At 47.9% G+C, this 140,097-nt stretch overlaps 6 protein-coding genes across 13 annotated transcripts in view; 3 read left to right on the top strand and 3 right to left on the bottom strand.

The window, feature by feature from the left end:
* Window positions 1–17,822, bottom strand: part of RGS3 (regulator of G protein signaling 3) — a 66,430-nt gene extending 48,608 nt beyond the window's left edge. For all 4 annotated transcript variants that reach the window (XM_081909871.1, XM_081909872.1, XM_081909873.1 and 1 more), the window contains exons 1-6: window positions 16,792–17,822; window positions 13,889–14,050; window positions 7,761–7,811; window positions 4,591–4,649; window positions 3,730–3,824; window positions 2,691–2,759 (exon numbers count right to left, since the gene is read on the bottom strand). In XM_081909871.1, coding sequence (XP_081765997.1) covers window positions 2,691–2,759; window positions 3,730–3,824; window positions 4,591–4,649; window positions 7,761–7,811; window positions 13,889–14,048 — 434 coding nt within the window. In that variant the 5' untranslated portion in view covers window positions 14,049–14,050; window positions 16,792–17,822. The remainder of the gene's footprint in view (window positions 1–2,690; window positions 2,760–3,729; window positions 3,825–4,590; window positions 4,650–7,760; window positions 7,812–13,888; window positions 14,051–16,791) is intronic.
* A 2,095-nt stretch (window positions 17,823–19,917) lies between these two features.
* Window positions 19,918–32,200, bottom strand: LOC309370857 (uncharacterized protein C9orf43 homolog). 4 transcript variants are annotated; one of them, XM_081913028.1, is made up of 13 exons: window positions 32,059–32,076; window positions 30,531–30,742; window positions 28,778–28,959; window positions 28,241–28,418; window positions 27,785–27,884; window positions 26,258–26,394; window positions 25,551–25,611; window positions 24,929–25,020; window positions 24,422–24,665; window positions 22,888–22,948; window positions 22,623–22,777; window positions 21,440–21,569; window positions 19,918–20,191 (listed from the first exon to the last, which is right to left on the bottom strand). In XM_081913028.1, exons 3-13 carry the CDS (start codon window positions 28,938–28,940, stop codon window positions 20,070–20,072), a joined length of 1,443 nt encoding a protein of 480 aa, XP_081769154.1. In that variant the 5' UTR covers window positions 28,941–28,959; window positions 30,531–30,742; window positions 32,059–32,076; the 3' UTR covers window positions 19,918–20,069. The 4 variants fall into 4 exon arrangements, with proteins under 4 accessions (XP_081769154.1, XP_081769155.1, XP_081769156.1 ...); XM_081913029.1 differs by lacking the exon at window positions 30,531–30,742 and having other exon boundaries at window positions 32,059–32,200; XM_081913030.1 differs by lacking the exons at window positions 30,531–30,742; window positions 32,059–32,076 and adding an exon at window positions 29,782–30,177.
* Window positions 32,201–32,431: 231 nt separating this feature from the next.
* On the top strand, window positions 32,432–36,196 carry POLE3 (DNA polymerase epsilon 3, accessory subunit). The gene is made up of 5 exons (XM_081916083.1): window positions 32,432–32,515; window positions 33,576–33,655; window positions 34,625–34,710; window positions 35,452–35,570; window positions 35,684–36,196. The coding sequence occupies exons 2-5, from the start codon at window positions 33,590–33,592 to the stop codon at window positions 35,860–35,862; spliced, it is 450 nt and encodes a 149-aa protein (XP_081772209.1). The 5' UTR covers window positions 32,432–32,515; window positions 33,576–33,589; the 3' UTR covers window positions 35,863–36,196.
* Window positions 36,197–39,225: 3,029 nt separating this feature from the next.
* Window positions 39,226–65,882, bottom strand: TOGARAM1 (TOG array regulator of axonemal microtubules 1). Of its 2 annotated transcripts, none has more exons than XM_081909043.1 (22): window positions 64,840–65,882; window positions 61,839–61,890; window positions 58,545–58,679; window positions 57,141–57,425; window positions 56,245–56,507; window positions 55,708–55,940; window positions 54,939–55,039; window positions 53,768–53,935; window positions 53,191–53,289; window positions 52,262–52,440; window positions 50,946–51,102; window positions 50,514–50,591; window positions 50,150–50,303; window positions 49,930–50,035; window positions 47,329–47,564; window positions 46,298–46,456; window positions 45,109–45,235; window positions 43,804–43,925; window positions 43,431–43,623; window positions 42,267–42,486; window positions 41,806–41,892; window positions 39,226–40,481 (listed from the first exon to the last, which is right to left on the bottom strand). In XM_081909043.1, the coding sequence occupies exons 1-22, from the start codon at window positions 65,776–65,778 to the stop codon at window positions 40,228–40,230; spliced, it is 4,347 nt and encodes a 1,448-aa protein (XP_081765169.1). In that variant the 5' UTR covers window positions 65,779–65,882; the 3' UTR covers window positions 39,226–40,227. The 2 variants fall into 2 exon arrangements, with proteins under 2 accessions (XP_081765169.1, XP_081765170.1); XM_081909044.1 differs by having other exon boundaries at window positions 43,431–43,620.
* Window positions 65,883–66,425: 543 nt separating this feature from the next.
* On the top strand, window positions 66,426–80,649 carry KLHL28 (kelch like family member 28). The gene is made up of 5 exons (XM_081912106.1): window positions 66,426–66,595; window positions 68,650–69,548; window positions 72,000–72,443; window positions 74,614–74,822; window positions 76,640–80,649. Exons 2-5 carry the CDS (start codon window positions 68,650–68,652, stop codon window positions 76,801–76,803), a joined length of 1,716 nt encoding a protein of 571 aa, XP_081768232.1. The 5' UTR covers window positions 66,426–66,595; the 3' UTR covers window positions 76,804–80,649.
* A 4,697-nt stretch (window positions 80,650–85,346) lies between these two features.
* On the top strand, window positions 85,347–96,179 carry TMX1 (thioredoxin related transmembrane protein 1). Its single transcript, XM_081915062.1, has 8 exons — window positions 85,347–85,571; window positions 88,155–88,270; window positions 90,168–90,213; window positions 90,524–90,652; window positions 91,328–91,373; window positions 91,850–91,951; window positions 92,055–92,124; window positions 93,231–96,179. The coding sequence occupies exons 1-8, from the start codon at window positions 85,384–85,386 to the stop codon at window positions 93,386–93,388; spliced, it is 855 nt and encodes a 284-aa protein (XP_081771188.1). The 5' UTR covers window positions 85,347–85,383; the 3' UTR covers window positions 93,389–96,179.
* The last annotated feature ends 43,918 nt before the right edge of the window (window positions 96,180–140,097 follow it).

Below are 140,097 nucleotides of genomic sequence, written 5' to 3'. Positions count from 1 at the left end.
AGGAATAGGAATAGGAATAGTCAGCTGCCCCAAAGAGCTAGACACTGAGGGTATGGGAAATGGAGGCTACCCCTGGATAGGTCAGTTGGTTAGAACTCAGTGCTGATAACACCAAGGTTGCAGGTTCGATCCCCATATGGGAAAGCTGCATATTCGTGGGGTGGGGGGACTAGATGTTCCTCAGGGTCCCTTCCTGCTCTTATGACTTGAATGCCAGAACCAGCAGCTTTAAGGTCCTCTTGTCCCGCACCCTGCCGCACCCAGTATCTGTCAAAGAGCTCCTAATGGCCAGGGGGCCTGCCAACCCCCCCCCCCCGAGCTCTGTGGAAGAAGGGTCTTGGCTGGACCTGCTCTGGGGAAATGTAAGAGCTCAGTTGTGCTCTGCTGGAGCACATTACATAACAATGCATAGGAAGAGCCTGACTGCTAGAGCACACCAATGTGGGTTGATCCAGCGCAGGGTTTTATGTAAGAAGAGCCTTGCTGTGTCAGACCCAGAGCCCAGTATCCGCCCCTCTGAAGCCTCTGGGAAGCTCATTAAGCAGGGCTTGAAGATGACTATCTGCTCCTGTTGCAGCACCCCAACAACTAGGACTCAAAGGCAGGCTGCCTGCAAGAACAGAGGTTTCATGTAGCCATTGTAGCTGTTCTGCTCCTATACTTTGTTGTTGTTGTTTAGTCGTTTAGTCGTGTCCGACTCTTTGTGACCCCATGGACCAGAGAACGCCAGGCACCTCTGTCCTCCACTGCCTCCCGCAGTTTGGTCAAACTCATGCTGGTAGCCTCGAAAACACTATCCAACCATCTCGTCCTCTGTCGCCCCCTTCTCCTTGTGCCCTCCATCTTTCCCAACATCAGGGTCTTCTCCAGGGAGTCTTCTCTTCTCATGAGGTGGCCAAAGTACTGGAGCCTCAGCTTCACAATCTGTCCTATACTTAGCTGATACTAAGTGCTGTTCAACAAGGGAACAGATTCTCTTGGGAGGTGGTGGGATCTCCTTCCTTGGGAGTTTTCAAGCAGAGGTTGGATGACCATCTGTCATGGATGCTTGAGCTGAGATTCCGGCATTGCAGGGGATAGAACTGGATAACCCTTGGGGTCCCTTCCAACTCTATAATTCTATGATTATTTTAGAAAGGTTTCAGACTGCAGGGGCTGCTGGCAACGTCTAAGGCCCACGGCCAGCCAGAATAGGTAAGCCACGCTGGATTAGCCAGGGCTCCCTGTGGCAGCTGGGGGTAGCCATTCAGGGTTCTGGAAGGGGTGTGGCCGAGTCCAGGGGCCATCATTTTCAGGTGAGATTCAATCTGATACCAGAAAATTCAGATTGCAGAGTTACAGTTGGTTGGGAGCTCTTGCACAACAAACTCACTTCCACAAAAGATAGGTCTTTCTACGACAAGGAAAGTGATGCGAAAACATACCGGAAAGTGTAGGATGACAAATCAGGATGCTGCATGCTTCATAAACATGAGGTACTAGCAAAACCCCAATGTGCTGATCCATCTCTCTGGTGCTGACATGGTTTGAGACGCAATTCTGATTCCATAATGGAAAGGCACGACAGGCAGGGAAGGCTCGCTGGATGGGGGCATCTATCTGCCACTCACTTTAACACCCAAACTAGCAGATGCCCTCTCGTTCAGCCACACATGCTTTAAACATTCTCTCATCCTTTAAATACTGAGCATGTACTATATTTTCTTTAGTTAGTTACAACAGCCAGATACAGTACACCCCAAAGCCTGACACTTGGTGATGATGCCTACAATTTTAATGTGGTAAAGTAGGTATTATTATTTTTTTTAAAAACTGGCTCTTTGAAATATCTGGACAAGGCTGGACGTTCAGTTACAGTTATGTCATTCAGTGGGGAAGATATTTATTCAGTGTCAGAAAGAGGCGACATGAAATTCCAAGACGAATCTCGTCAGCAACACTGTTAATTCATCCTGCAGTTTCTATAAATACCAAATGGATTTATGTTTTCACTCTCTTTCCCTCTCGCACGCTGTTCACTATCAGATTACACGTACAGATGACATCACCACCATCATCAAAAGGTTATACTACTATGGGGCCTTACAAAATAAACCAGTAACACAAATCGGAATCAGGTCAAACCATCTCAGCAAACAGTCACAGAACCAGCACAGGGAACACAGATGAACAATTCTCTGAAGAAGCACCATCTTCACCCCTCTCTCAAAGGACAGCAGGAGGAACATGCTGAGCAAACTTTTATCCACAGGGAGGGAGTTCATGCTCAGTATTGGGGGCTGTGGCAGAGAAGCCCCTGTTCTACCCCTTTGGTGAGATGGAACGATACACACACACACACACAATGTGCTCAAAAGACCTTAAATGCTGGGGGCAAGGCAGGGTGTCATAGAAGAAGCTGGCTCTGAGCTAGGCAGGAGGACCCTGTTCTTCCCTCAGAGGCCTTGAGCCGAACCCTGAGTCCCATGCATAGCTGTCAACTTTTCCATTTTCTTGCGAGGAATCCTATTTGGAATAAAAGAATTTCCCTTTAAAAAAGGGGAAAGTTGACAGCTATGGTCCCGTGACTCTGGAGCCAATCCCATAAAGGCTACTCACACTCAAGGAAGCAGCTTCTGCTGCAACACCACTCACATGACCACAACCAAAGGCTCAATGGCGTTGTAGTCTCACAGCTGCATCTTCCTTACCTGGAATTCCTTGGTTGGTTCCACACAGTGACCAGCAGGCGCTTCCGCTCATCTTCCTCTGGCAAAGGGCTGGAACACAAAGCAGAAAGGATGTGACCATGAGCCCCTGGGGGTAGCAAGGACCACGTCCCGACTGAGGCTTCTCCCTCAGGCCCTCTCACACTGACTTGGCTACCTGTGGCAGAAATCCAGAGCTGGCCACAGCTTATGAGTGCTTCTGATCTGGGTACATATTTTCAGCTCGCATTATTTATTCCAATCCAACCCCCTCACCTAGCTCTGTCCTCAGAGAGGCTGGCCCAAGGGGGCGGTGTGCTTGAGCTGAGAAGAACAGCCAGAGGAGTTCAGATGGAAATGAACAAGCAGCATGAGAAGCACTGCTGCTCAAGACTGAGAATCCAACCCAGGACGTTCACAGCACTTGCCCCCGCCCCCACCAGGCAAAAGCACCCTTGGAGAAACCCTTATTACCTGGTCCAAGTCCCCCCACGACACCAAGGGCAGCTCAGAGCCCGGAAGAAGCTGTCTAGTTCAGAAACTCCAACAGTGGGGAGGGCAGGAGCCTAGCGTGTGTGTGTGTGTGTGTGTGTGTGTGTGTGTGAGCACAGGGCTGACAGTCACAGACAAGCCAGCTTTGTGCACAGGGCCGAGGCATTTGAGCTGCAAGAAAACAGCAGAATAGTGTCTGTCGCTCTTCATCTCATGGCAGCAGCTCCCCATGCGTGAGGCAAGTTGTGCTGAGGCATAATAGCTGACAAGAGATGGGGGGGGAGGCGAGGAGAGAGAGAGGGAGGGAGGGAGGGAGGGAGGGAGATTGAGAGTTAGAGAAGCAAGGCGAATCCTAGCACACTTTCTTTGGCTCAGGATCCCTGATCAGCCTGTTGTGACCCAGCCTGGGACTTCTCTGGGACACAAGAGGAGAAGAGAGGTGTGTGTGTGTGTGTGTGTGTGTGAGAGAGAGAGAGAGAGAGAGAGAGAGAGAGAGAGAGAGAGAGAGAGAAATGGGGGCAGCAGCTGACACCCCCACCCCCATACTCACAAGACGAAATGCTCGTGGAAGACAGGGCATTTGCTGTCCAGCACAGTCCTGGTCCTCTGCCTGCACTTCCGATCTGTCTCCGGCACAAGCGACACCTTCGTTGGGAGAAGAAGAGAAAGAGCGTCGCTGTTATTGTGTGTTAACCCTCTTCTGGCTAGAGCAAGCTTCCAACCAACACATCTAGATGAGCGGGAAACCAGCAGCTTTGAAATGGGGGAAAAACCTCACCTGGATGTCAAAGCATGAATGGAATCCACAATGAAATGTCAGTGCTGGCTTTAAAATCCCATGCTGGATTTTTGGGTAGGGAGAGAAAGGGACAGACAGCCTGCATTTTGCGAAGTTATCCAGATGAGCCCCCTAGCTTTGGCTCAGTTCCACAGAAGTCGTGAAATCCTAAGGCTGGGTAACACAGGCAGCAAGGATGAGAGGGCCCTTGAGGCACAGATGGAGCCAGGGGCCACTCGCAGTGCCCCTCAGCAGAGGACGCTCCTTTTAGGATTGCACCTGCCACAGTTAACCCGCCACTGCCTTTGCAACCCTCCAGAAAAGCAGAGGCAACGGCGGCGGCAGCTGCAAGATCGCCAGCACCAAAGGGCCAGCTGAGATGCGGCAGAGATTCCTGCATTCCACACCTGCTCAGACTTCTGCTGGCAAAGAGACGGAAGGGTTTTGTTTCTTTATAGATGCATGTAGCAAAAATCAATGGCTACAGACAACTTAAGTCAGCAGCTTGGTAAGGAGGAGGGGGGAAGAGAAGAGCAGCCCTCCTCCTCCCCTGCTCCTTCAGGGGAATCCACCCACCACGAAAGATTACTGTCTCGACATCAGCACCCCTCCTGAGGGTGGCAAGAAGCCTACCTTGACAAAGGAGTCACAAATCCGGTACTCCTTCCCCATCAGGCCCTTGGCTTCCATGACTGGGGGGCAGAGAAGAGAAAAGCAAAAGAAGAAACTACATTGAAACGTCAACAGGCATATTTTGCTGAGAGCAGGAAAAAAGGGTTAAATTGGGATTGCCAACCCAGCGCCCCCAAAGGCATTCAGTGGAGTCCCCAGAAGGGGTCCCGGACTCTGAGCTTTCATTGAAAAGTCTCCAGCTCTCCTAGAACAGAATTTATGAAGCAAAAACTACAGGTTCCCATCATTAACTGTATATTTTTATTTGTGACCACGGCTATTTTGTGACTGGTGCTGTCAGCATCTTCTCAAAATTCCAAATCTGCCCCCGGACATGGAAAGGTTGGTGACTGCTGGATCCACTGAGAGATTGTGCATTTTCTCACTCTCTCTGTCACACACACACCCTGCAGCTTCCAGCCTATTTGATCTGCCTAACTCACTCAGCCCTTGACTCCAAAGCTCCCTGCTGACTCAGCATAATGCCCCAGCCCCTCTCCTCTCCTCATGCAGATAGCCCTGCCTCCCCCTAGTTAAAGGGCTTAATTTGAGCTTGGGAAACCACCCAGCCATCTATGAATTCCACCATCCTCCATAAAAGCAAGGAATTTGGTGCCAGAATGGCACAGAATTCAGCATCCTCAGAATCTCAGCTGTTCTTTTTTGTTTTTGGTATTTTTGTGCCTATGGATGCAAATATAGACTTGAAAGTATGTGGGGAAAACATGGTGAACAAGGTACATCCACATTACAAACTGGATCTGGTCTAAACACCTCCAGGGTTTCTCCTAAAGCCACCTGAGGGGTGTAGTTGACCCTTCAGCATAAACAGATGGTGAGCTAAACTGGTTTGGCACTAAAGAGAAGAGGGGTCCAGGAAAGCTCCCATTGTGGTCAGGAATGGCGCTTCATGTCGCCCACTGCCTTTCCTGCATCAGAAGCAGGACAATCTATGACAAAATCTTCTCTTATAACAACAGTGTGCAAAGGCATGCAGATTTAGCTTGGTCTGCAAAATAACAGGTCCAGGATTTATCTTTTCGTCGCCAGTGTTTTGTTTTCTTCCCGGCACCCATCCTGCTTTCCTTCCTGGAACCTGCTCTGAGCACCAGGGCTCAGCCCTGGAAATGTGCACAGTGTGTTTTTTGAAAAGAGGGTCTCTGACCACGTGCAGCATACCTTCCCATGGCAGCCATAGAGCACACGGCAACCTACAGGCTCAGCTCAGGCCACGGGGTCTCCCACCTGGCCTTGAGCCCCTTTCCTTAGAAGCTGACCCACTGGCTGCAAAGGGTTCCAGGAGAGAACAGGATCCGGTCCCAGCCCCTTCACCAAGCCCCTCTTCATGCATCCCTGGTGGTGGTGGCAGAAGCAAAGGGTCCTGCCATTCAGGGAGGGAGGCAGAGGGAAGCAGGACCCCACCCCATGGGTTTCAGCTCACATGGTTTATTCTGAAGGAGCCCAAGTGGCCCAGGGTGTCAGGTCAGGACTGGGGAGATGAGAGTTCAGCCACAGGTGACTTTGAGCCAGTGACTGGTTTTAAGGCTCACCTACCCCACAGGGTTGTTGTTGAGAATAAAATCGGGGAAAGAGAATCATGTGCACTGCCCTGGGCATTATGGTGGAGGAGGGCAAGCTGGAAAGGCAATAAATTAATGCTCCTGGCCTGCTTACAGCCAGTGCTTAGAGGAGTGACTTACAGCTACAATTAAGATGACAAAAAACAAGTAGGTCTGCATGCCAAATGAACAACTCATTTTGCTTGAGAAAAGAGGAGAGACAGAGAGAGAATTGATGTGTGTGGATAACACTGCAATACTTGCCATGTAATAAAAGGAGAAACCACAAGACATCTTCTCAAAGCACACTGGTTTTCTGGGCAACCTATTTTTCAATCGATCTGAAGCCTGCCACTTTAAACCTAGCAGAGAACAACCCCCACTCACCCCCCTCACAATTTGCTGAAATGAGTTTAAACCCCTCTGCCTGCAGCTGCCACTCCACGACTAAGTATCACTGGCAGGAGAGAGAGCAGAAGAGGGAAAGAGGGTGGGAGGGAAAGAAGGATTTATAGATGCCAGGGTGTGTGTGTGTGTGTGTGTGTGTGTGTGTGTACACACAAGCATGTAATGTTTTCTATTAGTAAAAGCCTACTAAAAATACCCAGGCCTGAGCATTTGGTTGGAGGCAGGCGCAGCTCCACTTCCAGATGCCAAACTGCATTTCACGCGCCTGACTTCCTCCTGCTCGCCATGACAGGATCTGTGCCGGAGGCCCAAAAGCACCATCAAGCTAAATATCAAGAGGCTGCATCTTGATTTTAGCTCAGTCTCATCCTTGCGCAGCTGTGCCACGACCACAGCGGAGGAGAGGCTGGAGTTTCTCTGGGCAATGCTGCAGAATCCAGGCTCCATCCCCACCCTGCACTGGCTCCCCCCCCCCCCATAGAAGAAAGAGCCAGGATGCGGTTCTGCCCTGGCTGAGTGAATTTTCTTTCTCTCCTACTCTGCCCATTCCATCCACAGAAGTGGAACAAGAAGAGAGGCAGCCACAGGGACTGCAGGTGGCAGGGATGTATCCCCCCCGCACACCCCAGATGTACTTTCTTCTTTACTAAATCCTCAAAAGTGTCCACCAGCCAGAGCCAGGTGGAACATACTGCCTTGGGGCAGAGCCAGACGCATAACAGGGGCTCAGTGCCCCCCACACCCAACAACCCCATAGCCAAGCACACACCTGAGTGATGACGGATCAGGTATTGTAACGCAAAACTCTGAAACTGGTCAGCTGCAGAGACCTGGCCAAAGGCAACAAATCAAGATGCACAGAGGTTGAGAGAGATGAGCCAGGCAGGGCAGGGAACCCTCTGTGAAACTTGAACATTTTAAGGAACATCCAGTTATGTCAGCATTCTTAAGCATAAAGCCCCGTTTTAAAGCTGGGGGGTCAGACACCCTCAGGAGATACTCATAGATGCAGGTCATCCGAACGCAGGTGGCTGTGGGGATGGGGAAGGTGCGGTAGGTTACAAGCACCACCACACCTGAGCCACCGTGTGAACATTTCAGCTACCCAATGGATGCTTCTCTCCACCTGCTCAGTTCCTTTGGCTTCCCAGGTTGCTTACTCACCATAGAGCTTCAGGTCCTTTCCTTCCGTGGTGATGGAGAGCTTCAGCTGCCCTAGAGGAGACAAGAGGGGCTATGACTGAAAGTGTACAGAGAAAGCTGGACTTGCAATCTGGGAGACACTGAGAACCACCTCAGGCAGAGACTCGCTAACTGGCCTCAGTTAGCGAGTATCTGAAGAAGTGTGCATGCACACGAAAGCTCATACCAAGAACTAACTTAGTTGGTCTTTAAGGTGCTACTGGAAGGAATTTTTTTTGTTTTGACTATGGCAGACCAACACGGCTACCTATCTGTAACTGGCCTCAGTTACTCATCTGTGAAATGGGAACAATGGGAACTTGCAACTAGATATGAAACTGGGGGCAGCTATCTGGCTTCCATCAGAATCCAGAAGTTTTTTCCCCTCTCTTTCTCTCCTGCCCACACAAATTATGCACTACAGTCAGTTTTCCTGAGGAGAGGCATAAAAACTTAAGAAAAGTCCTACTGGGTCAGTTCAAAGGCCCATCCATTCCTGTTCTCATATTGGCCAACCAGCTGCCCCAATGGGAAGCCCAGAAGCAGGACAGGAGCACAACATCAACTTGTATTCAGAAGCATACTACTGTCTCCAACCATTGTGGCTAGAAGCCACTAACAGTCTTATCTTTCATTAATTTGCCTAATCCTCTTTTAAAGTTGGTGGCCATTGCTGCCTCCTGTGGCAGAATTTAAATTCATGCTGTGTGAAGAATGGAAAATCATAGAATCTTAGAGTTGGAAGGGACCCCAAGGGTCATCTAGTCCAACCCCTGCAGTGCAGGAAACTCAGCTAAAGCATCCATGACAGATGGCCATACAACCTCTGCTTAGAAACCTCCAAGGAAGGAGAGTCCACCACTTTCTGAGGGAGCCCATTCCACAGCCAAACAACTCTTCCCATCAGAAAGTTATTCCTGATGTTTGTCGGAATCTCCTTGCTTGTAACTTGAATCCATTGGCTTGTATGCATTGGATATTTGAAGTTGGCTCTCATATCTCCTCTTTTCCAGGCTAAACATACCCAACGCCCTCGGCCGTTCCTCATGAGGCTTGGTTTCCCGATCCTTGATCATCTTGGTCACCCTCTGCAGATGTTCCAGCTTATCAGTATGCATCTTAAAAGGTGGCACCCAGAACTGGACACAGGACACTAGGTGGGGGTCTGACCAAGGCAGAATAGAGTGGGACTATTACTTCCATTAATCTGGACACTATACTTCTGCTGATGCAGCCTAGAATAGTGTTAGGCTTTTTTAGCTGCTGCATCACACGGTTGACTCATGTTAAGCTTTTGGTCCATCAAGACCACAAGCTTTAAGAAGTACTTTTTTTTGTCTGTCTGTGGATGCCCATGAGTCCTAGAGTTAGGCAACAGGGAGAAAACTTTCCTCCACCTGCTTTCTCCACTCCATGCATAACTTTGTACACCTCTCTCATGTGGCTCCTTGCTAGCATTTTCTAAAGCAAAAGGCCCCAGATGTTGCATTCTGAGTCACTCCAGCCCCTTCCTTTTCCAAATCTACAATACCCTTTCTGTGGTGGCACAACCAGAAATGTACAAGCATGGCTGCACCATAGATTTGTATAAGGGGATTATGATATTGTCAGTTTCATTTCTAGTCTCTTTCCTAATGAGCCTGGAGAGAACCAGTGGGACACTCTGAATGCAAACACTATAGGAAGGACAGGGGTTGTTGTGGGTGATGATACTGGACCCCAGAAGCACCTGAGTGCAGGGGACATTCTTACATCCCCCTGACCCAAATGCTCAAGGTGGTTATGAGATGGAGAATGAAGCCAAGGAGGCCTCTAACATAGGAAATGCTGTAGCAACAAGTGGCTTCCATTACTGACACATAGACTGGGTGCCAGTGGCATAGCGTGGGTTGTCAGCACCCGGGGCAAGGCAAGTAATTTGCGCCCCCTAACCCATGGATTTGCGCCCCTAACCCTAACCCCCAGATGTTGCGCCCGGTGCGCCCCGCCCCCCCTGCACCCATGCTACGCCACTTCTGGGTGCATACTTTTCCCAATCATGTCAAAGAGATAAAATTTATAACTACTCAAAATATCCAATGTGGGTAACAATTAGAATGCAATAAGATGATAATAATAATGAACCACAGTAAGATTTGCCCCCCAAGATAATAAGCAAAACATGAAGAGCTAAAACCATAACAGGGAATCAACCAAACCAAGCCAGCAGGAGTTGAAAAAATGAACTACAGAAACACCCCAGAACTCCACAAAAATATCAAAAGAACCCGTGCACACTTTTGTGGTTTGCACATGGTGTGTGTATGTTGATGTGTGCACAATGTTTGCAAAACAAAGCAAGTCAGCAGTTTGCTTTTTAACACTAGGTTAAGGATGGCTCTGATTTATGGTTTGCTTTAATAAGTGTCAAGGCATCCTCATTGTATGATTAGTCTTCCCTCCTCCTCCTCCTCCTCAGGGCACACAGCAAAGATCCATGGGAGACCAGTGCGTGGAGGGTGCCCCCTGGTGGGCAAGAGGAGGCAAGGCCATTCGTGCTGCACCCAGGGCCTCAAATATCCAGGGATGTAACAGAAGGGGGAAGGGGGGAGCGGGTGGGGGCTATATAAACAGCTGGATCAGAAAAAGAGCCCATTTAGCCCAGCATCCTTTCTCCAACGGAGGCCAGCCAGAGGCTCCAATGGCAGAATTCACAGGCAGTGACAGCCGTCCCTCACTGTAACCATGCAGCATCTGATTGCCTGTATCTGACCTTGCAGGTTCCATTTCGCAGCCATGGCTGACAGCTATGGAAAGATCATTTTCTCTCCGTCTCCTTCATGAGCTTGTCTTAAGCCTTTCCAAAAGCCACCTAAACTAGTGGTTATCTCTGGTGACAGACAGATTCATATTCAACTCTCCACAGCATCCATGCATGGTTTCTTGCCATTTTTTAAATTTTCCAGCAGAAACCCTCCTTCATAAAACAGCAGCAGGCAACAGTGGCGTAGCGTGGGTTGTCAGCACCCGGGGCAAGGCAAGTAATTTGCGCCCCCCTAACCCGTGGATTTGCATCCCCTAACCCATGGATTTGCGCCCCCTAACCCATGGATTTGCGCCCCCCAACCCTAACCCCCAGATGTTGCGCCCGGTGCGGCCAGCCCCCCCTGCACCCCCCACGCTACGCCACTGGCAGGCAATGCTGAAATTCAACCAGGAAAGCTTTCTCAGGTAGAATGATGTAGTGGGAGACTGATGGCCTCCTCACCTGTTTAATTTCTACCATTCACACACCTGCAGGGGGTCGGGGGGGAGCCCTGTTACAACCCTTTCCTGCAACTGGGAAATGAATAGAGGTGGCAGTGCATGTGTCTCTGAGAATGAATGAATGTGCCTATCTGTGTAGCCCACAGAGAGAGGCAAGCGCACACCCAAATCATTCTGAAACAAGGGCCAGTCTGCGGCCCCTCTGGAAGGCCTGCCACATCTTGGATTCTTCTCATTCACTAGTGGGGCATACTCTGAGTTCAGAAGTTGTGGGAACAAGCCGGTCAACAGAACAAAGGGCCTGCTGTGAAAGCGGAATGGCGCTGACCCAGCCAAGCGTGTCTGGCAGATCCTGCCAGCCAACAACCAGGCCTAGAAAGGAAGAATTTGCCAGGAGCAGAATCCCCTCTCAGGAAACAAAGCCAGCGGGGAAGGGAAAGGAGCATGAGAAATTCCAACTTAGAGGCACCATTGGAAGCCCATATTCATAAGCACAGAGACTCATGTGTGGCTTTCAAGCAAGTGCTCCAGCTCATGGGATGCTGAATCCCATGTGTTTAATACTGAACTCCAGGCAAGCGGACGTGGAATCATAAATGACGACAGACGAGGCTGGAGTACCTACATCTGCACCAGAGCTAAAGGACATCCTGTTTCACATTTCACATGGCTTTAACTCCCCCCTGTAAGCAGTGCCACTGCCAGGGGTGAGCCCAGTCCTGTCCAGGCTCAAATCCGTTTCCATCTGCAAGGCTGAATTCTGAGCCAAGAGTTGGTTACATGAGTGTAAGAAGATCCTCGCTGCTGGAACAGACTGGTATTCAAAGGTAGACAGCCTCTGGACATGGAGGCTCCATTTAGCCAGTCATGGTTAAACTGATTCTAAAAGGTCAGCTCTGAAGAGGGTCCTTTTAGCCTGCAGAGAGCTCCTGCCTTTAAAATTAACATAAAGGAGATCCCCCCCTCCAGATCAGAGGACACAAGCTTCAGCCCAGCACCTCTCTTGCTAGAAACTGGCTGGTAGTCTAGAGGCCTGGTCTTCAGCTGGTGGGTCATGGCCTGATCCAAGCTGGGTCACAACAGGAGCCCTGCCACCATACAGAGAGAAGCACAGTAAAAAGTTAAGAAATTGGTCCCCAAATGCATGTTTTGGTCAAAAGCGGGCCCTGGGTCTGAAAAGGGCGAAGATACCTGACCTAGAAATTGCACAAATTATCCCACTTTCTATGTGGAAGTAAATCCCATTGGTTGACGTGGTGCAGATTCACAGAGGGTCACTGCAAAGTGCTGGCACAGCAGTGAGGAAATGGCATGAGCCCTCCCATGCGTGCCACACAGGAAGGTCCCGTGTGCACAGACGCTGCTGTGTGTACACGTGTGAAGGGGAGCTATGAGCGGCTGCAGCTCCCACCACAGGCAGGCAGGCAGGCAGGAGCGTTGCCACAGCCTGCCTCTGCTGCAAGGGCTGCACACAGGCTCCTTCCCCTGTCACCTGATACAGAGACACCCACAGCAGCACCTCCCACCACACTCCCCTCCTGCCTGCCAGAACAAGGGAATCCTGCTGCCAACAAGCTCTGCAGCCACAGCAACAAGCTCCACACTTCCCCACCCCAACTCACCAAAGGTTTTCACATAGCAGGGAGGCTCCGGCTGGTCGACTGACCTGACACAGAGGGAGGCTCGGGGGGCAGCTCCGTGCTCCATCCCCCAGCCACCCATCCAGCCGAGCACCCCGGCTCCTCCACTCTCTCCTACTGGAGGCACCTGCTATTCCAGTCGCTGGGCTGAGCCAGGCTGCTTCAAAGAGGCTTCAAAGTCATTTCCTCGGAGGAGGAAGCAGCTGCTGGGGCCTAACCGCCACTATTTGAACAGGACAAAAGGCACCACTGATGCCCATTGGTGGATTTGAAAGCCAATCTGCACCTGCCCACACCAGAGAGAGAGAGAGAGAGAGAGAGACACCCCGCCTTGAAGGCAAAGTACAAAACTGCACCGCCAGCGTGTGTCTGTGGGTGTGCACCACATTTAAGTGGTGTGGGTGTGTGCACGCACGTACATTAACAATTTTTTAGAATTATAGCGATTATTTACTCATCTGTGAGCATGCAAATATTCTCCAGTGCCTGTTTTCTAACTCCCCGTGCCGGAAAGAACACAAACAGTCACAGCTTGATTTCACGCACTGCTAACGCTGGCTTTATGGAAACTTTTATGGGGCAGGGTAGTGGGGTGGGGGCAGCCAACATGTCCATCATCAAACCTAGTCTTTGTCTCCTGCAGGGTCTCCTGCAGCCCCTGCTCACTTGGTCCTTTTCCATGGACCCTTTTATGCCTTCCATCTGCTCCAGCACATGGCCTGCTCTCTGCCTGGCAGTAGCTCTTCAGCCTCGAGAGAGGGAGGGAGGGAAGAAAGAAGGGTCTTTGTAAGAATACTTTTAAGAAGCAAGCTTTCTGCCTTACAAGATGCTGAGTGTACACCCTTAGAAACGCAACACTTGAAATGGAGCAGGGTACAGTGGTACCTTGGGTTAAGTACTTAATTCGTTCCGGAGGTCCGTTCTTAACCTGAAACTGTTCTTAACCTGAAGCATCACTTTAGCTAATGGGGCCTCCTGCTGCTGCCGCGCCGCCCGAGCACGATTTCTGTTCTCATTCTGAAGCAAAGTTCTTAACCTGAAGCACTCTTTCTAGGTTAGCGGTGTCTGTAACCTGAAGCGTATGTAACCTGAAGCGAATGTAACCTGAGGTACCACTGTATTTTACTTTGGGCTCTGCTCACCTGGACTCCACTTGTCCCAGCACCCCTTCTGCAATGTGCTTCCAGGCCAGCCCCCAGCCCACTTCCACCTCCCAGGACCTACCCTTGCCTCTAACGCAGGAGTGGCTGATCTTCCTCCTCCGGTTCTTCTGGAGCCTCTCCAGCGCCTTCCCCGGCGAAGTTTGAGCTCTGGAAATGCTGCTGCTGCTTTCTGGAAGATGTGCAGGCCCCTGGCCTTCCTCCGCACAGGTGTCGAGCTCCATACCTGCAAGGAAAGCAGAGCTCTGGGGAGAAGCTTGCTAGGTAGAAACTGACAGCTGCTGGTGCCTTTGGCCACTATCTAAATAGGCAGGAGGAGGAACTATTATTGCAGCCTTTCCGGACAGTGTTCTCAACCATCCTGTATCAGACTAGGGTGGGGACCTGAGGGCGAGACTCTTGCAGGTGGCCACATTCTATGGGTCTCCTCCGTGGACACCCATCCTCACCTTGTGGGTCCCTCCAAGCGCTCGCAGGGACTCAAGATCCTTTTTCAGCTGTTGCTTTTATTTGCCAATGGCTATTTTCATTCTTGTGGTTTATTATGATTTGGCGAATTTTATTGCTTTTGTGGATTGCTGAAAGCCGCAGAAAGGCAGGATACAAAGAAAGGTGGGTGTGAAGGAGAGAGATCAGGTGGGCTACGAAGCAGGGCTCTGGGCCCATCCACACTGGCGTGTGTCCCATGAGTACTAGTATTTTGTATCAATCTATTACAATGAGTCTGATTGGGGTTTTTTATTTATTTTTTTGTCCTGCTCCTATCTCCAGGAAAACGTGCAGCTGACTGCTGAAACAGAGCAAAGTCAATCCATGGAAAACTCAAAGAAAAAATTCTTCCTGTTCTGAACATGTCCTAAAATAGTTCCTGAACGGGACTCTGCATGCTTTCCCGGGAGCTGTGTTGTGGGTGATCCACTCCCACCTCCTTTCCTTCTTTCTCTGCCTTACCCTGCAGGGTCTTCTCCCCCGCTTTTCCCCCCTCCAGCTCTGAGCAGCACGCAGGGTTTTCTTGGCATGCTTAAGTCTTTTATTTTACTTTCCCCTGTTTAGTGTTCATATAAAAATCAAACAACATACAGGTAAAACATTGCGCTCCTGCTCATTTCTTTTTATTGCAATAAGTATTGAATGATACACATTGGGAGGGTCATGGCTCCTTTTATATAGGTCAAAGGATTGCCCAGTTATCTGGTTTTCTGCCACAGCTGGGCAGAGCTGAAGGTGGAGACATTTGATTAGAGGAAGAATGAATAGGGAAACATGGGGCTTCAGGGCTCTTTCCCCAAGGAAAACCCGAGGCAAAAACCACAAGTGGGATCACCCACCACAGGACCAAACTGAAAACAGGACAAAGAGGTACAGACTTAAGGGAAGAACCTCCTGGAATCCCAGAGAATAGCTATCAGTTAGACCACCCTGGGATCAATGGACACATGCATGACCTACTGAGTGGTAGCTCCTTATCATCTCTTAGCTCATAGTCTTCATGTGTGTGGGGGATGTATACATTTATTTTCAATGGGACTTTTCAGCAATGAATACAATAAAATCTAAATAAAAATGAAAAAATATCCAACAAAAAGAGAGAATACAAAGCTCTCGTCTCACCTGGGAGCTTCCCTTTCCTCTCTCAGCCTCCAGAGACTCATTTTTCTACACACACACACCCCCTTCAGCCAGACAAGGGCGCTTGGAGTGGTTTCTAGACAGCCCCTTGGATAACCCGCTCTGCGTCCCTTAAATTCTCCCGCCTGCTCTGCTCCACCAACCCGCCCGCAGCATCTCTTGCTTTCCTTTTGGCCTGGCCGACATGCCACTGTGTGTCTCCTAGAAACTCCCTCCATCTTTTAGGCACGGCTTCCTGAAGCTGCCTTTTTACTGCATTCTTTGGAGTTGCCAACTGCCCAGAAAAACAAGAGCTTCGCTTGCTCCTGCAACCACGATTGGCATCAGATTGATGTGCAGCAATGAGCATCAAGTATAAGAAATTAGGCAGAGCCTGCTGGATCAGGACCAAAGCCCATCTAGTTCAGTATCTTGTTCTCACAGGGGCCAACCAGATGACTGCTGGAAGCCCACAAAAGGGATTCAAGCACAAGAGAACTCTCCTTTCCTGTGGCTTCCAGCAACTGGTAGTCAGAAGCATGGCTGCCTCCAATTGTGGAGGCAGAGTATAGCCATCCTGGCTAGCTGCCTTCAATAGCGCTCTCCTCCTCCATGGATTTGGCTAATCCTCTTTCAAAGCCTTCCAAGTTGGTGGCAATTACTGTCTCCTGCAGCAACAAGTTCCATACTATGCATATAATTTTACAAACTTGGTTAGAGCATGGTGCTGATGATGCCAAGAGCGCAGGTTCAATCCCTGTGAGGGACAGCTGCATATTCCCCCAGAGTCCCTTTCAACTCTGAAATTCTACGGTTCCCAAACATTTCTCCCCCCCACAGACCACATGAGAAGCACTTGATGGTCTTGGCGGACTACACGTGATTTTTCTACACATTTTTACAGACCTGCTGCAGGCCCCCTAGATGAAGCTTACACACCACTGGCGGGGTCCATCGACCATAGTCTGGCAACTCTTGCCTTTAAAATGCTGGACAGCGCACAAAGCCTTACTAAGCCATAGTCCCACTATTCACTCCCATTTCACAGATGGGAAACCAAGGCCAACAGCAACTCACCTCATGAGTCCTTGGAAGAGAAGGGTTTTCATACTGGTGTCAAGGGAAACTCTGGGTCATCAGACCAGCACCCCACTTCCCCAGCCCCCTGTGCTGCTGCCTTGTTCCAAACGCCAGATGTTGGATCTGCACAGCTACCTCCTTGCAGAAAGCAGGTTTATATTTAAAAACAAACTAGCAGCCAAGCCCAAGGACCCCAAATTCAAGCAGATCACACCAGCCTCCCCAAACAACTGTCGCCAAGGAAAAGGGGCACTTACGGAGGAGCCACCTGGAACCTACCTTCAGACGAGGCAAGTAAGTGTCTTGTAGAAGAACCCACCTGCTCTCCAAGGAACGAAGGGATGAAGCTGCAGGGAAGCCTTTTTGCACTGGGACTGTCTGACTAGCATGGATGGAAGCCAGAGGGAGGGAGGGAGGGAGGGAGGGAGAAGACAAGGAGAATTAACAACTTCGAGGGGGAGGAGTCCTGGGAAAAGGCTCTTTTCCTCAGAAGGGTAGCGTTGCCAAGAGAACCCCCAGCAAGCAGCGAGGACTTTGCCCCTCAGAGTCTGGGAAGCAACGGAAAAGGGCCAGTTAGCAGGCAGTTTTCGATAACCTGCCTTCTACCTGGATAACCTGCCTCCTCCTTCTCCAGTCCAAGAACAGCATAAATCATTTGCCAGGACCTCTGGTCAGGGACGTTAACTCCATCACAGCACAACTAGATACCTTTTTTACCCAGGCACATCAAAAATGGCAACTGTCAAAAATGGTTATGCATGGGAATCTTCCCAGGGTTGCCAGAACTGGAGGCGTATGGGGTATTTTGGTGTTTGGTTTTTTGGCTGGACTGTCAAACGTTATTTGTCCAAAGCTACTTGGATCACTGAACTGAACAAGGAGTTAGAGAGGCCACAAATCAAGGATGAGGAACCAACTTAAGTCTCATTTGCAACAGACAGTCCTGTCTGATGCCAAGAGACCAAAGCACAGGAGGGGGGCGGGGAATTAGAAGCAGCAACTTGGAGGGAGGGAGGCAGGAAGGGCCTCTGCCCACAGCGGCTTCGCTTTAGCAGGGCTGCCAAAAGAATCCCCAGCATGGAGCAAAGGTTTGGCCTCTTCTGAAAACCTTTCTGCCAAGGCCAAAATAGGTGCTTGGATGGGAGCCAGGGGGCAGGATGTGAAGCTCTTTCCTCCAGCAAGGGTCTTTCAGCTTCTTCCCAAATGATCTGGAGTTTGGGGGGGGCAGGGTGAGGGGGTTGAGTTGGCAGATTGTTCAGGGTGGTTAAAAAAGCTGAAAGGGGGTCGCAAAGAGCCTCTCCAAACTGGGTGAGCAGGAAATGAAAAGGGGCAAATACCATTTGATTCCATTCCATGTAGGAATACAGCATGCAGTGCAAATGTCAACAGAAACAGTTGTTTGGATGGCTAGGGCAGGGCTGGAGCCATGAAAGGCCTCCCTGTCCATTTGTACACATTAGTCGTTTTTAAAATGCACTGGTTCACATTGTGACATAGTAAGTCAAACTATGTGACTGTCCTGCCTGCCCCTTCCAGGAGCTCCCACCCGCTTTGTGGCTCCTCAGTAAACCATGGCTTAGCTCAGATTGTCATCCAAGCTCAGGTTCGCGGTTCTGCTCTCTCCTCCTCAGTCACAAGCTGCACCCAAGAGCAAACCAGGGAAGAGCAAAGTGGCTGCCATCTCCTCCCAGGGAGCCTGCACCTCCATCCTAAGCCATGAGAGAAGAGGGTCATTATTTCTAAAACCTCAAGATGTTCCTAGTCTCCTCCCTGAATTTCCTACTTCTCAGAGCAGCAGGGAGAAACAAAACCTGGCTTCACCTGCTTTGTGTTAATTCATTGCCTTATGCAAGAATTTTATCCTACAATCAATGGAAACCGAGTGCTTGCTTTTTCTATGCAGCCCACCCACAATATAGATCAATCACATACTTTTTGCCCTGCCCCTGAAAAGCACTTCTTGAGAAACTGGTTCCATTCCAAAAATAAAAGCTCACTGCAGATTGATTTTGTGTTACTCTGCAGTGTGTCCACTTTCAAACCGATGTAGGCAGTCCTACTGGCTCAGTGAAATGGTGGGTGGCCATATAGCAGGACTGCCACCCCCTCTTCCTTCCTGGGACACGTGCAAGGAGGGAAAGGCGTGCATAACCTAATCAGGGGGAGCATTTCCAAATACGTATCAAGCGGCCACACTCACCCTTGCTGACAGCAGGATCATGCTAGGATCAATCTAGATCGAAAGTGGTATGTTGAGGACAAGCGTGAATGACTCTGGATTGAGGAAAAACTACATTTCTGCACTACAACCGGGTTAGAGTGTAGGTTGCATCTACACTAAACCAGGCTTTTCAACAGCCACTGTGTCCTCTGGTCGTCTGTGGAGAAAAAGGGGTCTTCCAGGCAAAGACATTTTTTTAAATAAGCTAGTAAGAGTTGGTCATTTCCCTTTTTCTTCCTTTCAGGCCTCCCATGTGCCACAAGCGATTCAAACGGGTAGGATGGGGCAGACTGGGCTACTAACATTTTCCATGGGCTAGCGACTTTTGTGGACTCGCTTGCAAGACTCAGACCAAGCAACTATGAGAAGACAAAGGTGGGAGAGCAGTGCACGCTCTGCAGAACTGGAGCAGAATAACACATGCAACTGTGTTCCTGAGGGTTTAATAATAATTACTGCCAGAGTGTGACTTCTCCCTCGACAAAAGCAGATACCCACCCTCCGCCCACCCCTTTGCTGTGAGCTTACTCTACCAAACACATTTCATTCTCAGTTTTCAAGTTTGGTTTATTCTTCAGTGTTCTTCTCAGGCTACTTCATGCACCTGATGAAGTGGAAGATCCTAAGGTGTGACCACGCTTCCTAGAATCATAGAATCATAGAGTTGGAAGAGACCACAAGGGCCATCGAGTCCAACCCCCTGCCAAGCAGGAAACACCATCAGAGCACTCCTGACATATGGTTGTCAAGCCTCTGCTTAAAGACCTCCAAAGAAGGAGACTCCACCACACTCCTTGGCAGCAAATTCCACTGTCGAGCAGCTCTTACTGTCAGGAAGTTCTTCCTAATGTTTAGGTGGAATCTTCTTTCTTGTAGTTTGGATCCATTGCTCCGTGTCCGCTTCTCTGGAGCAGCAGAAAACAACCTTTCTCCCTCCTCTATGTGACATCCTTTTATATATTTGAACATGGCTATCATATCACCCCTTAACCTCCTCTTCTCCAGGCTAAACATGCCCAGCTCCCTTAGCCGTTCCTCATAAGGCATCGTTTCCAGGCCTTTGACCATTTGGGTTGCCCTCCTCTGGACACGTTCCAGTTTGTCAGTGTCCTACCTTTGCGCTGTTATAAGAAGCTATTCTCATGGACTTTTCCTCTGGAGACAAGGCCACACAGGCAGGGAAGTGGAAGAGCTGGGATTTTAATGATTCCAAGTCCAAGAAGAGCAACCAGGGATCCACATAAAGGGGAATAAAAACCCATTTCTACAGTAGGCTGCTGCCTACACATGCCCCCTCCCCCCCTGCTGCCTTTTCACTTCAAGCCAGGCCTAGAGGTTAATCGCTGGTCTCAGACATGAGTGGGGAGGGAGGAGGAGGAGGAGGATTTATGGACTGGAACTGCAAGAGGGTCTTCTCTTGTTTCTGAGCCACTCTCTTGAGCCAGAACTCTCCATCAGCTGTGGAAGAAGAGGAAAACAGAAACAGAGTAAGGCACAAGGACAGGGATGCACATAACGCTGGCTTCCTGGTCATGTGATCAGAACTTGTCCCCCTGAGGATTTCCAACATGAGGAGGCCAGGAAAGGTGTATGGGAGGAGGAGAGTCTCCCTGTGACCGTGGGGCTGGTCAGTCCACTTGAGGAACAAACCAAGGATCTACTGGGCTTCACTGCAACTTCCTTATTTTAGAACATCAATCATAGAATCATAGAGTTGGAAGAGACCACAAGGGCCATCGAGTCCAAACCCCTGGGGTTCTCCCTGAGACTCCCTGGCCATCCAATGGTCCAACTGCTTGCTGAGGTGGGTGTCCTGCTACTGATGCATTCGAAGAAATTTGTTGTTATTGTTGGACGTATCCAGCTAAATCCTACTCAAAGCAGACCCATTTAAATTAACAGACCTCAGTAGGTCATGCCCATTAATTTTAATAGGTCTACTCTAAGCAGCAATAGCACTGGACATAAACCTATGTCTTTAGCCTCCTCTGTCACAGCACTTCCTCTTTGCTCCCCGCCCCCTTCCATTTCTACTTCTGTACTCAAGGTCCTTAAGGAAAACAGCACAACCAAAGGGCAGCACCAAAAGGCAGAGACTGAGGAGGCCCAGCAGATCCCTGGGCTGAGTGAGGAAAGTGCTCCTGTGCCTCATAGGACCTGACCTTCCTCTACACGGCCACTTGTGTTTCCTTCTGCAAAGTCCCCTGGGAAAGAGCTTGCTGTGTGCAACATGCTGGAAAAGAGGCTTATACTATGTGGATCAACATACAGCTCTCCTGCACCTGAACGGCTCTCCTCTTTTCTCTTCCCCTCCACCCCACCCTCAGGCGAATTATTGGTCCATCTGTCATTGCTGTTGTTATTTGACTGCTGGCTTTTTGATTATCAATTTAAAACAACAACCCCAACTCACTAAGCAAAGTAGCCTGCAGAGGTCCATGGCCTGAGCCCAAGGGGCTGCTGGCCTTCTGCCCAACTTTTTTCTCCAGCGCAACCCCAACAACAGCCCTTTGGAACTGGTCTTCATTTAGCCTGTTGTTAAGACACTGCAGAACTTTGAGGGGGCCTGGCCTGCACATTTACATTTTGGGGTGGGGGCTGCCCCTCCCTAGATGGTGTGCCTCCACCCTCCTGCCCACCTGTCCATTCCACAGCACAGTGCATGGCAAGAGCTGCCACAAGGCAGAAGGTGCTGGAAGCACTCACCCTCCATGTACAAAGCGCCCGTGCTGCTCTTGTGTGACTCAAACTTGACCGAGGGCTTTTGCCCATCAGCAGCAGTGGCAGCCGTTGCTGGTGATGGCAGCGGCACCTGTGTTCTGCTGTTTTCTGCAGGCTGAGAAGGAGAATAAGTGGCAATGATGGATCTCTCTACCCCACCCTTTAGGACTGCTTGCCCAAGATAGATAAGAGATTTGACTGGAGAACCAAAACACACACTAAACTTAAAGTGTCTGAAATGTCTGCATTTCTAAGGGCAAAAACATCTTTAAAATACCACCATGGTGTCTTCTGAGAACTTTCCCAAAGGCAGAATCTGTTGTCTATGGAAGTTCAAAGATGAGGTGGTGGTTATCAGCTGGGGTGAATAAACGAGGTACCCTTTAAAAAATAGTCTGTTATGGCCCGGTGGGGGACAGAGTGATGGAAACCTTAATTATGCAGAAGAAAACAGTTCCCACCCCCCAAATATATATATCACTCAAGATATCCCTCAAGTAATTAAGGAACAAAAGAAGAAAAGGCACACTAGCCTGGGAACTTCCTCTCTGCCCAGAACATTGGAGGCTATACACCACACCCCCTCAACAGTATTTATAGGAACTCAAACACTGAGATCCTGCTCTGTTCCAGTAACAAGAAGCCGAAAGCACCAGCCTGAAGATGACGAGTGAGACCTCGTCGAAACGTCGCCTAGACACCCCAACTTTTACACGGGAAGACACCCGAGGACACCAAAACCTGCATATATATATATATATATATATATATATATATATATATATATATATATCTAATATCCAGTTTGGGGATACATGTTTCACACCTTTTGCCCAATTTGGGCCATGGAAGACTCAAATCCACCCTGAAAAGACATGCAATGGATTGAGGAGGGGAATTCACTCTTTTATTCATTATTACACATTACAAAATATTTCCTTTGCCTGTCCTGCATTTCTATATCTTACATTTTAATAATTAACAAAACAAGCCCACCTCTCCAGTCTCTAGCAAGTTGTTCTACCATGTTGCTTTCTCTAAAAACCTATCTTCTACCATGTTGTTCTACCATGTTGCTTTCTCAAAAAACCTATCTTCTTGATTACCACTGTTCAAATTCCACATACCCAGCTGGTGCCTGGGTAGGAAATGGAGTTTCTTAACCCACCTGAGAGAACTGCCCTGCTCTGACAGCACTTATGCCTTCCTGGTGGAGCTGGGCCTTGCCTGGGAGGCCGCCTCCTCCTCCGTCACTGCAAGGGGGATCCACAACTTCCTGCTGCTCTACCAGCATTGGCATTGGACGCCTGAAAGCCACAGAGTCTAGAGCAAAACCGGAACACACAGCTCAGTCTTTCTAGAAAATCTCTTGGATGCCTGCCCCCACAGCTAGATTTAGGCATCGCCTACAGCTAGAAGTATGCTATCCAAACCTCTTAAGGCAAACTTTAGTTGGCTTGGTGTCCGTCTCAGGAGATTTTCTTTCAGGGGAATCTAAAGAATGGAGGGGAAGGGAGAAGAGAAGAGAATGCAGTTTAGAGCCGATTATTCCTTGCAAGCCAAATGCAACAAAAACCACGCCTGAGTCAAAAGCAAAGATGTGAGATGGAAACTGGTTCTGAGCCGCCACCACATCATGTTTCAAAACCACATGTCAGTAACAGGATGGAGGAGAAACTGAACTAACATCCTTACCCGGTAAGACTTCAAAACAAAACTCCAATTTGGAATAGATAGGTATTTGTGCCTTCTCCACCTTACAAACAGGTATAGGATTGCTTGATGGGCCAACAAATACGTACAATTTCGTAATATCCCGTCACAGACACACCAAGGTGTGCTGTTGTTGTTTCTATTATGATTATCACATTTACTCGTCACCTACTAAGGTGTCTCAAAGGGGCTTACAACCACAAAAGCACATATAATAATAAAAAATTCACACACACACATAAAAAAGCACATAGCTTGACTAAAAGCGCTCCTCATGCAAAGAACCCACAAAAGTCAGGCTGGGTACCAGAGGCAGGGTGAACTGAGGAGCCATCATAAGCTTATAATCTTTATCTATCAAAGACTTGTGGATTGTGCTCGTGGATTCTCCTATTCTATATGACTCTGTAACAGCAACAAAATGTTTAAAAAGTTGCTGCATGTGGAAACTGAAGGCATTTTCTCCCTTTCCACAAAAACACTGTGGCGTCACTGATGCACATGGTAAAACTTGCATCCCTGCTGAGCACCACACTGCCCCAGAAGCACTGCCTGGATTATGGCATCAGCTGAAGGAGCAATAGGCGGTTGCTCTAGCGAACACAGGGAAGGAAGCCTGCACACCTTTGTCACAGCCTCTTATGAAAGGCCACGTCCCCAGGACTCCAGCCAAAGAATCCCACAAGGGGTCTTGGCAGGTCCAGCAGGCAGATGGTCCCAAGGCCTCTGAGGCACTGCAGTGGGGAGGCAGGGGCTCCTCTCCCTGGTAGAAGATCTGGAGCCCCACAGGTCTTCAGGCAAAGGCAGGCAGGTAAAAGCTGAAGGGCAAGTCAGAAGCGCTTGCCTCCCCTACCCCACCTTATCCGTGTGTCAAGGATGCCATAATGTGAAAAGCAACAGTGCTTGAACACAGTACAATAGTACCTCATGTTAAGAACTTAATTCGTTCTGGAGGTCCATTCTTAACCTGAAATTGTTCTTAACCTGAGGTACCACTTTAGCTAATGGGGCCTCCTGCTGCCGCTGTGTGATTTCTATTCTCATCCTGAAGTAAAGTTCTTAACCCGAGGTACTATTTCTAGGTTAGCAGAGTCTGTAACCTGAAGAGTCTGTAACCTGAAGTATCTGTAACCCAAGGTACCACCATAAGAGTTTTGAACATGAGATCATCAGGCCAAAGGCACACCTTAGCTGACTCCCTATAATGATAACATATGGACCAACGCAACCAGCTCCCTCCCAGTTACTGCTTACCTTTGCACTGGGTGCCTTGTGCACAGTGAAGAGGGACTCCAGCTCCTCCTTCCTGGCTGCCACGTCCCCCCTTCTGTTCTCTAGATGCAGGAGGCTCCTGCAGCGAGGCAGTGGGGGCTCAACAGGAGCCAGCTGCGAGTGACAGGATGGGAAGCTCTTCTCCCCCAGGAGGCTTCCCTTGGGATCCCTTTCTTTACTCACAAGGAGGCTTCCCTTGGGATCCTTTTCTTTACCTGCAAGGATACTTTAGGGCAAAAACAACAGCACACGATGAGTACAGAATGGGGACCATACTCTGCCCACCCGGCTGTTACAGTTTCTGCCTCTCAAACAGAATTTGGAGTAACTTGGCCAAGCCCCGGAGGACGATGCTGGTGGTGCATGGGCTTCTTGAGGGTTCTCTTTGCTCTTAGGGGTCAGGATACCAAAACCAGCGGACCAAGATACAGGCCTGGCTCTTTAAAAGGCATGAACCCTTGTTAGGGAAATGGTGGTTTAGGAGCTGACCTCGGCATATTGGCATGTTCCTTTGGCTTCTTCCTTAGATGAAGGAGGTAGGGCTGACCACCTGTAGGAACTTTATTCGATTTTTTTCTTTTCTGTGAAATAAGGTAATTCCAGTGGGCAGGAGGGGAGGAAAGCCACAAACACTCTCCCACTGCTCTTACCACCTCTGCCCTTCCCACCCGCTCCAAAAAGGCAGGTCCATCCACTGGCACCTGGCACTCACACAAACACCCTGGAACAGGCAGGCTCTTGTGTACTCCTCTTTGCTCCCAACCCATCGTCACTGAGTACTGCTGCCATAGAATTCAGCCTGATGGAATCTCCCCCCCCCCCCCGGCTCCCGGCTGTAGACTTGGAACAGCTTGGAAGTGGGACACCCAGACCTTCCCCTGCCTTTATCAGCAGCCAACAAAAACGTAGCAGGCAGAGTGCTCCCTCAGCACTTTCTCCCAATGCCAGCAAAAGCTTCACATGTTACACTTCAGCATTTCAGGCTGCCATTAAAGGCACAGGAGCCAGGCCAGCATGCCAAGTAAGGGAAAGAGGCAGCACGCTTTGGGCAGGCGGCTTCTGACGTAGAAAGCAAGAGCAAGATCTAGGCAGTGCAAAAAGCTCAACTTACCATCTCCTTCTTCTCCACAACCATGAGGGTGCTTTCTGAAGCAAGGTCTTTCACCCGCACTCTAATAAAAGAGAAGCCCCACAGTTAACTTCTTGCAAACTCTCGTCTCTAGTAAGGCAACTTCCTACACCCAGCCCTTCAGCTACCATTGCTTCGGCTATTGGAAGGAGAGAGGAAGGCAGGCAGGCAGGGAAGGGAAGGACGACTCTCCAGCAGAGAACTCCCTTCTCAGCCAGCCACTGAAACCCTCGGTCAAGCGCCCCCTGCCATAATGTCTTGTTATTATACCCAGCTGAGACTCCCCACTCCCCACAGAGTACGTGGCATTAAGTTTTCATTTTGGATTTTGGTTAGTGTGAGCTGCTTTTGCGGGGCATGACTAGACTGGCTGAAAAGGAGAATAAAGATGTAAGAAATAAATAAGTGAGCAGGATCATTTCCTACAGGTGTTACAGGGTAAGGTCCTCGGGCTCTGTATTTAGGAACTGCCCAGGGGAGTCATCTTCACTGTGCCTGGTCTACAGGCTATCAGGGAAGTTCAAGCCACTGAAGCCTCCAGCAGCCTCCAGCACAAGGGGAAACCCTTAAGATGCACATGGCACAATGTGGACCCACATCCTACTACCTACCCTCTTGTGGCCGGCTTCTCAGGTCGCAGAAGCCTGTGGTGCCTGTGGGACAATGTGGACCCACATCCTGCTACGTACCCTCTTGTGGCCGGCTTTTCAGGTCGCAGAAGCCTGTGGCGCCTGTCTGGGACCCATGTGACCACCAAGCTTCCACAGGGGGGCAGGTGTGTGCACAGCCCGTGCACAGCAGACTCACTGAAGTCCGTCACCTGTATCTATCATATACATGTGGGAAAATGAGATGCTCCATTTAGCCAAATGCCCCCAAAGAGCTTATACAAGGTCACTAGAGAAACACATCTAAGATTTCCAAAGAAGTGGTTTCTGCAGCTGCTTTTGTCAATTTTTGCGATATTTCGTGGTGGAGTGCCACGGCTGGCCATTAAATAATCTTTGTGATGTAGCTGGCCAGAAGGAACACACAGCTCTTGCCTGCTTAGGAACACAGGAAGCTGCTTTACCCCAAGTCATGCCTTTGGGGCCCAGCCAGCTCAGAGTCAGGAGCTCTCCAAGGTTTCAGGCAATGCTGTAAGTCAGGGGTCAGCAAACTTTTTCAGCAGGGGGGCCGGTCCACTGTTCCTCAGACCTTGGGGGGGGGGGGCGGACTATATTTTGAAAAAATAATAATGAACGAATTCCTATGCCCCACAAATAACCCAGATTGCATTTTTTTTTTAAAAAAAAGCAAACATTCTACTCATGTAAAAACAGCAGGCAGGCCCCACAAATAACCCAGAGATGCATTTTAAACAAAAGAACACATTCTACTCATGTAAAAACACGCTGATTCCCAGAACGTCCGCAGGCCGTATTTAGAAGGTGATTGGGTCGGATCCGGCCCCCAGGCCTTAGTTTGCCTACCCATGCTGTAAGTAAACAGCATGTGTGAGATAAAAAGAAAGCTGTATAATAGACTGTTTTAGGAGTTTAGGGAAGGCTATGAGCTCTCCCATTATGCATATCCAAGCATTATTTGGGCAGGAGGCGTATAACAATAATGTGGAGCTGCGCTGCTTATTATTATCAATCGTAATGCCAAAAGTTGGGCAACTGCAAGTTAAAGGAAATTAATTAATTTAACTAGCAATTGTGGTGAGTTTCCAGCATCAGCAGGGGGTTGGGCTAGATGGAATTCAAGGTCCCTTTCTAATCCTAAGGCTCTAATTGTTTACAAAGAAATCCCATCGAGCAACTGGAGTAATCAATGCCGTTAAGTGGGCAATCACAGTAATAAAAATATATAGGAAGTTAAAAAGCAGGAGGTAGGAGCACTCAGGCTACAAAGGGAAAGGAATCGATTAAAGTGCCAACTGTATCCAAAGCTAGGAGGAAATTACCAATTAAAGGGCTGGTAGGCAGTGCTTCAGCTGTTATGCTGTGTGAAGTGTGTTGTGGAGCCACTGTTTAGATTTCACTTGTGGAAGCAGCCAGAGAGAGAGAGGGAGAGGGAGAGAGTGCAGCGTGAAGCAGCCTCTTCCTGGAAGTGCTTACTGCTGGTGCTGAGCCAGCAGGACCCTGGCCATGTGTCAGTTGCCCCTCCTGACCTACTGTCTCTCTCCAACCTCCCAACCCACAGCCAGCTTCCCAGCAATCCAGAGAACTCACTTTCTCAGCTTGCCTCAAGCAGGTGAAACTTATCGGTGTGAAGTGGGAAGCGCGAGTTTCCATCCTGGAGTTCAGTCCTGGGAAGGGATACCTTTCGGAACTGGAAAAACCACACGGGCAACAGCATGAATTGACACAGGGCACAACCCACCAGTAAGCTCAACTGTGCAAGCCTCGTTTAAACGTATGGGGTTTCCACAATGATACTGCAACGTATCTGCTCAGCTCCAGTTTGTTTCAATGGGGTTGTGCAGGTGAGTGTCATGGTAGGTTATATTTCCTGCTATAGATACCTCCTCTGTCTGTTGGGGGGGTGTGTCTGACATGAGGATTTTTTACCAATGACACCAAAATGGATCTAATTCACGGGAGCAGCAAAAAAATGCATTAAACGTCAGACACCCAAAGCCTGTGATTCCAGAAGCACATATTTATGGGAAATCTCGGTGCGCTAACCTGATTCGTGAAATTGGGGGCATCAAAGCATTGTTCAGGGTGGTATTCGAATAACTTCTAGAACCTTTGATGCTTGAGATAGTTTTTGAGATGGAAAGTAAACTTTCAGCACATCTTATCTGATTTCTTTGAGAATAGTTGAGGGGAAGGTCCACAATCTTCAGTGTCGGCAGTTCATCTGAAACATGGAAAAACCAAAGAGAAGAGCCCTCCAGCTACAGAAGGAAAGGCAGAAAGGAATGAGTGGTGACACTTCCAGCTTACTGCTTGCAACAGCTATAGGGTCAAACTTGGCTAGTATAGTTTGGCGTCCAATCGCTACCAGAAGCATATACATTTAATAACTAATCATCATCATCATCATCTTGGGCCTTTTAAACAGTGAGGAGGTTGCTGTTTAAATTGTTATTATTTGTTATTATGTTACATCTTTTATGATTTTATACCGTAAACCTGTGATCTCCAGATGAAGGGCGATATATATATTTAATCAATAAATTTAGCGTATTGTGCAGGGTGAGAGTTTCTCTGGCTTACCTTCAGGTTCGGGGGAATCTCCCTCCGGAGAGTCAAGGCTTCTCAACATGATCCGGGGCTGCCCTTTCACGATCCTCTGGACTGCCTCCCAGCAAGGAGGGTGTTGGCAGGCAATCATATCACAAATGGTTTCATCCCACTGACTGGCATCGATGGTCGCCATCCTGGCTTTCTAGAGCAGCCTGAAAACAAGAGGAAACAGTGAGCAATTTTTTCAGAAGGGACAGGCTGCTGGCCAGTAACTCCCCTGCTGCTGGTTAGAACCCCACTGGGGTGGAATTTGCACACATAAAAGAAACGCTGTGGAAACGCTTTTTTTTGAAAAAAAAAGTTTTGCAAAAGTACAATGAATTTTGCATAGCTCACTGTTACCATCTAGTGCCACATTTGTATATTGCACTTTACAACACTTTTAAAACATTATATCTACAGCTGTATAGCTAAGTCCTGGGTCTTTAGTATTCCAGATGCAATTCAATGTGCTAGTTAGGCACCTGTGTGCTGCCTAAGCCTGAGAGAGAACCTCCCCTTCATTAAGATGGAGAGAACCTTCCTGGTCCAGGTCAGGTGAGCGGAGATCAAGGCAACCAAAGGATGTCAAGAGGTGTTCTAGCCATTCATTACCCATCCCATAGCCTGCTTATTTCCTGAAGAAAAAATGGCAAAACCTTCCTCTGGTTACTTGCCCTTAGCCTTTGCAAAGGGGAAAGATGGCAAAGTAATTTTATTATTAATCAAATTTATATACCGCCCTTCATCCGAGGATCACACGGCGCTTTACAGAATACACACCTGCATGCATGAAAACTCCCTCCTGCTCCTTTAAGACACCTTAAACTGGGTTCTTTGGAGCAGCCATTTTGACTGCATACAGTACATGCAAAAAATATATCTTATTTAGAAGTATGGAAAAACATTCATCTATAAAAGTTCTCTTTAGTCCAATGGGACACAATCCAGAAATGCTGGTTGACTCCCTCATCTGCTGCTGGTGAAATCCTGACCTGGCAGACACAACTTTTTAAGAGAGACAAAGTGGGTGCAAAAGAGTCCTTGTTGTGCTTTTTAAACCAAGAGATGCCCAGAGCTGGAAGACCTTGCACACCAATCACAACAGCTCCGATGGGATGGGAAGCTGCCTGGTTCCCGATAGCCTGGGGCTGGTGGCTCTCCCTCCATCTTTCTCTGCTGGCCTAACTTAGCTTGCAGAGTTGTTGTCCGGATAAAACAGGTGGCGTGTGTAGGGGTAGAGCCAATCCTATATGCATCTACTCGGAAGTAAGTCTGCTATCAGGACAATCGTTATTTCAAGGCTGGCTTTATTCTTTTACCAGTCATCTTAAGTGGTTTGTTTTTGTCACATTGTATTTTGTTGGTGGTGTTTTGAAATACGCTGTCAGACGTCTAAATAAATAAATCAAATGGAATTCAGCGGGGCTTACTCGCAGGTAAGTTAGTGTAGAAATGTGAAAGGTTTATTTAAATAAATTGACGTTTGGAAGGAGCTTATACAAATATAGTAGGTTTCTGATAATCACGTAGGACAGTAATATTTATATATACAAATATAATAATGTATGGCACTGTAACTGATGATACTCATTGCAAATCTTTCTTGTTTTTTTTGCACTGTTTTCTTTCATTGCTTTTAAAAAAAGTTAGTTTATAACTGCAATGTTTATTGCACATTTTAAAATACACACACACACACAGAAAATTTTAGTTACAGGTATTAGGAGCTGGTAGTTCAAACCTTTGGCTACACTGATACTTGCTGCTCCTCAACTTCTATTTGATTTTTTTATTGTGTGCATGTGATGGGAATGGTGCCAGAACCATTTTCAGACCAGGGGGCTCTGGGTTCAAATTGCCTGCTCAGAAACGAAGCTTTCGGCTGCTCACCCACCGTGTCTCTGCCTAAGGCAACCTTGCAGGGCTGTTGTGAGGGGGGAGGCAAGGGAGACCCTATGGGGAAAGGAAAAAAGAAGAGTCAAAATGCCGTGGGCTCTGTGTCCGTGATCCCCCTTAGACATGCTTTGTGTCCAGAGACAGAACAGAAATGAATCCAGTTCCCATTTATTTCACCGACAGCGTTTGTAGGCTTTTCCTCAGGGAAGAGGAAATGAGTAACAACAAATGAGTAAAGAAAACATGTTTGGAACTACAGAACAACAATAACAATAAAAAACGGAGTAGTGTCCAAACTTTTTTCAAAGAGGGCCAAGCAAAGTTGTTGACATTTTTTAATGATTTCACCCCAATACGTTGTTGAGGTTTTTTTTAGGATTTTTTACCCCAGGAAATATGAACTGCCACAGGGGCCAGATTAAACCGATTGTTGGGCCGGATTAGGCCCCCGAAACGGACTTTGGACATGCCTGGAGTAGATAAAACCAAAATCTCACTGCCTCAAACCCTGAATCAGGCTTGAAAATGGCCTTGGCAAAAGTCAGAGGGGGGGCTGGGGAGAAGAAAGGGATGATGATGATAATTAATATAATATTTGTTTATTATTAAATAACGGCCTCGGTCCAGTATACCTGAAGGAGTGTCTCCACCCCCATTGTTCAACCCAGACACTGAGGTCCAGCTCCGAGGGCCTTCTGACAGTTCCATCGCTGCGAGAAGTGAGGCTACAGGGAACCAGGCAGAGGGCCTTCTCGGTAGTGGCGCCCTTCCTGTGGAACGCCCTCCCAGCAGATGTCAAAGAGATAAAGAATTACCTGACATTCAGAAAACATCTTAAGGCAGCCCTGTTCAGGGAAGTTTTTAATATGTAATGCTGTACTATTTTTAACACTGATTGGGAGCCGCCCAGAGTGGCTGGGGAACCTCAGCCAGATGGGCGGGGTATAAATAATAAATTATTATTATTATTATTATTATTATTAATTTATTTAATCTGGGCGGCTTTCCACAGAACCTCAAAAACAGAATAAAACTTCGACCCTCGCTCGGGGGTCGCATAATCTTGATTTCACCCTTTTTTCCCTCTGCCCCTTATGCTGCAAAGCGGCTCCAGGCCTCCAGATGGAAGGCGGTAAAGAGGACCCGAATTGAATGGAAGGAGATTTATAAAAACAGAGTTTGAGAAGGAGAGGAACAAAGTCTCCGTCTCAACCAGCCAGGTGTGTGTGTGTGAGGGAGTAGGCACTCTGTGCATGCTCAGGGGCTCCTTCGCGCCCTCTCCGTCCTTTTCTGTGAGGAAAAGGTTCCGGGACTCCCCTCCCCCCGCCCTCGCCCCCTTTTCCCGCCCTTTTCTCCCGCCTTTTCTCCCCCACCTGCGCTAAATGGGGCCGCTCTCTGGTTGCTAAGCAACGTCAAGCGCCCTCCCTCTCCTCTTCCCAGAGTGCACCGCGCGGGACAGAGAGGCTCGGACGCGGAGGCCTCTTAGCAAAGCCGACCAGCGGCGCACGCTTGGCGGCCCCGAACTTCCGGCTCCCCTTCGTCCCGCCGCCATATGCGGGACAAGGGCTGCGGAGGCAGTAGTTCTCGGTCTCCTCAGGCTTTCTACGTGGGAGCTTCCGACGCAAAGCTTGTCGAGGGTCGCGCCCCCGCTCCATTTCCGCGGCTCCTTCGCGGGCGCCGCTGGCGGGGCGGCGTGAGGGGAAGCCACCGCAGAGGAGCCGGAAGCATCGTGGCGACGAGGCGCAGGCGCGCTGCATGCCGGGAGTGCTGAGGCGACCCCTCTCGGCGCGCCTTCCGAGCGGCCGTTGCTGGCGGCGGCTGAGGCGAGCGGTGAGGGGCGCCGCGCTCTGTGCAGGCTCAGGGGCGCCCTGGCGCGGGGGGCGGCGGGGGCCGAAAGGGCCGCCCTCGAGCGCGGGGAGCGGGGAGGCCGTGGGCGGGCATTCCTGGCGGCGGCGGCGGCGCTTTCTTCAGGCGATTATTCCCCTCAGGGCCGCCTGCGCGGGGAGTTCCCAAGGCGCCTGTCCGTGAGGGAGGCGGGGGCCGGGGGTCGCCTGTCTCGGCCGCTTGGGCCCCGTGAGGGACGCGGAGCGAGGGAAAGAGCCGCCCAGAGGCCGAGGGCGGTTGTCGTGGGGGCAGAGCTGCCAACATTTCCCTTTTTTTAAAAAAACTTTAAAATTCAAACAAAACATATTATCCAGAAACATACCATCCTTATTTTTCTCCCCATTTTTCCTCTCCCCCCCCCCCCGTCTTCCCTCAGTTCCAGTCTTTGGTTTCTCTGAGAATGCAGTTTTCTGCATGTTAACAGTTGTACAGTGGTACCTCGGGTTACAGACGCTTCGGGTTACACACTCCGCTAACCCAGAAATATTACCTCGGATTAAGAACTTTGCTTCAGGATGAGAACAGAAATCGTGCTCCGGCGGCACGGCAACAGCAGGAGGCCCCATTAGCTAAAGTGGTGCTTCAGGATAAGAACAGTTTCCAGTTAAGAACTGACCTCCAGAACGAATTAAGTGCTTAACCCGAGGTACCACTGTATAGATCCTCAAACTATTTAGCTGATATATCATCAATAAAAAAGTTTATGAATGTTTCTTCAAAGCCAGCCAAGGAGTCCCGTTCGCTTTGTTGCATCTTCAAATACTTTTTAAAAGGGAAATTCCCTTATTCCGAATAGGATTCTTCGCTAGAAAAGGGAAAAGTTGGCAGCTATGCGTGGGGGGAGAGAGGGCGCATAATAATAATAGTTATAATTATTTAATTATACCCTGCCCACCTGGCTGTGCTTCCCCAGCCACTCAGGGCGGCTTCCAGCAAAATATTGAAATACAGTAATGCACCAAACATTATAAGCTTCCCTAAACTTAAATAACCCATTTGCCCCCAGGTTCCGGGGGCGCCATGGCAGAACGTCCTGAAGACCTGAACCTGCCCAACGCTGTCATCACTCGCATCATGAAGGAAGCCGTGAGTAATAAGCAACCTCTAGGGGCTCAGGCACACTTCCACCGCTTGCCCCAGGGTTGCAGGCAAGAGCAACAATTATACTGTTCTTATCATAATAATTTTATTATATTCTACCTACCGGTATAGGGCGGTATATAAACTCAATAATAACAACAAAAACAACAATATACCCCACCTGTCTGGCTGGGTTTCCCCAGCCCTCCAAAAATACCCAAACATTACAACTCTCCTGATACAGGGCTCCCTTCGGATGTTTCCTGAAAGTGCAAGTAGCTTCTCTTCTTCTTTTTCCAGCCACATTCCCCAGGAAAACCCACCGTTTGCTGTTGAATCGGAACAAACATCGATGGGGTTTTCTGTGGCCTTTGTTCAGCAGTACAAACGGCAGGTTTTTCCGGGGAAAGTGGCAGGACAAAATAAAAACCTCTTGGACCTGTGATTTCAGAGCAAATGGAAGTGTGGCTGAGCCCTGTTCTTGGTACTCCTTGTGGCTCCGATGGCTTCTGTTAAAGGTTTGTGTTTCCGTACATCTTACAAGTCCTGTCTACCTCACCTCTTGTTCTCTCATTCTCTCTCTACTTACCTGCCTTTATCTTATTGCAGCCACCCGGATAACCTGCTTTAGCATTTCCTCTGCTGAATGTAACATCCTGTGCCAGCCTTTGTTTGGGTTTTACGTATTTGTCGTGTTTCATTATATGGTTAAAATTCTGTAAAAATACTTTGGGTGTCGTGGGAGCCATGAGTAAGTGGATAAGATGCTGGGAACCTGGAGCGTTGGAGAAGACAGAGGCGCTAGTGGTTGGTGTGCAAGACATAGAGGGAGAGGGAAAACACCCTCATCAGTGGCAGAAGTGCAATGTCAGGCGTGTCTTGATGGGAGTGGGACAGAACGCTGTGGGCAACTGGTGCCTGCTGAATGCAGACATGACATGGCTCCCAGGCTTACGAACACCTCTTTCCCCTCAGCTTCCTGATGGAGTAAATATTTCCAAAGAAGCCCGAAGTGCGATCTCCCGAGCTGCCAGTGTGTTTGTGTTGTACGCCACATCATGGTGAGTGAGTGCTGCTGCTGGTGGGACCTATGAGCCTGACTGGATAAGCTCAAGCCTCTCACCATTTTTACTTACTGACAGTGGTATGTGGCTAGTGGAACTGGTTGCGGTCATGTCGGTAGGTTTTGTTTTGATTTTTTTTGTTCACTCGGTCTACAAAAAGTAAAGAGAGCTTGGGCTGTCCCTTCACAATTGTTCAACACACACCTTATAAACAATGACCGTACCAGTTTTAATAACACAAACATAATGCAATACGTTTGGTGGCGTTCCAGCCTTCCAGTAGCCTCAACCTCCATAAGGTGGACAGTATAGAACAACGCAAACATTGTTGTATATCAACAAAGGCTTCAGTACAAGTCTATTGGTCCAATTGACGGGAAAAATTAGGTCATGCTGCTATCTTGCACCTTGGCAAGCCATGCCTCCTCATAAAAAGTTATTTAAACAATGGTGGTCTTGAAAATTAAGATATTCGTTTTAGTACCCTCAAAAGAGCTGTGCATTGATACAGGTGCATGTATGTTTTTCATATGGGTAGTCACCTGGGGAAAAAACTAATTAAAGCTTTGAAACCACATAGTTGCACTGTGTAGCCATTTTGCTGCTGTTTAGTTTTATGAGGGGCAGGAGCAAGAGAATTAATTATTAGAAGTTTACTTTTTCCAAGGGAAAAAGACTGGTGGAAGATTTTAACTAGTGATGGGTGAGTAATTTTTCCTTTGCTTTCTCCTTAATTAGTGCCAACAATTTTGCAATGAAGGGGAAAAGAAAGACGCTGAATGCTGCAGATGTCCTCTCAGCCATGGAGGAGATGGAGTTCCAGAGATTTGTTGTCCCCTTAAAGGAATCCTTAGAAGGTAAATACTCAAGCGCCCTCTGTTCAGCTTCTGGCTCACATTCTCCTGTGCTCAAGTGTGTGATGGTAATAGCCACTGCCTGGGCTTGCTTTGACGGTTGCTTGTCCTTCTAGCTTACAGGCGTGAACAGAAAGGCAAAAAGGGAGCCTCCGAGCTAAAGAAAAAAGACAAAGACCAGAAGGGAGATGCAGAAGACCCTGAGAAGAACCGAGGCGATGAGAACGAAGAGGAGGATGAAAGGATGGAGGAGGAAGAGCAAAACGAGGAGGAGGGGGAGGAAGCGGACAGCTAATCGCTTAGGATTTCAGCTCTGGGCAGCCCTAGAGCACCATCAGAACCAGCTGTGAAGCAGAAGAGGCAATATGGTTCCTGGTCTGAGACTGAGTGGGGATTTGAACTTTGGTTGAACCCACAACACCACCTGAATCTCTGTGCTTTTCCTTCTTTCCGGTGCTGGGGATGAGCTTGCACGTGGAAACACGGGCTTACTGGATCAAGTGGTCCCAAGAGACTTTGGAGGAGATCCTGGATCAGTTACTCTCCTTGGAGTGTCTGCAGGTGGATTCAGCATTTCTGCCCACATAGGTTCATCAGGATCATTACACACGTCATTTAATTTGTAACAATTCATTTGTTGGTTTTTTTTTTGTTCATAGTTGGGATTTCCAGGCTTTGTCAGGTGACAGCTGTTCAGGGTAACATTCAAGGGCAGCAAGTGGTGCCACTTGCCAAGGAGGGGCTCTGCTCTGGTGGGCAGCAGTGGAGACTAGGCAGGTTTGAAGTGGGGCAGAACTGCTAACCACCCACTTTCAAAGGGTGTGGACATTGGGGAAGCCAGCAATCATTTTGAAAAGAGCATTGGATGTGATGTGAGCGGTTGGAGGGTTAGTCAAAGAGGAACAATTCCTGACCACGCAGCACTGTGAAAACCACATTTTAAAAAAATTCTATGCAGTTATTCTCAAACTTATTAGGATGTTATTTTATATAAAAAACAAGTAGATGCAGCAAAACAAGTTGATAGCCCAGTTCAAATGGACACTTTAATTGCCAAAAAAGGAGATAAAATGGGATTTGCCTTATGATTAAGGGAAATACAATAAAAACCTTGAGTAAACAGGCTATATAAAAAAAATATTCTGGTTAAGATGTTCAAGAAACAATTGCACATCTATTAAAATACAAGTTGAAACAGCTTAAATTTGTGGATTTCACCCATATAGTGATTTATCTTCTTTGAATACCTGCAAGCATCAAACTTTTCATCCAAGCATCCAGTTAGGAACCCCCCCCCAAAAAAAACCCCACCCCACAGCAACATTACCTATTATTTTCCCCAAGCTCAAGAGTGCTTTTGTGTTTACACATCAGAACTCCAAGCTCCTCTCATGGTTGTGGTCTGGCAGGAGCCTCTTAAGCCAGAGAGCAGTCCTCGTTCCGTGTGGTGGGGATGACATTTTATTAGGACCTGGGAAGCCATCCCCCGCCTGCCCAATGCTCTAGACCTCTACGCATCATGCTGTTCTCCAGTTGGTGTTTTCCGGATCTCGTTTAGCAGAGCTTCTGTTTCCCATCTCTTACTGAAGAATCGCTGAGGCTGGGCCATCCTAATACAGTCATACCTCGGGTTACAGACGCTTCAGGTTGCGCATTTCCAAGTACTGGAATGGGTTCCGCGTTTTCGGCTTATGGACGTGCCGAAACCTGGAAGTACCGGAATGGGTTACATCTGGGTGTCGGCGCTCACGCATGTGCAGAAGTGCCGAATCACAACCCACGTGTGGGCAGACACGGCGCTGCGGGATTGCTGATGTGCCTCCTGCAAGGATCACATTCACAACCCAAGCGTCCACTGTAGATTCCCCACCTTCGTGGAGGGGAAAAGGTGCCAAAAGCCTGATTCTCAACAGGAAGTGATCTGACATGGGGCTGATGTCCATGTCTCCCACTTCCAGACCACTCTCTTCCTGCCCAGTCGAGAAAACAAGGTCCAGAGTGTGTTCTCCCAATGCGTTGGGACAGCCCCCTGAGCCATCCCAGAGCCAGTCGCCTCAGCATGGATGTTGAAGTTCCCCAGAACCAGCAGTCTGGGAGTCTTCAATACCACCTCCAAAACCAGCTCAGGCAGGGAGACTGCTGGACAGAACCAGCACAATCCCTAATCTGTCCTGTTTGCCTAATAATAATAATTTATTATTTATACCCTGCCCATCAGGCTGGGTCCCCCTAGCCACTCTGGGCGGCTTCCAACAAAACACTAAAATACAATAACCTATTAAAGATTAAAAGCTTCCCTAAACAGGGCTGCCTTTAGATGTCTTCTAAAAGTCTGGTAGTTATTTTTCTCTTTGATAACTGGTGGGAGGGCGTTCCACAGGGCGGGTCCCACTACGGAGAAGGCCCTCTGCCTGGTTCCCTGTAACTTGGCTTTTCGCAGTGAGGGAACCGCCAGAAGGCCCTCGGAGCTGGACCTCAGTGTCTGGTCAGAAAGATGGGGGTGGAGACGCTCCTTCAGGTCTACTGGACCAAGGCCGTTGAGGGCTTTCAAGGTCAGCACCAACACTGAATTGTGCTCGGAAACGTACTGGGAGCCAGTGTAGGTCTTTCAGGACCGGTGTGATGTGGTCTCGGTGGCTGCTCCTTGTCACCAATCTAGCTGCCGTATTCTGGATTAATTGCAGTTTCCGGGTCACCTTCAAAGGTAGCCCCACGTAGAGCGCATTGCAGTAGTCCGAGCGAGACATAACCATGCTAGGAACACACTCCTGATCCCCCCCCCAACTGGACAAAGCCCACTGCTCCTGCTTAATTGAGGCTGTGCCACTATCTGAGTACCCTTGGTTACACTTCGCAAGGATGGGGCCACTCCTTTGGAAAAGAGGGTTAGTATGGCAGGTCTGGTGCTTGATGCTTTTGAATTATGGCAGGTCTTGATGCTTTTGAATTATGGTGCTGGAGGAGACTCTTGAGAGTCCCATGGACTGCAAGAAGATCAAACCTCTCCATACTGAAGGAAATCAACCCTGAGTGCTCACTGGAAGGACAGATTGTGAAGCTGAGGCTCCAGTACTTTGGCCACCTCATGAGAAGAGAAGACTCCCTGGAGAAGACCCTGATGTTGGGAAAGATGGAGGGCACAAGGAGAAGGGGGCGACAGAGGACGAGATGGTTGGATAGTGTTTTCGAGGTTACCAGCATGAGTTTGACCAAACTGCGGGAGGCAGTGGAGGACAGAGGTGCCTGGCGTGCTCTGGTCCATGGGGTCACGAAGAGTCGGACACGACTAAACGACTAAACAACAACAATGGCAGGTCTGGTATGTCTGCTTTCCCCCCTCCCTCCTCACGTCTTCCCTCCATCAATAGGTTTGTTCCATAAAACCATCTCTGAAAGTGGCGCTGGTGAAATGAACTTTCTCAGAAAGTTCATATGATTGCAACAAACAACAGCCCCATCTCACAGACTTCCCACAAAGAAGACTGATTATGCACAGTAGTGAACTAAATGGTCCGATACTGACCTCCCCACGTTTTCTTTCCAAAATGGTGCATCTTGACGGCCACTTTCCCCCTACTTCCATGGGGATTTTCATGACATACATTTTATGCTAAAGCTCCCAAAGTAAATTTCAAGTCTTATCAACATGAGGGAATCATTTTTACAGAAATAAATCCATTTATTTTTTTAATAACATTTTGTTTTTGTGTTTCAAATGAATACAGTACTTGTAGATGGTAAAATTTCGAGAGCAGAAGGAACAACTGGCACTAGATCGCTGAGGATTGCACAGCAGAGCAGAAAACTGAACACCTTTATAAATTCTGGACAGAGATAAATTCAGTATTATTTTTTCACACTAAAATATGGAAGCTATATTCAACACGTGACATTTCCTTTAAGACATGTGTTGTTCAAAATATGTAAAAATTATTTCTTTTCTATAAATTTTGGTCAACATGCTTCATTATAACCTGTTAAAAGTTTTACAAGAGTGTGCAGATAATGATGCCCAACTGTCAAGCAGATGTCATACATCAACAGCAGCAGCAAAAGCAAGCGAACACTGCACAATCATGACTGGGACTGATTTTAAAAATACATTTTTTTCCACAAATATCACACAGAACCCTGTTCTTTATAAATGTGCCTCTCAAAAGTTTGTTTTCCCCCACCTCCCTCTTAAGGCTACATGAGAAGACATGTCATAACATGATTTCATGATTAGAACTATTCCTATTTTTAAAATCTCATCTTCGTTAGCGCGCACACAGGGCATTGTCCCACTGAGTCTACAGAAGAGTGCAAACAAGCAGAGCTGACTTTTGCTTTCGCAAGACATCCATTCCCCAACTCCACAGAATTCTTGGAACAGCACCAGAGGGGGGAGAGTTCCCAAGCATCATACTGATTTTGGTTTCGGCCTGGGACGTGTACCAGGGGGAAGGAAAACCCAGTAATTAAAAGCAGTCAATCCAAATCCACTTCCACGTGAAAAGCACAGGCACTGTGAAGGAATGCAGCGAGAGAGAGAGGGAGGGGGATGCTCCACTCGACCCCACGGAAAAGTTTGCTGTCAGTTATTCAGTAACCTGTAGGAACCGTACTGTCCATGTAGGTGCATTTATTCATGCACACACCTGCACCTGCTCAGTCTGCTTCAGGTAGCTTGGTCAAGGAATTCTTCCAGAGTTCTTTTGATGTGGGGGGACTGGGACGAAGCTTGGATCAGCAGGTTCTGACCCATTTGTGCAAAAAGCGCTTTGGACAATTTAGCAGTGGCTGTCCGAATATTGCCGCCGGCTCCGGGCAAGGAGCCGCTGTTGGTCATGTTGCCCAGCAGGTGCCACAGGACCACCAAGACCTTCTGCTCCACGGCGTGAGGCTTGCGAGGATACAGCTCCACCACCAGCTCTGGATTCGGAACAACAAAAAGGGGGAGACGGAGAGAGAGGGGGGGAGACGGAGAGAGAGGGGGGGAGTCACTGGTCACACCAAATGCACGGCAGGAGGCTCTCTTCCCCACCTCAAGCCTTGGCCTGCTCAACTTGAGCAAGAATGCAACTGAAAGCATGCAAACTCAGAGCATCTTCTGGAAAGGCCATCAATTACCATATTTTTCGCTCTACGGGACGCACGTTTTCCCCTCCAAAAATCAAGGGGAAATGTGTGTGCGTCCTATGGCGCGAATGCAGGCTCCTTGGCTTCAGCGATAGCAACGCAAAGCCTCTGAAGTGCAGAGGTAGTGCTCCCTCCAGGCTCCGGAGGCTTTGCGTTGCTTTCGCTGAAGCCTGGAGAGCAAGAGGGGTGGGTGCGCACCGACTCCTCTCGCTCTGCAGGCTTCGGGTTCCTTTTGCTGAAGCCGGGAGAGCAAGACTCTCCTGGCTTCAGCAGAGAGGGAGAGCTGCACAGCACCCCTTCAGCCAAGCGGGAGGAGAAATGGAAGGGGCTCCGTTTCTCCTGCTGCTTCGCTGAAGGGGCAGAATTTTTCTTTTCTTGTTCTCCCACTCTAAAACAAGGTGCGTCTTAAGGTCTGGTGCTTCCTATAGAGCGAAAAATAGGGTAAGCCCACAGTGCTCCAAACAAGCTTTGTGGGGAAGGGCCCAGCTCAGCAGCAGAGCACAGTGGAAGGCCTTGACTTCAATTCCCAGGTAGGGTTAGGGGAGATCCCTGCTGCCAATGCGTGTAGACAGTACAGTGGTACCTCAGGTTACATACACTTCAGGTTACAGACTCCGCTAACCCAGAAATAGTACCTCGGGTTAAGAACTTTGCTTCAGGATGAGAACAGAAATCGCGCAGCAGCAGCGGCAGCCCCCCATTAGCTCAAGTGGTGCTTCAGGTTAAGAACAGGTTCAGGTTAAGAACGGACCTCCGGAACGAATTAGGTACTTAACCCGAGGTACCACTGTACTGCCATAGATGGACCAATGGCCTGACTGTGTGAGGCGGCTTTCTCAGTTCTTAAGCTTAAACTCCTGCTCTGCTTTCAGCTGTTATAATGGGATGGGACGTCAATGGGCTATTTCACATTTGTTCTACATCCCTTAGGTTGGCAACAACCTTCCAAGATGCCTGGCACCATCACGGACCCCGCACAGCAAGCTACGCCATTGCAGAGTCTTGAGTCTTTAAAGAGTCATTAAAGAGTCTTGAGCAAGCAGGTCCTGCAGAGGCTCATACTGGAAGGGCGAACTCCGGGTATGAAGGCACGGCAGCAAAGCACGAAGAGCCTTACCTGCAAGCTTCTCCGTGATGTCTTGCTTGGCTTTCCCATTCAGAAACTGGGCCTTTGTGCAGAACGGCTGAAGCAGCAGGTAGTTGTCTAGATGCAGAGGAGGGAGGGAGACAGAAAACCAACTCAATGGGAGTCTCAGGAGGGCTACATGTATCATATACATCCTGTGTTTGATGCATAATAGCCAGGAAGGGAAGCCTGGCAGAATAGCCTGGCAGGGAAGTGCACAGAATGAGGCCTTTGGAATCCTAAACACACACACACCCATCATGATTCCAGATTGGAATCATTCCTCCACAGCCTTGAGCGCCAGTGTGCCAACACACAATGAACAGATGCATAAACTGAGCAATGGAAAAAGAAACAAAAGTTCTTGGTTGCTCAGCCCCAAACCTGCTGCAAATTCTTTTCCGCAACCCTGTTTTCTGAAGCGTGGCTGGCAGCTGAAAAGGTCCCATTACCTAAGTGTTGACAGAGAGCTTGGATGACGTTTGTGGCAGCGGCGTAGATGCCTGGATTCTTGGAGTTCAGGTTGTTGTCCACCAAGGCAGGAATCAGCATATTGATAATGGGGGACAGCTTCTCTTTCAGCAGAGGAATCAGGCGGTGCATCGTCTCCAGGGCCACCTGGTTGACTTTGCTGTTGGAGTCGTGCAAGCGGGACTTGAAGGCATCGAAGATCTAGACAAGGGCACAGGACCACAACAGCTGGAAGCCCCTTTCCTCATGCAGATGCAGTGAGCTGACCAGGCTCTGCATGCTGATCTAAACGTGGTTGATGCCCCAGGACAACAGCACACACATCAAGCGGCCTACTCCCAACACTTGTGGGGAGGGCAAAACAAAGGAAGAGGCTGCAGACCGCTTAGGTCAGCGTGCATCTGAAAACTACAGTCAGTGAAGGAGGTAGAAATCTGGGCTTCTTTTGTTTAAGAAATAGCCGATATATGAAAAACAAGTTAATATCAGATAATAAAAAAGGAAACAGGGAAACCAGGCTCCTAAACGACCTGTTCTCCTGCTCATTCTGCAGTGTGGTAAATTCTTACTGACCATTTTATAGAGAGCCATGACTGAAAAGGCTAACTTTGTCAAAGGCTCTGCAACACATTGATGTGCCAGGGAGAGCCCAAGCGACAGTCCCTGGTGTCTAAACCTGGTGCCCAGGCCATGAGGGGCCTTGGTCCAAATCCCATGGTGCAAAGGGGTGAGTGGAGCATGTGTCCAGGAGGAGGGCAGGGCGTGCAAAGTCCCATAAAGAGATCGAACACACTTGCATTTCCATGTACGTTTCAGTGGTGGGGCCACAAGGTGCCATACCCAATCCCTGCCCTTCCCAACTCAAGGGGGCTCTTTCCCCGTGCCCTTCGAGAACTGCTGCCAGTTGCAGTAGACGACACAGGTCTAGCTGGAACGGTGGTCGAAGCCCCCCCCCATCATTTCTCCCCCTATATAGCTGTGCTTCTACCTATAGGGACAAACAGGCTCCTCCTTTGTTTAGAGTGACTCTCCCTTTCCCCTCGGAGCCATGATATTGTCCAATTTCAATCTCCTGGTTTCTGCTCTATGGGATCCCCTGCTAGCTCCAAGAAGGATGTTGAGGGCTTTTTTCTTTATACGGTTACCTTCACAATGTTTGCAACAACAAGGTCCTGGTTATTTTCTGTGTCTGCCAACAACTGCTTGATTCCATTAATTCGATCCCGGAAATCCTTTGCGTTCAGTAGCGTCGTTATGACCTTCACGTATTCCGCACTTTCCAAGGCGTTACGGGGAGCTAATTTCCGGGGCATTTCGCGTACTTCTCTAATCTCTCTGCTGAAAAGAAGAACGTCAAGAGGTTTGCAGCTGAGCTTTCCTACTTCTGCAGCCTTTGTAATAACTTCAGAGAAGGCCCATAGAGTTCAATAGATTCTAGAACTACGCAGGAGAGGTTCCAAACTCCTTAGCCCATTTGCCCCCCCCCCAAGCTTTTGAAGCAGGAAGGGCCAACTGTACCTGTCGCCAGCATTGAGCGCTTCTCGCGAGACAGAGGCTGATCTCGAATTGTCCATGTTGCTGGTGTGACCCCTTCTTCCGCCCTTGGCCGAGGGTGTGACTATCGGCATCTCTCCCAGACCCTGAAATTGCATTACAAAGACAGGGAGGGTTATATCCAGCTAAGTTCTATTCAGAGAAAGCCCACTAAAATGAATGAGCCTAAGATAGTCATGTCTACAGGGCCCTGCAGAATCCGATTTCTTTCTGCAGGGCCCTTTAAGACTGAGCTGTTCCGCCTGGCCTTTGGCTTGGAGCCAATTTGATTCCCTCCCCATCTTTCTTTTTCCTTTCTCCTCCTGTGATGAGGCTGCATTTTAATATTCTAATGTTTCAGTATTTTAATGTTGTATTTTAATCTTGTTTTTAAGTTGCATTCATTCAACTTGTTTTTATTATTGCTTGTTAGCCGCCCTGAGCCCGGCCTTGGCTGGGTAAGGCGGGGTATAAATAAAAAATATTATTATTATTGCTACAAACTTCAATGGGTCTTCTCTGAGTAGGATTAACGTTGGATACAACTCCAAGAGGGCATCTGGGTAAAAAAATTAAGGTTAGAATTCAAGATTGTGTTACTGCAAATGTTTCATCTGCACAAGGACATCAACTTGCCAGACAGAACAATCTCCCACCAAGTGCTGTTTCAGGGGTTCTCTCTACCACCCCAAGAGCGAATTTTTGGGGTGCACAAGGAAAAATATTTATGAGGTGTTCTCTACCTAACTGGTGGAAAGGGCATGAGTTGCAGAGTTCTAAAAGCAGTAAGTCAGTTTCTGAAAAAATCCAAGGGTCAGGAGGCTAATGATCAGCCTCCAAGTATAGTTTCTCAGACAGATAATAAAAGCAGCAGCAAACAATAATTGTGTCTGTTTGTAACGTAGACCAACTAATTATCTTAGAAGTCAGGGACTGCAAGCAGGACTTGTGAAAAGCTAATGAGGGAAGACCATTGAGCTTCCTCACTGTCTGTGATAATTAGAACTAAGGATTGTTCCTCAGGAAGAGTATCAGATGTCACCTCACAAAGATGGTCTAAAGTATTTCTGGATATTTTAGGTGGGATACAAAGGTGTCATCTAAGTGACAACCAATGAACACGGCTAAGACAAAGGCCTCTGCTGTCTGTCCGACTCTTTAAAAAAGAAGCTGGAATTGTCAAGTTGGCAAAACCTTGGCAGTAGCGGTCAGTTCATCACTACTTTCTAAATCTGACGAATCTCCCCATCTCTTGTTTTTATACATGGCATTACATTCTTCACAGCCTACCTTCTGTCGCAGGCTGCTGACAGTCTCCTTCACGTAAGGCAAGTCCTTTGGCAGCACATACTTTTCAAGCATCTTGTCAAAGTCTGCGTGTGTCATCAAAGTGAAGAGCATCTTCCGTCCATAGTACCTGCATCCACCACAAATCAGATGAGTAGATTTACACCCATGAACATAACACAACGCATGTCTGTCAGGCCAGATTCTTTAGTAAAATAACAGCAATAATAATGCTTGACTGAGAATACCGGAGCTCAGTAACAGACTCATTGTCCTTTATTCCTTTATTAAATTCCTTTATTAAATTTGTATACTGCCCTTCACCCGTAGATCTCAGGGCTGTTCACACCCTGCCCCACCTCCCTGGGATGTACATTATGAAGCACTATAAATATATGCTCTAAGTAAAGACGTCTTTCTGTAAAATGTACAGTATTATTATTATTATACCGCCCTAAAGCCAGAGGTCTCAGGGTGGTTCACAGAACAAAATCCAAATATAAAACCACAAAATATATAATCAAAATAAAAACAACTCAATAACACACCCACGTGGCCCTATCATATTTGTGAAGCGTTTGAGGGCTCATGTTTCCTACATTGTAGGGGGCTGGACTAGATGAACCTTGGGGTCCCTCTTCCAACAGTTCCAATGGTACAATGAACCACAGGAAGACATTTATATAAAACCTTGCTCATATCAATTATTTTCGCTTTGCTGATTATGTACATACAAAATGTATTCTCTGCATGTGTAAAAAAAGGAGCACAAAGAGCAGCGAGATCAAAAGTTGGGAATCACGACAATAACTGTATTTGGAGCCAGATGTCAATCAGTAATTTGCATATGGAGCCTCGTGATGAACCAATGTGCATGAACTTAACATGCATAAAACTGCAGCTGGAAGACAAACTGCACTTTTATGCAATGTTCTTGTTCTGAACCAGTTTAGAAATGTAGAAAACTTTCAAATGGTGTTTTCTAAAGCTTATACTGAGATTTTTTCATGCTTGAAAAATCAGCTGAAAAAAATGTGACCTGAGCTTCTTTCATTTCCTTCCCAGTCTCTGATCCATCAGCTATTTCTGCCATTACATATTCACATTTCTTCATGTGTGAATCTAGGTTTCCAGATAAGTTGGGAGGTCACAGCATCCCATATTCCTTTTCGCTCTGCATCTGCTCACTCACCTTGTTTCTTGTGATCCGTCTTGGACAAATTTGGCTACTGCAGACAGAAGCTTGTCGGTCACATCCTTAATGCCCGACAACGCTCGGCCCGGCCCCATGTGCTCCACCACATCTGACAAGTGCTGGGCTGCACATCTTCTCACTGCTGTGTTCAAGTGACTAATGGGAATGAGAAGAAAGGAAAACATCCACAAGAGAGAAGTGTGTGGTTATCTGCCCTTGAAACAATGATTTTGAAAGCAGACCCTAAAAACTTCCACAGCTGCACACCAGAACCCTTCCTTTAAGCTGCTGATCACAGCAATGTGGAAATCATCTGGAGTTAAAGCTGTTGATCTGGCTGGCTGACCAATAATATCAGCCCCACTCCATTCTCCCAACGTAATCTGGACCAGAGAGCAGGTGCCTTGTAGGAATGCGCTGACATGAAACCTTTCACCAACCGATAGTTTGTTTCATGCAGAAGCAGCAGCAACCAAGGAAGAACTCCTATGAATCGCTGTTGCAATAAAGTGGCTCTCTCAAAGTTCTGCTGCAGGAAAGAAATACTTTTCTGAAGTGTGATGAGCGAATGGTTTATGTGATGGGGCTTCTGAACTCACATAGAATTTGCCTGTCCTAACTTTCTACCAAGCACACCTTTCAAAACAGCTTGCACACATTTCTAACCGGACTTCATCTCAATAGTGCTCCCGTGCGAGTCCCATTTCTTACAGTGGAGCTCACAGCAAGGCTTAACTACTGCTATTTATTTCATTTCATCTATACCCTAACTTACCTCCAAGGCCTCAAGGTCCTCCCCCTCCCCCTGAGGAAGGTAAGGCTGAGAGGCAACAACTGACTGAAGGTCATATCCAGTGAGTTCCATGGTCAAGTGCAGATCTGAACCCCAATCTCCCAGGTCTAGTCCAACACTCTGGCCACTATACCACACTGGCTCTTATTATGATCTACATTTGTTTGACAACGAAGAGGCCTACAAAGGAGCAAATAAGAAGCAGGAGAAGCTCTGAAGAGTCCCAGAGGCTCACCTTTGGCCTCCGTTGATCAGAGACGAGAGCGCCCGTGCTGGTGTCACGTTGTTCACCATGGCCTTCAAGGCTTTGTCCACATCCTCCCTAATGAAGGTGTTCAGTTCCCCAGCCTTGTGCAAGAGGACTTTCACTGTGTTATCCAGTTCTTGATCCATGCTCTTTTTCAGGTAGTTGAACAAGTCCCCCAAGCAAACCACGGCAGCTCGGGAAACAACGGAACGCAAATTCTTCACCTGTGCGAAAGAAAAGACCTCGAGTCAGATGATGGTGGCAAAATGCAACGGTTGCCTTAAATCCAGACAAGACAGCAGAGGCACTGAAAATGTTTCCCTAGTCTTGAGAAAATAATAAATTGCCTGCCCTGGACAGGATTGCAGTTTGAGGGCGCTTCTGGGTCCAGCTTTGCCACTGGAGGCCCAGTGTCTGGCATGGCAGCTACAACTGATCCTTGAGTGGGAGAGCTTGACCACAGTAGTTCAGGCAACAGGGACTTCTAGGACTGGATAACTGCAATGCACTCTATGTGGGGCTTTCTTGTGCTTGACCCGGAAGCTACAGTTAGTGCAGAACGCTGAAACATAGCTGCCGACTGGAGTCCTTGTTAGCATGTAATATGTGTACTCAGAGATCTGCACTGGTTGCAGATTTAGTACTGGGTGAAGCTCAAGGTGTATACTGGTATATAAAACCCTTAACAGCTTGGGAACAGTTTACTTGCAGGGTGGCCTTACCCCAAAGGGCCCACCACTGGCACTAGTTACAAGTATCACATAATACTGTGGTACCAGAGAGCCAGTGTGGTGTAGTGGTTAAGAGCGGTAGTCTTGTAATCTGGGGAACCGGGTTCGAGTCTCCGCTCCTCCACATGCAGCTGCTGGGTGACCTTGGGCCGGTCACACTTCTCTGAAGTCTCTTAGCCCCACTCACCTCACAGAGTGTTTGTTGTGGGGGAGGAAGGGAAAGGAGAATGTGAGCCGCTTTGAGACTCCTGAAGGGGAGTGAAAGGCGGGATATCAAATCCAAACTCTTCTTCTTCTTCTACCTCTGGATACGAACGGGATCTGTTCCAGAGCCCCGTTCGCATCCTGAAGTGAACACAACCCGCATCTGCGCATCGCGATTTGCCGCTTCTGCACATGATGTCATTTTGACAGTCTGCGCATGTGCAAGCGGCGAAACCCGGAAGTAATGAGGTCCGTTACTTCCAGGTCGCCATGGAGCGCAACCTGAAAACGCTCAACCTGAAGCAACTTCATCCCGAGGTATGACTGTACTTGTTCTGCATTTAACAAAATAAAAAAATATATTTTAGTGTGGCAAGCACCCACACTTTGAAACTCCTTGCCTATGAACACTAAGCAGGTGTACTGTCTAGTCTTTTCAGCACCTGCATAAAACATTTTTGTTGAGGCAAGCCAACATAGACATGTAAAAGCTGATGTGTTTTAATCTCTTTTTAGTTTACTGCTGATTTTAATTGTCTTTCAAATGTTTTAACCACTTACTGTTACTGATAATTTTAATTTTTTGCAAACCACTCAAAAGTTTTGTTACACTCAAGCAATATATGCATTCTGTTAAATCAACTGTTTTGTTTGCTACTACAAAGTAACATGGCTGTCATTCTGGAACTCAGAAGCACCTGCAGCCCCAACTCAGTCCATTAGAAAATGCCAATGAAATTAGAGGAACTGAATTCAAGGACCACCTTTGCTTAGGCTTGGTAGGCCAGAACAGGCACCAAAAATAGTATTTTACCCACATCCCATTGACAGGCATAAAAAAGAGGCCAAGCAAAATCCCAACTTCAGTATCTAGCAAGTTACATAAAATTATCGGCTGTCCTATGTGCTGGCAAATTTAGACTGTGACCCTAACCCCTCTTAGCTGGGACTGAATCGTGGTTAGGATTTTGCCACGTACCTACGGGACCGCCTATCCTGGTATGCCCCGCGGAGGACCTTAAGGTCCACAAATGACAACACTTTGAGGTCCCAAGTCACAAGGTGGTTAGATTGGTCTCACCTAGGGCCAGGGCCTTTTCAGTTCTGGCCCCGGCGTGGTGGAACGCTCTGTCACAAGAGACTAGAGCCGTGCGGGACTGGACATCTTTCCGCAGGGCCTGCAAGACAGAGCTATTCCGCCTGGCCTTTGGTTTGGACTCAGTCTGACCCTTATGTTTCCCTCCCCTTATGGCTTTGATCTATGGGTTATTATTAAAATGAGGCTGAATTTAAAATTGTATTTTAACCAGTATTTTAAACTGGTTTTTTTCTCCCCCCCCCATTATGTTTTTATTGTAATTTTATTGGTGTTAGCCGCCCTGAGCCTGGCTCTGGCCGGGGTATAAATAAAAGATTATTATTATTATTATTATTATTATTATTATGAGTTGTGGAAGTAACAAGCTGAATGAACAATCAAACTTTTAGATAAAGGCTTGAGGGGAGGTAAAAATGAAGCAGGTGTAGAAGGAGCCGAGATGCCAATCACAAAAAAGGCAAGCGGCTGCAATGCTACACCCACTTCAATGCTCTCCTCAAAACCATCAGCCAAGAAACTGCAGGAGAAGATCTAGATAGGAGAGGCGAGGTTAACCTCCTGAACAACAGACAGGCTGGTTTCGTGCAGCTTTGCCGTCAGCACATCAGGGTGGTAGGCAGAGAGGCACCTGATCCAGTTCAGGCCTTCAATCTTCTTCTCCCTGTGTTTGAAAACAGAAACAACACAAAGATATGCAAGCAGCACTGGGCGGACGTCAATTCTAATTGCTGATTGCTTAAAAATAAAGAGGAGAAAGATAACCTGGGACACATACCAGTCGTCTTCCGCAAGATAATGCAGGGCTTCCGAAAGAGCAAGTTCAGGTTTAGGGAAGGGTCTCAGTTCGGATGGTTCCATTATCTCTGGACTGTGCGTGACAGACAGCACCCGGTCTTTCAGCTGCATTCGCGGACCTGGAGAGACTTCCCCTGCAAGCAATGCCCAGTTGGTGATTCAAAAGTGCAATGGGACTAGTAGCACATGACAAGCATGTGGCTGCATAGGCAGAGCAACCAGAGGCAGCCCCAGCCCCAGGGATGGCCAGGTGTTCCCAACAGAAGAAGCAACCTATCTGAGACGCCCCACAATACGCGACATGGCAACAATCTCTTTTTTATATTTGAGCTGCGAAGTCTCACCTGATTCTAGCAAGACCGAAGGCTGTGCCCTTTTTACACTTGACATTCTCTTCAACAGAGGACTGAAAGCAGCGTTTCCTAAGGGCAAAGAACCAGATTTCATTAACAGCATATCCCCCTAAGTTACTTAAATCACAAGCCTCTTTTAATCTTTGTACAGCCCCCAGATGATTTAGAGAAACAAGTGCTACACACACCCCAAACTGCACCAGAAAAAAATCCCATTTGGAGTAAGAAACAGAGCTCAATGAATCTTAAAAGCACTGTTGCTTTCACACAGAGACCAAGCAGCCTGCTAGAGGAAGAAAGGCCTCTCCCTCCATGCACAGCACAGAAATAAGTGATGGAGCTGGACCTGCAGGTCAGTGACTTTCACAGGTGCATTTACAAGGTGGCACTGCAAGAGCAGTTAAAAACAACAGCTTGGCTTACTGGTTTCGGTTGTCTTCTTCTCCGATTCATTGTGCTTAAGCAGCTCCCAAGTGTGCGATTCCTTTCTTTCAAGATCTCTAATTTCCTGATATTCTTTTTCTTCTCTCTTCTTCTGTCTCATCTTCTCCCGGGCAGATTTGGATAAGGCAACTTTCATCTGCATAGAACAGAAAAGTGTACTTTTTTATGGCAAGTATTTTTATACCCACCGTATCAGAAAATATCAAGGTGGCATACGATGTTAAAACAAAAAATGATGCCAGGCTCATCAAAAATAAAATGGCTATGAAGGACCGTTGGCATAAAAAGTTTTCAAGAGACACCTGAAAGTCTAAATTTCTAAGTATTATTGGTGGATTCTCCAGCAGTCTGACTTCATTCCTGGAGGACAACAATATCTTAATGGATGATGTGACATAGCACTTCAGTGAGAAACAGAACAAGTGCCCTTTCCCTCACAATAATTTCCTCACCTTTTCAATCAAACACCCACCCACCCACCCCATTTTGAGTTACAGATAGGTAGCCGTGTTGGTCTGCCATAGTCAAAACAAAAAAAAATTCCTTCCAGTAGCACCTTAAAGACCAACTAAGTTAGTTCTTGGTATGAGCTTTCGTGTGCATGCACACTTCTTCAGATACATCTGATGTATCTGAAGAAGTGTGCATGCACACGAAAGCTCATACCAAGAACTAACTTAGTTGGTCTTTAAGGTGCTACTGGAAGGAATTTTTTTTGTTTTGACACCCCATTTTGGTACTCAAATAACATTTCCACAGCAGAAAAACAGGATGATTCAAGCAACAGTCATGCAAATAACACCATGGCTGCAATGTTAACTCTGATGCACTTTGCATCTGAGTGATCAGCTATTGAGAGGTCAACAATTGCTAAGAGACTGCAGATGGCTGTAGCACATACTTTAGCACAAAGGAGAAATGAACAAAAGTGAAAAATAAGTCTCCTAACCAGAGTTAAGAATAAAATAGGGCCTCGCTCAGCATTATCTAGCCTAGTGAAAAAAAGGCGGTGCTTTATTGTTTAAACTTGCTGGAACCTTTTAGGATAACAGAATGGGATCATGCCGGCATTTGTCACTGTGCCGCAGTATGTATCAGGAACTATTTGCAATTCATTCCTGAGCCCATTATCTGTAGGCGCGTTATTTGGCCACATGCAACATCTTAACACATTAAACAACATCAACAAGAACAAAATGGGATCGTAGCAACCGTGGCACACGGGTGCATTATGCATTTTCAGAAAGCTCGTCTTTGTGACAGTCCCCCTTCTGCAACGTATTTTCCATTCTTACATCTCTTTCGTTTTCCACATCAAAATAAAGTGCAGGGTTCTGCTGTTGGACGGCTCTCCCGTAGATCCCGGAAAGCGGCTCCATGCTTTGCTTGAATGAAGGTGCATCTCCATTCTCCATGGAGAATATCAGGGACTGGCCGTAACTTAGGGGAGCAGAAGGTGGGCTTCCAAACACTCCTAAAAAGACATGGGTTATCATGAAAGATCCAACACTCATGATGATCCCCCCCCCCCCCGGTATACATTATTTCTTTAAACACAACCATTTTATGCACAGGTTTAAACAAGGCGACAACAGCACCAAGATCATTCAATGTGCACAGGAACTGTTTTCTTTTCTACCTTTCTTTGCCTCTTTTATTGCCAGCAGGAAAAGGCAAGCACAGCTACCAATGTGCAATTTTTTGCACACACCGAGTATATTATTTGCTCAGCAAGAAATGTTTGCACAGGACCATGTGACCTCCCACTCCAACAAAAACACATACAAAGCAGTTGGGTGGGGGAGAAGGATCATAAAGCAAAATATATTTTAAGCCTTCCTGATAATTCTATTTATCATTTATTTATTTATTTATTTATGAAATTTATATCCCACTCTTTTCCCCACAAACGAGTCCAGGCTGACAAAACATCTTAAGAACAATTTCATTCCGGATGCAGACTGGGAATTTAAAAGGGCTATTGAAAAAGGAAGATCTTCAGTTGGTGCTGAAAAGGCAACAGAGACGGCGCATGCCTGATATTCAAGGGGAGAGACAACACTAAAGGCCCAATTCCTCCATCGGGTGGAGTGGACCTCCTGACAGGATGGTTTCTGAAGGAGGCCCTGCAGAGCCCAGTGACTGACTGGCTGCATAAGGGGTGAGACAATCTTTCAGGCCAGCATAAGAAGCATTGTAATCAAGAAGTGCTTGTTTGAAATACCTTTTCCAACAATGACTACAGAGTCTTCTGACAAGGCACTCGGTGAAATGAAATCTAAACTAGTTAGCTGCTGTAAACTCGAAGTGGGCCCTGTAAACCCTAGAAAAACAAACAAAAACCGGGTGTTAAGACTACTTATAAGTTATTTGTGCTTTGCATCCATGACATTGAGAAAGTTCCCTTCTGGTTTTGCATTTGATATCAACAGCCGAAACTAGTGGATCCAGTACACAAGGTGGGCCTCCACTTACCCTCTGGAGCCTTATCCAAAGACAGAGAAGCAACTGCTCTCACGGAGGACCTGCATGCCTACTGCAGCACCGCACAGCTCTGGATTAGGTCCAAAGCGTGTGCCGTCACTCCCATCCCCCCCCCCCCCCCGGAAACACTCCTCCAGTTTAACCTTAAAATGAAAAGCTAGATTCTAACACATCTGAAGGTAGCACTTTACTTTCTCTCTCACACACAGAGCATCAGAAAGGAAGACTAAGAGAGGATTCAGGCCCAAGCTCAGAGGCATAGAGTAGAAGCCCCTCCCTTCCAGCTGCCACCTCTGTGGCACCCCACACCTGCTCACCTTTGGTAGATTTACAGTGCCTTTGGTGCTCTTTACTCTGCCCTTTAAGGATGGCGGGCGATGCCGCTTTCTGTCTGTCCTCTTCATAATCTCCTGATCCGTTCCTGTAGCTCAGGCGCTGGCCACTGATGCTCACGCTGGAAGCCGCTTTTTCATGAAACATTATCCCTGGAAGGTAGAATCCACAGCAAATTGTTCCCAAGCGCAACACAGGAAGCCGCCTAATTTTGCAAATGCCACAGTCCCAAGCTGGCCAGAGTGTGAATTCTGCGTTTACAAACTGCTTGCAGGAGGTATGCCTGCCTGGCGAATTTTTGTCACAACTTGGTGAAAAGAGTTAACACATGGATGATATGGGCTTTGGGAGATAGTGCAAGGAAAACTAGAATTTAGGTCTCAGTACATGTTTGGGGAAGTAGGAAGACATCCCGTAGGTCATGTGGCTGGGGTAGAAAACTTTCCACTACTATGTTTTTCTGAAAGAAAAGTTTCTGGTTCTAGAAACATTGCTTCATAAAATTGATCCAATACCAGCCAAAAGCCAAGTCAAAGTTTTTATTAACTTCTTTAAAGCAAATCTCATAAAAAACATGTATATTTATGTACAGTCATTCTAGGACATCAAAATATGCTGACAGTTTGCAGTACCTTTATTTTCTTAATGTGTAGAGTCTTCAAATATTTATAAGATTGTATCGACCCTCCCAGCAATACAGTTGAGTCACATCATATGTGCATTGTATTTACGCAAATTCAACTTTAGACGCCCAGCTGCAGCTCCATTCCAGCCTTTTTCTTCTGTCTGCATCACACTCTGCCCCCCTTCCTCCTCCCATCTCTGCCTGCCTGCCTCCATCCTTTCTGGGGAGGAGGGGAGCCAGCAGAGACATGGAAGAGGCTTCCTTTTCTTTCCCGGCCAATGAAAAGGTAATTTTTGCTATGTGCATTTTCACAGTATTATGCCCAACCTTTAGAGCCCAACTCCCACATATGATGCGACCTGATTGCAAATCCACATTAAAAAGCTAGCTGGGTCTAAGGCTGCTGCCTGCCCACTCTCTTTCGATGGCCTGGAAGGTCAACAAAGGGAAACCCACCAGAGCTTTCAGAGACACTGCAAAAAGAACAACTCCATTAAATCCACCCTATCCTTATGTGCCCTACAGACTACCTGTGGTGGGACTCTGCTCCACAGTTATAGGACCCCGATTCCGTGTTGGTGAGAGCTTCATTGGCTGGGAGTTACCTCCAAGGAGAGGGAATATGTCCGACCTGTGGCAGAAAGGAAGGCACTTTTGTTAACTCATTCCTACCCTAAACAAAGTGCTCCAGCTTTCACTATTACTCATCCGAGAGATTTTGCGGGAAGGAACCAGCTCTCTGAGGACCGAGAATACACAAGAAATGGAGCAACTTCTTCACATGGCCCAGAGACACCATCCCTCCAAGTGGGTGTTTCACTGCGCACAGAACAGCCACTAAGAGCAGCTTCCAGCACCCGGAAGAAGGATGGCAAGTTCAAGTTTCTCTTTCAACATGTCTTCTAAAGCCTTTATCCCAGTTGGATATGAACTGCTTCTATGCACGTGCTGTTGTTTTAACTGTTGTTTATAGGAGTTCAAATGAGGGACAAGGAGCACAAACCACCAAGCCTTGCCTGGAGAATGGCACCCAGAAGGCTTCAGCAAGCGCATATTCTGGAGCACTGGCATAACACGTCCCCAGCCACCCCCATCAGTGCTCAGCAACCCTTGAAGTCTCCAAAAGAAAGCAAGGACTGCCCCTCTACAGCTCAGTGACTGAACACTTGCTTTGAATGCAGGAGGGCCCAGATGGTTCAGTCCCCCGCATCACCACCTCCAGGAAAAGGCGCACATGGGATAAGGAAACCTCCCCTCCCAGCCTGTGGATTCCCTCCTCGTGCTATGAATGACACTCACATTGTTCTCATTCCCTGAGGGGCTGTCGAAAGCGGGGATGTCACGGACTCCTGGCTATACACCCCACTTTCGCTGTAGGAGCTGGTGCTTGGGGACGACAAGCAAGAAGGAGACTCGGAGGTCAGGTCGAGTTTCAGGACAGAGTCTGGGCTCTCGAGGTCAGAAGTGCTGCCGTTTAGCTTTGCTCTCTTTTTGGCGGCGCTATTACGTAAGGAGCGGAGAGAACTCTGCATCTGAAAAGGAGGGAAGAGTCGTGATCCCAGCTGGAGGCTGTGAGGAAGAGCAAGTGTGAGGTTACAGAAATATTTGCTGCCTGCCTATGATTGGATCCTGGAGTGAGGAGCAGGAATTTTGTTTAAAAGATGTGTCATCTCATCCCCTCCCTCCCGCAGTGCCTATGATAAGAAAGCAACATGGAATACAGAAACTAGAAACAAACCTGTGTTGGCCACAGGTGTACATCCTATAGGAAGCCCAGGAAAATAATTTTGCTATTCACCCTTTCGTAACAGTAAAAACATCACACTGAGCCCCCACCTCTTCCTCATCCAGCTCCTTTTCATTGACATTCAACTCTGAAAGATCGATGGCCAGCTTCCTGTCCCTCTCATTCAGCCAGATGTCTTCTGGCTCCCCGTTTTTATGTCCCACTACGTTGATTTCCACTCTGTCAGGTAAGGGACTAAGGCCCCTGGGGATGGGAGGCACTGGTTTTGTTCCACTCAGGCCTCTCCGTGAAGCCGGCGATCTCACAAAGGCAGGTTTCAGCTGAATGGGAGGCGTATCCTGTGGCTTTGCCTCTGCATCAGAAAACACACATGAAGAGAACACGTTCAGAACATTTTAAAAGTTCATTTTTATATATACAGAAGGGAACGACATTCTGCACTACTGATGCACAGTCCACACTGGCTTTTAATATTGTTTCCTAGATATGATTCAAGATGCTGGTCTTGACCTATAAATCCCTCAACGACTTGAGCCCTGCAGACCCCGAGACGGTTTCTCCCCCCCCCCCATGTCCTGTCACAATGGCAGTTACTCACCGACTGTGAAACTCCCTTTCTCTGGAATTTGCCAACTCCTGAAGCTACAGCCCCTTTCTAGAGGCAAAGAAAGATTCCCCCTATTTGGGCAGATGCTTAGTGACTGAGCAGTAACATGTCAAGGAAGTGTGTGTGTGTGGGAAGCAGTGCGCAAAGGAGAAACGCAGAGATTTCCACGGTTGTCTGCTTCTTGCCAGTGCTGACCCCAGCCTCCCTCCTCCCTCCTGGGGCCCAGGAACTGGGAGACCCCTTGCTGGAGACTGGGTTGCAACAGGGTGAGGTGGCACTTTCCTTTTCCTTCTCTTTTCGGCTTTGGCAACCCTTCCTTACCAGGTTCAGCACACGTTACTGGAGACTGCATCAAGCTATTTCCACCAGGGCTCGTACCTGCGTCCTCTCCTGCCATCGGGCTGGAAAACTTCTTCTGATGACTAGGTTTTGGAAGCCCTTCGAAACTCTTCAGAGGCCAGGAATTAGAGAAGTCCTGCGACTTCTTGAGCGAGTCCGTAGGAGGGGAGGTGTGCTTTGGACTGTGCCTGGGCGATGAGAATGGGTAGGACGGAAGGATGAAAGCTCCTTGGCTGGGGTGGGAGCTCAGGAGAGGCGGTGCATGCTCAGGTGGGCTGCAGAAGGTCCGCTGAGGCTTGCTGGTGAAACTGAGGCTGGCACACACTGGTTGGGAGGGTGAAAGAAATGCACAATCCCGGTTAGAGAAGCATGAAAGGAAACACAACCATTTAAGAACTATTTCTTGTCTAACCTGTCTGATAACCAATCTTCAAGCACCAGTCACAAAGAGAGATTTTCCTTGAAGTCATAAGCATATCAAAAAGGACACGTTACTTTGCTTAACTGATGGTCTGTGACATACAAATGGGTCCTGCCACTTTGGCTTCACTGGCATAAATAATTCTGCATAATTTATTTCTTCTCTGCCCCCTACTGCAGATGTAATTCTGCACTATAGGTTTGGTGAACAAGCAGGGGGGCTGGAGCAAGAACCAAGGGCCCTGTGCCCAAGGCTGGCTGAATGAGCTGGGCTCCTTACTTTCCTCATGCTCTTTGCCAGTGTTGCTGCTTCCTAACAAGCAAAAGAAGAAAAAAGGCGCTGCAGCTGCATCACTGGGTACTCACTGCTTACAAGGGCTCACCGTTCATTTCAGAGGAGGAAACTGACCCATACATGCATTCATTGCGTGAAGAAGTAATATATAGCACAGAGCTTTGACCTTAAAGGGCTTCAGAACATAATGAGTCCTATTATTATTGCTACAGTTCTGCAGTCATGCACATGCTCTGTGCACCTCAGGTTAAAGATGTCAGACAGCAGAAAGCCAGGAAAGACTTCTGCTCATGGCCCGGAAAAACGTTGCAAGTGCTTTGCCAGTTTGAAGAAGAAGAGGAGGAGTTTGGGTTTGATATCCCGCTTTATCACTACCCGAAGGAGTCTCAAAGCGGCTCACATTCTCCTTTCCCTTCCTCCCCCACAACAAACACTCTGTGAGGTGAGTGGGGCTGAGAGACTTCAGAGAAGTGTGATGAGCCCAAGGTCACCCAGCAGCTGCATGTGGAGGAGCAGGGAAGCGAACCCGGTTCCCCAGATTATGAGTCTATCGCTCTTAACCACTACACCACACTGACTCTTGGTTGAACCAGTAATCTGGATCAACACAAGCCATCCTCTTATATGCTTTGCAACGCAGATCTGACGCGTCCAACAGAGTGCTACAGGGCACGCTGGAATGGGTCTGGCATGCACAAATGCTTAGAAGATGGTCATTCTACAAATACCTTTATCTTGCCAGGGATTGCTCAGTCCTAGAAACTGCAGATCAGAATCCACACTGCCGCTCTTCCCGCGAGTGTGAGAGAAACCAAGCAGCCCGCATTTTCCTGGAATATGAGGCTGATGAGAGGCCATCACACCTTTCAAGGGAAAAAGAAAGGGCAGTCAAGTATGCTTCCATAAGCAGTGACACTTTAAAGCAACTTTAGCAAGCAAAGAGACCACACACAGACACGCAACCACACAGCCCCTCTTCTGGGATTTCACACACTCCTTTGGGGACTCTGGAATGTCCCTTGAGCGTTCCCAGCACCAAGTGTGAAGAAGCTCCCAAGGCAACCTTACAACAAGCTTTCTTCATGTGCACAAGGCAGAATAATTTAACTGGCAAGATGCGGAAAAGACAAGAGTTCCTTTTCCTTGGGGCACAGCAGTTTCTCATATGTACTTTTTGCCCTAATCGATCCAGGATAGGGAAAGATAAAAATCAAAAGCAGCCCTTAAAAAGAAAAAAAACGCATACAACTGAAAGCATTCCAGTAGTTTCACATCTCCCGCTCCCCCCTCAAACACGCACACTTGCATTCTAATTGAGCTCATCCTAGATGAACTCCCAAGTCCCTCTAAACTGGCCCAGTCCACCCAGAGGCAGGTGCACAATGCACTGCCAATAAAAGGGAGCAAAGCAAGTCTGGTCTTGCCCAAGTCTGGCCTTTTCAATACTAAACTGGGAAGTGACAAAGCTCGGCTCCTTCTTATTACGAGAGTGCAAAAAACCTTCTCAGGAGTCACTATCATAAATATGCTAACCATTCCAGACTCACTCCATTAACTTCTCCTGTTCAAGGACTGGCACAGGCCTGGCAATAACCTCCTACGAACCAGTTAAGCACACCTGAAGTCAGCTGCAGCATCTCCCTTCCCCGCATTTGCCCCACAGATCCACCTGGCTGAGCTACTGGGAAGCCTCTCTGCAGATCTAGCACTTTTCCAGGGATAGCCTGCTGTTTGGTTACAGCTTTCAGACCCACTATCTTAAAGAACACTAGGGAATTATTTCTCTTCACTGGGGAACTGAGTCATGTACCTGACCTAGTAGGCTTGAAGTCACAGACCGCCAGCCAATGGGTGGTGACTTCAACTGGTATGCTCAAGTTCGCTATGGGGAACTGAGTTGTGCATTCAATCAAACCCATGACTCTACCTGCCACACACCTGGCATAGCGTATGATGTTGGGTAGGTGGTCGTGGTCTGGGGAAAACAGCCTCACAGGCCAAACCAGAACCTGTGCCAGACAGCATTCAGCCCATGGACTTGAGGTTCCCCACCCCTAACCCAGACAGACAGTGGGGTTCAGTGAGCTGCCCCCCGCCAAGACCACGTTTTCTACACAAATGCAAAGGAATGGGAAATAGCTGGAAGTTCTGCGAAGAGGAGAGATTTAGAAGTAGTTCAGTCTCTCCTAAAGATGAGGGACTCACCAAATAAGAAAAGTGCTTTACTCACACATTCATTTCAAAAATAAATGACTGCCAATTTAAAAGGAAGGAAGGAATGTACCCATAGGTAGGAAAATAACATGTGGGCTGGCTCCAACTCAACTCCCAGGCATTCACATCACCACCACTTGTTACTCTGAACTTTCCCCCAGTTGTTAAAAAGGGGGAAATTATTTAATAGCCATTTCGCATGAAACAGCCCAGAAAAAATTAATAATAAAAACTACCACCAATAAATAAATATATATATATAGAAACGCAACTTCTGTGCCAGTAAAGACCACTTAAAAGGCTTGCTGGAAGACAAAAGTTTTTCACAGGCAAAGAAAAGACAATAAAGACAGTACCTTTCTGATGGGACAGAAAAACTCAAAGAGGCAAGAACTCAACTGTGCAATGGAGGAATAATTATAACAACCTTTTCTTAAAAGAAGTTCAGGGGCTTGTCTTGGATTCTGCTATTTCCATAGAGCTTTTCATTCAGTGTCTAGGGCTTTCCCCAAAGAACCAAGATTCTTGGAAAGGTTTCCAGGACAACAAGAAGCTTCTTCAGGGTCATTTCCTTAAAGCAGCCAAATTAGTGCTCAGCTTGCTCTTTCATTCAGGGTAGATTTGATTTAAATCAAATAAATTTAAATCACGATTTAAATCACTAGTCAGTAAGACTTGATTTAAATCAATAGTCAGTAAGGCTTGATTTAAATCATTATTATTTTTTACAGAAAGACTCCTTGCTGGTATAATCTTACTATTTACAACCAGATGAAGGTTTCATTTTTTGAATAATAAATTTTCAGAGTAGTTTTTTATAGTTATATCAAAAATTACTGATTTGGTTATACTATTAGAAATACATAGAACAATAATTATGAAATTATTGTGAGGTTCAATAAGCTAACTGCTTATATTTGGACAACTTTTCTGTTGTACTTTATTGGAAGGAGAAAAATAATAATTTCCTTAATAACAATTTAAACAACTTATTAAACTAAAACAGTAACATTATAGCATATGTATCCATGTTTGTTAACTGATGTTGTTAAACGTTTGTTTTTTTAAAAAAACTTTGAGCCTTAGCACACATGAAAAACTTAAAACAAATTTCCTGAAGAATAGCCTTTGGACTATAATGTAACTTAAATAGAAAACTTTCTTTAGAAAGATTTTTCCTCCAAAAGCATTTTATTTTAAAAATACAATTTAAATTTTTTTAAAAATCAGATTTTAATTTTTTAACAAATCATATTTTATTTTTAAAATCCACCCTGCTTTCATTTCTGCAGAGTGAGCACTCCCCTCCCCCCCCCCCCCGGAAATCCCTACTGACAACAGGTGTTTTCACTTGTAACAGGAAGCCATGGTTTGTTCAACAAATCACAGGTTGCCCTACAGACCAGCAAAGGCTCTTGTCATGTGCCTTTGTAGCTTGGCTGGCTTCTGGTATGGAGCGGCCAAACAAAGTGAGATTAAGCAAGGATGTTGGGTTCAGATGCAATGCCAACTCATCGCTGAAACAAACCACAGTTAAGTCTACTGGCCAGAGTTTACATGTTAGCCCAATCAATCCAGTATGCGGCAGGATCAATGGGTTCTAAAACAGGACTGTGATAAAATCTACTGGGTTGTAGCCAATCATGACTTTGTTTTAGCAGAAAGCACTTCTCCCAGATTCGGCACGGAGTTGGGGGTGAGGAACGCCATCCTATGTGTCATATTAAGAGAAAAGGACCGATCTGGAGGACAGGGACCCCTCTTCCTTTGCACCATCGCATGGGTCGGCACACACATGTAGCACTTACCTTGCGACGGCCTCAGTTTTGGAGACTGCAGGAAATCGTTTGATGGCGAGAGCTGCAAGAGAAATAGGACAGAGGAGGTTTTAAAATGCAATTCCGCCTTCGTCCTTGTAAAACTAAAAAGCGATGTGGTCACATACAGTGGACAACTATGCTGAATCTGGAACCTTGGGAGCTTGCAGGATAAATGACTCTTACAAAAGTTACCGCATTTTCAAGTACCATACCATCAGTCTCTGGGACAGCTCAAATCTGATTACCTTTAGAAATTGGGAGTCAGATTAAATTTCTAGCACACTCTAACTGAACAATCTGCAATCTGATTGGACAAACCGGGAGGAATTTTTCATTATATTATTCTTCCTCTCAGTATTTCTGCGGCTGCTGGTCTTCCCCTACCTTTCACTACTGTTACTGGATCACTATGAACATTCCTCATTATAAATTCTTTCAGCTATTACTGAACAACTTGTGTTAATTTGTAGCAAAATATGAGCTCACTGGAATGCGCCTGAAGGTAATAATTAATTTCCTCCATGATCCTGGGAAACATTTTTGCTGCTACTTTCAAGAATCAATTCCCAACCATGAGAATTATACTTCTTAAATCCATCTTTCAATTGACAAACATTTAAAATACAGAAGAAAATCCTAAAAAAACTTAAAGTTTTCAGTAAGTAACAAAAAACAAGCCCAGTAGTAGTAGTAGTAATAATAATAATCATAATAATATTAATAGTACAGTAGTAGTAATAATTTAATATTTATACCCCGCCCATCTGGCTGGGTTTACCCAGCCACTCTGGGTGGCTTCCAACAAAATATTAAAATACAGTAGGCCATCAACATTAAAAGCTTCCCTAAACCAGGCTGCCTTTAGATGTCTTCTAAATGCCAGAGAGTTGTCTATTTCCTTGACATCTGATGGGAGGAATTACACAGGGCGGGTGCCACTACCGAGAAGGCCCTCTGCCTGGTTCCCTGTAACTTGTCTCCTCGCAGCGAGGGAACCACCAAAAGGCCCTCAGCGCTGGACCTCAGTGTCCGGGCAGAACGATGGGGGTGGAGACGCTCCTTCAGGTATAATCTTTAAGCAAAATTACAGTGGAGAAACCACCAAATAATTCTTCCCTGAAATTCTAACAGATACCTGTAAAATTCAAGCTTCAATCTGAGTCTCACTTTATGCTGAATCTGGTTAGTCATGTGACCTGTGCAAGAGTACAGTGCCCCAAAAGGGGATGTCCTGGACAGCTGACAGGTATGTGCCACAGACCCCCTGGGGGAGGGTGCTGCAGATCACCAATTGGGAACCATTGGTCTAGATCACTATAAGTGATGAAGGATGGTCAGCACATAATAAAATAGTAACGATAATGGACAGCACAAGCTTGCAAATAGCTACTTGTCTAGTGGTCTATGGGGTATGAAATACTGCCTCCAGAAGATGAGGCAAATGAGCTTTTGTAAAAAGAAATCCCACCCTCCTTTTTGATCTCAGCTAACGCAACCTAAACATATCTGGGTAGATGGACCAGGGAAGCCATTCACCATTAGCTCCTATGAAGACATATCCAAGGGTGTGACAAGAAGTGTGTGAAGGGTAGCTAAAAGTTATTACCTTTAAAATAACCGCTATTCAAGCTTCTAACGTGCTGAACCTTTAACCACAGGCATATTAGAGTCATAATGCCCCTTTCCTCACCCCACCTTGCAATTTAAAGATTGCTCCCTCTTCTATGGATGCCAATGAACCTGCTTCTCCAAACTGTCTGCTGAGCTTTCCCTCCCCACAGCTCCCCTTCAGGAGTCTCAAAGCGGCTAACATTCTCCTTTCCCTTCCTCCTCCACAACAAACATTTGGTGAGGTGAGTGGGGCTGAGAGACTTCAAAGAAATATGACTGGCCCAAGGTCACCCAGCAGCTGCAGGTGGAGGAGCGGAGATGTGAACCCGGTTCCCCAGATTACGAATCTACCGGAAAAAACCTTTGTCCCCACCCTCAGCTACTGCAGGGTGCAGAAGCCATTCAACAGAGGGACGTGAAGTTTCAGCATCAGCACCGCCTTGCAAGAGCCAACCTTGGAGAGGATGCAACCAGCAGTGCTGGGCTAGGATTCACATCCCACACTAGAGATATAAAAGCTATTCGCCATACAGCCCCTTAAACCTAGGTTACAGCTGCACTAATGGAATGCTTAGGTGCCTTTTTTATTTCAAAATGACAAATGTCAGCTCCAGCTAAAATCTGACTCGCACCATAGCATGGCAACAAATCTATGCTGCTGTGTGCCAGCCAGACAGTGGAGATGTCAGCTGCCATCCTGGCACCCAGGCGTCTTCACTTGGTCGCAAGTGGCCAATAGCAGGGTGAAAAAATGCACAAGAGGGCAAGAGCAACCCTGGTTCCACCTCTCCTCCCTGATAAAACAAGGACAGTGAGCCTTAGAGAGGCACCACTAGTATTCCATTTATGAAATACTGTGATCACTTTAATAATACAGTGGTACCTCGGGTTGCGTACTTAATTCGTTCCAGAGGTCTGTTCTTAACCTGGAACTGTTCTTAACCTGAAGCACCACTTTAGCTAATGGTGTCTCCAACTGTCACCACAGTGTGATTTCTGTTATCACCCTGAAGCAAAGTTCTTAACCCAAGGTAATATTTCAGGGTAAGCGGAGTCTGTAACTTGAAGCGTCTGTAACCCGAGGCACCACTGTAGTTACCATTTGAGTTGTTTTAACCTCTTGGTCAGCAACTTTTGTCTTTCCGTTTTTATAGTTACTTTACCTCCTTTCTACAGTTTTGTCTTTCGGCTATTTTTCAACTGCTGGCCTATGACAGCAAACCAGCTTCCCAAACTATGTGTGACGACCCCCTGGCGCATGGAAAGGGGTTAGCCGTCGGAGACGCTTGTAAAACTGAATGCCCCGGTGATCCCAACCGATGCATGTCTAAAAGCGTGGACAGCTGCGCTGCAGACTGCCCGGAAGGCGGGGACTCACCGGGGCCGCGTCGCTGGCCTTGGCGAAGCAGCATCCTCGCCCGGCGGGGGGCCTGTCGCTCTCCCAGGGCAGCTTCCCCTTGCCGGCGCTGAGGACCCTCCGGGGGCAGCCGCCCTGCTCGGCGAAGGGCGCGAGGGCGGCGGCGCTGCTGGCGGCGGCGGCGGACCCGCTGTGCGCGCTCTGGATGCGGTTGCCCTCCAGGAGCCAGTCGGTGTCGGCGCCGCGGGGCCAGGGCCCGGCGGCGTGGGGCGAGTCGGGCAGCGGCACGGCGTACTCGACGAACCAGTTCTCGGTCAGGCGGGGCAGCGTCTTGCGGGCCAGGCGCGCCTGCACGGCGCCCAGCACGCCCTCGCCCTGCAGCTCGACGGCGTCGACGGCCTCCAGGAGGGTCCCGGCCCGCGCGGGGCCCAGCGCCGAGGCCAGCACGGCGAAGGCCTCCAGGGCGGCGTGGCGCACGCGGCGCTTGGCGTCGGCCAGGGCGGGGGCCAGCGCGGCGGCCAGGGCCGGCAGCTGGAAGTCCTCGGAGGGGAAGGTGAGCAGCGCCGCCACCGAGATGGCCAGCACCACCTCGCGGACGCGCGCGTTGCGGTGGCGCAGGTGCTCGGGGCGCAGCAGCAGGTCCAGCACGGGCTGCGGCCCGGCGGCGCGCATCAGCGCCAGGAAGAGCTGGCGGTACTCCTGCCGCACGGCCAGCTTGGCGTCGCCCAGCACCTTGGCCGCCGCCGAGACCAGCGGCTCCAGGCGCGCGCGGGACCCCGCCGCCGGGCCCAGGCGCGCCGCCAGCAGCCGCAGCGCCTCCAGCGCGCCCAGCGCCACCTTGAAGTTGGAGTCGTCCAGCAGCGCGCGCAGCAGGCTCAGCAGGCCCAGCAGGCTGGGCGCCGGCAGGCAGGCCAGGGAGGCGGCCGGGGCCTCGCCCAGCACCCGCTTCAGCTGCCCCATCGCCCCCACGCGGCCCCGGTAGTCCCGCTGGTCCAGCAGCCGCGCGTGCAGCTCCGCCGGCACCAGGCCGAAGCGCAGGCCCTCGCCCGCAGCGGGCGGCGGGGAGGAGGAGGAGGGAGGCCGGCAGGCGCCCCCCGGCCCCTCCGCCGCCGCCTCAGCGCCGCCGCCCTCGGGCTCCTCTCTGGCCATGGCCCCCCGCGGGGCCTCGCCCGGCTCCGACGCCACGCCGACCCCAGGCCGCCGCCGCCGCCGGGCCCCGCGCAGGGGAGCATCGCCGTCTCCAGGGAAACGCGTCACCAGCGCCGCCGCGGCCTCGCCTCAGCCGCCGCCTCCGCTGCCCAGACGCCGCCTCAGGCAGCCCGCCCAGGCCGCGCCCACTGCGCCTGCGCGGAGGGACACGCAAGGCGCGGCAGGAGCAACAGCAGCGCAGCCGGGAGGGGGAGAGCGGGGGTCACGTGGGGAGGGCGGACTCCTCCTCCTCCTCCTCTTCCGCGCGGGGCGTGCTGGGAGTCGTAGTCCTCACCTCAAGAAACGGGATGGCGGGGGAGGGGACACGTCATACGTATATACACGCCTACATATGCCAGGAAATAAAAGCCGGGAGGGGGATTTGGTGAGGGGGGCGGGTGTTACCCCGCCTGTCAGGGGCTGAAGCCGACCCGCTTTCCTCAGGGGCGGGCACCGGAAGTGACGCGTCCTCCTTTGCTCCTCCCCTTCCTCCTCCTCCTCCTCCGCCTGTGTTGTTGTGGCTGCGAGGAGCCCGCGGAGGTCGCCGCCCCCGCCCCTCTCCCGACCGGGCCGCAGCCACGTGACTCAGGTGAGCCGAGGGGGGAGAGCCGGGGGGGGCCCTCGTGAGGGGGGGGCGGCAGGACCCCCCTCCTCGCAGCCCGCCTCCCCCCGCCGGGGGCCCCACAAGGGCCGCCACCACAAGAGCCCTGCCAGGTGGGGCAGGCGGAGAGGAGGGGGGCCGCCCCCAGGGAGACGAGAGGAGGAGGAGAACGAGCGCTGCATTTCATGGCATTTGTTCACTGCATTTATATATGCCCCCCTTGACCTCCGACCCCCATTCGACACCCCCCACAACAACAACCCTGCGAGGTGGGCTAGGCTGGGAGGAAGCAGGGCCTCCCCCCCCCCACCAGGTGAAGTTCATGGCCGGGGGTGTGGGGGGGGATTTGAACCCTGGCCTTTCCCGGCCTCTCAGCAAGCCCTCTGTCCCCGCAGTGCAGCATAAGCAAGGCGTCCAAAGACTCCCAAAGGGAGTTTTAAGTGGTCGCATCTTTTCATTGCCTGGACCCATGTACTCAATACCCCGAAGGCGACGGTGTGCGGGTGCAGGGAACCTCCTCATGAGGATGAATGGCTGGGTAGCACTTTCTGGGGTCTGTGAGCCACTATATATATATATTCTTCCCATTGCATTTCTAAAAGGAGTTCAAGGTGGTTACATGGTTCTCCCTCCCTCTCTCTCTCCCCCCCCCCCCGCTTTCCTCACAACAAGCCTGTTAGGCGGAGAGACTGGCCCAAGGTCACCCAGTGAGCTCCGTGGCTGAGTTGGGGGGATCTGAGCCCTGGCCTCTCCCAGGTCATCGTCTGTTTGACACGCTAACCCCTATGCCACACTGGCTTTTGAGGATGGAGTGGGGGTGGGGTGGGGATATGGGAATAACGTTGGTTGTTGTATCTTGCCTGGTCTGCTTGACACCAGTCCAGCCTCTCTGATTGAAGCTCTCATTACCCCTCTTGCTTACGGAAGATCCCCAGTTCAGTGGTAGAACACGTGTTTTGCAAATAAAATGTGTTTCACTTCAGTCCACCTGCATCTCTCCAGGACGAGCGGAGACCCGGGAGAGTCTCTGGCAGGCAATGTGGACGATATTTCCTTATTTACTAGATTTCTTACCTTTAAGGTCCCAGGCTGGGTTGCAGCATGAGCATGTAAATGAAACAGATAACCCGTTACAACCATAAAATGGAAGGAAGAAGAGACACAGCTATACATAGCAGGTGAAAAAAGGTAAAGGATACTGTTAGAAGAGTATAGTATGCTGTGCTAGATGGAGTAATGGTCTTTCTTGGTGTAAGGCTAATAATAATGATAAAATGCTATTTTTTTTATTTATACCCCGCCCATTTGACTGGGTTTCCTCAGCCACTCTGGGCAGCTCACAGCATATATCAGGGCGTACTAAAACATCAGACAATAAGAACTTCCTGATACAGGGCTGCCTTCATATGTCTTCTAAAAGTCAGATAGTTGTTTATTTCCTTGACATCTGAAGGGAGGGTGTTCCATAGGGAGGACACCACCACCGAGAAGGCCCTCTGCATGGTCCTATGAATGTGGCAAGCCAAAATATTTTGAAATGATTCATCCTGGGTGGTATCAAAGAACTGTGCACTTCAAGCAGCTTCCACGCAAGATAGGCAATTCAAGCCAGATGTGGAGGGAAACAAGAAATTAATGCAGCAAGGATAATGAAGAGAGAGAGAGAGAAAGCGCTCTCATGGAAGCCTAGCAAATTAAGAAAAAATATGTGCGGCCACACAGGACTTGCGTCCAATTTCTAGGTGGACTCAGCACAACATGTCCCACTAGTACAACAGGACTCTCCCCCTCCGCTCCTCCACCCCCCAGTCGACTCTAGCAGTGGGGGGCAGGGAGGACCTTGAGAATTGCACACGAGGTGAGTGGGGAGGCAAGCAGAAATTCTTCTGCTGATAGAGAAATCTCCAGCACTAACACAAATCCCAGCCTATGTGTTTAGGTATGTTCCATGTGCAATCATGAGCCAGGGTTGCTCATGCACTATGCTTTGAGGTTTCAGCTCTGCTTAACGCTTTCCCAACTTTCCCTTCCATGTCTTGCAGATGGACCCATCGTCCCCAACCTACATGATTGCCAACTTGACCCCTTTGCACTCGGAACAACTCCTGCAGGGCTTGAACCTCCTCCGGCAGCACCATGAGCTCTGCGATATCATCCTTCGTGTTGGAGACGTCAAGATCCACGCCCACAAAGTGGTGCTCGCCAGCATCAGCCCGTACTTCAAAGCCATGTTTGGCGGCAACCTCTCGGAAAAAGAGAACTCTGAGGTGGAATTCCAGTGCATCGCCGAGGCGGCCCTGCAGGCCATAGTGGAATATGCCTACACGGGGACCGTGTTCATCTCTCAGGACACCGTGGAGTCCCTGCTGCCTGCTGCCAACCTCCTGCAGATCAAGCTCGTGCTGAAGGAATGCTGCACCTTCTTGGAAAGCCAGCTGGATCCTGGAAACTGCATCGGGATCTCCCGCTTTGCGGAGACGTACGGCTGCCACGACCTCTACCTGGCCGCCAACAAATACATTTGCCAGAACTTTGAAGACGTTTGCCAGACGGAAGAGTTTTTTGAACTGACTCATTCCGAGCTGGACGAAATAGTTTCCAATGACTGCCTGAATGTGGCCACCGAGGAGATGGTCTTCTACGCGCTGGAGTCCTGGATCAAGTATGACGTGCAGGAACGCCAGCAGTACCTGGCCCAGCTCCTGCACTGCGTGCGGCTGCCTCTGCTGAGCGTCAAGTTCCTCACGAGGCTGTACGAAGCCAACCATCTCATTCGCGATGACCACACCTGCAAGCACCTGCTGAACGAAGCCCTCAAGTACCACTTCATGCCTGAGCACAGGCTCTCTTACCAGACGGTGCTCACCACGCGCCCCCGCTGCCCTCCCAAAGTGATCTGCGCTGTGGGAGGGAAGGCTGGACTCTTCGCTTGCTTGGAGAGGTGAGGAATAGCCAGAGCCAGGAAAGGCTTAGGAGTCCGCGGTCTTGCTTTTCCTAGCGCTTCTGTTCCGAAGCCACGGCAGTGAGCGATGGTTTCTGCACCCCGTAGTTGAGCAGAACAGAGTGATAGCTTGGTGGGCAGCCTTCTGTGGCCTTTCATTTCCTGGGTCTTGTAGAGGAAGCAGAAGGGTCAAGCAAGGAAAGGCTTGGGATGAAACAGCTTCGGGAAGGCAATCAGTTCATTGCTTATAATATGAAATGCTCTTTATCAGTTGTTATTCTGTTCTTCATGCACTCCAGTAGCCACTCTGTAAAGGGTTAGACCAGGGGTCAGCAACGTGCGGCCCATGGGCTGGATGCGGCCCACAAAGACCATTTTACCGGCCTATGAACCAACCCGCCCATTCAGCAAGTCCCTCATGCGCTGCACTAAACCGGCGCGTCGCAGGGACTCACCAAGTGGCACCGGAAATCGTGTCTGCATGCGCAGATACCGGAAGGCACAATTTTCGGTGTCTGGGCATGCACAGAAGCAATTTCCAGCGCCACAGACATGCGAATTCCGGCATCATGCCACGCCGGTCCAGCCCACAGATGATCTCTCTGGGAGTGATCTGGCCCATGGCCAATAAGCCTTGCCAACCCCTGGGTTAGACCACACTCCTTCCTAGTCCAGCACCCTCTTTTCTGGAGTGGCAGATGGTAGGTGCCTCCGGGAAGCCCGAGACAGGACACGAGAGCAATAGGGCTTCAATACTTGTTTTCCCTCAGCAGCTGCTATTCAGCATCATGGTGCTTCTGATCCTGGAGAGGTCACTGAGAGGTTTACCATCCGTGAATTCTCATCTCTTATGGCCATCCAAATTGCTGGCTTTCACTGTGGGAGCGAATTCCACCATTTAATTTATGTGCAGTGGGAATAAGGGCTTTCTTTTTTCTGTCCTGAAACTCCTGATAATCACCTTCATTGGATGACTCTCAAGTTCCAGTTTTATGAGAGAGGGAGAAGAATATCTCTCCCCACTTTCTTTGCACCATGCATAATTATTTATGCCTCTGTGTCCCAAGACCATCACTTTTTTCTAAACTAAAAAGCCCCAGGTGCTGGGGAGCTTTTCCAGACCCCAATCATCACAGCTGCCCCTTTTTGAATTTCTTCCAGATCTACTTATTTTTCCAGATCTACTTATTTTGCTTATAGGGCAGCAACCTTGAACTGTAGACAGTATTTCAGTTCTCATCACACCTTGGATTCATAGTAAAACGTGATGATATTGTCAGTTTTTCTTCTTCGCCCCATCCCAGCAAGGAATTTGCCTTTATCAAATCTCTTGCACACTGAGCTATGCACTGCTGCTCCCAAGGTTCCTTTTCTGACCAGTCACCCCCAGTTTGGATCCCTTCAGGGCCTATGTGAAGGTGCCCCAGTACACATAATTTTACTGCCTATTCACCAAATTTGGAGAGATCCTTTCACAGCTCTTCATAACTTTTCTTACCGTACAGTACCGTAATTTCATGTCATCAGCAAATTTAACCACCCCACTTCTCTCCCCCAAATACTGGTTATGAACAAGTTAAAAAGATCTCTGTACAGATAACTGCAGAACCCAACAACTCACTGGCCTCCATCCTGGAGAACTCTCAGTTTATTCCTATTGTTGGCTTCTTGTTCTTAGACATTCTTACATAGGCAAGCCTACCCAGATGTTTAAAAAGCTTGTATGAGTTTTCATTTGTTTTAGTCTATTTTAGTGTGGTTTTAACTTTTTGCACTTTTTACATTTTTAGGGGCAATGTATTGTTTTATCCTTTTTGTAAACCGCTTTGAGGTTTTTTCCTAACCAACAAGCGGTTTTTAAATTTTATGAAAGAAGAATAAATAAGCCCAATTATGCAGGTCCATGCGAGGACCTGTCCTCTTATCCCATGACAGCAAAGTTAGCTCAATACTCTGGTGAAGGAAAACCTTTTGAATGTCCACACATACAATGTCTGCTGGACTGCCTGTACCCATGCTTAATGACGCTGGGCGATGCGCGAGGTGGTGTCGCTCTGTCCATCAAAGAGGGCATTGAGTCCAGCAAACTGGAAATCCCCAAAGGGGTGGACTACTCCACAGAATCGTTGTGGGTGGTGAAGTGGGACCCCAAGGTAGCCATTGAATTGGATGGCTTTGAATGAGGATTGGGCAATTTCAAGCTACCAGTGGCTACTCGCCCTGATGGCCATACGCTGCTTCCCTGGTCAGGCAGCACTGTTTCAGCATGTCAGTTGCTGGAAACCACCAGAGGGGAGAGTTGCACTCGTGTTCGGATCCCGACTGAGAGTTTCCCATAGGCACCTGTGGGAATGGGCTGCTGGGCTGCTAGGTGGGCCATTGGCTCGATACAGCGAACTCTTCTTCTCTTCTTGCGTTTTGCCTCATGACCTCTTCCTCCTCCTCCCGCAGCGTTGAGATGTACTTCCCTCAGAACGACTCCTGGATCGGCCTGGCACCTTTGAGCGTCCCTCGCTACGAGTTCGGGATCTGCGTCCTGGACCAGAAAATCTACGTCATAGGGGGGATCGCCACCCACATGTGCCAAGGCATCAACTACCGGAAGCACGAGAGCTCCGTGGAATGCTGGGACCCCGACACAAACACCTGGACGTCCCTCGAGAGCATGAACGAGAGCCGCAGCACCCTGGGGGTGGCGGTCCTGTCGCGAGAAATCTACGCCTTGGGGGGCTACGATGGGCAGTCCTACCTGCAGTCGGTGGAGAAGTACATTCCCAAGGTGAAGGAGTGGCAGCCCGTGGCGCCCATGAGCAAAACCAGGAGCTGCTTTGCCGCAGCCGTCCTGGATGGAATGATCTATGCCATTGGAGGTTACGGCCCTGCTCATATGAACAGGTAAGTAGAGCTGGGTGATTGGGGGTTGGGCGAAGCACCCCCTGCTCAGCTCACCCCCTACCCCACCCCCACAGACCTAAGCGCTGTTCAGTCGGCACATGCAGGAGCTGCTTCCAAGCAACCCGTAGTTGCTCCCAGTGAGCCTCGTTAGCTTTCTCTGGAGGATTCGCCCAAGGAAGTCTCTGTGATCTTCAGCTAAAACCTGCAGTAGAGTTCAACGTGTTTTCCTTCATTGCAAACTTAGAAAGAGAAATTGGAAGGTTTCAAAGAAGCTTTCCGTTGGCTTGAGGCTAATAAAACAGTCCTGGTCCGGAAACGTCTCTGTGCGCACTGGGCAAGATGTTGGCACCCCTGTGGGTTCCCTCGTGTCGTCTCTGGGCTTAGTTTTACTCTAGCTGAATAGTCCCTGCTCACTTGGTGGAAGGGCTAGGATCCTGACTGGCGTTGCAAAAGCAGAGTGGAAAGTTGCCTCATGCAAACATCTTCGTTAAGCTTGTGTTTGGATTTGAATCGGAGCAGGAACTCCTCTGTGCCCCCACCCTGTAGAGTTGGGGTCTCTTGTCCAGCCTTGGCAACCATAGTCTTTATATAACTGAATTGCTAGCTCAACTAACACCTAAGACTCAGCAGTGAGCTCACATAAAAACACCAGCCCACTTAAAACAAGTAAATAAACTGTCTATTTGATTCCACATTATTATAGCAGAATTAACATTGCCCCAGAACTTCCCCATTTCACTCCTAAACTGGGAGGCCTTGCAGTGCGGCTGGCAAATGCTCAGGTTCACACACTGTGGTTTCTTACCCTCCCCCCCCCCCCGCATCCAATATCTTCTCTTCTTCCTGCTGTGGGTACACTTAGGTGGGTCTCTTTGGGAAAAATAGGCACATGGCATGAAAGGTAGAGCTTAAGAGTTGTGTCCAGTGCTCCATGTGCATGATTCCCTTGGCACAGTTGGATATTTATTTCCTCTCCATCCCCTGCATGCCTTCAAAATCTCTGGAGGCTCCCCCAACCCTCCAGAACTCATTTTGAGGGGTTCAGGAGAAGAAGAAAAATAAACCCTGTTGTGCACACGGAAGTCCGTTGCACCAGCAGAGCTTCAGCACTAGTCTCTGTTCCCAGGCTTGTTATATGGGTGGTATAAAGAGGAGGGTCTTGGATTTGCCTTGATGTTCTTGTAGCTGGAGGCAGGAGTCACTGCCCTGATATGTGAACGTCTGGTGAAAGGAGCGTCTTCCTTTCAACAGCACAAAGCCTTGGCCTTTTTGATGCCTCCTGCTGAACTGGGCAGGATGGGGAAGGCACAGAGGTGTGTCCAGCCTTTTTCCTCGGATCCCTCCACTTCTTTGAGAAAGTGTGCTGAGAGAAGGGATCTTTGTGCAGGGGGAAGGGGCTTACGACAGGTAACATGGTCCACCTTCCCAGTGGAGTTTGAAGTAGAGCCGGGGCAGGTGGCTTCCGTTGACTTGAGCCAAGATACAGTGTGGGTGCAGGATTATTGTGGACCACATCATCCTTCATGATGTGGGTGGCATTCCTTGCACTTCTGGTATGTAGAAGTGTCCACGAAGGCAAGGCCCCTTAGCCATCAAAACTTTTAGGAAGCACGGCATGAGCCCAAGAGGGGCTGACCATGTTTGTGCGGCAGGTGTACCTGAGCAGTGCCCCTCTTTTTCCTCCTCAATTGTCTTGGTCTTTTAGGAGCAGAGGAAGCTGCCTTAAAGCTGTGCCTTGTCTACACACACTGCCTGTGGTTGTTCAAGGTTTCGAGCAGGGAGTCTTTCTCCGTCCTTCCTGGAGGGGCCATTGAGGACTGAACCTGGGACCTTTCTCTTGCAAAGCTGATATATTCTGCTGCTGAACTATGGCCCTTCTCCTTACACACAGCTAGTTCACATCCTTGCTTTCATTGTGGGCCAAGGATACTGCACTAGGTGACCCTTCTTTAGCAATTGCTCCTTTGGTAGACGTTTTCCTCTTTCTACCCGGAGCTTTTCTGTTACAGCAAAATATATTGAGGCGAGTAACTCCTGTTCTATCGAATATCTCACTGGGGATTCCCAATGTGCTGGGAATCCCTCCTGAACACAGCTACAGTGGCCTCTTGAGGTATTAAATCGGTACAAAGTGTTGCCACTAATCCCTTTGGTTGGTCTGCTTCTGCAGCGTGGAACGTTACGATCCCAGCAAGGACTCCTGGGAGCCAGTCGCTCCGATGGCGGACAAAAGAATAAACTTCGGTGTTGGGGTCATGCTGGGCTTTATTTTCGTGGTCGGAGGGCACAACGGCGTCTCCCACTTGTCCAGCATTGAGCGATACGACCCTCATCAAAACCAGTGGACTGTTTGCCAGCCGATGAAGGAACCCCGAACAGGTAGGAAGAATCCCAGGAGCTGGTTCTGGTTGGCTTAGAAGTTGCTGCCACTTCCTTGTGACTTAAGGGGGGCTGGGGTGGAACTAAGTGAAACTGCACAGAGTCCTCCTTTGAGGGCACGTGCAAGAATTCTCTTTGCCTCAGTACTCTTCACATACCTTTTATTTGTAGGAATGCATTCTTCATCTGTTATGTCCAAGCAGGACAGTGCTTAGTGGAGTTATCAGGATATCCCAAAGGGCTCTTTGGCTTTGCTTTCCAGAAAGGAAATGGTAGCCCTTGCCACGGTAGACCAAGAAACTCTGCAAGGGACCTACTTGAGCAGCACTCAAATAACGGATAGTTCAGGGATATAAAAGCTTTAAAAAGAGGCTGTACCTCATACAACTGCTCCTTCCTCACTTCCAGTCCTCTCTGGGTGAGAGCAGCCCAGGAGCTGAAAATGCATTGAAAGGGGATGTTGGATTGATCTTTCAATGCAAACGTAGCTTAAGATGCTTCCCATACCTTAGACCTACCTTTACCAACCTGGCGTCCTCCAGATGGTTTCCACCACAACTACCCTACAGTGCAACCCATGTGATTCTGTGGCTGATGGGACTTGTAGTCCAAAACATCAGGAGGGCACCAACTTGGGAGAAGGCTGGCCTTAGCCTGAAGTTTACTGAAGTGCTTCAGTGACTCCTGATCGCATATCTTCCTCCATCTGACTCCTTTAATACGCAGGAAATATATGGCTTTTCTTGCTGTCTTTGAATGTAGTTTCCTCTTTTCCAACCGTGTACTTTTTTCTGTGGCTGAGGAATTGGGTGAGGCTTGATCCTTGAATCAGTTTCCTTTGTCGGTAGCCCTGACTTGCAGAAAAACCCCAATAAGCTCCACAGGGGAGTTGCTTGCTGTAGCTAAGAGGGAGTCCCCAAATCTGAGCCCCAAGAGCAATGGTGAGCCAACGAGAGGTTGTGCCTCCCTTGTGAGCTTGAGGGCGGTGTCCTGCTTGCTCAAGGGCTGGATCAGCCCAAGGGGGACCTTCATGGACTCCCATCACCCTGGCCTAAAGACCAGTGGAAGCTTTTGTTCCATCTGGGAATGCATTTGTGACACTGTAGGTTGGACAAGGAACAATTTCTTCTCAGCCCTGCATTCCCCAGCCTAGATCCCTAACCCTAACCCCTCCCAGATAGGCCTTATCTGCTTATAATGTTGCTGGCTAATTCTAGCCATGGATCTACTACCCTGTGGCCTTGTAAGAACTAGGCATCATCATAATGTGAGAATGAGGAAAGGGAGTTGGGCTAGGTGTGGGGAGAGCTTAGCCATGGTCTTTTCAGAGTACCTGGAAGGTAGGTCCAAAGTGCATTCTGTGATTGGTACTGTACTGGCCCTTCTATTAGACACCTTTTCACAGTAAACCAAACCCAAGGCATCACCCAGAGATTCCACATCAGTCTCTATTAATTTAACTTTTAATTTCTGAAGAGGCTTTCCTTCCTGCTGCTAGTTTCATGGGCCACATTAACATGTATTGTTCTGTACATATTTGGTATTGTGAACTGCCCTGAAAATATTTACGTTGCTAGGTGGAATATAAATCTGTTAAATAAACTTCCCAGATGAACTAGGCCCAATAATAAACTCGGATCTGTAAGTTCTCTTGAACTCAGCAGGGCTTCAGCCTGAGCCTGCTTATGATCAGTCTCCAAGCTCCGCACTTGGCCTACATTCTGTTCCTACAGTGTTCTTCCTCCTTTTGTAGAGAAGGGGAGGTGATATCCTAGCAGTCAAGATTTCTTTTTCTCCTTTCTACTCCCCCCCATTAGGAGTTGGTGCGGCTGTAATTGACACCTACCTTTATGTAGTTGGCGGACACTCAGGGTCATCCTACCTGAACACTGTACAGAAATACGACCCCATATCGGATAGCTGGCTGGACACGGCTGGCATGATGTACTGCCGGTGCAATTTTGGCTTGACGGCGCTATGAAGAACTTGAGGATGCAACTGGCACAGACTGTGGAGACCGGAAGTTGCACTTCCTGGAGTCAGGAGGAAGGGGGAAAAGCTCAAATGAAATGCAGACAGGTTAACCCCAAACAAGAATTGTTCCTGGTTATTGCTGATCACAAAGAAGCGAAGGGCGGAAAAATGGAGCCGGTTTCCTAGCAGGGACCCAGGCTGCATACTGTCATTAACATGAAATAATTCATCTCGATGCAAGAATCACTGTGTTGCCTGAAGTAGGCGTAGAAACTCCCTGACTCACGGAGCTTTGTCCTCTTTCTCCTCCTCCTCCGACTGACGCAGTTAACCTGGGTGAAGACTGCCTGGTTGATGTCTGGCTCCATCTTTGCAGTGAGAGACCATCATTGCTTCACAATTTTTTTATGAACAGTTAACTAAAGGGCTGCCTCTCCCCCCGTCCCCCATTACTCCAGGTTTGTAAATAACTGATGCGGTCGTCGTCTGTTTGCCTGCACTTAGTATCCACTCCCTGTTGTTTTTCTTAACTTGCTTGTGTGGATTTGGCGAGTGGACGAGCGGGTGGCTCTCCTTAAGTTGATAAGCTGAATGCCTTTTTAGCCCGGCACTTTTTGGAGTTGCCTACCTGTCTAAAACCTGTAACCCTTCTTTCCCTTCTCTTTATCTGAGTGAAAGGATCAACAGCTTTCAAGCCTGACACAGAGATAGCAGTTTAGACAGCAAACCCTTCCACACCTCTTGGGTTGTTTGTGTGTGCGTGTTTTTATCATATTTAATCAGTTTTGCAGCATGTGTGTAAAAATTACTTCAAAAAGATAGAAGTGTCCACCCTCCCTTCAATCCGTATTAATTGGCCCATGTATGACTGTAAAGAATGTACAACCAAGTTTTCAAAGTCTTCTGATTCTAACATGGTGCTAAGAAAAGATTTATTTATTTTTTAGCAAGGCTGTTGGCAGTCTAAGGCTCCTCTCACCCGCAGCACAATTACAAGGAATCAAAGTCCCATTGAAACCAGAAGGACCAGCTTCCCAGTAAATAGGAGAGGATTGCACTGTCTTGATGGTTTGGCGAAAAGAGCAGGATCTGCGGAGTCTTGAGGGGGTCTGAAGCCGATGTGGTGAATGCCACCAGTGTACATGCTGGTGGTTTCTTGTTTTGACATTTTCCTTCTGTTTCTTTCGTCCGTGCCTGTGCAACATGTCAAACATTTAATATCATAGCATTTCATTAGATTACATCATTTGGAGAACTCTGACTCAGATTCTTAATGAACGGAAAGTATATTCTTCCATATAGAATTATTGCCTTTTCCCTTTAAGACAAATAATGAGGCAGCATAGATCCCACTACTTTCCGTCTTTCCAAGCAATTCTTCAAATGCTGCTGTTCAGCCAGCCTTCATTTCAGGAGGACCTGCCCAGTGTTGGTGAATTGCTCTCCAGCTGGGCGGTTCCTGTAAGAAATATCCATCTAAACTTAGTTTTAAGTTGTGAAGGGGTTAAGCAAGACCCTGTGTGGTCATCCTCATTTTATACAGATGACTGTGAAACTAGTTCTTCAGATTTCTGTTTTGTGTGTTTGCCCCCATATATTTTTGTTTTGTTCAGGAGGCTACACTTTTGCTGTTGTGTTCTCCCACTTTCCTTCCTCTCAAAATCATTTCTCCCCTCTTTTTTCTCTATTTAACACAAGTTACTTTCTCCAGTTATTCATAATTCACAAGCATACCGCAATGGGGTATGCAGTTTATTTGTGTTAAGCCTTTTACTTCTGAACTTGTCCCAAGTTCTAACAGGGTAAATGATGTTGTTTTCCCCCTTCCTTTCTTCCTCCTCCTCCTCCCATGAGCTCACGTTTAGACTGACACTAGGAGAGCACAGTCAAAGTTGCATCACATTTCTACCTTGCATGTACTGTGTTTTCCCGAAACTTTCCTTAAGATATTAAGGGAGTCCAGCAGAGTTTTCAAGCAACTAAATGACCGAACAAGCACTTTCTGCCTAGTGGCCGCAGGGTGGCTTGTCGATTCTTGTTCCTCAGCAATAATAGCATCATGCAAACAGTTGCAGTGACCTTTCATGTCCGGAATTGTGCACTTGGAGGAATTCCTGTTCATTTCTGTGAGGCTTCCTTCGGAGATGCTCACTGTGGACAGCGCGAAGAAAACCTTAAGCAATTTATAGGAGGCCGTCAAAGCTGTTTCGGTTCTTCTGTGTTCATGAACTGCTTAATTTCAGTTCAGGAAAAATGCTTGGTTAAACAGTTCACATGTGCTAGCGCTCTCTCGCTCTCTCTGAGGTGCCTTTGAACTTAGAAGCAGATTGATTATTGGAACTCCTAGCCACAAGGCATGACCGGAGGGCGAGGGAGGGAGGGAGGGTATGAAATGGTTGCGGGATGCAAAGGCCTTGATGAGCACACGGTTGCCGTCGTTATCTGCCATGCCCCTTGAGCCTTCTGCAAAGCATGACCTGCGGCTAGGCTGTCGTCGTAAGCAGAGCTGGCAGTTTCTCATCATGCCTAAGGACCCCTGAGCCAAGGATGTGTTTGGAAACACAGTGATTGAATCCTGGCCGTTGCCCATTCCTAAGCTGCCCTGTTGGAAGGAGGTGGCATATAGTACCCAGTAGAGGGTCCAACTAATCCAGATGTAGCAGCTTTTTATCAAGGGCCTCTGGGCACTTTCATTGGGCAGCCTACAAAATTGTTAGCTTATTGGAATATAGCCCTGTAGATGTTCATGAGTTCTTTAAAAATATATTTATGTAGAGCACTTGCATTAAAAACCAGTGTGCTAAGGAGCAAATAACTGTTTTAGTCAAGACTAGATTGATTCCTCACAGGGTAATTTGTGAGTGTGGTAGATGCAAGTCTAGGGATTGGCATATTTCAGCAAGTTTGCCAGACTCCCTTCTGTCTGGGGGTTTAGTTTTCCCATTCACCTAAGTGCTCAGGTGTAAGGCAAACCGAACAGCCCGGCTGTCACACTTCTAGGCTGCAATAAGCTTGCTGTAGTTCAGCAACTGTCTTGTCTCGCAGAGAAGGCCTTTCCACGTAAGACATTGCACAAGGTCTTGCTTAAGTCATCATCCCCGTGCGGCCAGGCAACTGTAGATCAGGGAGAGTGTGTGCCTGCTATCGGTCAGATTTGCATTAATGGGTGACTCAAGGAGAAAGACGCAGACGCACAGCCCACGCTTGAAAGCGCACTTCCCTTCCATCCGGAAACATAGAGCAGAGTAGATTGGAGGGGCGGCAGGTGTGAGGTATGCTGGGCTGCACATGGTGCTCCTTGGCGCCACAAGACTGTTGTCATTCAGCTCCTAAAAGGACCTGAGGCAAAACCTTGGGAAGTATTGTGGTTCCACCATGGCGCTGCCCTGGGCACCTGTTTGTCGCCTTGCTTGCATTCGCACCCACCCACCAGAGATAGCGACGTTCATTACTGTTGCTTTGTGACCCTTCTGTTGTGTGTGAGAACATGAGCACTCCACGCTTGCCTTAAAGCCCTCTGAACTCATTGGAAGAGCTGGGTGACGGCTCCTCTCTTTGCCTTACACGGGATGTGCTGTCACCTCTCTGGCCCAAGGCAAAGCCAGCTTCTAAAGCAGGATTCCAACTCTGACCCGTTTGCCCCCTGGCTTTGCTGGGCAACTAGCATAGCTTCCTACCAGCGCGCTTCATGTTCTCCCACCCCGTTTACAAAGGTGGCATTCGAGTTGAGTGGGAACCTGCTCAGCAACCTCCTTGTTCTTTTGTGTTTGCTAAGTGTGATAATGTTATTTTCTCATTGTAACGGTATTTCATTTGGTTGTGCGATGTTTACTAAATAAATCAGTGAAAGCAAGCAGTTTGGGAGTGTGTTGCATGCCCCCCCTCCGGCTCCTGCAGTTTGTTCACCAGTCCCAAAAGTGACTGCCCCTTGGGAGCTGTACCCTTTTTCTCTTATGTCTACAATTCAGTGTGGTGTAGTGGTTAAGAGCGGTGGACTCGTAATCTGGTGAACCGGATCATTTCCCCGCTTCTCCACCTGCAGCTGCTGGGTGACCTTGGGCCAGTCATATTTCTTTGAAGACTCTTAGCCTCACTCACCTCACAGAGTGTTTGTTGTGGGGAGGAAGGGAAAGGAGGTTGTGAGCCGCTTTGAGACTCCTTAGGGTAGTGATAAAGCGGGATATCAAATCCCAACTCTTCTTCTTTCGAACCTTACTATTAATCCTTTTTGTTGAATACCAGCACCCTGAAGTTCTATTCCCGTCTCCCTGCACAACAGCTCTGCAAATCAGGCCAGGTTGCAAAGACAGAGACATGCCCAGAGGAAGTTTCAAAGCCAAGTAAAGATTGAGAATGATGATCTTTGACACAGAAGGACAAGTCCCAGGCAAGGCACTAACAGGGCTGCCCCACTGGACAGCACTTGAGAAACAGAAAACTACAAACTCGCTCCCATGGGTTGTGTGGTGTGAAAGAACCACTGCTGCACAGCACTGCTGTCACCCACACTTCAGCATGTTTCACTGGACTGCCGGGTAGTTAGGTAGCAAATTCTGCTGTGTTTTCATTTTCCAGAATCAAAGTTAAAAACACGCATAAAACATTCAATAGAAACATGTAGCTCCCCTTGAAAGCCAGGAAGAAATCTTCTGGTCTTTAACTGGAACAATTAGACCAAAGAATCATTCTGATAATAAATGTATTTCTAATATATTTCCTTTGGTTCAAGAGAATTGGCAGGTTTCTGGGAGCCAGGTCTCTGGTTCCCAGGCTCATACAGCAGTCATCGTGTCCTGGATTCACATTCTTTCTTTCCTCCAGTCTCCTTGAGAAAAATAGATTCAGTTGAAAAAAAATCCGCAGCCCCAGGGTTTAAAAGCACAGGTAGTAGTAGTGGTAAGTATTCACTTTCAAAAAGAGATTCAAATTCCCATTCAGGGAATAAAAAAATGAAATATTAATGACCTTTAAGACTTAAGCATCAGGACAGCAGTTAACAGAGATGGACAATCACTGATGAATCTTGCGAAGATGTAGGAATTTTGAAATTAATGCAAAATAAACACAAGTGAACCTCCTTCCAGGATTTCAGGGTCCTCAGCAGGTCTGCCTGAGGTTAATGAGCTGCTGAAAGTGGTGTTAGCTACTCTGATAGTAGGACAAAGAAGCAAGTTGCTTTTGACTGCAATCCAACTGTGTTTCAGTGTCAAGTTTGAGTGACATAAAGGGGCAGCCTCTGACCCCAGACCTCACTTCATGCGACCCCCACCACTTCATGCGGCCTTGTTCTTTATGGCTATTAAGAGCTCCCCCCACCCCGCGCTTTCTTTCAGAACAATTTGAAGAAAGTAGCAGTTTAGTTGACAAAAGTAAATGGGTGCATTGGTGGGGTGCATTTAGCCCCCTTCGTCCTTTGGCGCCTCCCTCTCTTGCCCACCCACACTGCTGGAAACTTTTTGAAAAAGAAAGCACGATCTTTTAGCTTTTTGAAATGCTAGTTTTAATGTATATATGCGCTGGTGGAGGGGCATGTTAAGATTTTGTAAATTTCTTATGAGTTCCTGGTGGCCCCAAAATACGAATGAATGTAATTATTGCATTGTATATATAAAGTGTGTATATGTATGTGTGTGTATGTATATGTGTGTGTATACATATATATATATATACCCAGTGGTACCTTGGTTCTCAAACGCCTTGGTTCTCAAACAACTTGGAACCCAAACACTGCAAACCTGGAAGTGTTCTGGTTTGCGAACTTTTTTCGGAAGCTGAACATGCTCCGTTTTGAGCGTTACGCTTCCAGTTTAAGTGCCATGCTTCCGTTTTGAGTTTTACACTGAGGTCTGTCTGTTTTTGCTATTTATTTTGCTTTTCTGTGCCTTTTTTGTGACTGTGTGGAACCCAGATCAGCTACTGATTGATTGATTGTGCGACTGCAGTACATTGTTTATTGCTTTCATTTTATGGATCAACGGTCTCACTAGGCAGTAAAATTCATGTTGAATTGCTGTTTTAGGGGTTGTTTTTAAAAGTCTGGAACGGATTAATCCATTTTGCATTCCTTTCTATGGGAAAATGCGCCTGGGTTTTGGAACGCTTTGGTTTTGGAGCAGACTTCCGGAACGGATTAGATTTGAGAACCAAGGTACAGTTACATATGCTTCAGGTTACAGACTCCGCTAACCCAGAAATAGTACCTCGGGTTAAGAACTTTGCTTCAGTATGAGAACAGAAATCTCGCAGCAACGGTGCGGCACCAGCTGGAGGCCCCACTAGCTAAAGTGGTGCTTCAAGTTAAGAAGAGTTTCAGGTTAAGAAATGACCTCTTGAACGAAATAAGTTCTTAACCAAAGGTAAAGGGACCCCTGACTATTAGGTCCAGTCATGGCCGACTCTGGGGTTGCGGCGCTCATCTCGCTTTACTGGCCGAGGGAGCCGGCTTACAGCTTCCGGGTCATGTGGCCAGCAGGACTAAGCCGCTTCTGGCGAACCAGAGCAGCACATGGAAATGCCATTTACCTTCCTGACGGAGAAGTACCTATTTATCTACTTACACTTTAACGTGCTTTTGAACTGCTAGGTCGGCTGGAGCAGGGACTAAGCAACAGGAGCTCACCACCGCCAACCTTCTGATAAGCAAGTCCTAGGCTCTGTGGTTTAACCCACAGCGCCACTGTATTATTTTTTTATTAAAAATCTATACCGCCCTTCCTCCCAAGATCCCAGGGCAGTCTGCAACGCGACAGCCCGGAAGACATCATGTAATGTTACCATCTATCGCAGCCTTTCTCAACCTTGGGTTCCCAGATGTTGTTGAACTACAACTCCCATCATCCCTAGCTAGCAAGGCCAGAGCACAGGGATGACGGGAGTTGTAGTCCAACAACATCTCAGGACCCAAGGTTGAGAAACACTTTGGAGTCATTTCGGACTCATAGCTGTCCATGGAGGCGCAGGTTAATTCTGTGTCCAGGGCAGCTGTCTACCAGCTCCATCTGGTGCACAGCTGAGACCCTACCTGCCCGCGGACTGTCTGGCCAGAGTGGTGCATGCTCTAGTTATCTCCCACTTGGACTACTGCAATGCGCTCTACGTGGGGCTACCTTTGAAGGTGACCAGGAAAATGCAATTAACCCAGAATGTGGCAGCTAGACTGGTGACTGGGAGTGGCCACTGGGACCACATAACACCGCTCTTGAAAGACCTACATTGGCTCCCAGTCCGTTTCCGAGCACAATTCAAAGTGTTGGTGCTGACTTTGAGAGCCCCAAACGGCCTCGGTCCTGTATACCTGAAGGAGCGTCTCCACCCACATCGTTCTGCCCAGACACTGAGGTCCAGCACCAAGGGCCTTCTGGCGGTTCCCTCATTGCGAGAAGTGAGGTTACAGGGAACCAGTCAGAGGGCCTTCTCGGTTGTGGCGCCCACCCTGTGGAACACCCTCCCTTCAGATGTGAAGGAAATAAGCAGCTATCTCCTCTTTAAAAGACATCTGAATGCAGCTCTGTTTAGGGAAGTTTTAAATATTTAATGCTGTATTGTTTTTAACACTCGATTGGAAGCCGCCCAGAGTGGCTGGGGAAACTTAGCCAGATGGGTGGGGTATAAAAGTAAAGGGACCCCTGACCATAAGTTCCAATCGTGACCGACTCTGGGGTTGCGGCGCTCATCTTGCTTTACTGGCCAAGGGAGCCGGCGTTTGTCCGCATACAGCTTCCGGGTCATGTGGCCAGCATGACTAAGCCGCTTTTGGCGAACCAGAGCAGCGCAATGAAACACCGTTTACCTTCCTGCCGGAGTGGTACCTATTGATCAACTTGCACTTTGAGGTGCTTTCGAACTGCTAGGTTGGCAGGAGCAGGGACTGAGCAACGGGAGCTCACCCCGTCGCGGGGATTCGAACCACCGACCTTCCGATCGGCAAGCCCTAGGCTCAGTGGTTTAACCCACAGCGCCACCCGCGTCCCTTGGGCGGGGTATAAATAATAAATTATTTATTTATTTATTTATTTTAATATTTTTATTCATTTTCCAAAAAACAAAACAAAACAAAAAACAACCATTTTTATACAATCCATTCACAATTATCACACATTCATCTCTCTTTTTTTGACTTCCCTCAGCTCCTCTGCCATCTTTCGTTTGCATCAATATTATTAACGCATTTCTTAACTTAGTATTTATTAATTTTATTATTATAAAATATGATTTCTCGGTTCCATCTGCCGGCCTCTCTCCCCTCGTCCGAAGCGAATCGCCGCTTACATAAAATGCAACGTCACGCAATAAGAATCGCTGAGTCATCCTAACGGGACCGAGGCTTCTTCTGCCCAGCCGGGAGGGGCGGGGGTAGACCTCGGTCCCAGCCAGCCATTGGCTCGCCGCGGAGGCGCAGTCGCCCAATCGCCGTCCCCCTTCGGGGCCTGGGCGGAGCCACCTCCGACCCACCTCCGCCCGCCCGCAGGGGAGAAATGCAGCGCATGCGCAGATCAGCTCCCTCCCCGCGACCGTTGCCACCGCCCGTTTTTCCCGGCATGCCGCGGGGCCGCCTTCCCTTGTGACATGCGCGGTGGAGAGGGCCAAGATGGCGGCTCCCGGCGGCTTCCCGTTCTCCTCAGCGCCGCCGCCGCCGCCTCGCCGCCGCCGCCTCCTGCTCTGCCTCGCGCTCCTCTTCCTGGCGGCGGGGCCCGCGCGGGCGGGAAGGAGCCGAGTCAGGGCGCTGAGCGACGGGTCGTGGAGGGACCTCCTGCAGGGAGAGTGGATGGTCGAGTTGTGAGTCGGGGGGGGAGGGAGGCTGAGGGGGAAGGGGCGCTCTGTGCATGCTCAGGGGCCCCTCCCCGAGGGGAAAGAGGGACGCCCTTCTCAGATCCCTATTATCATTGATCATTGATTAAATAAATAAATGTTCCTTGCCAAATTATTTTCATTAGTTTTCAAAAAAAATGTTAATTTATATATATATATATATATATATGCAGGTTTTGGTGTCCTCGGGTGTCTTCCCGTGTAAAAGTTGGGGTGTCTAGGCGAAAGCATATATATATACGAAAGCATATATATATATATATATATATATATATATAAAAATTAATGTGTGTGTGTGTGTGTGGCTATATATATATATAGAGAGAGAGAGAGAGAGAAAGAGTATATGTGTGTGTGTGTGTGTATATATATACACACACACACACACAGATACATACATACAGTGGTACCTCAGGTTACATACGCTTCAGGTTACAGACTCCCCTAACCCAAAAATATTACCTCGGGTTAAGAACTTTGCTTCAGGATGAGAACAGAAATCATGCTCCGGCAACGCAAGAGCAGCGGGAGGCCCCATTAGCTAAAGTGGTGCTTCAGGTTAAGAACAGTTTCAGGTTAAGAGCAGACCTCCTGAACAAATTAAGTACTTAACCTGAGGTACCACTGTATAATTACTATACACACACACACACACACACACAATTTTTCCATTTTTTTTGTATTTTTATTATTTTATTTTATCTATATCTATCTATCTATCTATCTATCTATCTATCTATAATTTTTATTTATTTTCCATTTAATTATATACATTCACATCATCATGATCCACTTTACTGCCCTGGCTCTTTAGAGCCTATCAACTTCCTTCCTTCCTTCCTTCCCTCCTGCCTCATGGCTATCAAAATTCACCTTTACATCATTGCATTTTGCACGTTTTCCAATTCTAATTGCACTCCTTACAAAATGACTCAAAATTTAAATAAATACAGAAAGGTACTTGAAAGATTATTGCAAGCAATTGACAACCCATAGCAGGGTTGTCTGAAGACTTGTAATGAGAAATTTTCTACCTTTCTGTATTTATTTGTAAATTTATTTATTTGGTTTTTCAGATTAAAAGTTTACAGTCACATATCCAACATAGAAACAAGATTCCAAAGAATCTCCTGGACTTCCCTCATCCTCCCCTTTGTGGGTCCTTTGTTAATCATTTCCCCCTGTATCTTTTACGATAATCCATATCTTTTCTCTGCATTGCGTCCAGAATTCAGCATTAAACCACAAATGTTATTCCAATCCTACTAACAATAGTTTCCCAAATTTTTAACAAGCCAAATTACAACAGATTGGATACAGTTTCCCCCCCATTAAGTTGACTTCCTTCCCACTCTCTACTGTCGGTGTTGTGCTTCTTCTGTCCTATTTATAAATTCCCTACACGGTTCTTCATCCAAGGATCACGGGGTGTTTTGCAGGATGGAAGGAAACACAGGAAGGGATACTAGCAGGAAACACTAATCCCTAAAGGAGAGAAAGGAGCTTGTCTGTGACTAGATGGCGCGTCCCTCTTAGGGGCTGCTTGGAAGCACCTTCACTTCTCTTTCTGGGGCACAGCTGCACCATGAGCAGGCAGAAAAACCCCCCTGCAACAGGGCAAAACTCTTAATATGGTAGTTGACACACAACAAGCACACGAGCCACTTCCTCAAATGCACAAAGATTGCAAAAGTTGCAAAGAGTTTTCAGCGAGTTACTAAAACAACTTTGCCTTTTTTTAAATCCTCACTTGCCCAGCAGCTATTTTGGTTGATTTTATGATGTTTTTATTTATTTATATATCTACTTGATTTCTATTGCTCCCTTCATCTAAGGAGCACAGGGTGGTTTGCAGTATGAAAGCACAAAAATACGTAACATGTTAACAAACAGAGCAATACCCCCCCTCTCCAGGGTTTAAAAGGCCACAAATTGTTTAAGTAGCCGAAGACCGGGGAGGAGAGGAATGTTTTTGCCTTGTCACCCGAAGGTCATCAGGTGACTTACATTACAGAAAAATACATAAGCAAAATACGTGACATAGGAGGGGGAACTGACAGCCTGCTGTTGCGCAACTTAGAGCATTTTGAAGAACTTTGTTCTTGCTGCTAGAGCCAGATACGAACCAAGGAAACGCCACCCTTCCCCCTTACTTCGTTATATACACACTTATGCTGTTCGTTATTAATCATAAAGTCAAGCTTCAGCGACATAATGAGCATATTAAAAAATTGTCCAGTAGCACCTTAGACACCAACTAAGTTTGTTCTGCGTATAAGCTTATGTGTGCATGCACACTTCAGATACCTGTGCATGCACATGAAAGCTTATACAGTGGTACCTCAGGTTACATAGGATTCAAGTTACATACACTTCAGGTTACAGACTCCGCTAACCCAGAAATAGTACCTCAGGTTAAGAACTGGTGATGGTTTTGTGGAAAGGGAACTTTCCAGAAAAGTGGTGTAAAGCTGCATAATCGTTAGCGGGGCAAAAGAGGGATTTGTGTTTTCTCGCGCAGTAGTCACTCACATAAGTTTTCTTTTCTAGTTATGCTCCTTGGTGCCCTGCCTGTCAGAACTTACAGCCAGAATGGGAGAGCTTTGCTGAATGGGGGGAGGATCTCGAAATTAACATTGCAAAAGTGGATGTGACAGAGCAGCCAGGTAAGGTTTACTTCTGTCATGGGGGAAATAGTTTATATGTTTGTAATTCATTCTCTTATTAAAGCATTCACCTTGTAGGTGAAAAGGAATTGCAGACAGGTGAGGGAGGTGCTCTGACCTCCTCTGTCTCAACACAGAAACCAAATCCATCCTCTGATCCTCTGTGCCACCGCAGTAATACAATGGACTTATGGGGGCAGGATAATAATAATAATAATAATAATAATAATAATAATAATAATTTATTATTTATACCCTGCCCATCTGGCTGGGTTTCCCCAGCCACTCTGAGCTTACAGAATATATAAGGCATAGTAAAATATCAAGCATTAAAAACTTCCCGAAACAGGGCTGCCTTCAGATGTCTTCTAAAAGTTCTGTAGTTCTTTATCTCCTTGACATCTGAAGGGAGACCCCTGCACGTTACACAGGACTTCAAGGCCCCCAGTCCATGACAGGCTAGTCAGGCAAGGATGTTCTAACTTGTTCAGATACAGTAGGTTGCATTAGAGTAGATGCATGTACCACACATCTGTGTTGATTAGGCTAAATCAGGCATAGGCAAACTCCGGCCATCCAGATGTGTGGGACTACAATTCCCATCATCCCTCACCACTGATCCTGTTAGCTAGGGATGATGGGAATTGCAGTCCCAGAACACTGGAGGGCCAGAATTTGCCTATGTCTGGGCTAAATTTTACTTTGAACACTCTTAATGATGTAAAGCAGTAGCTTTGAGGTGTGTACTGGGAGGCCTGGTGCTGCTTTAGAAGGTTTGGGGGATTCTGCCATGAGAATACGAGAAATAGCAGTGTGCTCTTAGTGTGAGTCCAGAAGTTTGTCCAACACTCAGTACAGACTGTCCACTCCCTAAAGTCCTCTCCAAGGAATATAAGCTGCCTAGGTAGCAAGACATTTGCAAAGGAGAGCATGCATAAAACTGAAATAATTATAGTCAAATAGCATGTCCATAAATATTAACATGGATAACAGTACACCACCTTTAAAAATATTTAAATATTATCATCACATCATCATAAAATAATAAACCACACAGAATAAAAAAGAAAATAAAACATTTTCACACCATAATAAATTCATTTTTTGGGATTACTTAGATCCCTCGACTTCCCCCCACTCCCTCCCCTGGTTCTTTTGTGTTATCTTAATTTATACGTGTCAATGATTTCCTTATCTTTAATTGTTTCCAAATTTAAACATTCTCCTTGATGTTACAAGTGCTTTTTAAAAACCTGCTACTGTATTAATTAACAGTACACCACCTTAATTATGTCCTGCCAGCATGCATGTGTGTGTGTTGCTGCTGCAAAAATATTCAAGTCACTATTCAAGACGAATAGCTTTTGTAGAGCAAGGCCTGACCGTTTGGGGTCCGAGTATTGATCATATGTTACGTGGGGTTGGAGAGTTGATTGCTACATGAGTATCTTATGCAAGTTGTAGAAGGCTTAAGAGTACAAAGTTCAAGGGTTACACAAAATATGTGCAATTTGGGAAAATAAGACTTAACAGATTGTGAAGCTGAGGCTCCAATACTTTGGCAACCTCATGAGAAGAGAAGACTCCCTGGAAAAGACCTTGATGTTGGGAAAGATGGAGGGCACAAGGAGAAGGGGATGACAGAGGACGAGATGGTGGGACAGTGTTCTTGAAGATACCAGCATGAGTCTGACCAAACTGCGGGAGGCAGTGGAAGACAGGAGTGCCTGGCGTGCTCTGGTCCAGAGAGTCACGAAGAAGCAGACACAACTAAGCGACTAAACAACAACAAAGACTTAACAAGCCTTTAGTAGCAACACATATTGATAGCGTAGAAAAAAACACCTTACATCTAACAAACTTTTAGCTCTGATTTTCCTTACTGATCTTTCTGCAGGACTGAGTGGACGGTTTATCATAACAGCACTCCCCACCATCTACCAGTAAGTACTCCAATTAAATGTGACAGGTTTTTTTATTGGGGGGTGGGTGGGAGTCCTTAGTTCTTCATTCCTCACCTCTAGTTCTAATTGGAACAATAATACTGGACTTCAGCTCTCTCTGTCTTCTTTGGACAAAGACCGGGGGGGCGGGGGGAGAGAGAGAATGCCAGAATCCTTGGGGAATAAAGCTGACAATGAGTTCTTGTGTTGGTACCCACGCTCAGCCTTAGCCTATGAGTCCAGCAGTCTTCTCCATAGTTTCACATATGTGGAATTTTTGAGTTACCGACAGGACTCTTCTTTTGAGCAGCTGTAAAGATGGTGAATTCAGACGATACCAAGGTCCACGGACTAAAACGGATTTCATCAATTTCATCAGTGACCAGGAGTGGAAGTCCACTGAGCCCATTTCTTCATGGTTTGGTCCATCTTCCTTCCTGTGAGTGACAACTAAAATCTCTTTCTCCTCCCTAAAAATCAATAAATCTGCAAAAATCAATAAATGCAAATGATTGAATTATCTATTAAGATTGTTTAAAAAAAAATTCAGTCACCTTGAAAATTGCCTGAGGGTCTTGGTAGACCACTTAATAAACTTACTTATTTCAGCACTGATAGTGTGGTTCACAGTATCACCTTGTGGAAATTGCAGGTCAGCCTAGGCCAGGCTGCTTAAAGAGGCTTCTTTAAGCTGCTAACTATTCCAGCAAAAAATACCCTTCTCCATAACCATATTATGAAAATCATGTGCTCTAGACTAGGGCCTTTTTCACAGCCTATTTAATCAATCTGGTCTTGGTCAAAAGCCTCCTTTAACTCTGTGTTAGGAGAAGGAAGATTGATGGTAGAGCCAAGGAAACCATGTCCAGAGGAGGTTACAGAATGTTAAAAAGTGAATTTTGAGACAAGAAGGATGTTGCAGTTGTGCCGCACGCACACTTTCTCTAGCAAACATCCGGCGTCAGAATCCCAAGTATGGCAGAGAAAACATCAGGCATTCCGAACAAAGGTTTCATTAGTGCTCCAACGGGAGTGAACAACACTTGGTGTTTTGTTGCCTTCTTTGATTGCAGAAAAGGCCTTTGTTTTATCTCTTCTGCTTTTTTTTTGGCAGGATGAGCAGCATGTCTGCCTTGTTCCAGCTATCTATGTGGATCAGGGTATGTGTGTGTTTCAAATCTCCCTTTGAGCCAAAGACACGTCTTGAGTGTCTACCTTGGTGACCCAGGGGGTGCCAGTATAGCTCCTGTGGGCACAACTGCCACATTGAGGAGGTCTTCCCCTGCCGCCCATCAAGTCTCTGGGCCCTCCTCCCCTTTTACTGCCCCCTTGCTTCTGAACCGGTGAGGGAGGTTATCCTTTCTTTCGTAGAAAAGTGCATAGACCTGAAGGAGGCAGTTGGAAGAGACACACTCTTTTCCACTTCCTCATTCACCTCTCTGTGCTCATGAGTAGTTCTGCTGGGTCTGTCTTATACCCAGGTCCCTTGGGAAAGTGTGCAATTTCTATCTTTCTGGGGGTTTTGTGGGCGGGCGGGAGGGGGATACGTAATCAGAGGGGGTGGCATTAGCTCAAAAATTCACACACACCAAAGGTTTGGTGACCCTCTGCCCTAACCAGCTTCCTTTTCTTGTAGAACTGCCACAACTATTTCACAGAAAACCTCGGCATCCCAGCCTGGGGATCCTATGCCATTTTTGCATTTGCGACATTGTTTTCAGGACTCCTTTTGGGGCTTGTAAGTAGATGTTTTTGTATGCCTTGGAAACTTTGAAGGTCACATCTCACATCACACACGAAGCAATAATACAGTGTTAAAACAATGAATTTTTCTTTTCCAGATAATGGTATTTCTGGCAGACTGTATTTGCCCTTCCAAAAAGCACAGACCGCTGCAGCACCATTATCAAAGTAAGCCCTATTGCGTGTCTTGAGTTGCAAACTGAGGTTGGATCGCATCTTCTGTCATCCCTGACTAAGGTTGATGCGAGTTGTAGTCCCAGAACATCTGGGGATCCAAGCTGAAGAACACCAGCAGAGAGCAAGCACCCAAAAGCTGATGTTCCATAGTACAGGAAACACTGTATCCCGGGTAGAAACAGGTAGAACAAGCAAGCAGGACAACATGGAAGCCGGACACCAAGGGGCAAAGGCAGTGGCTGACCGCAGAGCCAAAAGGGATAGCAACTAGGGGCTGCCCCCTGAGCCAATCAGAAGGCTTAGAGAAGCCAGAAGCTTCTGGACTCAGGCTTACTCACATCCTCAGAGCTGAAGCCAATTCCCATTTGGCAGGCCCAGCCTCCCGTCTTGGAGCACAGTAGCACAAGTTGACAAAGGTGCTCCCGACTGATGAGCTCATCCCAGTTACCAAGAAATAACACTTCAGAGGTCTAAGCGAAAGAACCTTTTTCTTGACAGTGGCATTACTCAAACACACCGCATGCCCCAAATATACAGCATGAGAATCATAGCTACAAAATGGATGTAATAATTGCCACTGGATAATGGCTTGGCTCCTTAGTTGCCCTGTGCCAATGGCCAGGGCTGGAATCAGTAGGTGGACATTTGAGGCAAGCAGATTTTGGCTGAGCTATTTGGAGAAACTGCCTCATAGTTTAGAGCTGTGGGACAAACAGTGAAAGATCAGAGACAGTCACAGGAGCTGGTGGGCTGTCCTTTCATGGACGCGTCTAGGCAGAGGTGGACATTCATTTGTCTGGGACACTAGTTTCCCTCTGCCAAGGCTTGTAGAATGGTTTCAAAACTTTTAAAGTGCTCCAAAAACGAAAAGAAAGCTACCTCAATGCTTCTTTTTATGTCTATGATTAATTTTAGTGCATTTTGCTTAAGGTTGCTGGTAAAAAGACTGGTCCATTAATGAAACAGAAATTCCTGGTGTTTATTTGTGGTTTTGAAAAGTGGAAGTCCCAGTACTTGGGCAAAGCTCCAAGCTTGGATCTCCTGTAGGCCTGAGCAGGTCATCTTTGCCCAGAGGTAAAAGTATATTTTCTTTTCAGAAAAGCCACCGGAGTCTACTCAGCTCTTGCAAAAAGCGGGTGAAGGACTGGAGGAAGATGACCTTTCCGATGCCGAGGTGGAGCGCAGAGAACCACCGAATGCACTGAGGCAGCGTACTGCAAACCCCGTTGCCCGCGCTGGAGCAGAGCAGTCGTAGCTACTAATTCCAGCTGGCTCCCTTTCTGGATTTCCTGAGTTACTACTTGACATTCAAAGGGGAGGGAGAGGGAGTTCTCCTTTTCCTCTCCTTCAAGAGAACAGACATGGAACAGTTTGAAGTGCGGGAAGGGGGGCACGCAACCACATTTTGATTTAGCCAGTCTTTGATAAAGTTTGATATTTGAAGCAATGGAGGTGGCAGCCTTGGGCTGGGCCGGGCAGTGCAGAAGGGCAAGTTACACACACGGCTTTCTGTCGGTATCCACATGAGTTGTTTCTGATGGCCAGCCTGCAGTGCTGGAGGAAGTTTCCCTGAACTGTCCCCGATGAGGCTTCTCTGTGTACGCATTCCTTCCTCATCATGCAGAGGCAGTCCGGGAAGAGGAGTCTTCAGACATGCCGTCTGCTCTCCTCCTCCAATGCTAGCAAGAGGGTACTCCTCTCAAAGTAGCTCCGCTCTTCAGAATGCAAAAAAGGAATCTGCAGCTGTGTCTGAAACAGGCCTCTGAAATAAGCAGGGAGATTCGAAGGATGTAGCTAATTTCGCATGCTCAGGAAGGGGCCTGCGTCTCCTGGCCAGCTGCCTCCAGCACAACCACCGAGGGGTGCTGCCAAAGCCGTTTGTCGATGACCTGGGTGGGGTCTGCTGCCCAACCGGGAAGGAGCCCCAAACCCTCTGGGCACCCCAAAAACAGTCCTTTGTCCCCCAGCCTAACGTAACATTGGTTGGCTTGGCTTGGCCTCTGGGTATTGTTTCTTCCCCCGTTTTATGTGATAGTCGCCCCACCCCCTTGTTCCTCCTGCTTTTATAACCCATGAAGGAGTTGGGAGATGCCGTGTCCCAAACTTTGTTGACTTTGAGTCTAAGGGATGCGAATCGTATGCAAGGGGGAAAGGCAGGTTGTGAAGTCAGCTGTTCGGTCACCTAACTTGTTCTTGCAAACTAATACTTGTAAGTAGATTGCAAAATGAAGGATAGGAACTCTAGCAGGTTTTTCCGAGGGCTTGGCTCAGTCCTTGATTTTTCTGCCCAGGTGCCTTTTTTCTATCTCTATCCTCAGCTGAAAGTTTATTACTCCTCACAGTATTCTAGAAGAGGCTTTGACTCTCTGAGCCGCTTCCTGTGGCAGACCACAAAGGCCAGTGACACTGTGAATGCAGTTAGCATTTCTATGTCTCTCTCTTCCTCTGCGGCCACTTGCTCTTTTTTTGCGGTGCACACCATTCTCCTCTTGAAGGTTTTCCACCTTGGGGCCAGCAGCTTGCTTTCTGCCCTTTTAAGTACAGCCTGAGTGTATTTACTTCCTCATTGTTTCCTCATAGAGCAGACATGGGGCATTTCATGCTCAAGATTAGGCCGCTTTTAGCCATCCCAGGCAGTTCTTCCTCATAGGTGTTCGGTTTATCTAGATGAACACATGAAAGCTCTGTGTTCAGCTCTAGTCGGCTTCTAAAAAAACCCGGGGCATCTCTCCCACATCTTACAGTGCATAGTGCTTGTAAAGGACCAACGATGCGTTTGGGAAACATTGAGACCGGCTGACAGCCGCTCTCTTTAGCCAGGTGCTGCCTGTCTCTGAAAGTGGCTTGTCATTGCCTCCAACTCCCTTTAGAGCCTTGAACCCAGCACTTGGTCACGGCCTGATCTAAGGTGGGCTGCAACCTCAGTCCCATTCAAATATATGGTGAAACGATTGAGAGCTTGGGTTTCCAAATGTGTGTTTCGGCTGAAGGTGGTCAGTCCCAGGTCATTAGAGTAATGCTGTTTTTAAACTTTTTAAAGCTTTCAGTAAGTTCCACGGCAAAGTGGGCCTTGGACTGCCCCAGTTCCTAGTTGTCTGCCTTGGTTCTCCGGCTTCATGCCATGTTCAAGAAGCCCTTTGCCCCATTGTTGCTGTTGTTGTTTTCCTTTTTGCGTTGTGTTTACATGCATAAAAAATATGGCAGGCTTTGGAGGGGTGGGGCGAGATAAGGTTTTCAGAGTCAGTTCCTGGTCAGTAAGCAACCCTCTTCCCCACTCCTGTATCCCCAGAGGTATCCAGCCTTGGCCCACCTGGGGCCTTCCGGGTGTTTTGAACTCCCATCATTCCCCGCCAGCACTGCTTTGATGGCAGGGGATGATAGGGGTTGTAGACCAAAACACTGAGGTGGGCCCCAGGTTGGCCAAGGCTGCCTTTATGTAGCACTTGGGGGTGGCAGATGGAGGCATCGGCAGGTGTGTGCGCCTGCTTGCTTCTCCTTTGCCACAGAAGACGGCTCAGTTGCATCCCATAACATTTCACTGCCTGAACCACAACTTTTGAAGCCCTAGTTGGTGTGGAAGATTTTTAAAAAATATATATTTTAAACTGTTGGCACATGGCCCCCGAGAGAGGAAGTGCAAAAAAGGGGGTCATTCCATTTGCAGCCTGCCATTTGCTTGAGGAAGGACATTCCTGGTTTCTGACTTAAACAAACAGCGCTCCTTGGGTGGGACAGTTGCACCCGCTTCCTTTTTCCCCTGGCGCAGTCGTGGCCAAGGCAGCTGACCTGAATGCATTCCAGCTCTGAAGAATGAGGGAGCCTTTCCTGACGCGACCAGGCAGCACTTGCAGAAACTACGTTTAGGTCTGAGTTACTGCAGAAGTGACTTTGGACACGAAAGACTAGTTCATGGTCCAAGGCACAGTAATTGAAGCATGTTTGCTGTTCTCAGTTGTTGAGTGAATGTTGTCTTTGCAGTTGACTAGATGCCTCGGTCCTACCTGGGAAATCATTTCCAAGTAATAAAATAACAGATGTGTAGGAAACTTGTAACTGTACCTTGTGGTCTTTGGGGGTGGCTGCTACAGTTTCCCTCCGAGGTGTCTCAAATAAACTGGAGCAGCTCTAAAATGGTGTATCTCCCCCTGCCCCAAAACCTAATAATTAACAGTAGACACTTAACCAACATTCCCTGTCCACACTCTTCCTTTGGACAGTGCAGAATCTAGTCAGTGAAATAAAGCCTGCTGCTCAGTTGAACAGTTAGAACACAGCTGTTTCTCCCTCACGCCCCATCTTGGAGGCTCTGTTCTGATCACAAACTTCCTGCCCAGAGTTTTGTTTTACAGAGGTGACAGCGTGTCTCTAAACCACTGAGCCTCGTGGGCTTGCTGATAGGAAAGTCAGCAGTTTGTTTTTTAAAAAATATATTTATTAATGGTTTTCTTTAATTACAATGCCAAAAAAACAGAACGATATCACAATATCACATCTCTTAACTTAATTTTCTTAACTTCTTTGGACTCCCTAACATCTCCCGCTCCTGCGTTCTTGTCTATGAAACTTTATCCAGCAAATTTATCCCCTTGTTTCTATTCTTATTAGCTAATTTTCCAATGTTATATCTCTAATTTTAAATATCTTTTGGCTCAAATCTTAACACATTAAATATAACTTAGAGCTTCCAAATATTAATATTTTCTTAAAGTTTAGCTTATCTTCATAATCCACTTCCTCTAGCTTAATGGTGCCCAGTTGTTTATACTCTAGCATCCTTCTTAACATTCATACAGTTTACAATATTTTTGTAAATGGATCTTGAATTTCTTCCAGTCTTCTTCTATCGTCTCCTCTCCCAGGTCTCGGATTCTGCCAGTAATCTCCGCCAGTTCCATGTAGTCTATCAGTTGCGTCTGCCATTCTTCCAGTGTGGGTAGATCTTGAGTTTTCCACTGCTTGGCTACAAGTATCCTTGCTGCTGTTGTTGCATACATAAAGAGGGTTCGATCCTTCCTTAGCACCTTCTGGTCGACAATGCCCAGCAGGAAGGCCTCTGATTTCTTAGGGAAGGTATACTTAAATACCTTTTTCAGCTCATTATATATCATTTCCCAGAAAGCCTTCACTCTAGGGCAAGTCCACCAGAGGTGAAAGAATGTTCCTTCTCCCTCCTTACATTTCCAACATTTATTATCAGGCAAGTGGTACATTTTTGCAAGTTTGACTGGGGTCATATACCATCTATATATCATTTTCATAACATTTTCTTTCAAAGCATTACATGCAGTAAAATTCAACCCAGTTGTCCACAACCTCTCCCAGTCCTCAAGCATGATGTTATATCCAATATCCTGTGCCCACTTTATCATAGCCGATTTAACCGTTTCATCTTGTGTGTTCCATTTTAACAGCAAGTTATACATTCTTGATAATACCTTAGTCTTTGGTTCTAGTAATTCCGTTTCTAGCTTCGATTTTTCCACCTGGAATCCTAGCTTTTTGTCATGTTAAAAACTTCTCTAATCTGGGCATAGTGTAACCAATCCCGCACTTTGTCTTTCATTTTTTCCTGACTCTGCAATTTCCAATTATCTCCATCTTTTTCTAATATTTCCCAGTATTTCGGCCACTTGGCCTCCATATTAAGTCTTTTCCGGGCCTTGGCTTCCAATGGTGAAAGCCACCTTGGAGTTTTATTTTCCAATAAGTCTTTGTATTTTGTCCAGACATTAAACAGTGCTTTTCTGACAATATGGTTCTTAAAGATCTTGTTGATTTTAACCTTGTCATACCATAAATATGCATGCCAACCAAAAGCATTGTCAAAACCTTCCAAATCTAATACATCAGTGTCCTCAAGAAGCAGCCAGTCTTTAAGCCAGCAGAAAGCTGCTGCTTCATAGTACAGCCTTAAGTCTGGCAGGGCAAAGCCCCCTCTTTCTTTCGCATCAGTTAGTATTTTAAACTTAATTCTGGGCTTTTTGCCCTGCCAGACAAATTTGGAAATATCTCTCTGCCACTTCCGAAAACACTCCATTTTGTCCACAATCTGTAAAGTTTGAAACAAAAACAACATTTTTGGCAGTACATTCATCTTTATAGCGGTGATTCGGCCTAACAAGGAAAGTTTCAGTCTTGTCCAGCTTTCTAGGTCTCTCTTAATTTCTAACCAGCATTTCTCATAGTTATCCTTGAACAAACTCAGGTTTTTTGCTGTTATATTTACCCCTAGGTATTTTACTTTTTTAACCACATTTAGCTCTGTCTCTTTCTGAAACCTTTCTGACTCTGTAACTGTCAAGTTTTCCCCCAACACCTTAGTTTTATGCTTGTTTAGTTTAAATCCCGCCACCCGACCAAACTCCTGAATCAATTGTAATGCCCTTTTCGTACTAGACTCTGGCTCCTCTAGGGTCAAAACTAGGTCATCTGCAAAGGCTTTAAGTTTATATTGTTTCTCTCCGACCAAAATTCCTTCCACCAACCGGTCTCCTCTAATCATGTTCAAGAGCACCTCCAGGACAGAAATAAAAAACAAAGGGGAGATAGGGCAGCCTTGTCGTGTTCCTTTTTCGAAAGTCAGCAGTTTGAATCCGCATGACAGGGTGAGCTCCCGTTGCTCTGTCCCAGCTTCTGCCAACTTAGCAGTTCAAAAGCCCACCAGTGTGACTAGATAAATAGGTACCACTGCGGCAGGAAATTAATCAGCATTTCCGTGCAATCTGGCAATTGTCAAGGTGTCCCGTTGCTGCAGAAGCGGTTTAGTCCTGCTGGCGACATGACCCGGAAAAGCTGTCTATGGACAAACACCGGCTCCCTCAGCCCGAAGGGCAAGTTGAGCGCTGCACCCCATAGTTGAATTAGACTGGATTTAACAGTCCAGGGGTCTGTTACCTTTTTTTGCACACCTCTCTACATGAATGACACAAATGACTTAAATCTTTGATAAGTTAGGGAACTTCCTGGGTGATGTTCATCCCCCAACATCCTGAAGCTCACGCCTTTTATCATAGAATTGTAGAGTTGGAAGGGATCCTAAGGGTCATCTAGCCCAACCCCGTGTGTCGCCCACTCTGATTTCCCAAGCTCATTTGTCTTCTTGCTAGCAGTATGTGTAAAAAGATTAAAATAGCTGGACGAGTTGAAGTGAAAATAAATGTGAGTACCAGCATTAGCAGAGACATGCTTTAAGGGCCCAGATTAAAATGCTGCCTCTCGTTTTGCTGCTGAATCTGCCCTGCTCCATTTTTAAACGGAAGCCCACGCACGCGCGAGTGGAGTGTTTTCACTTGAGCTATAAAAGGAGCCACCCAAGCGCCGGCTTCTCTGGGGACTGGCATTCAGATAAATGTCCGGCAGCTGTGCTGCCACATCTTGTTCCTGTTGCGTCTCTGCAGTGCGAGGGGAGGAGATGCTTTTCCGCTGGAGCAAACAATCCGAGTGGCCCTGTGACGCTGAGCTGGTCCGAAGGGAGGCTCGAAATACACATCAAAGGGAATATAATCAAGGTCGTCCTAAAAACAAATAGCAACCAGTCCTTCCACAGCCCCTCGCTGCCGCAGAGAGGAACGCTGGCCCCTTGGAAGAACAAACAGCACCCATAGCTATAGCCAGCTGAACCTAAACAATGGATTCATGACTCTGCCTTTATATGGATGAGGCCACAATCGTCTACTCCAGCCTTACCTCCCCAGACTTGGTGCCCTTCAGGTGCTTTGGAGGACAGTTCTGAGCCATGCTGCTACCTCCTCCCCGCATTGCACACCCACGTGGTGCTGAGGCTGCTGGGAGTTGTAGTCTTAAAATGTCAAGAGGCTACCACATAGGGGGTCCTGGCCTTCTGCATGCAGAAGATGTCTCAGTCCCCGGCATCAACCAGATATGCTGCTCCTGATAATGGAGGCTCCATTTAGTTGTAACTCATAGCCACTAGGGACGCGGGTGGCGCTGTGGTCTAAACCACTGAGCTTGGGCTTGCTGATCGGAAGGTCGGCGGTTCAAATTCCCACGACGGGGTGAGCTCCTGTTGCTCAGTCCCAGCTCCAGCCAACCTAGCAGCTTGAAAGCACACCAGTGCAAGTAGATAAAGAGGTACCGCTCTGGCGGGAAAGTAAATGACGTATCCGTGCGCTGCTCCAGTTCGCCAGAAGCGGCTTAATCATGCTGGCCACATGACCCGGAAGCTGTGCGCTGGCTCCCTCGGCCAGTAAAGCGAGATGAGCGCCGCAACCCCAGAGTCCGCGACTGGACCTAACGGGTCCCTTTACCTAGTAGCCACTGGCTGACCTCCCTTCTCCATGAATTTGTCTAGCATATTTGGGAGCCTCTGACCCATAAGAACCTTCTGGATCAGGCCTATGGTCTATCCAGTCCAGCCTCCTGTTCTTACAGTGGCCAACCCAGGTGCCTAATATGGGAAACCCGCAAACAGGATCTGAGCTCAAGAGTCCTTTTCCCTCCAGTGGTTTCCATCAACTGGCATTCGGAAGCATAGCTGCTTCAACAGGACGCAGAGCATAGCCCATATCAAAGCTTTCCAAACTTTTCATGTTGGCGACACACTTTTTAGACATGCGTCATTTTGTGACACAGTCATTCAGTTTTACTAGAAAACCAGAGATTAAACATAGTCTTGACTATGCTACCACTCAGTGGATTTGTAACTGGCTGACTGACCGAACCCAAAGGGTGCTCATCAATGGTTCCTCTTCATCCTGGAGAAGAGTGACTAGTGGGGTGCCACAGGGTTCTGTCTTGGGCCCGGTCTTATTCAACATCTTTATCAACGACTTGGATGATGGACTCAAGGGCATCCTGATCAAATTTGCAGATGACACCAAACTGGGAGGGGTGGCTAACACCTCAGAGGACAGGATCACACTTCAAAACGACCTTGACAGATTAGAGAACTGGGCCAAAACAAACAAGATGAATTTTAACAGGGAGAAATGTAAAGTATTGCACTTCAGCAAAAAAAAAATGAGAGGCACAAATACAAGATGGGTGACACCTGGCTTGCGAGCAGTACATGTGAAAAGGATCTAGGAGTCTTGGTTGACCACAAACTTGACATGAGCCAACAGTGTGACGCGGCAGCTAAAAAAGCCAATGCAATTCTGGGCTGCATCAATAGGAGTATAGCATCTAGATCAAGGGAAGTAATGGTGCCACTGTATTCTGCTCTGGTCACACCTCACCTGGAGTACTGTGTCCAGTTCTGGGCACCACAGTTCAAGAAGGACACTGACAAACTAGAACGTGTCCAGAGGAGGGCAACCCAAATGGTCAAAGGCCTGGAAATGATGCCTTATGAGGAACGGCTAAGGGAGCTGGGCATGTTTAGCCTGGAGAAGAGGAGGTTAAGGGGTGATATGATAGCCATGTTCAAATATATAAAAGGATGTCACATAGAGGAGGGAGAAAGGTTGTTTTCTGCTACTCCAGAGAAGCGGACACGGAGCAATGGATCCAAACTACGAGAAAGAAGATTCCACCTAAACATTAGGAAGAACTTCCTGACAGTAAGAGCTGTTTGACAGTGGAATTTGCTGCCAAGGAGTGTGGTGGAGTCTCCTTCTTTGGAGGTCTTTAAGCAGAGGCTTGACAACCATATGTCAGGAGTGCTCTGATGGTGTTTCCTGCTTGGCAGGGGGTTGGACTCGATGGCCCTTGTGGTCTCTTCCAACGCTATGATTCTATGAAACTAACCCCTGTCCAGCCCCGGGAGGAGAGTGGGGAGCGTTCGCACGACACACCTAGACGCCAAAGCACGAACATGTTGTGATGCACAGTTTGGAAAGCTCTGGCCTATGTGGAGAGCACTTTTCCATCTGCACCACCACTTTCCCCAGGAAGACCTGTTTAGCACTGAATCGGAGCAAACATCAACACGCAGAAAAACAAATGCACTTTTGCTCCAGTTCAGCGGTGAAGTGCGGGTTTTCCCAGGGGTTGTGGCATCTAGACTGGTGACTGGGAGCGGCCGCCGAGAGCACATAACACCAGTCTTGAAAGACTTACATTGGCTCCCAGTACATTTCCAAGCACAGTTCAAAGTGTTGGTGCTGACCTTTGATTCCCTAAACAGCCTTGGCCCAGCATACCTGGAGGAGCGTCTCCACCCCCATTTTCCTGACCAGACACTGAGCTCCTCCTCCATGGGCCTTCTGGCGGTTCCCTCACTGTGAGAAGCCAAGTTACAGGGAACCAGGCAGAGGGCCTTCTCGGTAGTGGCACCCGCCCTGTGTAATGCCCTCCCATCAGATGTCAAAGAACTATATGACATTTAGAAGACATCTGAAGGCAACCCTGTTTAGGGAAGTTTTTAATGTTTAATAGACTATTGTATTTTAATATTCTGTTGGAAGCCACCCAGAGCGGCTGGGGAAACCCAGCCAGATGGGCGGAGTATAAATAAATTATCATTATTATTTATTATTATTATTATTAGACCAGTCTAGCAGCTATACATACACGTGGTCTGCGGTGTGTCTAAAAATACAATTAAAAACCATCCCATATCTATCTACAGCAGTCCACCAAGTGAGCCCTAGGTGGGGGTGCAGGGGGACCCACTGGTCCACGCTTAACTGGCAGAGGATCTCTGGAATTTCAGACTGGACGGGTCTCTTCCAGCCCTGCCAGGAGATGCCACCAGAGAATGAGCCTGGTTCTTTCTGCCGGTTAAGGGGCTGCTCTGCCACAGCGTGGCTCTTCCTCTCCATCTCTTAATGTGCTTAATGTGGCCTCCTGTGTGGACTAGTTGATGCTGGGATGGGCAGTGATGGACTCAAAGGAGCATCTCTTCTCAGCCCCACCGGGTCCCTGCGGAGAGGGGCATTTTCAAGCACGCCTCAGGGATTTTTCTCACGCTGTGTTCCATAATGAGCAGCAGGGACAATTACAAGCAATGATCGGAAACATACAAAACTATAATAATAATATTATAGATACACTTCAAAGACCCAAATTAATTAAATATGGGCCTTTGGAGTGTTTCTATAATATTACTATTTACATTCATTTCTTGTCCCATAAAATAATTTGGCTAGGTTAGTACGTCATTTATCATTCATATAACCCTTTGTTGCAAATGATAAATCACGTGCATAAGCTAGACAAATTATTTTGTAGGACAACTAGTAAATATAAATTATAATATGTTAAGAGATGCTTCAAAGGCCAGATTTCATTGTAAGGGTTTTTGATGAGTCACTATAAAAAAGGGAAAGCAAGTATAAACCCTGATTACTTAACATAATTTTTTTTTTGCTCAGTCCTTTACCATCTTGATGTGTATTTCTACTCTAAAGGGCCTCCTTTGGGCAAGAAGCAAAACCAGATTTCTCTATATTATATACTATATTTGCTCTAGATTGTCGCCGCGCTGTTTTCTGAGGTTCTGAAGGCAACGGAGTGCTGAAGCCTATAGAATTTGTGATGGATTTTGTTTCTTTAAAAGTTTCTGCTGCTCCTGCTGTCAAGGCAAGAGCAGGGGGCTTCACTTGCCAGTGCTCTGTGCCTAATATTCCTGGAGAGGGGTTGAGAGGACCAGCTGGCAGTCTTGACCCCACCTGCCTTCCCAAACCAGGTGAAGCTAGACTACTGGGGAGGGAGAGAGATGGGCCAGGCAGAGGGCCTTCTCGGTGGTGGCTCCCGCCCTGTGGAACACCCTCCCATCAGATGTCAAGGAAATAAAACAATCTGACTTTTAGAAGACATCTGAAGGCAGCCCTGTTTAGGGATGTTATTAAATTATTATTAGGGGCACAGTTGCTAACTGGCTGGCTGTGGATGGTTGGGGTTGCTTTGGTTCCTGGCACCCACTGTGGAGCTGCCAGGCGGGTAGCAAGGCAGGAATCGAGCATCCTGTTCTCGCAGTACTTGACCAGATGCCTCCGTGGGGATCCTGCAAGCAGGATCCGAGCCTAAGAGCCCTCTCCAATTCTGCGGCTCCCAGAAACTGGTGTTCAGAAGCATTGCTACCTCTTCTATTTTATATATAATATTTTATTAATTTCCCAAAAATAAAAAACATCAATAGTACATAGCATAAAGAAAAAAGAAAAGAACCGACTTCCCCTTAGTCCCTTCCCTGGTGCCATTGTTTATCATCATACCGCATGTCCATTTCAAATTAAAAAATCATTGAAATTACTTATTGTTCATTCACAATATCATTATAAGTATTTCTACAATCCTGCCAATGTTTTGACCTGCGTACATCACCTCTGTATATATGCAATAAAGTCCTTCCAATCTTCTTTAAATTCACTTTTGTCTCTTCCTCTTGGTTTCAATGTCAATTTTGCCATTTCAGCATATTCCATTAATTTAACTTGCCAAACTTCTTTAGCTGGGACACCTTCTTTCCAATCTTGTGCTAGCAATATTCGTGCAGCTGTAGTTGCATACTTAAATACCTCCTTTTGTGATCCTGGAATAGCCATTCCTGTTATGCCTAATAGGAAAGCTTCTGGTGTTCAGAAGCATGGCTACCTCTGACCATGGAGGCAGACCAGGGCCCTGTCACAGTCCGGTTCACGGGCGATCGAAGTCCCAGCAGGGGACGTCAGGACCAGGAGCAAGATGGCGGGGTGGGAGCAGGAACGGGGGTCCAGAAGCCAGGAAGCCATGAGTCCAAGGGTCAGAGAGCCGGGAGTCAAGAAACCGAGGTTCAAGGATCAAGAAGCAAGGAGTCAAGAAGTCAAGGGTCCGAGGGTCAGGAAGCAAGGAGTCACGAAGTCAGGGGTCTGAGGATCAAGAAGCCAGGAGTCATGAAGTCAGGGGTCCGAGGATCAAGAAGCAAGGAGTCACGAAGTCAGGGGTCCGAGGATCAAGAAGCCCAAGGAAGCATGTTGCTGTGGCAAAGAGCCGAAGGGAAATGCTGACCTTATATCCCTTCCCGGCTCTTGCCACCAGGTGCTGTGAGTTACCATTCAGCCTCACCTGTGAGCCTTGCCTCTCCAGAACAAACTTAGGAAGGCCCCAGTCCTGCAAAGTCCTATTGGTTACAGGGCCTGGCTCCTGCATGCACTCCAGACAGGCCCTCCTGGCTAGGAGCCCCCCATGGCCCTCTCCCAAACCTGACAGCCCTGTGGAGTTGATATCTGGTGGGAACTGCCCCCCACTGGCTCTCTCTGTCTTTCCTAAGGGAAGGCAGCAGGGCAAGCGAAAGTGTGAGCTCCCCAATTCCTGAGCTGGGATCACTCAGTGCAACTCAAACCCTCATTCTCAGCCTCCCTGTGAAGTCCTGCCGGGATGTGGGTTAAAGATGGGGAGAAGGAGGCCAAGAGAGATGCCTGGGTGATGGAGAAGGAATCTCCTTCCACAGATCTCCCTCTGGCCCCAGCGGCTGGCCTGGCATCCTGGCCTCTCCCCGGCAGGTGGCAGCAAAGCTCTGCGGGCAAACGCAGCTGGGAATTCAAACCTTTGCATCAGATCAGACCCTCCTCGCCCAGGACCTGCATTAAGGCAGCCAGCAAAGCAATGCAGGGGGGAGGGCGCGGCTGAGAACACTTTCTTTGCACAGAAGAGGCGGCAGCTGGTGGCTGTGCTCTGTGGTTGGAGGCAGCGGTGCTTGGCGTTAGCAGAAAGCCACAGGAGAGGAGAACTGCTCTGGGGCTCAGCTCCTGCTTGCGGGTTTACCACTGGGGCCTCTGGTTGGCCGCTGGGAGAACAGGATGCTGGACTCAATGGGCAAGTGGCCTGATCCAGAAGGCTCTTCCCTTTGCCCCTGAAGGGATTGGGGGGGGGGGTCTGCACGCCCTCCTTCCTAGTGTTGACATGCTATTCAAGTCCCAGCTGGGCTGGGGATGCCCTTCTTTCTCTGTCAACAGAAGGAGGGAGGGTGATCAGGGAGAGAGAGAGAGAGAGAAAGAGAGAGAGAGAGAGAGAAAAGGAGGTTCTGTCTGGCTGAGGTTTCGCCTCTGCTCTAAAAAAGGAGGTCATTCCTCTTTCTGTCTGCAGCAGACGGAGATATTTCTGGGAGCAGCACGAGCTCCGGGCTTGCACTGCAAGTTCCTTGCCTCCACCTCAGGATCCAAAGGTGATTCAAACCTGCTTTGGGAAGCCAGTTCAATAAACCCTCCCTGCCCGCGGACTGTCTCACCAGAGTGGTGCATGCTCTAGTTATCTCCCGCTTGGACTACTGCAATGCGCTCTACGTGGGGCTACCTTTGAAGGTGACCTGGAAACTGCAATTAATCCAGAATGCGGCAGCTGGACTGGGGACTGGGAGCGGCCACCAAGACCACATAACACCAATCTTGAAAGACCTACATTGCCACCCAGTACGTTCCCAAGCACAATTCAAAGTGTTGGTGCTGATCTTTAAAACCCTAAATGGCCTCGGTCCAGTATACCTGAAGGAGCGTCTCCACCCTCATCCTTCTGCCCGGACGCTGAGGTCCAGCGCCAAGGGCCTTCTCAGTGGTGGCACCCTCCCTGTGGAACACCCTCCCATCAGATGTCAAAGAGATAAACAACTACCTGACATTTAGAAGACATCTGAAGGCAGCCCTGTTTAGGGAAGTTTTTAATGTGTGACATTTTGATGTATTTTTAATCTCTGTTGGAAGCTGCCCAGAGTGGCTGGGGAAACCCAGTCAGATGGGAAGGGTACAAATAAATTATTATTATTATTATTATTATTATTATTATTATTATTATTACTACTACTACTACTACTAAATGAGGAACCGAGGCAGGCCAAATTCCATGGGATAGGAGTTTTAGAACTGCGCTATTTGGAAGTTGCTCATGCTTGCCTTTGAAGGTAGGAGCCGACCCCCTCAAGTCAGTTGTTCTTTAGCTGAAAACCGAACTTGGGACCTTCAGCATCCCAGAAGCCCTTGTCAGCCTTTTCCCCTCTCCCCCCCAAGTCTTGCTACCCTCATAATCTGCGTCTCGCTTCACTGGAATCGGCACCCTCTCCCTGCCTCCATCAACCACGAGTGCTTCACTCCTCCTCCTCTATGTTCTCCTCCCCAACTCACCTTAGCTCAGACTCTTCTGCAATTCTTCTCCACCATCCTTACAGCACTTTCCCAAATCTTGGCCATCTAAGGAAGGCTCTGTTGTTTTTGTCCATGGAGTTTTCTTGGCAGGGATACTGGAGTGGCTTGCCGGTTCCTGCTCCAGGTGGATCATACCTGGTCAAAACTCTCCACTATGACCTGTCCGTCTTGGGTGGCCCTGCACGGCATAGCTCATAGCTTCTCTGAGTTGTTCAGGCCCCTTCGCCACAGCAAGGCAGTGATCCATGAAGGATCCATGAAGGAGTTTGACCAAATTGAGGGAGGCAGTAGAAGACAGGAGTGCCTGGCGGGCTCTGGTCCATGGGGTCACAAAGAGTCGGACACGACTAAACAACAACAACAAGGAAGGCTGTAGTCCTCGTTCATTTTTCTAAACGGGTGAGGAACCTAAACCTTGTGTCCCACTGGGGCCTAGTCGCTCCCAGAACCATAGAATCACAGACTTGTAGAGCTAGAAGTGACCCCGAGAGTCATCTAGTCCACCCCCTGCAGGAATCTCAACTAAACATCCCTGACAGAAGGACGGGAAAGAAATTTTATCATGAATCCAACTTCCTGAAACAATACGTGAACCCAAACACAGATGTGCCAGAGTTCTCTACCCGTTCCTGCCTGGACCCAGGTCCTTCCGCAGGTGAGAAAGGTCTCCTTCCACCCGGATGAAACTGGAGGTTGAATCGGTTACTTCAGCTGAGTCTGGAGGCAGCGGCCGAGGTCTCCGATGTGGGTTTAGGAACATCCACACATGCACACACACTTGGCATGCACGGAGGACAGATTAATGCTTATCTCCGGCAGCCCTTTGTTGTCTCGCTTGCTCTCAAAGGCCTCGGCAACAAAGCGCAGGCAGTTTACTTACACCGGCCAATTTGTTCCCTGTTATCGTATCTCTGGCTGCATAAGCTCTTTACAGGGAGCGAGAGGTGGAGCAGCACCGCTGCTTTCGCCTACCTGCCTCGGAGGGATTTGCGGCAACGAGAACCCGGCCGTGCCAGAAACACTCAGGTCTGGGATCCGGCAGGCATGTGGGGGAACCCACAAGAAGGACCCAAGTGCAAGAACAGCCCTCTCCCCTCCTGTGGTCTCCAGCAACTGAGATTTCAGAAGCATTTACAGCCTCCGGCCCCAAGGGCAGAGCATAGCCACTCCGGAAGGCCATCCTCATCGGAGAAAAGGCAAGATATAAAATAAACAAACAAACAAACAAACAAACAAACAAACAGGAGGATAGTAGTAGTTTCTCTTTCTGGAGGATAAAGGACAACATCCGCCTGCTTCCGTTTCTCCATCTGCAAAGAAGGGAGACAGAAAGGAAGGAATGAGTGACATTTTCTTCCTCAGAGGGGTGTTAGAAGAACTAATTTGTTCACGCTTGCAAAACACTTTGAAGATGGAGAGTGCTGTGTGTTATCGCGGCTTGCCGTTGGTTTTTTTAAAAAGCCTATTACAAATGAGGGCAGAGTTTTCTCATTCGGGAAGGAAAAGGCAGTTGTTGTGTGGTTATTCCACACACACACACAATTTCTTAGTCAAAGACAGCAAAGTCTTTTTAGAGCCTCAGGAGCAGGGACCCAGCACCCAGAGGTGGCCGAAGGGCTCTCTGGACGAAGGCACCTCCCATTAAGTTTGAGGAGTTTGGGGGGGATAACAAGGCTGCAGACCACCCTGGGAGGGGCAAAGGCTTCTCTTCTAAACCACCCAGGCCCCATCATCGCCACCGCTGGGCAACTGCAGAGGCGCAAGTTTAGTGTCCTGATGGAAGTTTATAAAATCTGGAGCAGCAGCAAAAAAAGAAGAAGCTTGCTCCATATCCCATGTGGCAGTCCTGTAGATATTTGAAGATGAGCATCATGTCACCCGTCAGTCTTCTCTCTTTTCCAGGCTGAAACCCCCAACTCCTTCAACTGTTCCTCATCAGGCTTGGTTTCCGGAGCCTTGATCATCTTGGTCACCATCTCCTGCACCCCTTCCAGCTGGTCAATACCCCTTCTTAAACTGTGACACTCAGAGCTGGACATGGTATTCCAGGTGTGGTCTGACCAAGGCAGAAGAGAGTGGGACTATGACTTCCCTTGACATGGGTACTGGACTTCTGTGAGGCAGCTGAGAATTGCATTAGGTATTTTGTTTTAATTTTTGCTGCTACATCAAAAAATGGCACTTACCTGCCTACCTACCTGCCTGCCTGACTCTCTCTCTCTCTCTCTCTCTCTCTCTCTCTGATGTCCCTGTGAATCTGAGAGGTAGATGGCAAGAGGGATTCTGGCAAATGCTGCCTTTTAATGGTATTTAAGGCAGAATTATGGGCCTTGTGCTGAGCAGAAAGGCAGCCGTATGAGGATATGCTGGAAATCACAGCAGAGATCAGAGGCTTTGGAGCTCCCTGTTTCTGGAGCAGACAAGAGCCCTGAAGAAGGATGGATCTCGGGTGCTCAAGCGCCACCCGCTAATTTCCATTTAATATGCAGAATTGCTCTGATAAACTCTGACCGACTTTCAGCCCATCCATTATTCATCTGCCGGTCCTTGAAACACAAACCGCTTTTGACTTGATCGGCCGCGCTTCTTTCTTGTGAAATCATCGCTAAAAATGTCACCAGAGCCTAGTAGGTAAAATCGCAGCCGGGACGGGCATTGCATCAGCAGCTGAACTGGGCTTGAGGGGAGCAGGATGGGGTGGAGCTGAAATCACAGCAGTGGGAATGAACATGGAAGAACCACAGGAGAGCTTGCTGGGACAGGTCAAGGGCCCATCTAGTTCAGCATCCTGTTCTCACAGTGGCTGAACAGTTGGCCACTGAGGCGTTCCCAAAGTAAAGGAAGGATTGAACTCTGATTAATAAGAATACACACAGAGGCTTGAACCAGCAAGACTCTGGGAAAGGTGCATATAATAATCTCTCTACCGCTTCTCCACCCCTCGGCCCAGGTCGTTTTATTCACAAAAGAACTTTTTACAGAGTGTTCTAAGAACCAATCAGATTTCTTCTGAGCATTTCAACAAACCCCACGTGGGGACAAAGTCAAACTACAAACACTAGTTAAGCATGCATACTTTTGGTTAAATGAATGAAAACTACAAAGGAGTGCATTCAGCAACCCCGGACGTCATAAACAATCAATACACATGATAAGAAGGATGGCCAGGAGGACAGCGATCATCATCACCTTTATGTGAAACCTGTTTCCTGGCCCTAAGATTGACATCCTAAGATTAACATATCAGAAAAGCTACAGCAAAGAAACTGCCCACTGTCTTTGATGACCCAGGACGCCTGCCTAGGTACATGACTTGTGAAGAAAGAGAAATGGAACAAGGATGCAGAGGTGCGGATTGATCAAGAATCATATCAAAATAGTTTAAACCCAGTCAACGCAATGCTTTCATCGCTGACACAGATGGCTTACTCTATATTTGTTATAATTCCTCATAGCAATCCCACCTGATCACTACACCCATTATGGGAAACTAAGCAGAACCCAACTCTTCCCACCTGTGATTTTCAACAACTGGTATTTGAAAGTATCGCTGCCTCTGACTGGTGGCATGGGATGCCCTCCATCAGCTTCAGCAGATGGCCCAGCTGTGCTCCATCTGGACCTATAAAACAAGGACCACCTCTCCTCATCTGAACTAATGCAGACCCTGAGAGCATCCTCTGAGGCCCATCTCTGTGTGCCTCTTCCATGACAGGTCCGGCAGGTTGCAATACAAGAACAGGGCCTTCTCTGCAGTGGCTCCCCATTTGTGGCATGCTCTCCCCAGAGAGGTTTGCCTGGTGCCTTCCTTAAACACTTTTAGGTGCTAGGCAAAAACATTTCTCTTTCACAAGGCCATTCGCTGATTGACATGCTATGTTTGCAGGAGGGAGGATTATTGGTTTGTTCTTGTTTTTATTAGGGATTTTGTGTTTTTGTTTTGTATTTTTATTTTGTAAACTGCCATTTGTTCTTCAAATGAAGGGTGGAATAAAAATTAGTAAACAACAACAAGCAGAGACGTCACCTTGCCAACAAAGGTCCGTATAGTTCAAGCTATGGTTTTCCCAGTAATGATGTATGGAAGTGAGAGCTGGACCATAAAGAAGGCTGATCGCCAAAGAATTGATGCTTTTGAATTCTGGTGCTGGAGGAGACTCTTGAGAGTCCCATGGACTGCAAGAAGATCAAACCTCTCCATTTTGAAGGAAATCAGCCCTGAGTGCTCACTGGAAGGACAGATCCTGAAGCTGAGGCTCCAAGACTTTGGCCACCTCATGAGAAGAGAAGACTCCCTGGAAAAGACCCTGATGTTGGGAAAGATGGAGGGTGCAAGGAGAAGGGGACGACAGAGGACAAGATGGTGGGACAGTGTTCTCGAAGCTAAGAACATGAGTTTGACCAAACTGCGGGAGGCAGTGGAAGACAGGAGTGCCTGGCGTGCTCTGGTCCAGGGGGTCACGAAGAGTTGGACACGACTAAACGACTAAACAACAACAACCACCTAGAATAGCAGTGGCTTTTCTTGCTGCTGCATCACATTGTTGACTCATGTTCAGCTTGTGGTCCTCTAAGACCCCTAGATCCTTTTCACCTGCACTGCTTGTAAGCCAGGTATCCCCCATCTTATATTTGTGCATCTTCAGTAGCATTAACTACCCCTCCCAGTTTGGTGTCATCTACAAACTTGATGATGCTGTCAGACTCTAACTCCCAGCCCCCAGATCGAGACAAACCTCTCCAGGCATCTTCCTCTGGAACTCAGCATGGGACAATCATAACTCTTCAGTCCCGTTGCGCAGCAGCAACACATATCTGAAAATATGTGCACACTCAAACAGCAGAGTAAAGCTAGAAGCTGAGGCCAAGAGGTGTAGCATCTAAGTAATTTATTAAGTAGTATATACAGGACAAAGCAATCATGGCGTCCTCTCACACCTCCTCCAAGAGAGAGAGAAAAAGTACAAAAATCCAACGGAAGAGATAGGACTGGCTTCCATTTCCCACACTTTCCAAGCATGAAAACACAGACATGTGATGTAACAATCACACATCCAGCAACCGGAGAGAATGAAAATACGGACACATCTGGAAGGCCACAGGTTCCCTGGAAATTCTCTTTTTTGCTGGACGTAAAAATTCAGCTGAAGATTCCCCGCTCTGGGATCCCACAGCTAATTCTCCCCTGGTCTCCTCACTGGCCCAAATAGGACTAATTTAGCCAGCTAGCCCTGGGGATCATCTAATGTTTATTGGATGGATTTCCCCCCTCAATTGATTTTTGAATTCTGAACTTATTGTTATTCACGCTTTATACTGCATTTTATACTGTTTTTTGTTGCATCAACTAAGTGTTTTAAATTTGTTGTTAGCCGCCCTGAGCCCGGTTTTCTGAACCGGGAAGGGAAGGGTGGGGTATAAATAGAAAAATATTATTTGTTGTTATTATTATTATCACAAATCTAAAGAACCACCAGGTTCCCTTTTGGGGAGCTGGGACTGGCCCTGCGTTCAATGCCTGTTTCCAATCCTTTTAGGCACTGGGGTGGGGGGTGGGGGCAAAAAGGCCCCTATGAAACAGGATTCCGCCTCTCCCTCCTGTTGGCATTTTAAAAGGCCGCTTTGCACAAATTCTGCAGCCTGGTGGGGTCCCTATTACGGAAGTGCCGCGGAAAGAGCCTGCTGCGATTCCTTCTCTGAGAGGTCCAGGCAACTCTTTGCAAAGGAAGAGGCAGCAGGGAGGGTGCAGCCTTCCTGCCAGCGGAAAGCCAGTTAATGAGGAACCTCCATCTCTCATCTCCTGGCACCCTGGACGGGGAAAGAGTGAGCTGGCATATAACTGGTGGCCAAAGGAGAGCCGCTCGCAGCTAATGAGCTGCCTGCATGAGCTGCGCCCAGAACCCGCCACCCACCTTGGCATGGAGAGGGATCCCTTGAGCATTCGCAGGCACCAGCAGCGGCTGAGCAAACAGGAACAAAGCAAGGGGCTCGGGCTGCTCTCATGCCAGCCGGCAGCACCTGCCAACGTTTGAGGATTCAGATGGTGGAGATGCTGGTTTGCCGCTCCACACAACTGATCTTGGATTTCCTCATCCTCTGTCTGTCCACGCTGCTCGAGTAACAGTGGCAGCAGCAATGCTCCACAGCTGCAATCATAAAATCATAGAATTGTAGAGCTGCTTGGAAGGGACCCCGAGGGCCATCTAGTCCCCCTGCAGTGCAGGAAAATAACAATTGTTAATTGTAAAAATAGCAATGACAAACCTAGACAGCATCTTAAAAAGCAGAGACATCCCCTTGCCAACAAAGGTCCGTATAGTTAAAGCCATGGTTTTCCCAGTAGTGATGTATGGAAGCGAGAGCTGGACCATCAAGAAGGCTGATCGCTGAAGAATTGATGCTTTTGAATTCTGGTCCTGGAGGAGACTCTTGAGAGTCCCATGGACTGCAAGAAGATGAAACCTCTCCATTCTGAAGGAAATCAGCCCTGAGTGCTCACTGGGAGGACAGATCCTGAAGCTGAGGCTCCAAGACTTTGGCCACCTCAGGAGAAGAGAAGACTCCCTGGAAAAGACCCTGATGTTGGGAAAGATGGAGGGCACAAGGAGAAGGGGACGACAGAGGAGGAGATGGTTGGATGGTGTTCTCGAAGCTACCAGCATGAGTCTGTCCAAGCTGTGGGAGGCAGTGGAAGACAGGGGGGCCTGGTGTGTTCTGGTCCAGGGGGTCATGAAGAGTCGGACACGACTAAACAACAACAATTGTAATAATAATATATTTATATGCCACCCGCTTGACTGAGTTGCCCCAGTCACTCTGGATGACTTGAGGAAACTTGTTGCTTGAATTTCTTATTAACTGATGCCATTACTTCCTAATGTTGATTTATGATGGCAAGGTAAAGTTGCAGGATTAGCAGGATATGCTTCATGTAGAGAAACTGACACTTTTATGGCATTGCTTGACACTGCAAGAAGGTAAAATGAAAATTCCTGGGTTTTCAGAGACCAGTTTATGTGCTTTTTTTTAAAAAAACTATCAATTCTTTATTGATTAAAAGTTTTGCATGTCTATACAAACATTATGTACCATCTCTTAACAAATAAAAAAAGAAAGAAAAGTATATAAAATAGAAAATTGATAAAGAAAAAAAGAAATAAAGAAGTAACAAAGATAAGAAACAAAGAAATCAAGTTAAAAAGAGAGACAAAGTTATTTATGTGCTTTTACATCAAACGTAGATTTCCAAAGCTAAATGTTGTCCAACCACAAAACATTAGCACAAAAAATTAGCAGTTTTGAATTCCCCACATCCAAACATATATTTTAAGACCCCTCGCTGAAGAAATTTAAGCTTCGCCCCCTCAAATGCCATGTTCTGATGCAGGAATCTCAACTGAAACCTCCGTCAAATCATCTCGGTCAATGCTTCTGAATGCCATTTGCTGGGGAAACCCGAAAGCTCAGATCCCGCTTGTGGGTTTCCAACAATCGACATCTGGTTGGCCCTTGTGAGAAGCAGATGCTGGGCTGGATGGACCACTGGCCGGATCCAGCGGCTGCCTCTTCTGTAACTATCCACTTTCTCCACACCCGGCATCCTTCATGCCGGACACCATCTAAAACAGACGCCAAACATCTAAGAAAGAGCTCCCCATACAATGTTCCACATAGCTGGCAGCGCATTTGAACCAGGCCTTTCCAGCTGTGCTTTGCAGGGGGCTGGACTAGATGCCCTTTGGGTTTCCCAGAACTCTATGGTTCTATATCTAGGCATGCAAGAGAAGTTACCACACTGGTCCAGGCCTTGGGCCCATGTGAGACATCTCCGTTTCCATGAGATGCTGCCCAGATGGTCAAGCTCAGCAGATGCCATCCTAGTGTACTGGAAGAAGCAAAGATACAAGTGTTGAAGCAATGATTCTCCAACATCAACTTTGTTGGACTGGTCATATTGTGCAAATGCCTGATTCTCGTCTTCCAAAGCAACTACTCTATTCCGAACTTAAACTGGAAAGCGTAATGTTGGTGGTCAGCAAAAGAGGTTTAAAGACTCTCAAGGCAAATCTAAAAAAAAGTGGTAACTGGGAAACACTGGCCTGCAAGCGCTCCAGTTGGAGAACAGCCTTGACCAAAGGTGTCATGGGCTTTGAAGACACTCGAACTCAGGATGCAAGGGAGAAATGTGCTAAGAGGAAAGCACGCTTGGCAAACCCTCACAATTTTAAAGAGTTGGTGCTGACCTTTAAAGCCCTAAACGGCTTCAGTCCAGTATACCTTAAGGAGCATCTCCACCCCCATCGTTCTGCCCGGACACCAAGGTCCAGCACTGAGGGCCTTCTGGCGGTTCCCTCACTGCGAGAAGAGAGGTTACAGGGAACCAGGCAGAGGACCTTCTCGGTGGTGGCACCCGCCCTGTGGAACACCCTCCCACCAGATGTCAAAGAGAAAAACAACTACCAGACTTTTAGAAGACATCTGAAGGCAGCCCTGTTTAGGGAAGCTTATAATAATAATAATAATAATAATAATAATAATAATAATAATAATAATAATAATAATATCTTTATTGTCATTGCCCCCTCTCGGGGACAATGAAATTACTTGTTTAATGTTTAACGGACTATTGTATTTTAATATTTTGTTGGAAGCCGCCCAGAGTGGCTGGGGAAACCCAGCCAGATGGGCGGAGTATAAATGATGATGATGGTGATGATGATCTCCTGCCCGGAAACCAATGTCCCCACTGTGGAAGGATATGCGGATCCAGAATTGGCCTCCACAGTCACCTACGAACTCACTGTTAAAACCGTGTTTATGGAAGACAATTTTACTCGGCTACAAGTGATCACCAAAGAAGAAGATTTACGTTGAGGCCCAGGCATTGTCCTGTGGGCGATGGTCTTTCTCTGCCCTGAGCATGAGGACACTGGAGGCCTCCTGCCTGATGAGGGAAAGGGGGACCATGGAGAGCAGGATCTGTCTCCCTCCTCCTGCCAGGGACAGCTAGATGCCTCCAGGAAGCCCACCAGCCAGAGGCAGGACAGCTGTCCCTAGGAGGAAGGGGCTCCATCTTCTGAGGCTTGAAGAATTCGTAAGCAGCCTGGATTCCTTCCTGAAATTCATAATTAGCCACGTAATTGTTATTTAAAGGTTACCAAGCTATTGACTGGAAACCCCCTTTTTAAAAGAGCAGCGGCTAAAAAGCACATGAATAATGGGTCCTCTCCAACTGAATCATTATACTCAGAGTAGAGTATATGAATGAACTTAAGGTAGCCCAGTCCATGGACTTCAGTGGGTTGACTCTGAGTACGGTGGAAAAAACCACAATGTTTCATTTTCATTTTCAGATTGGATCTAACATATCACATTGGCTGCCTGTCGAATACTGACTTTTATAAGCTTAGTTTTGCAAATGGTATTGTTCGTATATTTTATACAGTGGTACCTCAGGTATTTAATTCATTCCGGAGGTCCGTTCTTAACCTGAAACTGTTCTTAACCTGAAGCACCACTTTAGCTAATGAGTCTTCCTGCTGCTGCTGCCGGAGCCTGATTTCTGTTCTCATCCTGAAGCAAAGTTCTTAACTTGAAGCACTATTTCTGGGTTAGCGGAGTCTGTAACCTGAAGCGTATGGAACCTGAGGTACCACTGTATATGGACACAAACAGAACTGTGCACCTGACTTTTCTTCCTTTCCTTTTTGGCTAGAGAACACGCACAACTTTCTCTGCAGCCTGAGATGACTTTTTAAAATAATCTCATTCAACTGGAAGCAACTTGTTTCTTTGCAACATCCCCTGCCCTCCCAAAGGCCACTGATCCACACGGAATAATCCGCAGCAAAGTCTCTTCTGCGCAGGGGTCCTTGTGTCAGTCCTGGCCTTTTGATGAGCTGCCTGGCTCTTTTCACTGGAAAATGTCGGGAAGATATGGAGGCGGCCATTTCCCGTCAAAATCGAACAAGGGAGGGCACGGAGCTCCTCTGGTTTCTATGGCAACTGGCCTAAATGAACACCTCGTTGAAAAAAAACGGATGATCAAAATCGGGGAAGAAGGAGATTCGCATCTGCAGGCACAAAAGTCAAAGGAGGAGCAGCTTGGAAGGGAAGCTTCCCTCGCCTTCCCCCTGCACAAATGCATCTCCCCTGACCGAAGTTGGGAAATGCGAGTGCGAATCCTGCAGGGTCCCTTTGTGGCGAGGGATGCAGAAGGCCAAGCCCCCATTGGCATCTCCAGGCAGGGCTGAGAGTCTCCCCTGAGACGGCCTCTGCTGCCAGTCAGTGTCGCATGTGGGATGTGAAACACGAGAGCAGTCAAGTACAACATTCCTAGAGTGAACATGTTTACACATGGGGTGGAATGTTTGTCCAGCCAGCAGGTCAGCTTCCTGTTTCCTTCTGGGCTGGGACAGACTTCCTCTGCATGTGAGTAGAGGTGGGTGTGGCCTCACCTGTGCAGGTAACGACAAAAGCACAGGGCAGGGCAGCCATCTCTCTCTCTTGACTACATGCATCAAAGAAGCAACATCTGCTTAGCCAAAGATGCTCTCTTGGCCTCCAGCTAAGAGAGGACAAAGGGACTGTCTCTTTATGAGATAGTTTCCAGGTGTATGTTACTTTTCTAAGCTAAGTCTGCCTTCTGGGATCTGATTGTGAACAGAATGATGTGTGAGTAAACCTTTTTTATACCTTTATAGAAGACTGTGTCATCTCTTGTATTTTATGAGGGAATAAGGGGAAAATACCAGAACAGTTATTATAGAGGCTTTAGTGAGCCTGAGCAAATGCATCCACTGTGAGTTTAAAAAGGGGAATGTTACTCTGCTAAATTGTGGACTTGTTTACACAAGTTGGAAAGGCTATAATCAAACAATATGTACTCTCCCGCATCCCTGAACATTCCCACATCACATGCCCTCCAAGTGTCCCAGTTTTCCAGGGACAGCCCTGGAATTATTTGCTCTCGGCTTATTATTTGATCCCGGAATGTCTCTATTTCCACCCCACCCCCTGTTTGCTTTTGTCTTAAAAGCTTTCTGCATCTGCATCTAATCTCACCATTCAAAATTTATTTCTTGGTGTGTGTGTGTGTGTTTTTACGTTTTGTACATCTGCCCAAGAATAAGATAAAACCTGTTGAAATATACATTCTTAAAAAAACCAGAAGCATTTTTACATGGTATTATAGGCTAAGACATTAATAGAAAAGATGTCAAACTGATCTTATATGCAACAACAGCGGCAAGAGTATTGTTAGCCCAGAAATGGAAGCAAGAAGAAATTCCAATGAAAGAAGAATGGCAGGTGAAATTAATGGACTATGCAGAATTGGACAAAATAACAGGAAGGATTCAAAACTGTGGGACCAGAGATTTACTGAAGATTGGAAGAAGTATATGAATTATTTGAAGAGCAACTGTAATCAACAAATTACGCTAGTAGGACTACAAGAAGTTTTGTAAGGAGAAATATAAGAAGTGTTACAAAGTAGAAAAAAGATACAGATATTGGTTATGAGTTTGAAATGTAATAGGGAAAATAAGACATGCATACTAAGAGATTAGATTGGAAAATTTTCAGACAGGACTGATGGAAGTAAAAAAAAATTGAATAAGATGTTAAAGTATGTTTAATTACTGTTGAAAATGGTATGTTAAAAAACTATATATATATATAAAGAATAAGATAAAACCTGGATTAAGGGGTTTTCTCAGGACAGTGTCCAGTTGGTGACGTCATGGTGGAAATGTTCGGGGGCGGCAAAAAAAGGGGGCGTCAAGGAGGGTCATTTGGTGGGGAGCGAGAAACGCCCCTCCTGAGGAATGCTGGAGGAGGGTCTGGTGTAGACAAGAACAGGAGGCTGGACCAGGTGGACCACTGTGCTGACCCAGGAGCCAGGCTCTGATGCTCTGATCCCATTTTGTAGACGGGGAAACTGAGGCTGAGAAGAAGTGACTTGCCAAGGTTCTCGGGGCTCAGCAAAGATTTGAACCCCATGTTCCGAGTTCTGATTCCAGCAGTGTCTCCACACTGGAAGACGGCTGCTCTGGGAGGCCTGCACAGATTTGGGAGTCAGGTCCCTACATGGCAGACTGCCATATCTCTCTCTCTCTCTCTCTCTCTCTCTCTCTCTCTCTCTCTCTCTCTCTCTCTCTCTCTCTCTCTCTCTCTCTCTCTCTCTCCATATCATTGCAGCCATGGGGTTGGACTAGGTGCCCCTATGACTCCATGACCACTCTCTGCAACTTGCTCAGAGCGCATCTCCTCTCCGTGAGCTGAAATGAAGTTTCCTCCGTGCTCCAGGAGGAGGGAGGGCATGCCTCACAGAGCAGGGACAAATCTCCTTTCAAAGGGCCTTTTGTCCTGAGCGAATGAGAAAACCCCATTGAAAAGGGAACGGCAGGTAGGAGGAAGGAAGAGATAATGCAGTTTCAAGGCGAGGTGCCACAGCGAGGAGTCAAGAAGCACTTTTTAAGCTTGAGCAGAATTTCGCCTATTTAGGAATGTCTCCGTGTCAAATGATTTTCATTTCCCCAAAGAGCACTCGAAAGGAAGGGGATTGGATTCCTCCTCAGAAACATTGCCCTTTGCGAGAACAGGGCGCTGTTCCCCCCTTTTCTTCTGCTTTCAAATCAAGAACAAGCCATGCCGAAGCGACTTCTGCAAAAACGAAGAGGAAAAAAACATGTTCTTCCCCGATGCCTGTCCTGACCTGTGCGGAGGCGCAAAGGGAGATGAATGGTGGCTCAACTTTAGCTAAAACTTTCTCACTCTTTCCCTTTTTGAAAAAATGGGTTGTGTCCTCAGCAGGAGAATTCTGCTCTTTCTCCACAGAGAAGCTTCGGCATATCTCTCCCTGTTTGCCTGGGAGTGTGAGCATCCTGGGAGGAAAAGGAGCCTTTCCTGGGGAACAACAACGACACCCACCCACCTTTTAAGCTTTTGGGGGGAGGAGCAGCGCAATCTGCAGTTGAAAGAAATGTCCTGTGAGATTTCAAGGCATGCACCCTGCAAGTGGTGATTTCTGAAGTGCTCAGAGTAATTCTCACAGCATCTGGAGTAAGCCTTTGCAGGTGAGTTGGAGAGTTGCAGCGCTGCTGTGGCTGTAGAGACAGATATGGGGAGACATGTTTTATTTCAGCTGGGTCCGGAAAACTGAGCGGACAAGACCAAGAGGGGGTCCAGCAGTCAAGAAGGCAGTTTCTGCATGTGCTGTAGAGGGAAGTGAGGGGCTGGTGGGGCTCGTCCCCTGGGAAGGGAACCCAACTAGGAGAAGGAAATCTCTGATCCTACACCTCTGCTGCCTTGCAGGACATCTTTGGGAGAAGAAAAGGCTTGGGAGCAAACCCTACACAAATCCAGAATGGAGTCTCTAAGGCGGTTGGATGGTTCCTTGCACACCTCCTTCCAGCAACTCCTGCAGCCAGGCTGGGGCCAAACGTCTTGCTCCGCTTTCTTTTGGGCCACATCTGCGAGGCCGAGAGGGGGATCTTGTCGTTTGGGCAGCCCAGGACCTCCAGACCCACTGCCCAGGCTTGTGTCCCAGAGGCCGACTCCATTGTCTCTCCAGGCAGATGGAGGCCAACAAGGAGAAGCTGAGGAACCGGCTGAGCTGGACCTTTGAATTGCCTTGCTCACAGCTGCCTTTACTGCCTCCCAGCCGTTCCCTGGATGATGTCCTCGGAGTCTCCATGGAACCTGGAACCTCCTGCATGCCAAACCTGTCCTCTCCCGCTAAGCCGCAGGGCCTCCTCCTTTTGCATTTTATTTGTGCCAAAGAAAGCCGCCCCGTTCTGTTTGAAGGGCTTCATTTCCATGCCTTGCATGTTCTCTTTAACCTTGCCTTCCCAAACCAAGGTTGATGCGTCCCACGTCAAATTAAATCAAAGATGTATGCCGTAATGAAAAGGGCAGCATTCCATGAAAATCACTACTTTTCAGTTACAGGAGCCGCGGCTTGTTAGTTATGCAGGAATTACAATGTCGGCATAACTTTGCCAATGAGGTGGGTTTTGTCGCCTTCCCCCGAGTGCTCCGGCGTCGCCCTGGAAAGGGACCCGAAAGCAGACGCCGTCTGTTGGGGCTTCCTTCACACTTTGTTGCCCCGCCTATTACGCAGAATGCATTTAACCCTATTACGGATGAGACCGAATGAGCCACGACCGAGAGATAATGGAACCGCAAGGCCGTGTGTACATTCCAGCGAGCCGCGTTGCGGAATATGTTTGAATAAGCTCAATAGTTTCCCTAATCCTTTTGTTATGATTGTTATTTGCCAAAAGGACTTCTGACGCAAGACCCAAAGCAGAAAAGGAGACGGGAGCGCTTGCTTCATTCCACGAAATTATGGGGGTGGGGGTGGGGAGTGAACGTGCTGTGCTGGTGGGGGAACTGAGCCAGGGAACCAGGTAGAATGCTTGGCACGAAGATTATCGTCAGTGCCAGACACTATTGGCACTTTCTTCAGCACTTTCTCAAAAGCATATTTGTAGGGCCTGAAGCTGGGGCCTGTTCCTGAGTCTGAAGCAAAATATTTGGCCTCGGATGGGCTTGCGTAGACCTCCAAAGGTCATCGAGTCCCGCCCCCTGCAATGCAGGAATCACAACTAAAGAATCCCTTATAGGTGACCATCCAACCTGTTTGAAAACTTCCAAGGAGAGTGCAAAATATGGTCTGAAGCTCAACATCAAACAAAACGAAGATCATGGCCACTGGGCTCATCACCTCCTGGCAAATAGAAGGGGAAGAAATGGAGGCAGTGAGAGATTTTACTTTCTTGGGCTCCATGATCACTGCAGATGGTGACAGCAGCCACGAAATTAAAAGACGCCTGCTTCTTGGGAGAAAAGCAATGACAAACCTAGACAGCATCTTAAAAAGTAGAGACATCACCTTGCCAACAAAGGTCCGTATAGTTAAAGCTATGGTTTTCCCAGTAGTGATGTATGGAAGTGAGAGCTGGACCATAAAGAAGGCTGATTGCCGAAGAATTGATGCTTTTGAATTATGGTGCTGGAGGAGACTCTTGAGAGTCCCATGGACTGCAAGAAGATCAAACCTCTCCATTCTGAAGGAAATCAGCCCTGAGTGCTCACGGGAAGGGCAGATCGTGAAGCTGAGGCTCCAGGACTTTGGCCACCTCATGAGAAGAGAAGACTCCCTGGAGAAGACCCTGATGTTGGGAAAGATGGAGGGCACAAGGAGAAGGGGACGACAGAGGACGAGATGGTGGGACAGTGTTCTCGAAGCTACCAGCATGAGTTTGACCAAACTGCGGGTGGCAGCGGAAGACAGGAGTGCCTGGTGTGCTCTGGTCCATGGGGTCACGAAGAATCGGACACGACTAAATGACTAAACAACAACAACAAGAAGGAAGGAGAGTCTACCACCTTCTGAGGGAGTTTGTTTTACTGTTGAACATCTCTTACTGCCAGAAAGTTCTTCTGCATCTTTAGTCAGAATCTCCTTTCTTGTCACTTGAAGCCATGGGTTCGAGTCCTCTCCTCCAGAACAGGAGAAAACAAACTTGCTCCCTCTTCCATGTGACAGCCCTTGAGATATTTGCAGATGGTTATCCTATCTCCTCTCAGTCTCCTCTTCTCCAGCTCCTTCAACCGTTCCTCATCAGGCTTGATTTCCAGACCCTTCATCATCTTGGTGTCCCTCCTCTGCACACCTTCCAGCTTGTCAATATCCCCTTTAAACAGGGGAGCCCAGAACCAGAAGCCTGAACAAAGCAGAATGAACCAACCGTTTCCTTTCTGAAATGAGGAGGATCTCAGAAGCAGCCCAGAAGACTTGCTTCTTCCCTCCTCCTTTTCCCAGTGTCCCTCCACCCCCTGTCGCTTTTTCTTCAAGGAGTCATTTAAAAACCCGGCACATCACGATTGCCGTAACAAATATTCTCATGTCGGTTCACAATTGCTTGGAACGTAGCGGGGAAGAGTGCAGATCTATCAATCCCCCAGGTGGAGAGCCAGGCTGCTTTCCAAGATAACAGCCTTCTCCTTCGGTGCCTCACAGGGGACGGCAAAGAACGCTTCTCCTGAAAAGGGTTTAATCTGCTTTCCCCCCACGCCCCACTGGCAGAGCTCTGCCTGCCCGGCCCCAGGGAGGCCGCCATTGTGATGGCGCAGCAAAGAGCTGCTGGAGACACAGAGCTGCGCCTTCCATCCGGGGGCTGCATCCTTTGCACGGCAGGATCCGACTTTGTCAACAGATTTGGGATTTGTGTCGACATGTTTGGTATTCTTCGGGGCGTCTAGGAAGGAACTTGGAAGGCGTACCTTTGGGGGTCCCCCCCCGTTATGTGCTGAGTTGAATAGGATCCAGAATGCAGCAGTCTGATTGGTCCTAGAACAATAGGATCCAGAATGCAGCAGTCTGATTGGTCCTAGAACAATAGGATTCAGAATGCAGCAGTCTGATTGGTCCTAGAACAATAGGATTCAGAATGCAGCAGTCTGATTGGTCCTAGAACAATAGGATTCAGAATGCAGCAGTCTGATTGGTTCTAGAACAATAGGATCCAGAATGCAGCAGCCTGATTGGTCCACAGGAGCCACCCAATCCAGCTCCAGGTGGAAGTGAATCCGCAACCTGATTGGCCTACAGGAGAATCCCTGAATTAGCCAATCACCTGGGGCCCATTGTGTAAATAATGGATATATGGCAGACATTCTGGGAGGACTTCCATTCCTCCTCACCACTATGAGCTGAATAAAGAGCATGAAATCCACTCTCGACTCCGAGTTTATTTCCAGATAACAACAGACACACCTGTGTTGTGGAAGGATGCTGAGCATCTGAAGTTGAGTCAGACCATCGGTGCCTTTGGTCTCTGTGGGTCAGGGGTTCCAGTGCTTACCTAGGGCAGATAGAAGAAAGCCCTTCTTTGCACAGTGCATACTGAAACTACGGAACTCCCTGCCACTTTCAATGGTTTCTAGCTGCAACGGCTTTGTTCTGCAGGAGGCAGCCATGCTTCTGAATCCCAGTTGCTGGAGACCACAGGAGGGGAGAGTTGAATCCTGCTTGCTGGTTTCCCACAACGATCTTTAATTTCCCTTCCCTCCTCCTCCCCTTTTATGAAGATTACCTGCTCTGAGGCCCCACAACTAATTCTCCCTGGTCTCCTCGCTGGCCCAAGTAGGACCAATTCAGCCAGCTAGCCCTGGGGATTATCTAATGCTTATTAGATGGATTTCCCCTAAATTGATTTCTGAACTTTGAATTTTATTGTTATTCATGTTTTTATACTGCATTTTATGCTGCTTTTACAATTACCGTTAGTGTTGTTAGCCGCCCTTAGCCCTGTTTTTGAACCAGGAAGGGTGGGGTATAAATTAACATTTATTATTATTATCTGGTTGGCCACTTTGGGAAGAAGATGCTGGACTGGCTTTTCCTTGGAATGAAGATCCCTGGGGTCTGTGGCGTCTTTAGGATATATGGTTTTATTTACACATATCTGCAACTTGAGCATTGGACGGAGGGGCTCCCAGCACTGACACCCCAACAGATCTCGCTTCTCCATTTGTCACAGCTCTGGATCCAGCACAGAGCAAAAGGTATCTCTCTGTTTGCAGCTTATGGAACTCAGCTTTCTGCTCCCCAACCCTCACAATTTCTCTGGCTATTTTTATCTTCTTCCTAGGACCACATAGGGACGCGGGTGGTGCTGTGGGTTAAACCACAGAGCCTAGGTGTAATGGTTCTAGGGGTTGCTCGTGCGTAAATTGGCGCCACACCTGGCTTGGTTGCCTGAGTGAACCCTTTCTGTCCGGACAGCCACTCGCCCGTGGCAGTCTCAATCGCTGGCAGAATCCGTCAGTGGGCGTTTCTTGAACTTCTTCCAGCAAAGAAGCTCTTTGACGCCTAGTCTCCGCCTACTCTCCCTGCGCGGAAGCCTTCTGCGCAGGGAGGGTGTGGGCAGCGGAGCACCCGTGCTCTCTCCGCTGGTCTCCGGTGAAGAGTCCTGGAGCCTTCTCTCCGATTCCCCCATCTGCCCCCCTTCTCCACTGGTGCTACGCTGATTTCCTTCCCCAGAAAATCGGCTGCTTCTCTCCCTCCCAGGAAGCTCTCCGGAATCCCTCTGGAGCCCTCCCTCTCCCTCTGGCTCCGATGGCAGTTCCCTGACACTAGGACTTGCTGATCAGAAGGTTGGCAGTTTGAATCCCCGCGATGGGGTGAGCTCCTGTTGCTCGGTCCCTGCTCCTGCCAACCTAGCAGTTCGAAAGCACATCAAAGTGCAAGTAGATAAATAGGTACCACTCCGGCAGGAAGGTAAATGGTGTTTCTGTGTGCTGCTCTGGTTTGCCAGAAGCGGCTTAGTCCTGCTGGCCACATGACCCGGAAGCTGTACGCCAGCTTACTCAGCCAATAAAGCGAGATGAGTGCCCCAACCCCAGAGTCGGTCACGACTGGACCTAATGGTCAGGGATCCCTTTACCTTTAGGACCACACGGCTTCCATTCAGGTGTGGGAACTGGGGGGAAATGCTAACCCCACCTTCCTGGAGAGCAACAGTGTTCAGCTCATCCTTTGAGATGCCAATGTGCATTTAACTGGGAACGGAAAGCTATTACCTTAACAAAGGGCCTGCTTGCTCTTTTACATTCTGCCTGGACAGATACAGGGTTGCAGGTTCTGGAAGGAGACCCAGAGCACCATGCCATTGTTGTCTCAGGAGACAATGGAGGAGTGTGCCTTTGAGGGTGAAGAAGAAGACCATTGGAGAGTTACAGCACCTGCAGTGGCTGTAGAGACCCGATAGGGGAGAGACATGTGCTGTTGCAGCTGGGGCAGAGGAAGAAGTCTGGTTGTGCTGCTGCAGATACACCAGGGCAATTCTCCTCCTCTCTGCGCTCCTCCCAGCAGTCATTCCTCCTCTGCTCGCTGCTGTGGATGCAGGACCTGACTGGTTCTCCAGGTGCAGCAGCTGGGGTTGACATTGCCTGTCTTCACGTTGCATGATTCATCATCATCATCATCATCATCATATTTGTACCCTGCCCATCTGGCTGGGTTTCCCCAGCCACCCAAGAGAACTAATGAACACTATGCTGCGAGGCAACAGCTAATGTGCTATGAGAAACAAGTTCTTGTTATTTATTCCATCAGTGTGCAAGTGCATTGCAAAATTTAAGAGGATAGGTCCCGCACCAAGGAGCATACAATGCAACAATCTAATCTTATTATTATGAATTATTATTCTATCAACGTGCAAGCACTAATACAAAATTCTTCTATGACAGCAGCTGCTATGACTACTGTTTACATCAGTCTGCAGGCTGTTTATCCCAAAGGTCTGTGAGTCCAGCTTGAAGCTTGCACCACCAGTGACCTGTCCGGTCAAGGGCTGCTGACCAGCCATACTCAGAAGTCCACTACAGGCTGTATAAATCTCCTCTGGAGGTGGTGGACTCTCCTTCCTTGGAGGTTTTTGAGGAGACTGGATGGCCATCGGTCAGAGATGCTTTGCTTGAGATTCCTGCATCGCAGGAGGCTGGACTAGAGGACCTTTGGGGTCCCTTCCCACTCTATAACTCAGTGATTCTACGACTGCAAGCCCAGGATGGTGGTTTCTGAGCTCCTGGAAAGCCACAATATGCCCATGTTGTAAACAAAAATCTGCCCTTTTTCCCTTATGGGGTATCCAAGAGCCCATATAGAGTCCTTAAGCAGGTTCCTTATTTGTAGGAGAAAATAACAGAGACCAACCAGAGAATATTGAGAAGCAAAGCAGCTAGTAAGCCTGATTTTTATTGATCTGTTGCAACAGGGTCCTCACTCACCCCATGCAGGAGGGAGGAGGAACCAGAACCCAGGTGTGCCCGCCCTTATATAGGCATTTTAAATTGCCCGCTTTGGAGTCCAAGTCCACCCCCAGAAACATCATACCTATATTACAGAAAGGGCAGTCTACAGCAGAAATCTGAGTGCTTTGTTTACCTCATAATCTGAGTGGTTTGTTTACCTCCTGTCTGCCAGGTTACCTGTTTAATGGTCACTTGATTGGATTGCCTGGGGAGCCTGGCCAGTCTTTTGTAATGATAAATACAGTACTTAGTTCCTGAACCAGGTCACAAGCTCACACCCTATTAATATCTTAAATGTGCCCTTAAGACAGGATTTGTGAAGGAAAAGACAATGGGGAGGTTTTTCCATTTTCCTTTGACCTTGCAAAGAAAACATTTGGTCTGTTTGGGATTAAAAAATGCTTTCATGTTGGTCTTCCTGTGCTGATCTATGTACGTGCTTGGTTGGTACACTTATGAACTCTCCGTCTGACCTCAGGCCAGCATCATTCTCTGAAAAACAGAGAAAGGGCCTCTGTCCCTTCCTGGCTTGTCAGCTGGCCTGTCATCGCAATTCAATTTCTCACCTTCTCGTGGAGCAGGGCAGTCACCCCAGACATGTTGGCTTAGCTTCCGTCATCAGGGATGACAAATACACCTGGCGGGATCTTCTCTGCAAGAGATCTTGAGCAGAGCTGGGGAGGGGGAAAGCAGCAGCTATTTCTCTCTTTGGGGCTAAACAGTATTTTGTTCTCGCTCTTCTGATGCCGCGTTGCAAGACAAGCACTGTGCTGGTCCTGTGGGTTAGGCGAGAGGTGAGGTCCAAGTCTGATCTGTTGTCAAAGGTGCAAGGTGGAGGCAGTCTGTATGCATAAGTTGTTTGAAACTGCTTTTGATATTGTATCTTGATACGTTCATTTTTAACACGTGTATTTTATACGTGTATTTTAACACATTTTAATCATATTAGATCTCTAGTCATATGGCACACTCATGCTAAGAATGCAAGGTGTTATGTACTGAGTTGAATAGGATCCAAAATGCAGGAGTCTGATTGGTCCTAGAACAATAGGACCCAGAATGCAGCAGTCTGATTGGTCCACAGGAGCCACCCAATCCAGCTCCAGGTGGAAGGGAATCCACAACCTGATTGGCCTACAGGAGAATCCCAGAATTAGCCAATCACGTGGGGCCCATTGTGTAAATAATGTATATAAAGCAGACATTCTGAGGGAACTTCCATTCCTCCTCACCACCATGAGCTGAATAAAGAGCGTGAAATCCACTCTTGACTCCGTGTATATTTCACAAGGGTATTAAGATTAACATTTTTCCTCGCAGTAGGCAGACTTTAATTTTATTTTTTAAAAAGAAAACAAACAAACAAAATGCCTAACAATATTGTTCTTCAATGCAAAAAATTAAAATCAACATGATGGATATAAAACGGGCAGAGTTGAGACCCACCCCCACTTACCCCCCCCCTCAGATATTGGTTAGCTCTGCTGTGCAAAAATAGTGTTGCAAACATATTTTCCTTTATTTTGAGAGAGAGAGAGAGAGAGAGTTATCAGTAGGTTATATTAAGACACCGTTAGAGAATGTACACTTTGTGAGGAGATCCAGTTCTTGAGATTTAAAAAACAGATTGCTCTTGGCTCCGAAGATGGATCTGCAATGCCAGAAAAAGCAAGGATGGGGATTTTTTTTTGGAGGGGGGGGGAGCACTTCTGGCGGGCACACATACTACAGTAATTACTGCAGCATTTTCTTTTCCAAATATGTACAAGCCTTCCTACAATATTTATGCTGCGTTCATGTCTCGCATCTGCATTGATACTGCATAATGCCTTCTGTTTTGTAATCTTCTCTTTCCTATTGCTATAAGTTGGGGGGGGGAAGAGAGACCCCCCAAAAAACTAAATAAATTGACTGAATGTCAGAAACTAGCTAATATTTAGGATCGGGAGGGGAAATGCAGGCTACATAACTGTGCCAGACAAGGAATCCCAGGGCTGCTCACGATGAAACAAGAGCCAGGCATCTACGCATCAAAGGCGGTTTTCAGGTCTACACAAAACAGGATTGCCATAAGTCCGGAATTTCCTGGACGTAGCCGGAATACTGTAGTCGGAAGGAGTGTCTGGGCAGAAATCACTTAAATGTCTGGGGAAATCCAGACGTATGGCAATCCATGTTGGAAGTCTAGATTTTGGCAAATTTCCTTAAAAGAGCTCCTTAAAAGAAGAAGACGACGAAGAAGTAGTAGTAGTAGTTTTGGACTTTTTTCTCCTCTTCTTCTTCTTCTTCTTCGGAGATTTTGCAAAAACAGCCCAACAACTTTGGCCAATTTTTTTTTTTTAATTTGAAATTTGAAATATGGCTACCCCAGCACAAACAGGCCTTGCCCAGGTGCTGGGGAGAGGTCCAAGGGGAGAGGACAAAGTGTCTTGGTTTTGGGGTAGGGGGTGTCCTGGGAATAAGAAGGAGGTCAAGGGCAGACCCAAACTCCACTGTGGGACTGGAGCTCAGAAGCTCCTTGGCTGCCGGCTGGAGAGGCTGCAACCTGGGACGTTAGTCCAAAAACGTTTTGAATACATTATCAACATTCAATGCTAGATGGCGCCAGAGAACAAAAATATATTCTAAGCAATTTTTACATAGGGTTTTTTTCTTAAAACAATTTAATTTCTGACTTATTTATAGCGTGTGTCCCCTGCCTCGTGTGTAGATCCACCCTTGGAGACTGGAAGCCATGACTGCCTGCTATTTTGGACCCAAGCTTGCTGTATCTATGGGAGATATCCTGGCCTATGACCGTAATAAACTGAAACTGAATCTATGGGAGGGGCGACGGGAGGCGCTCTTGGGGCACCCCCTCCATGGCAGACTTCCAGGAGTAAATATGTGCTAATAAACCGTATTTCTTGAAGACACTGGTCTCTGCTGTGCCTCGTTCTTCCCAATGGAAACGCAATTATCGGTGAGCGCCTGGGACCCCTGGCATGTCACACGACCCCTTGCCTGCCCTCCTGGCTGGGCTCAGCACCTGCGCCATCTCCCTCAACAAGCCTTGCTCTCTGACCTTGGAGAGCCAAAGGGAAAGCCCCCAGGTTCAGGGGCAGTCTACCTCTGAATACCAGATGGCAGGCAGCATTTCCTTGTTCACCTTGAGTGGCAAAATCCCTTGGGCCAGCCCTGCCAGTAGGCATGTGACACTCTGCACAATACATTGGCTGGCCCTCCACACCCTTGCTGGCATCTAACCCAAAGACCTATTTTTGTAGCTTATTGAATGAGCTTACCAGGGATTTGGGGGGTCACTGAGGGTCTCCCCAAGCCTCCTTGCCCTACTGCCAAACTCAGCCCACTGCTTAACCCGCCAGCAACCTGGACATTTCACCAGTGTAAGGTCTAAGATGTAAAATAAATGTTCATAAATGTACCATACATACCATATGTACATACATAAATGTATGTACATAAATGTACATACATAAATATATAAACCGTATGTCTGAAACAGTACAGGAAAATAGTCTTGAAACCATTTTGTCTCTCCCAAATTGACCTCACGTGCTTCTCTGCAAGGAGGAAGGAAATGGGAAAACCTCCCCATTGTCTCTTTGCTCACAAATCCTGTCTCAAGGGCGTATCTGTGTATGAATAGGGTGAGACAGTGACCTGGACTCAGGAACTGAGTATTTACCATCACAAAAGAACGGCCGGGTTGCCCAGGTAATGCAATCGGTGACCACTATCAGGTATCCTGGCAGACAGGATTTCTGCCATAGACAACCTCCTGTGATGTCTTTCTGTAGTAGACCCCCCCCTTCAGTGATGTATGTATGATGTGTTGGGGGTGGCCTTGAGCTACCCCCCAATACATGTGGATGCAGGTGGCACTTTGGTGTAAACCAGAGAGCCTAGGGCTTGCCGATCGGAAGGTCGGCGTTTCGAATCCCTGCGACGGAGTGAGCTCCCGTTGCTCGGTCCCTGCTCCTGCCAACCTAGCAGTTCGAAAGCACATCAAAAGTGCAAGTAGATAAATAGGTACCACTCTGGCGGGAAGGTAAATGGCATTTCCGTGCGCTGCTCTGGTTTGCCAAAAGCGGCTCAGTCATGCTGGCCACATAACCCGGAAAAACTCTGCGGACAAATGTCGACTCCCTCGGCCTATAGAGTGAGATGAGCGCGCAACCCCAGAGTCGTTCGCGACTAGACTTAGCTGTCAGGGGTCCTTTACCTTTACCTTGAGCTAGAGGGTGGGCAGTTTCAAAAGTCTATATAAGAGCTTGCACACCAATGTTCTGGGTTCCTCCTCCCTCCTGTGTGTGGTGAGTGAGGACCCTGTTGCAACAACTTTAATAAAGATCAGGCTTACTAGCTGCTTTGCTTCTCAATATTCTCTGGCCGGCCTTTGTTGTTTTCTCCTACCGATAGGGAACCTACCTAAGGACCCTTGGGTACCCCATAAGGGAAAAGGAGCGCTTCTTTCTTATAACACCAGCTTGGCCTCTCTTTGGAAATCTCTGCCTTTTGTGGGACCCTCCCAGAAGTTCTGCTCGGCTCCGCATGTGGCACCTTCCGCAGTGATGACCTGGTAACAGCACCCAGGGAAAGCTGCGAAAGCCAGATGATTTCCTGGCAATGCTCAGAAACTCATGAAATGAATGAGAAGCAGCGAGGCCATTGTTTGGTTATCTTGAACCGGGGCTGGGTTAGCTAGGGGAAAGGAGAGGAAGATTTCCTTGAAATTAAAATTGGGTTAGGGTTTTCTCTCTCCCCCCCCCCCCCGGCTGCTGCTGCTGCTGCTGCTGCTGCTTCTTCTTCTTCTTCTTCTTCTTCTTCTTCTTCTTCTTCTTCTTCTTCTTCTTCTTCTTCTTCTTCTTCTTCTTCTTCTTCTTCTTCTTCTTTCTAACTCTCCCCTCCCGGCGCCTGCTCCATGTATTAGATAAATATCACACTCGTGAAAGGGACGGGTGAGGAGGAGAGAGAAAGGTTTCAATAAGAGAGCTCAGAGTGTAATGAAAAATCTCCGGGCAGGAACAAGGCAGCACATCATGTTCAATTGCGTTTTTCTGTTCTCTCTCTTAAGGACACGATTGCGTTGTTCGCAGGTTCTTTGGCTGTGCTGAGCCATCACACCCAGCACCAGGCTGGATTTTTGTTACACAAACGTCTTGCAAACGATCAATTGTCTCTCCCCCCCCCCTTTTTTGAGCAGGCCTCTTTCTCTAGCCTTGTAGAAAAATTAAAATAAAATCGTTTTGTGCTTAATTCTGCTTCTCTCCAATGGATGCCTTCGGTGGTTATGTTCCACCTCCACTGCTGTGGGAGAACTGCTTTTGCGTTCAGGCGCTGTGGGTTTTTCTCATTGAGGCCTTTGGTTGGCCACTGTGAGAACACGACGCAGCGCTCTTCGTGCCTTTGGCCTCACCCAGCAGCTCGGCTCTTCCTCTGTTCTTCATCTAAACAAACTGGCATACCGTTCTAACTTCTATAAGCCTCTGGCAAGCCTGCCACCTGACCCTTCCTTTCCCTAAGTGACAAAGCCCCAAATGCTTTTTGTTCTGCTTTCCCTTTAGTGAAAGTCCTGTTTGCCCCTTCCTGTCCCAGCTCAGCAGTGTGGAGGTAACACTCTGCTTTGGGAAGGCAAACCTCGCACCGGACAAGGAGCGTTGTGCCTGCTTTCACTGACCTTTTGCTTTCTTGGCTAGAAAACAGGGTTTTCCCCTCTCACAATTTGTTTGCTAGACATAACGCTTGGCTGGAGCATGATCAGGGACACAGACGTAATCAAATATTGGGGGGAACGTTTTAGGGAAACACCTGCTGACACGTGTATTTGCTAACGCTGGAAATGTGCTTAGATGGAAATGCGTCCTGTTCAGGGTGGTTTCACTACTGTTTCCAATTGTTGACTTCTGCTAATAAAAGGAGCCTCTGCAGAACTAGTCGGCAGCTTGCTTGGAGCATGCTTGCCAGTGTGCTTCTGCACAGCTCACCTGCATCCAACCTCCCGTCGTCTCCGTTACTCCTACGTAGCAGTTGATAAGGTTGGAAGATTGAGGACAGATGAAAGGAAGTGCAGTGCAGAGATGGCAGGAGGCAGTGACGGCCACCGTCCTGGGGCTCCTCCAGGCTTCCTTTTGTACCATGTTTCCAGGTGGAGATCTTTAAAGCCCTGTGTCCAAGTCCTCTCTGGTGCTTTCCCCATGACAACCCTCTCTTTGCCGCTGAATCAGAGCAAATGGCAACTCGTGAGAAACTCAAATAGCTGTTTATTCCAAGTCAGTGTTAAAGAATGGGTTTTTTCCTGGGGAAAGCAGCAGAGGGAAAAGAAGCGAAATGCTCGTAGGTGGAGCAGGAAAGTGTGTACCTGTGCCTAGACAGTGTGGGGCAAAAGGTAAGTGGGGATGAGCCCCTGGATGGCTTCAGAAGAAGATTGGACATATCCATGGAGGAGGAGACATCTATTGATGGCTGCTAGCCAACATGGTTCTGCTCTGTGGGATGTGATACATAGGTAGCAGTCAAAGACAACATTCCTTGTTTTCCTAGAGTAGACATGCAAGGGGATGTTTGGTCCGGCCAGTCGGAACTTCCTGTTTCCTCCTGGGCTGGGACATACGTCCTCTTGCAATCTGCCTCCTTCCCTGCAGACCTTCCTGAGTGCTAAGACTGGCAGAGGGGGCCTCAGAAGCTGATTTTGAGAAGTGGGCCTCAGCCTCTGGAGCACGAGGCCTGGGCTCAGGTGTGCTTCTCTTTGGATGAGATGCTTCTATGGTCCGTCTCACTGAGGACTGTGGTGCAGCAGGTGAAAGACATCAGTCCTCTTATTTTTACTTTCAGTAGGAGAGATCTGTGGGGAGGGGGGTCCCCCAACTGTAGGCTGTGGACCACCAGCAGTCTGTGAGCTTCATTCAGGTGGTATGTGCCGTGTCCATATTCAATATCCGTTGGGTTTTTAAACTGCATTGTTCCTGCTTTTTTATTTCTTACATTGTATTTCAATTTGGATTCCACGTGACGCAAACGACAGTACAATAAAATGCAATATAAGAAATAAAAGAAGCAGTAAAAATGCAATTTTGAATCATACAGCAATCTAGCACAGTGTGTTACAATGGAGAAACCATTGAGTGGTCTGCCAAGACCCTCAGCAAGAGATCCGTTGGGGGCAAAGCTTGGAAACTGCTGAGATATTTCTAGCCAAGCATACGCCCCACTTTCCTATGGCAATACTTCTAGCGAGGAAGCCTGACGTGAAACAGGGATGCTCTGTCTAGTCTCTTGTGTTTATTTCTATTAATTTTCATGCACACAATAGTACAAAACCAATCTCCTCCTCATCTCACACAAGAGGCAAGCAAAAGTAACATTAAAAAAACCCCACATACCAAAAGCATTAATCTGTGTGTACAACACATCTGTCTGTATCTTTCCTGGCACAAAAGGTTTGACCCCCTGGAGGGGAGAGTTGCTCTTGTGCTCGGATCCTGCTCTGGTTGGTCACTGTGAGAATAGGATGGAAGACTGAAGAAACCCCAACTAAAGAATCATGGCAAGAAAAATTGATGGACTATGCAGAACTGGCAAAACTGACATATAAGTTACGGGACAAGGATAACTGTGATTTTAAGGATGAATGGGAACCCTCTACAAAGTATTTGAAGATGCAACAAAGCGAACTGGACTCCTTGGTTGGCTGTAAATAAACATTCACAAACTATTTATTGATAATAATCAGTTAAATAGTTTGAGGATCTGCACAACTTTGTAACATGCAGAAAACAGCATTCTTCAAGAAATCGAAGACTGGAACTGAGGGAGGCCGTGGGGTGGGGGAGGGTGGGTTTTGTGTGGGTGGGAGGAGGAAGGAAAAATGGGGGAAAAAATAAGGATGATATGTTTCTGGAGAATATGTTTTGTTTTAATTTTGAATCAAGGTAAAGGGACCTCTGACCATTAGGTCCAGTTGTGGCTGACTCTGGGGTTGCGGCGCTCATCTCGCTTTAGTGGCTGAGGGAGCCGGCGTACAGCTTCCGGGTCATGTGGCCAGCAGGACTAAGCCACATCTGGCGAACCAGAGCAGCGCACGGAATGCCGTTTACCTTCCCGCCAGAGTGGTACCTCTTTATCTACTTGCATTTTGATATGCTTTCAAACTGCTAGGTTGGCAGGAGCAGGGACCAAGCAACGGGAGCTCACCCCGTTTTGGGGATTCGAACCGCCGACCTTCTGATCAACAAGTCCGAGGCTCTGTGGTTTGAAAAAAGAACAGGAAGTGGGACTAGATGGGCCCTTGGCTCTTCTTCTCTTCTGTTCTTAGATAGAGTTCCCTGCAGGATGGGTCAGGGAAAGAACTTCGTCTCAGAGGGAGGATGGCAGTGGGAACCTGCTTTTATTAATAAACACCATTATTGAGCTCCATGACATATGCTGGGAGCTGCCCTGGCTGCTCACGGGGGAGAGTTGAGTAGACAAACGATCAGGCGGCCTTTTGGAAGCCCCATCTGTCGCAAGGCCACCTTCCTCCTGCTGGCAGGGCTGGCACAGCGCAGGGCCTCATCCTGGGAGAAGTGCCAAGTGCAAGGAGAGTTATGGAGCAAACTACCCACCGTGACTGCAGCACAGAACAAACTCCATCTCTGGCACTCCGGCACGGCTTCTCTCTTTAATAAACGTACTGCACGCGGCTGGTGCTAAATTAGCACAAGACGCATGGATCTATAAACATTATGTATTTGTAGCAGGAGGAGAGGCCAAACCTGCCTGCACATTACGGCACGGGAAAAGAGTGTCGTTCTGTAACAGGTGCGCTTCCAGGACCTTGGGCTTGCTGCTTTCTCTCTGGGTGCTGCAGAAAGAGATAAGAAGAACCCGGCTGGGTCAGGACAGCGACCCCATCTTGTCCACAATCTTGTTTTCCCAGAGGTCAGCCAGGTGTCCCAATGGGAAACCAGCAAGCAGGATCTGAGCACAAAATCCCTCTCCCCTCCTGTGTGCTGGACCCAGGGGTAACCCGAGCGACACGGTCCAGGTCCGGTCCCGAATCCAAGGGTTCCATGAGGAGTCAGTCTGGCAGAGCCAAGGCAGGATCCGGCAGCCTTTTATTTTTGTCGGGGTAATGGCCGGTCCTGACCCCCTGGTGACTCACCTCCCTGTCTCGCCCAAAGGTGAGCACTCCTCCTGCGAGCACTCAGATCTCTCCTTCTCTCAGACCTGAGTCTCTGCAGCTCGGGAGACTAGACCCAGGGGCTGCCTCAGCCTCCCCTGACCCAACTGGTAGTGGAGCAGCTGTAAGTGATGGCCCAGCTGGAGGCAACGAGGTCATCCCCACATCTGGAGCCAGGGCAGGCTCAGGCCCCTGACTCGGCCCAGCTGGTGCTTGTTGCAGGGGAATCTGTGCCGACTGGGGTTCTTCAGGATCAAGCCCCAGACTTGGTTCAGATGCCGCCTGAGGCAAAGGATCCGGTGTGGACTGAGACTCCTCTGGTTCCAAGTCCGGGTCCCAGGCCATCACATCCTGTGATTTCCAGCAACTGGTATTCAGAAGCATCGCTGCCTCCGACTGTGGAAGCAGAACACAGACTCCATCCTGGCCAGGCGCCCTCCATAGCCCTCTCCTCCAGGAATGGGCCTCTTTTAAAGCTTGTCTTGCACTAGAAACTAGGCTTTTAGTGTCGCACCTTTGGCCCCCTGAGATCCATTGCCAGCTGAAATTAAGACAGGTGCCTAACATCCTGATGTTCAGGTGCCAACTGAATACATCTTTATTTGGGAATTTTAGAAGCACAGTGGAATATACTGTGGAACAAAGCTCTTGTGGAATAATTTGCGAAGCATCTTAGAGCGCCAAAGGACGCGAAAACCAAAGACGATTTTGAAGCTGCAAGTGTATTCAAGACTTTTCCGTTTACATTGCCTATGCACAAAATGTTTCTTGGGGGTAGCGATATACAGTGATTGTTTGTTATAAACATTTTTAGAAGCTGAATAAATGTTTTCTTTTTAAGGCTTTCTCAGATGGGAGACCCAGTCACTTATGGAATATTGATTTCATGTATGCAGATATTGCAAGGTGCATTTTCATGGTTTTCAGAGTTTTGCAGATATGACCTTCTTGCTTTTAGAAATTGGCTTTTGTGTTGCACCCTGTTTTTATCTTGTACGGCCTCTCACCATGAAGCGCTATATACGAATCTGTTAAATACAAGAACCTTGCAGGTGACCACAGCAAATGGGCAGCTCCAGACAAGCAATTCCACCTAGCCTGTTGTTGTTGTTATTTAGAGTATTTGTACACTGTTTTTCAGCCAAAAAAGCCCCCCTGAGTGGCTAATTAATAATCAAAACAAGACATTGGTTTGCAATCTAGAAAAACACAGCACGCAAGGAAAAGGGGCAGAGGAGGGAAGAGGAAATTGTCTTCTGGGACTGGCAGGTGCCTCTCCAAGATCTTGGGACAGAGAATTTAGCATGCATGGAACTTGAAGGGTTTGAGCTTCACTTTCCCCACCTACGTGCCTGCACATCGTGAAACTGTGGAACTCCCTCCCACAGTTGTTTGAAGCCACAAAAGGGGAGAGTTGCTCTTGTGCTTGGGTGCTGCTTGCATGTTTCCTATTGGGGCATCTGGGTAGTCCCTGTGAGAAGAGGATGCTGGAGTAGATGGTCCTGATCCAGCTCTTCTTAGGTTCTTATGACCAAGTCCCCTGCTTGCTCCAGCTGGGTGTCGCCTGGACTGTGAGATTGCCCCGTGCAACAAGGAGGGCTGCTCTGCCAGGAGTCCACGATGGAGGGGCCCCCTCCCCTCCTCCTCTTGCACACACCAGAGAAGCCCCCCTCGCCAGGTTCAGCTGGGGTGACTCGGGAGAAGCGTCTTGCACCCAACGCAGCCCAGGAAAAGTGCCTTCAAAGAAAAACAAGGCGCATTGTTTATGGGTTTAATTAAAACCCTGCATATGAAAACTCACTAATCTGATTTGTGCCGGGACGTTGCTAAAGTGCTAACATCAATATATCTGGCTTTAAATATTTTATAATGGCAAGCCTTAAAATATTAATGATGCAACCCCAAATCGGAACCAACGCGGAGGACTCTTCGGTCGCAGTCGATTAGCGGGAAGGAGGAGAAAGCAAGAAAACAGCCCATCAGCTGTCAGATCAATCTGCCTCCCCAACCACCTGCTCAGCTCCATCTCCACAAACAAACCAGAGTTGTCCCTTCCCACAAATTAAATGAAACGCTTCGCCACGACGGCTCCTTTATTGCTATTCCCTCCTGGGCGGTGTTTTAAAGGAGAGTTTCATTTACTGAACAGTTGCATGGCAGAGACGCTAAATAGAAGGACTCTCCCCAAGTGTGCCAGCCGGCTGCGTCTCCCGAGGACCAGCAAAGCTCTTCTGTCTGGCGCCTGTTCAGGGCAGAGCCAGGATTAGACCAGGTAGCTTTAGGGAAGTTGCTTCTCTGCCAGGATTTACCATGAACAGACTCCGCAGCTCTGTGAGCAGGAGCAAGGATGCCTTCAGAGAACCAAGCTCTTGGCCCCCACCAGGGCTAAGTCAAAAAGTCCCCTTTCGCGTCCCAAAAAGTTCTCCAGGTTTTTCTTAGGCTGAAAAGTTAGGGTTATTTTTTTGGGGGGGGGAGACACTGGGAGTGTTTGACTCACTTCCAGTTGTATGGGCCACTCCAAATGTGGGGTGCCATTTAAATAAAAAACTATTTGACCTCCTTTCTTTGGCTCCTTCCTTGCAACTCCCAATGGCATCATCTTGACGCCAGGGAGGGGCAAACCTGGTCATGTCAGTTCCTCTCAGTTCCAAGTTTAGCTCTCCACATTTCCACATCAGTTGGCAATTAAAAACACACAAACAAGTGCTCATGAAAATTCATCAGTGTCTTAGTGTGAATTTCTTCTTCTGTACCCATCTTGGTCTGCAATTTGTACCTTGCAAGCACATTATTTGGCTGGGATTATTTCCTTTAGGAGAATGCTTCTTTGTACTGTTACGGATCTGGAGTGGCAAAGTTTGAGGAGTGCAAGGGCACCCATAAATGCTGGCGGTAGTGAGAAATCAATAAATGGTATAATTTAGATAATATTTGGAGTATTGAAAGGGAAGAGGCCAGGCCAGTGGAAAAACGCAGACCAGGGCTTCACCTGAGACAGGTGTCGCTAGGGATGACAAAAGATGTTTTAATGTATTTTTAACCATCTGTTGGAAGCTGTCCAGAGTGGCTGGGGAAACCCAGCCAGATGGGCGGGATAGAAATATAATAATAATAATAATAATAATAATAATAATAATAATAATAATAATAATAATAATAATAATTTATTTGCTGGAAGCAAGTCATTAGCCCATCAGTGGAATCCACCAACCAGGCAGGAGGCTCTGCTGGGGAGGGGATGAGGTTGCCAAGGTGACGGGGGGGTGTGGGGGGTGATGTCACTGCAAGAAAAGAGGGTGCCCTTTTTGAAAACAAGAGGTCTGGAGAAGGGGGTGTGTGAGCAGGCAGTTGGGGTGGAGTTGCTTGGAGCAAGGGTTCTTGAGAAGGAGAAAGGAAATGGGGAGATACTCCAGGCAGAGGCCATGCTGGGCAGAGGCACCTTGGCTGGCTGGCACACAGGCGCAGAGATGGCATGCAGGGTCCCTTGTACTCTGATGCTGCAAGGCTGTGGGTTCAAGGTGAACTGAATCAAATTCCCCCCTCCCAGTTTGAAATATACTCGGAGTCGAGAGTGGATTTCTTGCTCTTTATTCAGCTCATAGTGGTGAGGAGGAATGGAAGTTCCCCCAGAATGTCTGCCTTATATACATTATTTACACAATGGGCCCCACGGGATTGGTTAATTCCGGGATTCTCCTGTAGACCAATCAGGTTGCGGATTCACTTTCACCTGGAGCTGGATTGGGTGGCTCCTGTGGACCAATCAGACTGCTCCATTCTGGACCCTATTGTTCCAGGACCAATCAGACTCCTGCATTCTGGATCCTATTCAACTCAGTACATAACTCAGTTAATGATCCAATTCCATGTCTCTCTCCACGTGACAACGTCTCTGGGGAGAAGGTGCAAATATGAAGCTCCTGTGCTTTGCTTTTTTATTTTAAGGTGTGCTGATTGGCC

The sequence above is a fragment of the Podarcis melisellensis genome (genome assembly GCF_964234715.1).
Source record: "Podarcis melisellensis genome assembly, chromosome: 1".
NCBI classification, from domain to species: domain Eukaryota; kingdom Metazoa; phylum Chordata; class Lepidosauria; order Squamata; family Lacertidae; genus Podarcis; species Podarcis melisellensis.
This window is presented reverse-complemented; position numbering and strand designations above follow the sequence as displayed.

Bases quoted from the DNA above. Each gene is read 5' to 3' on its own strand.
- LOC309370857 (XM_081913029.1), bottom strand. From the start codon at position 28,940: ATGGCGACCATCGATGCCAGTCAGTGGGATGAAACCATTTGTGATATG. The intron at 26,395-27,784 runs GTGAGTTCTCTG...TGTATATGATAG, and splicing joins GCTTGAGGCAAGCTGAGAAA to ATACAGGTGACGGACTTCAG. The intron at 22,949-24,421 runs GTAAGCAGTAAC...TCCATTCTTTAG, and splicing joins ACAAGGCACCCAGTGCAAAG to ATTCCCCTGAAAGAAAATCT.
- POLE3 (XM_081916083.1), top strand. From the start codon at position 33,590: ATGGCAGAACGTCCTGAAGACCTGAACCTGCCCAACGCTGTCATCACT. The intron at 33,656-34,624 runs GTGAGTAATAAG...CTTTCCCCTCAG, and splicing joins CTCGCATCATGAAGGAAGCC to CTTCCTGATGGAGTAAATAT. The intron at 34,711-35,451 runs GTGAGTGAGTGC...CTCCTTAATTAG, and splicing joins GTGTTGTACGCCACATCATG to TGCCAACAATTTTGCAATGA.
- TOGARAM1 (XM_081909043.1), bottom strand. From the start codon at position 65,778: ATGGGGCAGCTGAAGCGGGTGCTGGGCGAGGCCCCGGCCGCCTCCCTG. The intron at 50,304-50,513 runs GTGAGACTTCGC...CATTGCTTGCAG, and splicing joins TTCGGTCTTGCTAGAATCAG to GGGAAGTCTCTCCAGGTCCG. The intron at 50,036-50,149 runs GTATGTGTCCCA...TTTCAAACACAG, and splicing joins TATCTTGCGGAAGACGACTG to GGAGAAGAAGATTGAAGGCC.
- KLHL28 (XM_081912106.1), top strand. From the start codon at position 68,650: ATGGACCCATCGTCCCCAACCTACATGATTGCCAACTTGACCCCTTTG. The intron at 69,549-71,999 runs GTGAGGAATAGC...CTCCTCCCGCAG, and splicing joins CTCTTCGCTTGCTTGGAGAG to CGTTGAGATGTACTTCCCTC. The intron at 72,444-74,613 runs GTAAGTAGAGCT...CTGCTTCTGCAG, and splicing joins GGCCCTGCTCATATGAACAG to CGTGGAACGTTACGATCCCA.
- TMX1 (XM_081915062.1), top strand. From the start codon at position 85,384: ATGGCGGCTCCCGGCGGCTTCCCGTTCTCCTCAGCGCCGCCGCCGCCG. The intron at 90,653-91,327 runs GTGAGTGACAAC...TTTTTTTGGCAG, and splicing joins TTTGGTCCATCTTCCTTCCT to GATGAGCAGCATGTCTGCCT. The intron at 91,374-91,849 runs GTATGTGTGTGT...CTTTTCTTGTAG, and splicing joins AGCTATCTATGTGGATCAGG to AACTGCCACAACTATTTCAC.